The sequence below is a fragment of the Ambystoma mexicanum genome, chromosome 14 (genome assembly GCF_040938575.1).
Source record: "Ambystoma mexicanum isolate Mex_15411 chromosome 14, UKY_AmexF1_1, whole genome shotgun sequence".
Lineage (NCBI taxonomy): Eukaryota > Metazoa > Chordata > Amphibia > Caudata > Ambystomatidae > Ambystoma > Ambystoma mexicanum.
Genome location: NC_090940.1, coordinates 164,768,336 through 164,912,514, shown reverse-complemented (window position 1 = coordinate 164,912,514; position 144,179 = coordinate 164,768,336). Strand labels below are relative to the sequence as shown.

The 144,179-nt window shown below is 44.3% G+C and overlaps 1 protein-coding gene across 1 annotated transcript; it reads right to left on the bottom strand.

The window, feature by feature from the left end:
* Positions 1–34,947: 34,947 nt before the first annotated feature.
* Positions 34,948–133,651, bottom strand: LOC138527182 (cytosolic phospholipase A2 delta-like). Its single transcript, XM_069638289.1, has 20 exons — positions 133,520–133,651; positions 133,269–133,338; positions 127,698–127,834; positions 124,502–124,633; positions 114,133–114,173; positions 111,955–111,997; positions 109,027–109,090; positions 103,365–103,534; positions 99,468–99,572; positions 82,194–82,231; positions 79,668–79,803; positions 77,445–77,581; positions 75,658–75,880; positions 67,650–67,767; positions 66,109–66,246; positions 59,250–59,357; positions 56,040–56,234; positions 49,686–49,852; positions 39,397–39,583; positions 34,948–35,952 (listed from the first exon to the last, which is right to left on the bottom strand). The coding sequence occupies exons 1-20, from the start codon at positions 133,649–133,651 to the stop codon at positions 35,744–35,746; spliced, it is 2,550 nt and encodes an 849-aa protein (XP_069494390.1). The 3' UTR covers positions 34,948–35,743.
* Between the last annotated feature and the right edge of the window lie 10,528 nt (positions 133,652–144,179).

The window sequence follows — 144,179 nt, the reverse complement described above, 5'->3', positions numbered from 1 at the left end:
AATATTGCTAGGGAACACCTACTGAACAAATTGTTTGTTAAAGGTGAATGGCCAGAACAGGCCGAACAAGTATGGCTGCAGGAAATAAAAGAGCAAATCACTGCAATCAACCTTGATTACCGGCAGGACAAGGGTCCATTACATCAAGCACTTAGCAAATTGTTTATGGTCCCTAAAATAAAACAGGAGCAGTGTAAAATTGGCAAAATAGCGGCCTACCTGTACCTCCACACAGGAGTCACACAGGAAAAGCAGGCAGACTATATAGATCTGACAAAGAGGCAAGGATAAGCACTGCAGAAAATCCAGAGCTATCTGGACTCTGCAGAGCAAAGACTCCAGAATAGCAAACGTGCCCAGTCGTCTTCTACGCAACTTCACACAGAATCCGGAAACCAATACAGATCAACTCACAACACAGCGTGCCACAATTCGGAATATGAAATTGTACTTTAAAATCAAACAGCAATACGGTACATTTGGTAAAGTACATTTATTTGACATTAAATGTTTAGAGAATATTCAGCAATTGGCATATTAAATCGGAATTGAATTGTTTTTCTTTGCTCTCGATCCGCAAATCCTCTAAAGTTTATCGTGAGTCACGCGCTGTTCCTTTATGGTACACAGGGGGTTGGTTTTCGTTAAAAGAAGCACTTTGGTTGCACAGTGAATTGCAAGGCTGTTCCATCAACTAGGCACTAGGCCACCGTAAAGGTTGATATGTTGCTTCTAGCCGCTAGTACTGCGTAAGGGCATATGGGCCCTTGGCGATCATCCCATAAGATAGTCAATGTAGTGCAGTTGTTTACAAGAAGCTGCAGCTGGCGATTGAAGAAGCCATCGGCCGGGATCTGGAATAGGTGGCAGTCACAGTACGGTAGGATGTACCTGTTTTGAAAACATAAAAATTGAAATTAGTCTCGCCAGCCGATCTTTATTACTATTATTCATTTCATTTATTAGGGCCGAGGTGAAACTATTTGCTTGTGAGGATAGTGCAATGGAGTATGTTCAGCTCTAAAAGCAATGCGAAAACTGACGAAAGAAATCGAGATGAACACACAATGTAGTGATTTATTAGCGTTGAACCACTGAGAAACAACTGTTTGTCTACATGCGTGTCGAATGGGCAAATGCATGCCCATGTGCCCGGTAGAAAGACGATCCCACAAATGTTTTACTTGCTCTTCATTGTAATATGCCACACAGAACGAACAAGTACAACTTAAACTGCCTTTAACGGTACGCTATTGGTTTTATATTCCGGTATAAAATCGTCTAAAGAGTTACTTACATTATATTTGCCATTTCCATTGTGTCGGCGTCATGCAGTCCATAAAGCCCACTCTGTTTGTGCCAACGATTTTTCATATACTGAACTAACATGAAACTGGGTGTAGTTTCAGAATGTTCAGCCTTATCGTCTCTTACGTTATTGCACCCCTCCTTCAAATGAAGTCCTTTCGGCATGGTCCCTGTCCCTCAAGGTAAAAAATCAATAGAACCTTATACTGCCAGTGCGAGTCGTGGGCCTCTTCAGCCCGCAAGCAAAAAATCAAAGCCGCTGACCGTCACTCTGCATGAGCATACATTCTTACTTTGCAACATCCCGTGTAAAGCCATCTGTGAGAACTTGAATTTTCGACTCCATCTTTCTACTAGGCCTCAATGTGCTAATGCAAACTGGCTTCTCTCCCATCTGCAATGCCTCGCTTGGCGCGTTCTAAGGCCCCCAATTTTGTCCTCGTTGTCCGCGAGCTTTGCAGCCCTAGAGAACCATAACTATGGAGACATTGACTTTTTGGGGGAAGGTCAGGAAAAGTATAAAGTACCCAAGGAGTTGAGTTGAAAGTGAGATTTATTGTTTGTTTGTTTTATTATTTGCAATGCGTAAGCCTCCCTTCAGTTAACAGTGTGCAGCATTTACATGAGATTGCAAAGCTTAGTAACAGCAACAAAAATATATACATACACATATTGACAAGGTCAGCGATATGAGGTGAATAGAGAGAGAAGTCAAAGATGACACCCAGGTTGGTCGCCACCGAGGATGGTGAAGGGAGGGGTTTGGGTTAGCATACTTTGTATGTACACTGTACAATAACATTGTTTTCAAAAAGACAATCAGATTACAATGATTTAAACTGGGATTTGTACTTGTCAACAAGCTCTGCTTTGGTTGGACATGGCACAGTGGCAATGTTTGGTGGCAACGCATCAGTTCTCTGCACAGAACTGGTCAAAATTCCATGCCTGTGCTTCTCTAGTACATTAACAATAAGGCCTTTAACAAAGTCGAACTTAATTTCTTCATATACTGGTTTCACCACCCATTTCTTACTTCTTTTTGCAAAGGCCGTAGTGTAGCAAAGCATCCCTACATTTCCCGTAGTCCTAGATTGTACACGGCACACATTCTCATTATGGGCCAAGACCGCTAGTAGAGTCCTATGTTTCATGCCCTGTATGCCGAAATGCAATCGCTTTGGCCTGTACTTTAGGCACATATTGTGGAACACCTCCAAACCTCCTGTGTGACAGAATTCTGTCAGTCCACTCAAATCTCTTGATAGAGTTTTATCAAAAACAATCTTCTCAATGGCTTTGTGTGTCGGTGAAGATGGAATCAACCACTTCTTCTTCTGTGCCGCCTCTGTGGACAAAGGGCCATGTTCACATTGGTGGAAAGGTTGGTTTTCTGTCCAGCGGTGAACGTTGGTACAGTGATGCATCAGTGACCGCCATTTTTCAAGTAGGATTTCCAGTGACCCTTCACAAGTTTTGGAGCTCCACCAAAGATGGTTGCTGATAGACTGGGACCACTGTGAAATACTTTCCAAACCTTTTTTTTTCCCTGCAGCCAAGATTTTCTTATTGATTGATTCAGCAAGATGCCATACATCAAATTGATGTTTAATATGTGGGAACTGCTCTCTCATTGTCTTGGCTATTGAAATGTGTCTGTCCGTGGCTATGAGGTCAAAGTGCATTCCCCTCGATTGTAGATATTACAATGATTTTATAAATCCTAGTTTCTCCATGGTCACTGAGGATTTACATTGGGACACCTGCACGACCACCGAACTCACAATGTTCTTACTATCCATGTCCTGAAAGTGGTAGGTGCAGTACTTGGCAGAAAATCCAGGGCTGTCGCACTGTCCTTCACCGGCTAGCCTGAATCGTTTGCCTTTGAATGTACTTTCTAGAGACAATTGTTCAATTTTCCAAGCATCACTAATGGCCGGAAATAGATAATCATGTTGGAATTTGTAGTACTGCGTTTTAGAAATGAAATGGAGTCCCACAAACTGAAAGAAAGACTCTAACTTTCTAAAACTGGACACACTAAAAAGTGAGGCAGCCGCACACAGTCGATTGCCTGCGGTCAGTTTCCCCAAGATCGGTTGTGCAGACCATGAGAAGGTATGATGTAATGTACAGGCGGCATGTATTTTGACGTTACTGCCTTGTGTTCGACGAGTCACATGAATCAATGGCTTCCCACATACTTCCCCTTTAACAGAATGCCCACATATCAGCATGCTTATAATATCCATCAAACAATTGTCGAATACTATGTATTTGCCCTCTTTCATTAGACTGTCATCCTGCATCTCAGTTGTTTCGGACTGCATCGTTGAGGACATATAACCAGAATTTAAACTAATATCGCTGATATCAGGTTCTGATGCGTCGGTGAATAGTGCTGCTGGTTCATTCTCTGTCAACACAACATCTGGTACTTGAACATTGATGGGAGAACACAACAATGTCGACAGCTTTTTGGGTGGCATTTTTTTTGGGTTCTACGTTATTTCGGCGAATGATTTTGCATCGTGGGACTTTTCATCGCCACCCTTTCATCGCCAAAAACTCCTTTTTTTTTTATTTATGGTGGTCTTCGCCCCCCCAAACCCTCCCTTACTTAAATAATCATACCCCAAACCGCACCAAACACCCCCCATAAGAAAGTAAAAAAAAAAAATGGTTTTGCCGATGAAAGGGTTGGCGATGAAAAGTCCCACGATGTAAAATCATTAGACGAAATGCGTGTATACCTTTTTTTGCTGGTGTAGATTGTGTGAATTGATCTGCGACTACTTCAGAGCTATCTTCAATACATCCAGTATCATCTTCTTGTGGTGGTGAAGTCGCACTGTAGCAATGGTCCAATAAATCTTTACTGGATTCTCCGGACACATTCAATTCATGTTCTGGCCATTGGACATGAGCAACTCGAGTCTGAACACGCCGCCCCTGAATTAATAGTTCCTCCATAGTGTAAATGGTCTGGCAAGCAACATCTCTCATTTGCTTCACTGTCTGTGTATGTATAGTTCGTACACCCATGGGTAACCAGAGGACAGATTGGAAAGGGATGTTCAGTTTAAACACAAGATAAAGTATAGTAGAATTGACAGAAGAAAAACATAATATAGTCCCCAGCACAAAACGATTTCTAAAAATATGACCTGTTTGTAACTAACCTTATTTTTGTTTCTTTTCTTTGCAACTTTCTTGACTCGAACTTCAACATCTGCACGCTGTTGCTCCGATTAGTTTCTGCATGTCTTCCTTTCCTCTTTCTGGATCCGCATAGACAGCACAGAATGACGCTCCATTGACTCCCTGAAACATAGTACTTTCATTACTATGTATCACAATATTGAAAACATAAAACACACGGGAGGATGACCACACAGGTACATCTCAATAATGAAACACGAATTAAACATTGTGTAGAACAATCAAACGACAAGTATTCGAGCTCTGATGATCTAGTTCGATGGAACTGTCAGTATCCATACCTCTGGCTCCGCATAGACTGCCATGAATGATTTTATTGGAGTGGGCGCCTCAGCAACTCCCTGAAACACAGTACTTGCATTAGTATGGTTTTCAATATTGTAAACATAACACACACTTGGTGTCGACAGGCACAGGTACATATAAAGAGATAACCACAAATGATGCATTGTCTAAAAGAATCAATGGATATCTAAATATGATCCGATTTAATCGACTTATTTTTCCGATTTCTTTACATCTGCATCATCTACAAGGGATGTTGTGATTGTAGAGGAAGCTCCGTCGTCTCCCTGAAACACAGTACTTGCATTAGTATGGTTTTCAATATTGTAAACATAACACACACTTGGTGTCGACAGCAGAGGTACATATAAAGAGATAACCACAAATGATGCATTGTCTAAAAGAATCAATGGATATCTAAATATGATCCGATTTAATCAACTTATTTTTCTGATTTCTTTACATCTGCATCATCTACAAGGGATGTTGTGATTGTAGAGGAAGCTCCGTCGTCTCCCTGAAACACAGTACTTGCGTTAATAAGGAAGAAAGTATAGCAAATGGAATCACGTTATATGATCACGTTCGATGGAGCTGTCAGTATCCATACCTCGTGCTGCTGAAGAATATCTATGGATGTTGTAAATGTAGTGCGCACTTCCAAAAGCTGTTGCGCCAATTCGTATACGCATGGTCCCGCTTCCACTTCCCCTGGAATTACTTGAATGTCAGGCTCTGCATCAAGTGCAGGGGTTGACGCTCCATCTACTGCCTGAAACATAGTACTTGCATTAGTAAGGATTACAATATTGAAAACATAACACACACTTGGCGTCGACCGCACAGGTACATATCAATGGCTAACCACGAATGAAACATTGGGCCTCATTACGAGCCCGGCAGTAACCGAGGCAGTAAAACCGCCTGGTTACCGCCGGACTCGTATTACCATTCCGCTTCCGTGATTCCCGGAATTACCGGGGCATTACAACCCCGGTTTCCCGGGAATCACGGAGGTGGAATGGTGTTGATCCCCATTCCCATTGAGTCCTATAGGACTCAATGGGAATGGGGATCATGGAAACACCGGCAGCATCTCGTAATACTGCCGGTGTTTCCTCGTCCGCCAGCAGGTGGACGATGTTAAACCCGCCAGGTCAAACCTGGCGGGAACATCACCTCCCGCCCGTAGGAGTCGGGATCAGGCGGTCCGGAAAAAACAGTGGCGGCGGGTTTACCGCCACCGTTATTTCTGGACCGCCTGATTTGTAATGAGGCCCAATGTGTAGAACAATCAAACGACAAGTATTCCAGCTCTGATGATTTAGTTCGATGGAGCTGTTAGTATCCATACCTCATGCTGCTGAAGAAAATCTATGGATGTTGTCAATGTGGTGGACGCTTCAGCATCTCCCTGAAAGACAGTACTTGCATTAGTATGGTTAACACTAATTATAACTGAAAACAAACACCAGGGGACGACAACTAAGGTGTATATAAATTGGAAAGCACTAACCAAACATTCGGTAAAATTATTACACGATACATAAAAACTATTACTTGACATGCATAAAACAAGACTGTAGCGGAATAGCTAAGTAAGATTACCTGATACGAACTAGAAATGGTTGATAACTGCGGGCACGTCACGGATGTAGAATGTTCTTGCTTCAGATTCAGTGGATAGTCAAGCAGTTGTAAAGGTAAATTATTGTTTGATAATGAAATGCCAATATTAAAAGTTGCGATGTAAGCCGATAGAATACTTGAGAATAATGCCATTGAAAATTCGCAATATAGCACAGTTCCCTGTGCCCATAAATAGATTTCCTTTGGGGGTTATAAAATCGAAAAATAATGTATTGATAAATGTCATTATTCAAAAAGCTATGCACTCATATCAATATCGAAAGTATTACAAGGGACACAACACCTAAAATATCAATTAATCCATTCGGCTACCTACACACTACTGCAAAGCCTAAAGCTAAATCCGGACACTTGACTCACCAGTGGCGGAATGTGGACGAATAAAGTTGGAATAGCGTTTGCAAGCAATTTTTGTGACGTTCGCCTTTTATTCTTCTTTGTTACCCAAGATGTGGCGTACATGTTAGAGGAAAAGTGCCGGCTGCAGATGCAGTATCGATCACCCCTCTTGTCCTCAAAGACTTGTTGGACTCTACTTTCAAGCTCATCCAGTGGATATCCGCAATGTCTGACCCATTCTCTTATTCGATCAACAGTTTTAGGGAATACATGCATTTCAGTGCCTTCAGATTTAGCATGGGTCTTCGAAGGGCAACCGCTAATCGAACATGCAGGCATTGTTGAAAATTCTGAAAAGTAAATATCAAGATTTTTATAAAACCTTGATGAATAAAAATGTCATAAAAAAGTAAATGAACCATACCATGTTCAATACAGGGTTTGTTTTGGTCGCCGGAACTATACCAGTTCATCAAGTGCGGCTTAGTATTTGCATTACTTTCACAAATTAAAAAATGATGGAACTAAACTCTGAACATGTGACTTGTCCCTTGGATGTACTGTCTTGCACGAGAAGGAAACATGCTTACATTATAGGCACGACCCGCGAAGGATGTAATTCAATGACAATTTACACAGATGAAAATAAATAGATCTATTGATAGCATAACAATTGAAACTCAAGTCAATAGCAATGAGACCAATGAACATAGCACTATTGAGTACTCTACTTGCAAATAGATAGAAATTTAAAAATGACCGAAATATGAATGTGATACATGGCCTTACCTTGACCAACAAACAGTTAGATTCAGCAAACCCAGTAGTTTGTGGCAGGAGAACAGGTAGATGGCCACAGCTAGCACACTGACGAGTTTGCTCGAAGCGCTCACAGAAGTTCACAGATAGCACGGCGACCAGCAGATTAGCATCGATCTCAGTGGTTCTAAGGTAGCACATTCAGGAGTTGACTTGCAAAGCACAAAGATGTTCTCCTGAGACATATCAAGTGGTTTATAAAGTATTAGAGACAGCAGTGTGTTTGTGAATGAATGACGTGTATATGTCGTAGTATTATGTGGTTTGCCGGAGGGCGGCCAGCGTGAGGGGGGATCCTGGCCGGAGACACGGGGTCTGAGGAGGCCATGTGAGCGATGGCCCCTGGGCGTGGGAACCTTTTGAAGTGTACAGGCTGTTTGGCACCTTGGCCGTTTGCGCCCCTGACAGCCCCCCATGGCAGCATGCATCCACTGGCGCAAACCGCCTTTGATAGAGGAGAGGTGGGATGGATGAGCCTGGGGCATGCAGATATGGCACAGGAAGACTGCTGAATGGAGACACACTTATGTGTATTGCAGGGGGGCAGCTAGCGTGAAGGGGGATCCTGGCCAGAGACACAGGGTCTGAGGAGGTCTTGAATCGAGACATACTTGATTTATTTAAAAAATCGAAACAACCGTTGTTAAAATATATGTGGTGTTTTATTTTGTTTCTTATTTTGATGGCACAAAAATACAAAACTTTACACATTGTACAGGTCAGGTTGCAGTACAGCGAGGGAAAATCCCCTGTACTGACCGCTGTCACTGGGGAAAGTTTATGTCAGCAACGGCACAGGCAGGTATTACTCTTCGAACGCGGTGTCCAAACCTCCCGTGAAGCCACCATGTAAAGGAATGATAGGCCACCAGCCTGTACCACCTGTAAAAAAGAATAATACAAACTGTTTTTAAATGACTAAAATAAGTTTATTAAACCTGTGTTGTCAATGACAATTTTTGTAACTAATGGCATTCTGCTCAGACAAATGCTATCTAGACACTGCACACTATTGAACGACTTTCATGCTTTACAATGAAATGTATACGTAATTTTGAATATAGGAGATGACCATGAAATAGTAGCGGCATCACAACCAGAGTATACTTACTCGTTACTCGGATTACGAGGACGAACAGTTGCGCGAAGTTCGTGCATAAGCACCATCATTATTCTCAACACGGACCGTGTAAGGCAGGCTGCCCTGAAGTCTGGCAGCTCGGTGATGCATTGCGGCCGTGGCTCGCCTTCTGAAATGTAGGCCACGCATCCCAAGTTTTAACAGGAGCAGCAGGTCTCGTCCTCGGTTGGCATTAGCTTGCACCGAGGTGGAAACAGCATCCATGCGACTAGGTCCAGTGTCTTCATCCGTTGATTCGTCCTGCCAACTGCCATCCGAAGCCCCATCGTTTTCGCATGTTTCCCCTTCCAGTAGTTCCTCCTCGGTATACTCGGGCTCGTACATGTAGGGCATTATTGTAGCCATTGTGTGGTAAACAAACTAAAATCATTTATAGCGATGGTACAGGTGTTCACACGGCTACAAGCGGCGAAGGTAGCTGACCAGAGCACAGAAACGAGTCACAGAATACTCAAAGTAACACAGAGAGAGGAATGGAATCGAAAATCTGCTGCTGTGTGTTGTCAAAAGGTCTGTTTATACTTATTGAATAAAGAGTGTCCTGCCATTTCCATGGTGACACGTCAGTAGCTGAAGCGCAGCGAATGTTGACACGAGACGTGCTTTGGCGTTGTGAAATGGGCGGTGCGCGTCTGCTGATGACAGGCTCAGGGGCGGGGGATATGATTTAGTGCCAAAAAAGCAGGTCACCCAGGGCGATGGGGCAAGTGATAGGATTATCACAAAATGGATGCGCCCTGCTGCTTGTTTTCGCGTGCGTTTAATGGACAAAAACTCAGGTAAGGTCCATAGGAACATTTTTCTAATATCGAGCGACTTAGGCTTAAAAACACATGGCCGACCCATAGGGCCAATAAACATTTCTGACCGAACCATTCCTTTAAAAATATCAAGTAAGATACCTAAATGCTCAGAGGGCTGCTTGCCTTGGAGAATAATTCCACAACCTAAGACTAAAGCATTAAGAATTTCCTGTGAAGGAGAGAGAGCCTAGACTAAGAGAACCTGAATCACCATGAAGGTACGTTTTCATATTTCACTGCTGCCTTGATGACTAGTGCGTCTTTTATTTCTGGTCAACTGCAGGCACGAGGGGAAAGGCCCAAAAGGAATGAGGAAGATAACAATACAGAGATCAGCGTAAATTGTCTCAAGGAATCACAACTTTACGCAGGGGATTTGGTTCTATTGCGTAATTTTACCCGGAGCTGGTACAAGCCCAGGTTCATGGGACCTCACATCGGCGAAGAAGAAACTGATAGGGCAGTTAAGATCAGAGGGAAGAAGGCCTGGAACTTCCTTGGGGACGTGAAGCCCTTTCGAGCAGCAGCTTTTCTAGAAGTGACAAGGAGGGGGCCAACATCGTGCAAGAAGAAGAACAAGATCAGCAAGAATGATCCCAGCCGAGTAAGGGCCAACCAATGATTACACGCTCTAGAGCAAGAGAGATAGGGAAAGGACTTCTTACACATCCAGAGTGAGGTCACACTATCTGTTTTTTTTCTCCCTTTTTTACACATCGTGTAAGTAGCGACTGTGATTTCTTTCATGTTGCAGGATTCCCCAAATGGTCCAAGGTCCAAATGAGCAAAAAGACCACCGTCCTGGTTATTTTTGCGTGCTTTCCTGATCCACTTGGCCCAAACATACCCACAACTTCACTGAAGAAGTCCCTCAGTAACTGAGGTACTCTGTGACTCTGGAGTGCGTATTCTGTGGGAACGATTATTCGTATTATTATGCCAGCAGAGCTTGAGCTAATACGTATTAACAACATAATAACTAATTTCTAGCGAATTCCAGGCGGTTCATCATTACATCTGAAGCTACACAAGATTCCGAAGTGGAGTAAGTTATGGAAGCCATTATTAAAAGTGTGGTAATGATGATTTGTGTTCTTTTTTCTGTCTCCATCTTTACCCTAATTTTTTGGCAAATGTCATTTGTTGTAAAAAAAAATATGCTCTGACTCCTACTAACACAACTCCATTTCCAGCAGGTATTGCTACCATGTCTGGTCAGGCGATAAGCACTGCCTAAGTTGTAAAGAGAAGTTGGTGCAGTGCTGATGCAGATGTAGGAGGGGTTGATTCTTATCTAACTGATACAGCACTAGTATCTAATAACATGTGGTTCAAACACGTGACTAAAGTAGGTAAACAAACCACTGGATAGAGCTGCTATGTCTGCTCTCTCGTACCCTATGCCATGAGTGCCTCGAGAACGTTTGTGGCAACTGAACTCCTAGCAGCATGAGCACAGTGTCTATCAATGTGTTACACAAGAGAAAGATTCCAAGGGAAAACAGCAACATTACGGTGGATATCGAAGACAACTTTCCCCTATGAAGACAGCTATATAAAAACACTAGACATGATGGACAATGACTGGAAAAAGGACCAGGGTATAGAATACATAACTGAAGGCCCACAAAAGGGAAAGACAAGAACATAACATTAAAGGAATTGCCCTGTCCCAATAGGGGACCAGCAGAAGTAGGGGGAGAACCAGGATGCTGGAATGGACCGCAGATGTTTGTGTATGGTAAAGTGTACACACCTGAAGGATGGAAAGAAGGAGTGGTGGGGAGCAAGGAACAATCGCATCTAACAGTTTGAGGTCGTACAGGGCAAGAAGAGAATGACAAATGCCTAAAAGAATGGGAAGCAAGTGCAAAGCTACTAACATGGGTAGAGAATGAGGCTGGGCCCATGCTCATAGTACCACTCAAAGGAGCAGCATTATGTTTCCAGTACGACGGTGCAGTAAAGGCTGGAGAAAACAAGGAATGCAAGCAGACAATAAAAGCTCCAGGCATGAAGTTTGGAACAGCAGTATTAATGGATCATTATTGGACCTGCGGATCCAAGGCATATAAGAAGTTACCAACAAACTGGGGAGGGGTGTGCTCACTGGTGCACATCAACACACCAGCACTAGTATAGTGCCACAGAAGGACATCAAAATTGACAAATTTCCTAAAATGGACTCTAACAGAAGGAAGAAGAGATTTGTCAAGGGTGAAAAGAGGAACCTATATATCGTCGGCAATGGAGGACGCCCTAGATGAAATACCACCCGAGCATAGGTTGTTCAGCAGGATGGAAATGTTCTTTGCACCTATTGTTCCTGCAGTACAGACCAACATGAACGCAAAATGGCTCCAGTTCACGAGGTGGGAGCTGATGCAGATAATAATCTCGACTGTTAAGGGCTTCAATGCTATAAAAGAAGAGCTCCGCGCAGTAAGGATAATGGCTCTCCAGAATAGATATGTTTTGGACCTCCTGACAGCCATGGAGAGACTAGTGTGCGCCAATATCGGGTCTTCTTGCTCTATGTTTGTTCCAGCAAATGACGAAGAGAATAGGACACTCACTGAAACAGTTACCAGAGTATCACAAATGCATGCCAAAATGGAAGCAGAAACGAACAATGCAGGAAAAGATGAAGGCTGGCTATCATACATCTTCTCATGGATACCAACATGGATGGCCAATGGACTGAAGGTATTATTTGCAGCATTAGTACTAGTGTTGCTGACGTTCTGCGTCATGTAAGTAAGGCATGGCATCAACAGTAAAACAGACACAAGTGACCACAGTTCAAGGGTGCTTATTGAACTTCTAAAAGGGTTTAAAAAATGCCTATCTAATCCTAAATATAAAGATGGGAGCAAGCTACGACCATCAAATAATAATAGCACCGTTCTAGGGGTGTCGTGTCAAAATGAAAGGTCATATACTAATAAACCTATTGGCAATCCTTAACTCTAAATATAAAAAGTGTGGGAAACAATGTTATGTAAAAGAAAGAAGTGTTCAAGAAATTATATGTCAGGATATTTGGGCCGTTGGCCTCCCTTGCCTTCATTTTCAGCACAGGATAAGGCGGCACACTCGAGCTTGGCACAGTCTCTGGCTTCTTCAGCACAAGGGTGCAGTTCAAACATTAGCATCAGGGCCTTCTGTGCCCACGTCTATTCTCTCAGAGGGCCTGATCCAACAAACAAATAAGTTCCTTTCCTCTTAGGATTTCACATGTACTCAATTTCTCAGGTGATTCACTATTCACCTCGGATGCCCCTCAACTGGGCTCAGATCCCTATTAACACAATGCTCGTGGAATTTCCATGTGTACAATTTCTTGGATGATTCACAGTTCACCCTGGATCCCCCTCAGCCAGGCTCAGATGCATTTCAACGCAATGTTCAATCAGTCTTTCTCCGCCGGGTTAGGACCAATTTTTTATTCACTTTCACACAAACTTGCTTTAACCCAAAAGCTGTCAATTGATCTCCCTTATGCTATTGTGAGAAAAATCTAAACACCTTAGATGAATGTATTTGAGACCAGTCCTGCAGAAGGCCGGGTCTAGGGACACCAAATTGGCAATGAAATTGATGAGGCAGAGCCTAGACCCCTTTGTGGTGTTTGTGTGTGCATGTTACATACACAGGTCCTGGCTCTTAAGGAAGAAGTCGTTGAGCCCAAGGTCCAACTAAGTATGTTTAAATGTTAAATGTATATATGTCAGCAAGTAGGGTATTGATTGTGTTTCCAACTATGCCATACGGTACAAAAAATGTAAGGTATTTGTATAAAAACCTGGTAAAATTGTGTACGAGGCTGCAAGCAGGGCTCTCCTCATTGGTTTTAGCCACTTTGCTTTGTATATATTTTTTTTCTAGAATTCAACACTCCCATGAATTGTATACACCTCTTACACGCATCAATTGTGTATTAATGTTGCACTGTTCATATGTATCTGTATCCACTGTGTATTATTTTCTATTTTTAAATGCTTTATGTTTAACTTGAAGGCGCAATTCTGAATAAAAGTTTGTTGACTTGTTGACTGACTGATATCCTTCGTTCGAGCTCAGACCAATTTTATCTACCTCATCATCAACTTTCTTTACTGTATCAACATCAAACACTTTTGTTTGTGCACAGGATTTTGCTAGACCCGTTGCAGGACCACTTTGATTCACAATCCTTTTCTACTCTTTCGCTTTTGCCACCTCGCAGTTGGATACCTTACAGAGACCTTTGAATTAGCATGCACGTGGTGCCGGATCACTCTGTCTAAGGTATCGTATCTTGGTTTCAAAGTTCAATCATGCATCTGTTGTTCAATTTTACTCGCGTTGGTTATCACATGCGTTTCATACACTGTTTGCTTCAGCGCTCACCATACAATATTGACACTTGCAATCTTGGCTTCAACACAGACTGGTCTGGTGTCGGCCATGTCAACTTATTGGCTGTGTTGATTTCAAGGGCAGTGCTTTGTTGTGGGAGCCAAGGACAGTACCACGGCAGCAGACCATTCTCCCCGCCTTAACTATCGACACAGGAGGGTCCCGGGTACCTACGACACACAATGGAGGATTCTTCAGCTGAGTTTCTTGGTCTTACTCTTTCTATTCTTTAGGTTTCTTGAAAGTAACGGTTCCTTGTCGAAAAGTCAAAGTCACGTCCTTCCTCACAATCCCCTTCTGTTTAGCCATCTTTCTCCTTGTGTTAAACTGCCATCTTGGAGGTCGATGATGGCCGCTTAGAACACACGCTTCGTGCTGGGCACATCCTTTTCATCAGATTGGAGCACTTAAACAGCACAGTTTGCCGTTATACTGAGCTGCCAGGGACACGAGACCCTTCTACATCTTCTGGCCAAGTCTTGGTCTTCTACATGCCGGCATCGAGCATATAGAGTGACTTGAATTCCCACCGCTACCGATTCCAGGCAGAGCCCCCATCGCGGCTCCAAGCGTGGCCCCTTTTTTGATCGCCTGAGGCCGTGGGCCTGCTTGAGGGAGGGGCGCTGCTGGCCTGAACACTCGGGCGGGTTTCGTTCTCTCATTGGGCGACGCCACATGGCCCGGTAGTCTGCCGCATCCCCTCAGCGTATACCTCTGTGCCTGGTCCTGGTCTGCCCTCATCCATCGCTGGCGGCCCGACCTGGGGTGCCGCACTGGAGCGATTAACGCTCCCACAGAACAGACTCTTTGGTGTGGAGTCCACACCCCTGGAGCCCGTGGGGTTGTGATCGCCCATCTCCGGACCCTGGTGTGAGGCGGCCGGGCTCCCAGCGCTACCAAACCGCCTCGTTACACAAGGTAGGCCTTCCTATGACAATGATCCACCGCTACACCCCTCAATTCATGTGGGGCCAGTGTTACACATCGCCACAAGTGGTCTTTATGGGCACGGACCCGCTTGTGCGGCGCTTTGATTCCTAACATTCCTAAAATGGAAGCTGGCGATTCTCCCCGACCTGCTGGCAGCGGTCTAGTAGTTGCACGCTCCCTTGACATGCGGACGACCGATCACGTGATCCTTTATCCGGAAACGAAGCGGCCAGTGCTTCGCGTCGCTTCTGCCTTTGACGCTCCGTGAGTTCGCTTCTGAATCCTCTCTCTCCATGCTCTCATTTCCCTCTGTGTTTGCGGTTTCTACTTACCCTGTGTTACTTTCTCTCTTTAGATCCTTCCCTCAGCTTTCGCTGGTTTCGTTCTCAGTCAGCTTCGCGGATCAATCCTATTTGTCTCCCGTTCCGGCCAGTTCCCCATCTGAGTAAGTTCCCTTTCTCTAGGATTCCCTTGAGTATTTTTACCTGGTCCTCATCTCCTGTTATCCTTCCAGACTCTCCCGAAGCTTTCCTACTCAGCCAGGTTCCAGATCCGAACTCTCGTCCCCTTCCCTCAGTCCTTTTCGGGTGAGAGGATTTCCATTGATCTCTCCTTTCCTTTCCCTTCTTTGGGCTCTCCTCTAACCTGCTCCCTATTTCTTCCCTTCTCATTCCTGCAGACAAGGTGTCTTGTGTGATTCCCGGGGGTTCCTGTCGGAGACGTCCAACCTTCCACCATTAGCCTGATCTGCACAAGCTGGGATTTCGTCCAGGGTTTTCTTCCCATTGAGGGTTTCCCTGGGAGTCCTGCCCGCTCTCCTGGGTCACATTACCCTGGGCTGAGTGGCCAGGGCTGTCACTGGGAAATCTTCACAGCTGCTTTGATTCTCCCAGTTGGAGTCATCGATTGCCAAGGTGAGCTGTTTGTGAGTTCTTACCTAAATATACAGTGCATTAACAGTAAGCGACGCCAGAAGGAATATTGGCAATCAGAATTCCAAATGGAACAACAAATGCAGCAGCTAATGGTGGCCATGCAGGCCATGTCATTAGAGGTACAATCCTTGAAACAGGATAATGTTCAACTACGACATCAAGTAGCTAGAGCCTTTTCAGGCACTCCCCCGTCGTCCTTACATTCCGTTATGTACGACGGTGACCCCTACAGACTAAAAGAATTCCTTGACAGTTGTACCATCAATTCACTTTCAAACCTCGCTTTTTCCCTACCGATAAAGATAAGGTAGGCTATGTTATTTCACATTTTTCTGGTCCAGCTTTAGCTTGGGCAACCCCTTTAGCTACCTCCAACAATGTGATTCTCGATTCTTACACCGCCTTCACTAACAGCCTCAAAACCATGTTTGGAAGAAAGGAGATTTCGGTTGCCACCCAAGAAAGGCTTCTCTATTTAAAACAAGGAAACAAAGAATTACTTTGGTATATCACTCAGTTTAAACAACTATCCTCTGAACTAGGCTGGCCAGATGAAGGTCTCCTCACTCTTTTTCGGCGAGGTCTCACAGATGAATTAAAAGACGAGGTCTCTAAAGTCCCTCGTCCCGCTAATCTAGCTGATATGATCACTTTAACCATGCAAATTGATTACCGAATGCATGAAAGGACATATGAAAAGAAAAAGGGGAAAGGAATACGACCACAGTTGGAATATTCCTCAACCATTCAGAAATCTCTGTCTCCTACTGAAGAACCCATGCAAGTTGGGACCGTTCGAGGACCGATTTCAGCTACTGAAAGGGAGAGGAGAAGGTCTTTGAAACTATGTATGTACTGTGGGTCCTCTACTCATGTTTTGAAAGACTGTCACTTAGTTCCTCCTCGTCGCTCTCCTATTCCTAAGTCAGGAAACTTCAAAGCCTTACCGTTAGGGGAAGACTGGTAAGTGCCCAGCAACATTCTTCCCCGTATCAGACCAGTATGTCACTTGATAACTCTCTCAGCAATCAGTCCATGGTGGTAGTTTCTCTTTCCATCCTGCTACCAGAAAATGTCATCCCAGGTATTCTGGCCTTAATAGACTGTGGAGCGGCTGGTAATTTTGTGGATGTGGAGTGGGCAAAATTACACGGTATCTCTCAGGTACCAAAGACTTTGGTTACTCCTATTCAGGGAGTAGATGGTACCCCTCTGAGTTCAGGTCCCATTAAAGAACAAACCATTCCGCTCACTTGTAAGATATCGAGTCATAAAGAAACCCTGGTTTTTGATGTTATCAGAACTGCCCATTACCCAATTATTCTAGGACTCCCTTGGCTGAGACTGCATAACCTATTCATAAACTGGGCTGCTGGAACCCTTTTTCTAGGATCAGAATATTGTGTCCATCATTGTCTTTCTCAAGAATCAGTGGGAATCCGTATACCTTCAGTTGAGACTCTCAAACCAGCTGTATCTTCCATCAGTCAACTTGAGATTCCTGACTGTCATGAGCCTTACCGATCAGTGTTTGAAAACCCTGAATTTCCTAATCTCGTTCCTCATCGAAGAGATGATTGTCACATAGACCTGCTTCCCGATCAGCCCATTCCCTTTGGCTGCATGTACGTTCTTTCTCAAAGAGAAAAGTCGGCATTAAAAGAATACCTTCAAACCCATTTACGAAATGGTCTCATTTCTGAGTCGGTGTCTCCTGCAGGGGCATCATTATTCTTTATCCCCAAAAAGGACTCAGATGAGCTCCGTCCCTGTATTGATTATTGTGGTCTCAACAAAATAACCAGCACTGACAAATATCCCATGCCTCTCATGACTGACATTGTTGAAGCTGTTTGAGGGGCTTCTTGGTATACCAAGTTGGATCTTCGTGGTGCATACCATATTATTCGTATTGCACCCGGAGACGAATGGAAGACCGCATTCCGGACTCCCTTTGGACATTATGAATATCACGTAATGCCATTTGGCTTAGTGAATGCTCCTGCGATATTTCAGAGATTCATGGACCACCTATTTGCCGACATATTGTTCCGGTTCGTAATCATCTATCTCGACGATATCCTTGTTTACTCCAACAACCAAGAAGAACATATTCATCATGTTAACACCATGCTAGAACGCCTGCAATCCAACCATCTCTACTGTAAAGCATCCAAGTGTGAAATCCATCAGAGACAAGTTACCTATCTAGGCTTTGTCCTATCTTCCCAGGGTATTTCCATGGACCCCGAGAAGATATCCGCAGTTGTGGATTGGCCTATTCCAACAGGGATAAAGGACATAGAGAGGTTTTTGGGGTTCGCAAATTTTTATCGTAAATTTATTCCTTCCTTCTCAGAAATCATACTTCCCTTGACTCGACTTCTCAAGAAAGGGGTCTCATTTGTTTGGAATGAATCAGCTCAGAAGGCATTTGATATTTTGAAGGAAATGTTTACTTCCTCAACCATTTTGATCAACCCTGACCAATCCAAACAATTCATTGTCGAGACAGACGCTTCTCAGAATGCGTTAGGAGCTGTGTTGTTACAGTCATCAGAACAAGGTGAAGAAAGACCGGTGGCATACTTATCCAAGACATTTAATTCTGCTGAGATAAATTATTCTGTACTTGAGAAGGAATTGATGGCCATCAAACGCGCCTTTGAGGAATGGAGACATTGCTTTTGGGTTCCCCCTTTCCTGTCTTGGTGCGTACAGATCACCAAAATCTCAAGGTTCTTCAAAATGCTTACACCACAAATAGCAGACAAGCACGTTGGGCTTACTCCTTCTTACCTTTTTGGATAGAATTTATTTACTGGCCTGGCAGACATAATTTAAGAGCAGATGCTTTATCCCATAAGGATTCTCCAACTTCTTCTTTTTGCCCAGAAAAGATGTTTCCCAATGCTCGGTTCATTGCAGTACTTACTGATTTCCTGCAAGAGGTACGAACAGCCACCACTCTTAATAAAACTTTCTGTGAAGACCTGGCATCTACTTATCATCTCTCCAAGGAAACAGAATACTACTTTCATGGGACTCAAGTTTTGATTCCCGTTCCTTCTTTACAACTGGAGGTGTTAAAAATCTGTCATGACTCACGAGCTGCAGGACATAGGGGTGTACTTACCACATTGGAACTCATCCAACGACATTTCTGGTGGCCTTCCATGAGATCTGATGTCCGGGACTATGTTGCCGCCTGTAAGATCTGCGCTCTTGCCAAGTCTCCTCGCTCACCACCGTTAGGGTTATTAGCAAGAATGCCCATACCAGACCGTCCTTGGCAGATCATTTCCACTGATTTCGTATCTGATCTACCGCCATCAGCGAATATGACTACTATCACCAAGTTAGCACACTTTACTCCTTTGCGAAGATTACCAAATGCTCCTTCCATGGCCAAAATGTTTCTCTCTGAGGTGTTTTCTCGCCATGGTCTACCAGACACTATTGTGTCAGACAGAGGTCCCCAGTACACCTCTCTCTTTTGGCAACAGGTTTGTCGCATTCTGGGTATTAAACGTGCCCTCTCTTCTGGATACCATCCCCAGACGAACGGTCAAACTGAGCAATTGAAACAAACCCTCGAGGGATACTTACGGTGCTTTATTTCTGCGGCTCAAGACAATTGGGTGGAACTGCTTCCATTTGCAGAGTTTGCGTACAACAATTCTTTACATTCTGCTCTCCAGTCCACTCCCTTCTTTTGTACCTATGGTTATCACCCTTCCTTTGCTCCGAATGTGTCTCCCTCCGATTCTGGCTGTCCGGGTGTGGATTCTCTGATTGCAGATATCCATGAGGGACAGAGACTGGCTAAGCAGTCGTTACAGAAAGCTCAGGATCGAGCGAAGAAGTACGCTGATCTTCGTCGTCGAGACTTTAAGGAACTGACCATCGGGGATTCGGTCTGGTTGGCTTCCAGATTTCTTCCTTGTCATTTGGTCCCATCTAAGCTATCTCCCAGGTACTTTGGCCCCTTTCTAGTCCTCTCCAAGATTGAGACGGCCGCTGTCCGACTTGCCTTACCTGCTTCCTGGTCTCGGATTCACCCGGTTTTCCACCTGTCTCAGATTAAGCCAGTGGTGCGGGATCGTTTTCATCGCGATGGAGATTCTCTACCGCCTCCGATTCTCACTGACAGTGGTCCTGAATTTGAGGTAGCTGCTATCTGTGACTCACAATTCCATCGTGGTCGATTGCAGTTTCTGATTGACTGGAAGGGTTATCCTCCTGCTGAAAGAACTTGGGAGCCAGCTTCTGGGGTTCACGCACCCCGTCTTGTGTGGCGTTTTTTCCTGCTTCATCCGGGTAAACCAGGGGCGCCCTCCCGGAGGAGGGGGCATACTGTTACACATCGCCTCAAGTGGTCTTTATGGGCACGGACCCGCTTGTGCGGTGCTTTGATTCCTAACATTCCTAAGATGGAAGCTGGCGATTCTCCCCGACCTGCTGGCAGCGGTCTAGTAGTTGCACGCTCCCTTGACGTGCGGACGACCGATCACGTGATCCTTTATCCGGAAAAAAAGCGGCCAGTGCTTCGCATCGCTTCTGCCTTTGACGCTCCGTGAGTTCGCTTCTGAATCCTCTCTCTCCATGCTCTCATTTCCCTCTGTGTTTGCGGTTTCTACTTACCCTGTATTACTTTCTCTCTTCAGATCCTTCCCTCAGCTTTCGCTGGTTTCGTTCTCAGTCAGCTTCGCAGATCAATCCTATTTGTCTCCCGTTCCGGCCAGTTCCCCATCTGAGTAAGTTCCCTTTCTCTAGGATTCCCTTGAGTATTTTTACCTGGTCCTCATCTCCTGTTATCCTTCCAGACTCTCCCGAAGCTTTCCTACTCAGCCAGGTTCCAGATCCGAACTCTCGTCCCCTTCCCTCAGTCCTTTTCGGGTGAAAGGATTTCCATTGATCTCTCCTTTCCTTTCCCTTCTTTGGGCTCTCCTCTAACCTGCTCCCTATTTCTTCCCTTCTCATTCCTGCAGACAAGGTGTCTTGTGTGATTCCCGGGGGTTCCTGTCCGAGACGTCCAACCTTCCACCATTAGCCTGATCTGCACGAGCTGGGATTTCGTCCAGGGTTTTCTTCCCATTGAGGGTTTCCCTGAGAGTCCTGCCCGCTCTCCTGGGTCACATTACCCTGGGCTGAGTGGCATGGGCTGTCACTGGGAAATCTTCACAGCTGCTTTGATTCTCCCAGTTGGAGTCATCGATTGCCAAGGTGAGCTGTTTGTGAGTTCTTACCTAAATATACAGTGCATTAACAGCCAGCTTGATTCACTGAGAGGATTGGTCCATAACTCGATGTGGTGAAGTTGTTCGCTGCACTCTTGGCTGTGCCCTGGGAGGGACCTTCATGTTCACCGTTCATGTGGCTTACTATGCTACATTCATGATCCCTTCCCGCACTCCCTGAATCTACAAACTCTATTCCGAAGCCCTCAGTGGTCCCAGGTGAAGGTGCACACAGTGAATTTATTGGTGTACTGGTGAGGCAGATTACTCGATCCTCTACTCGTGCAGTGCTCAACTATCCAACACACTTCGGCTGGTGTTCCCCTTGAGTGGACCGCTCCCACCAGAGGCCTCCGCTGGTGATATTGTTGTTATACACAAATAGGCATACACGTGGATCTCACCACCACATGCAACGTCTGCCAATGATTCCTGCGTCCAGCATCATTTAACCAACTACCTGGCCGCCCAGCTGGGGACGGTCAGGGGAGCCACGATAGCCCTCATACGTGATAAAGACTAGCACAAAGCCTGTCCAATATGTAAACCTGGGAGGTCGCAACCCATTCTACAGTACTGGTCATACAATACAGACACAGCGGACCACCTCTTGACTCTACTATTGCTTCCTGCACCGGAGACTCTGATTTCCACTCTCCTCATCACACCCAGTGTAGGTGTATTTGGCAGGGTCTCCCGACCCAACCATCACGGATTAGCCCTGGGTGCCCTGTGAACTCTAATGAGCTACTGGTCGGCAAACACACATTTGGGCAGCATGCCCAGCAGAAACAATAAGAAACAGAGCACAATTAATATGTTCACGAAAGCATAGCAAAAGTTGGTAGAGACACGACCGGAACCCGAGATGGCTGCGGCATCGTCCCCCGATAACCATGACTCTTCTAAAATGTTTGAATACATGCGTGAAGGGTTCACTGCCCTCCACCCCAAGTTGGACGATATGAGTGGGACGATCTGCTCGATTAAGGCACATATGGAGAGAACAGATGCCCGAGTGACGGAGGTCGAGAACAGAGTAGGCGCTGCTGAGGATGACATTGCCTCCCTACATGCTGAGGTGAGCACCCTGTGCGGCAAGGTCCAGGAGGTCATCAGGAAGAATGATGACCTCGAATCACGCTCCAGGTGCAAAAATATCCACGTTATAGGCATCCCCGAGAACAACATTGACAGTCCTATGGAGGAATACATAGAAGAAACCCTCCTTACCCTGTTGGACTCCCCCAAACTGTCTCTGCAATTCGCCATTGAGAGAACTCACCGCGCCCTCATGGCCAAACCTAAACCGGGAGCTCCTCCCCACCAAATCATTGCGAGGGTACTGAACTACCGCGACAGAGACACCCTGCTGTGTGCCGTGAGAGCCAAGGGTGAGCTGCTCTTGGGATCCTCCAGAATTCACCTCTATCTGGATTTCTCTACTGCCGTCCAGCAGGAATGCAAAACCTTTCCTATCAGTGAAGAAGAAACTATGCGACCTTGGTGTGAAGTACTCCATGATGTACCCTGCCAAGCTCAGGATTGAGCACGCAAACCGAATACTCTTTTTTACTATCCCTGAGGAAGCGACTAAGTTCATAGAGGAACACTTCCATGGTTGACCTCACCATTGGACACCCCCTGTGTATATTTCTCTACAGGCTCTTCAGGCTCCTGCTCTCTGCTACTGCCTGGTCTGCACACTGTTCACTTTGTGCATTCCGCTTGGTGAGAGGCCACAACACTGATGTGATCTTATTTGTGAAAGGCCTCTCGGCTACCCACTATGTCGGTGCTTTCCACGGTCCTAACTGTGGGGAGGCCTGTGCCTTGTATCCTCCATGGAACTGATTCCTCTTGGCAGTGACTAGACCCCTTTGAATCATACCAAGCTATTGAATTGAAAGTATTGTTTCAGTGCTCATATGCCGCAGTGACCTAGTCACTATCCCAGCACGAGTGAGTTTATGTTCGACTGTTGCTAAATCCCCCCGGCAAAGTTGCCAATGGTTATGAGTTGGTTTGACGCAGGGATGGGGTTCATTCTTCCGTTTGGGGGAGGATTGTGGGTGGGGGTGGTTGAGATAGATACAGCCCCTCTGTTTGGGAGAGGGATCTCGTTGGGGTTGGGTGAGTTGGGGTGTTATATAAAAAAAAATGTTTGGCTTTTGCAATCGAGGGTTGGGGACGTGGGATCACGCTGTTGTGGTCTTATTTGTTAGACAGACCTTTCTTGTACCAATCGAACTGTGCACACAGTGTGTGGCTTTGCTACTACATAATACTCCTTTTTCCTGATATCTACAATCGCTGACATTAATCTAAACTTGCCAAGGACAAGGACGGGTGCAACATTTCTGATTCGCAAGGCTGTGAGCCACCTGTGAAATAATGAGTAAAATCCTCACAATTGTAGACAGAAAGGATCAGTTCTGTGGTTCCCGCACACATGACCCATCAGAGCCGAACAATAGCTATTTACTAATGGTGAGAAGAGGCACTGTTCCCAGTCAAGCAGACAAGAATGATACATGCATTGTCTACCAGAAACTGCAACCTGCAGGCACTCTCTCAGGCTAGGTGATCAGACCAGTGGCAACAATGGGGACACATAGGGCCTCATAACAAGTGTGCCGGTCCGATCACAATGGTGCCAGTAAGCCTAGCGGCACCGTTATTACCAGACCTGCACACTAATAGTCTGCCTGCCCGAGTTGCTGTGCCCCGCAGGTCTGACCCTGCCGGACACAACAGCCACGGTAGGCAGACTTACACGGAAGCACTGGCACCATTATTAATGGTGTCAGTGCTTCCGTGTTCCCCATTCCTATAGAGTCCTGTGGGTCTCTATGGGAATAGGAAATTACTATTTACCGGCGCCTGACTTTCCGGACCGCCAGGGTTGTAATGCCCCGGTGTTTCCGGCAAGTCAGGCGCCGGTAACATTTACAAGTCCAGGGGGCAACCTGCCGGATTTACCATCACGGTTACCGCTGGACTTGTAATGAGGCCCATAGTCTTTCTCATTACCTTGAAACGGTACACCGAGCGCTCTGAAAAGTACAGGGTCCCAGGCCTGGGGAAACCCGCTCCAGCCAATTCAGACGTTCAGATCAAGTGGTCGTGTAGAATGTTGCATGGGCCAATGGTCTTTGTGCAACCCTGCAACAAAGTAATAGATAGTTTTGTGGGGAAGTCTCAGGCGAAGCCACCTGACATGGGAAGAGGAGTCCGGTCAAAGGTTCGACACCAAAAGGATCGAATGCAATGTGGTTGAGGCAATAGGACCGAAAATCAAAGGGTCGAATTTTTTTTTAAATATATTTTTTGGGGGGGATTTCGTATAGTAAAAAAAGTGTTTTTTACACCAAAAACCAGGGTTTGCGGGGGGCCCCGAAAAAAAAAAAATTGACCCTTTGGTTTCAGTCCTTTTGATTCGACCCTATTGCATTTCGGTCCTTTGGATTCGATCCTTTGACCTATAACCATGGAAAGACCAATGAGAATCCAGATATATATGGGTTCTATAGGTAGTGTGCCTGAGCTAACCAATAGGGGGTTCCCGTAGGTTTTTAGGAACGGTCTTAATGTTAGCGCGTCACCATGATACAAAACCGGGTGACACGGGCTCAGACGCTGAGATTGCCAGAGATTTGGTTGTTTCCTGTATGATCCCTGTCTTTTGGAGAATAAAAGGCAGTACAACTAGCCTCAGGGCTGAGTCCTCCTTTATTGCTGGGGAGAAGGTTTCGGATGGGCCCTAGATACTCTGTTCATTGTTGTGGTATTGTTGATGTGAACACCCCCTCCACCCCCGTCCTCTGGAATACTATTACAGATGAATCAATAAATAACTTTGATTTGAAATGTATAATTCTATGTTTTACATACAATAGAAAATATTCATATGAACATTGAAAGTTTAATCCATGAACTTTAAAGTGTGCTATTAAAAGTGACAAGTTGCCGACTGTATGGCCATCATTTTCACCCTAACTCAGGTTTTTTCAAGGCCAGACACACAAACATTACTGTCTGATTGATGTCAACAACGCAACGTCAATAACTGAGCAAAAGTAAACTGATTAATTAGAGTCTTTGCAACTGCAATATGTTATAATTCTTGGTCACTCATCTAAATTTCTCATTAAAGGTTTATTTCAGGCACAGTACAGGGGGTGAGTCGCTGATTTAGTCTGTTCTTAAACACCTCAAATTCACAATGCCGACAAAAACCTCCAAAAAGCATTTAGGCCCTCATTACGACCCAGGCGGTAAGTGAAAAACGATGCCGGTAAATGATTACCGGCATCGTTTTCCGCTAGGTCCGATCATGACCCGTGACCGTTAACTACGATGCCATTAGCGGCATTGTAGTTAACGCTGCCGCTAACTGCACAAAGGACGCGCGCACGCGACCTGCCACACCGCAAATAACGGCATGGCGCAAAGCTACGCGAATGACGACCCAAGCGGACATGCACCTAACGCCATCACCCAGCCCGTTAAGTACCTCACCGCCATGGTGCTAATTACGCCATCGCGAACCAACCGTAAAGGGCCTTGTGCAGTGAATCCAGCTGCCACAGGTGCACAGAATCAGCACAGGTGGAGGCAATACAGAGTCAGGAAGTACAAAAAGAGCACACCCAACCCCTTCCCAGACCCAGTCACACTCCACAATGATTCCAATAGGACTAGCAATCTTGGGGCTGGAGGACCTGATAGCAATGCAAGTGCTACAACTTCAACTACAACAACAACAACAATAGGCTGCACAGAGGAGACGCAGGAGGAGAAGGAGGGCAAGGCATGGCCAGCAAGCCCCACCAGCACAGCCAGTGGCACCACGCAGGCAGCCCACAATCCCACGCATCAGAGCCAGTCCATTCAACCTCACCGCTGAGCAGATCCACACCCTGTACCGTTTGGACCGGGACACCATCACCACCATCGTAGACATGATACACAACGACATTGTCAGCATGATAGAAACACCAACCGCCATCCCACCCCTACTGAAGGTAGTGTCTGTACTCCACTTCCTGGCCACAGGCACCTACCAGCACACAGTGGGACACTTGCATGTCATTTCACAACCATTATTCTCACGTACACTGATCCAAGTGCTTGATGCCCTCCTCAAGCACACAGACGACTACATCTCATTACCACGGTCTGCCCAGGAGATTGCAAACACCAAGGTGGGTTTCCATGCACTAGCCGGCATACCTGGTTGCATTGGTGCCATTGACTGCACCCATGTGGAATTGGTGGTGCCACATGCCATGGAGGTACCGTACCGCAACCGTAAACTATTTCACTCAATCAAAGTGCAAATGGTCTGTGACTCCAACAGGATCATCACACATTGCTGTGCCCGATTCCCCGGAGCAACCCATGATTCAATGGTCCTTCGGAACTCCACAATACCACGCTACATGCAGCGACATGCAGGGCCAAGATCCTGGCTACTCGGTGAGTCACATGTCATGACCATGGAAATGTGAAGTGGGTAGGTGAACGACGTACCAATGCATACTCCACCTGGCTGAAAGGGGGGGGGTGATGCATACTCCACCTGGCTGAAAGGGGGGGAATGATGAATACTCCACCTGGCTGTGAGTAGCAGAGACAACGGAGCCAGATCATACCCTAAAGCAGCACAAACTTCAGCTGACACCACTAAACCTAATGTCCGATGTATGCGGCCCCACCACGTGAATGAAGGTGTGCCCCAACCATGACACAACCATCTGCAAGTGCATTGTACCAATTCACACCACATTGACCTCAACGAAATGCACCTACATGCACGTCACCAGACACCATCCACTGAAAGGCCTGTCCCCATAACTGCGCACGAATGAGGCACATGACGGACAGAAACATCAACACACCATCACACAGACAGCAAGGCCCACAAAATGTCCCTATCAACATCAGTATTGCACACTGGGGTCATGATGAGGCTGACAGCAATGTTGCAATGATGTGAGCGTTGACCTCACAGGACACGTGCCAGGCCACCAAAACAAACGGCATGAACGAACACAGTGGATGGACACTCACAAGGCATTTGACCCCCCTGCATACATTGGTTGATGGCATGCACAACATTCCATAAGAGCCATGAGCATATACTGGTCGCATAGTGTGAATCAATTAGTGCATTTAAAAGAGGTCCGAAGTAACAGTTGGATGCAAGCCATGGTGGCACGTCATGTTTTGAAATAGACGTCATGACTGACACATACATTCTCGCCCACATACAGGTGATGCAGGCTATCCCTTGAAGAGGTGGCTCCGTACACCAGTCCGGAACCCACAGAACCAGCACGAGGAGGACTTCAACCGTGCACATACACGTACCCGTGTGGTGATTGAGCAGGCATTTGGCCTATTGAAGGCACGGTTTCGCTGCCTCAGCAGGTCTGGTGGGGCACTCCTGTACCGCCATGAGAAGGTGGCAAAGATCGTCATGGCATGTGTCATGCTACACAATATGTGCGTCAGACGCAATGTGCCCCTGCCCCCTGATGCAGAACTGCAACCACCTGACCATGAGGATGATGAAGGTGGGGATTCGGCAGCACTTCATGGAGGCGGCGATGCACAGGAGGGGCGTGAAATGCGTAGTACTCTGATCAACCAATCATTCTAGCACACGCAAATGGGGGGTGTCACCTGGAGATGACGATTGTGGCACTGTGTGCGTCTGTTATATGGACACTGGGGACTGTTTACCAATAAATCACACATACGCAATGAGCAATGTCCACACATGTGATTTGTGCAAATATGAAAAGTGTATTGTGAAAGTGATTTTGTTGAACACACCCACTCCCCCACCCCCCTGAACTCCCCAACACACCCACTCCCCCCTCCCCCCTGAACTCTCCAACACACCCACTCCCCCTCCCCCCTGAACTCCCCAACACACCCACTCCCTCTCCCCCCTGAACTCCCCAACACACCCACTCCCCCCTCCACCCTCCCCCCTGGAATCCCTACAAAGGTGTGAGTAAGTCTGTGCAGCAGTGTCTGATGTAGGATTTCTCCACTGTCCGGCCACTATTGGCAGCCCCCTCCCCTGGCCCCCAGGGCACCCCTGCCTGTGCTGCGCAGGTTCCTCCCCGATCGGCGGATGGGGCTGCTTGGTGTCGAGCTGGCACCCGAGGAGGTTCCTGCCTGCTCATTTGGACGCATGTCCCGAATTGTCTGCACTAGTTCAGAGATGACGTGCCGCACAGCGGCGAGTTCTGCGCAGATGTCCTTTGTGGAGGACTCTATAGCAGCCTTCACTGTCTCCGCACATTTCTCCATTGCTGCACTTGACCCCCCACATTCTTCAACATGCTCATTGAGGAGCGAGGATAGTTGCTGCTGCCGGGTGACGATCTCCTCCAGGGTGTGTTGGTTTTTCTGGCCCATGGCTGATGGCAGTGGTATTCCCATTGGGCTGCTCACCTCCTGCAGCGGGGATGGAGAGCCTGGCCAATCCTCATCCTCTAACTGCCCCTGTGTGGTATCCGCATGCGGGCTGCTTAGGGACAGGTAGGGGGAATGAGGGTGGGCAGTGGGGCTTCCGACATCAATCTCCTCAATTATCCCTGCTTCGCTATCGGAGGAGGCTGCAATGGCAGCAGTTTCCCCAATAGTGCTGCTTGCAGCAGAGCCTGTCCCTTCTGTGGGCACGATTTGGGTAATGTCTGCTGCTGCTGCTGCTTCTGTGCTGCCTGCTGGGGTAGCTGTCAGTGCCCTGTCCTGTTTTCCTGGCATGGATTTTGGCTGCTGTGGGGTTTTCCTCGGGACGGCAGAGGTGGAGGGTTGTGGTGTTGGCACAGTTGTCCTGGCCCTCTTGGTAGGTGTGGAGGCAGTGGTGTTCTCATCCTCAAGGTCGGAATTTGAGCCTGTGGTGGAGCAAAGGAGGGAAAGTGTTATTGATGGGTCTGCGGACATTGGGCGGGCATTGTGACGACTGACATCTTATCAGTTAGTACATGTGGCACATTTGAGGGAGGGGAAAACAGGTTGTCTCCCTTTTGTGTGGAAGTAGCATGGAGGTATATGGGTACCTGCAGTTAGGGTGTGCATACTGCATGTGTACAGGGTGGAGATCGGATGTATCTGTGGGCAGTCTCCTGCTGATGTGTTGCATTTACACTATGGGGCAACATTGTACTTCACATGAATGGACTTTGGTGAATTTTGCATGGCTTGATTTGAGCCACCTACCTGCATCGCCTGATGTCGGGGCTCCTCTCTCCATTCCTCCTACTCCTTCTATGCTCTCCATTCCGATTGTGGAGGCACAGATTTCCTCCCATGGCTGCAATTTAATAGGGGACTCCGATCCTCCCCCGGTTGCCGTGGCCAGGTTCCTGTTTGCCGATAGTATGCTCCTGACTCTGAGCCGGAGATCGTCCCACCGCTTACGGCACTGTCTCACATTGCGGGGTGTTGTTCCCACGGCACTAACCCGCTGAGCTACCAGTGCCCATATGGCCTTCTTCTTGGCTATGGCCGGTCTGGTCATTTGGTTGGAGAATACCACTGCGGCGTTCTCCTGGAGGGTCTCCGCAAGCATGGTAAGCTCCTCTCTGGTGAAGCGGGCTTGCCGCTGGCGGTCACAGGCTTTTTTAACCACTTTAGGCATTTTCTTGCAGGAAGAAGGTTGCTGATGGTATTTGCCGGGTCTCAGGCTCGGATGTCCAGTGGTTGCGGAGGATGCCAATGGATTGTGTTTTTAAAGATGGCCGCCGTGCTCTTTCCCGTTCCGCCGCGGTGACGCTACTTCCGGTTCCGCTTATCTAAGGTCACCGCTAATTGCGGTGACCGCTAACTACGGTCACCGCTATGAACGGTGGTCGGGGTGGCGGTGGTGCACCTTGCGCGGCATACGATGCCGGTAGGTGCCGTTTTGGGGGCATTAACGCCATGGCGCAGTTTACATTACCGGCATGGCGTAATGCTCGTGCACGATGGGTCGTAATGTCCCGCTTTTTACGGCTTTGACCCAGCACGTAAATGTTAGTTACGCCATGCCGGTAATGTTGTATACTTACCGCCTGGGTCGTAATGAGGGCCTAGAAGAAGCATTCATTTCGGACTATGGATTTTGCTTTTCGCAAGTTGCAGTAATAGCATGTTTTTTTCTGCCGTCTCTGTTACGATCATCACAAGACATTCCATCTCGGTGTCCTCGGTCACTTGACAAAATCCTTGTGCCTAAAAGCTTGTGTACAGTGTACAAATGTTTGACTATAGCACATAAAGGGCCCTTGATTTCATTGTGCCACAATTAATGCTTTGTTGTAATGTGTCTATAACTCCTATCTCCCTGGCATGGTGTTCAGGATGTTCGTTTGCTTGTAGGAGATAACTAATGCCCAGAGTACGGGATGTTGTGGGAGTGCGCTGCTTTTCTTGTGCTACTCTAAATTCTTTAATACACAGTTATGAACCCTCCAAATGGTATGTATGTTGCCAACCTCTGAAGCCTGAAAAGTAGATCCACACAGGCTTGACATGTGGCCAACTTTGCTCCAGACCTGCAGATGAACTGGCCTCTGTTAAACCTCAGAGTGTAATTTATTTTCTGATTTGCTCATATTACTATAGCGGATAGCATAGCTTTAGCCCGTAAGATAGCTCAGGGGGTTTAGCACTTGCTGCTGCTATGTGTATGTCATCTGCAGGTTGCAGGTTCAAATCCTGGCAAAGCCATGTCAGCCTTTCATCTTTCTGATGTTGATAAATGAGTGCCAACACAGGTTGGGTAATATTGTGTGCATATTTGTTCTATATAAATTGCTTAAGTGCCAGTGCTATACAATAACACATCATTATCATTTGGCTTTGGACATCTGCTTGCATTCACAGTAATTTGGTAATATGGGCCTTTACACACTGATATTAATGATACATATGGTGATACGTTCTTATATGAAATGTATATCACATAGCAGTGATATTGTAACCATATTTTTGTAGTGTTCTTAGAAAAAATGTTATGTGATGCAACTTCCTGTTTTGTCAAGGGGTGAAAGGTCATGTTCCATCGCTTCCTGTGATATCACTTTGGGTGGAGTCACATGACATCACTTCCTGTGATATCATCAGAGGTCAAGGGTTGTGTCATGTCACTTCCGCTACCCCAGGCATTTTGGTGAAATGACATTCCTGAAAGTGGGATTATAAATTCATGTGACCTGTAAGAATTTATATCAAATTAATATTGCTAATGAGCATCTCTTTTCATGGTGTATGGAAGGCAGTGATGTGCATTGTGTACGAGGAATAGAATCTAAGTTATCTTTTTTATCAGGTTCTACTGCCAGTGGTCCCCTTAAATTAAATGTCCTTCTAAATTAATCCCTTCAATTGTGCTGAATCTCAGGAAGCATCATAAAAATGAAGGCATTTTTTACCAAAATTCATCACTCCATCTGAGTGGTTGTCAATTTCCATGCCCTTTACAGTTTGACTTTTCTAAAGTACAATACAAGATTTTCAGGAGTTGCACAAATTAAATTGCCATTGCTTCTCCAACGCATTGCAAGGCAGCACCATTTAAATGTATTGTAAATCAGCATAATTTAAATGCATTTGTAAATGTTGCAACAGGTCATTCAAATTCAATAAAATAATCACTTATTATTATTGAGCTCAGCTATTCATATCTGTGAATAGCAGGGTTCACCTGTTTGAATAGTGATGTAACCCCCATGCTGTGTGGCTTCATTATAGCATGCAGGATTGGAGTGGGCAGGCAGCATGGAAGTGTATTTTCTTGGTTCTTGATAGCTTGGGTTTATCAACAGTGCCTGTGCACTCATCCTTTGTTGCGAGGTCCAAATAATGTACATTGCGTACCATTTTGTATTTTAAAATTAGAATTTTATCACAACAAAAGTTTGTTTCTTGTTCCAGAGTGTGGGGGTGGGATTGGCTGAACTGGGGCTGCCCTTTTACATTAAAGGATCTGAAATAGATGAATGTGTGACTCTTGTTTGGGGTGAGTTGTTAAATGGCATTGCTTGAATGGGTGCCACTTAATTCCTACTACTAATAATATGAATGATAATAAAGAGAATAATGTCTTCAGTCCAGTCTGAGATGCCATTGAAAAGTGAGCTAGATGTCCGCTGGAGAGACCATGTAATGGTTGTTGCATTACACATTTGTGAACTAATGAGTGTGCTCATCACACTGCATTTATTTAAAGAAAGCACGATTCTTCCCAGGCTTGTGGAATTGGAAATAGGCCGCTTTGCTCACAGCTGATTATTGATTCTTGATTTCAATAATGACGCATTGCGCTCACGCAGGGTCTTCTCCAGTTAAAATCACAGCTGGATTTGCAGAGCACAGCGTCACCGCCGGGAGGAATCTTGGTGCTATCGACAGATGTATGCATGCATGGTGTCTAGAAAGTGCACACCAAGATGGGAAGCAACAGAGTGCTGTACAAAGGGGACACACCCAGGAGGATACTTGTAGGGTGCAGGGGTATCACAGGAGCTGGGATGGTTAGACAAGGAAGGGGACAGACAACAAAGGTCTACTTAGACATTTCTCAATGACACATATTTGATCAATCGCAGAAGGATGAAAGGCTGAGTGGACTTGCCCGATTCAACCCTGGGATCATGAGGTGAACCACAAGTCCTCACCATGGACACATTGGTCCACTGAGCCACACACCCAGTAGAAGAGCTACTACAATGTTTTCCATTGCTTTCTGATTCTACATTACCAAATAAATATCTGAATCTTATGTGTGTCAGCATTTAGTGTCAAGTGTCTCTCTGCCATTGCATCTTTCATAGTCCTTGAAGGAGAATGTGGGCTTGGCATGTTTTGAGTAAGGTGACACACAATAAGTGATTTAGGAGTAAGGGCCTCTCACTGATTTTGGCAATGACAAGCGTGATCCTTCCATGTATGGAAATTGTTTACAGGAGCAATCTGGCATCAACAGTAAGGCACCTTTGAGGAATAATTACTAAGCAGATGACCAGAGACATCCAGCTTGCTTCCAATGTATTCGTCAAGGGCATCCCCTTGCACATTCTCCACTTCAGAACTGCCCCAAAAACCATTCCTGCTTGAAACTGGGTTTACTTTTTAATGGCTACAAAATGGTAGACAAGAATCAAAAGAGATACACAAAGTTGGCTCAATAATTTATTACAATCAGAATCATTTCTAAAGATGTGCAAACTGATCACCCGGCACATGCAGATATCAGCAGTGGTGCAAATTGACAAATAAATAACTATATTACATCTAATTCCTTACTCCTCTGCTTAGAGATACTGTCCAGAAAAGCCGAAGGCTGCCCGCACTCCAAGGCAAATTTTCATAGATAATGCAAAAATGTCTTTCATATAAAAAACAAGTCCTCCTAAGGAAGCACCAGCGGATGGGGCGAAACATGCCGGCAGCCTGCTGCTCCATGGTTCCCATCGCTTGTAATGCCTGTGGCGAAATCAATTAATTGAAATAAAGTTGCAGTTGTGTTCCCTGCTTACCTCTGAGAGTTCTTTGTGAAGTAAGGTCTTACAAACCCTTTTGTTTACTGAAGAAACTCCAAACCCTGACCAACATCCCCGAAAGACTAGAGGCCAAGCTATATGTGAACCATTGGCATGACCCTTAGAAATACTGGGCGCTGTTCCCAATGTATTAGCATAATTGACCTGAAAACATTTGACCTAAAACATTTGAACACATTTTTTTGACATTTGTTTTGGTCAATTTTAATTAAAAATATATATGGGGTTGGGTAAGCGTATAGATTAGGTTGAGAGGAAGTGGGGACGCTGTGGGGGCTCTCCCCCCACATTTCAGACCGTAAAAAGGTCAAACAAAATTCAATCAAATGTGATTAGGTCAAATAGACCCAAACCGTGTCCAACATGGCCGCTGTCAACTGTTTTCTATGGTTCCATGCATGGAGGCATATATCTTGAATTTTTCAAGACTCAGACATTTTTGGGTGGAAGCCTTTGAACTTGACTTTGTTTTGATGAAGGTATAATGAAAATTCTAGATGTCTCACCTTGATAAACCTGCCTGATTGTAGCTTTTATGTAATGGTTCAATATCAACCATGTAACCTGTATGATAACTATTTAACCTGTAACTTGCTATCTCTGTGCTGGACTGCATATGACTGTAACGTTATGCAATATGTTCTAATTGTAACCGATCTCTTAAGTTAAAAGCGCCCAGATGCCTCTGGTCTAGGTGTGCTATATAAATGACAAACATAAATAAATAAATAAACCAATTGCTACATTTTGGAAATCTGGGTCCACTTTTCCTTCTGTGCTAATCCCACATGCAAAGAGAGGAGCCTCTCTTCCTTAAATAGTCAACAAAATGGAGGTTCGAGAAATGTCAATAACAATTCTACAGTAGTGCAAACGTTATACATGCAAATAGGATTTGTTCTTCAGCGTGAATTACATAGAAATACAGGAGTGTATTGTTCCTTAGAAGGCCTGTGTTTTTTCACCCATGGGACCTTAACATTGAGTCATTCTCCCTTAAATTGCTTGACAAGAACTGAATGCTCTAAAATGTAGAGTTGCTCTAAATATTGATTGCTTTCCAAAGCAGTCTTGTCAGTCTCCCATTTGCTCGACTTCCAAATGCTTAGACCAGTGACTGGGAGTTCCATCAGTACAAGGTGCGCTCTGAGGCCTGCGGGCATGTGGCGCTTTATAAAAATATAAATAAATAAAAATATAAATACATGAATGTAGTCACCCATCCATTTGCCAATCCCATTTCATCCACCATGCCTTCCTGCCATATCTGATCTGCACATGGCTCATGTGAGTTCCACTCCCTGGCAGATATGACATTGGATTCAGCTGGGTGGCAGGTACAGTGCAACTTCATCTATCAAGAATAAAGGTTACATGGCAGGGCTGTGACGCCATTCACCAGGAGGAAGTCCTCTTTCGGATTTGATACTTAAAAGGAGGGATTTCAAGGAAAGTTGATCCGAGAGAGGTGTTCATAGAAAATAATTTCCCCCAAAACAAATACAATCTGATATGTCAACAATTGGTTGCATCTGTATTAAAGAAAAAAGAAAAACACGTGTTCTTCTATCACTGAACATGTTTCAGTCATGTCCAGAAAAGCCTTGGTTCTTCTCTATCATAGAAGATGGCTCAGTCAAATCCAGAAATGCTCTAGTTCGTCTTTATCAGTGAAGATGTCTCAGTCGTGACCAGAAAAGGCTTGGTTCTTCTCTATCAGAGGAGATGGCTCAATCATATCCAGAATAGCTCTGGTTCTTCTCCATCACCGAAAATGTCTCAGTCATGTCCAGCAAAGGCTTGGTTCTTCTCTATCAGAGGAGATGTCTCAATCATATCCAGAATAGCTTTGGTTCTTCTCTATCAGCGAAGATGTCTCAGTCATGCCCAGAAAATGCTTGGTTCTTCTCTAACAGAGGAGATGGCTCAATCATATCCAGAAAAGCTCTGGTTCTTCTCTATCAACGAAGATGTCTCAGTGGTATCCAGAAAAGGCCTTGGCTCTTACCAACCAGTGGAAATGCCTCAGTTGAGACCAGAAACGCCACAGTTCCCATCTGTCAGTGAAGATGCCTCAGTCCTGTCCAGAAGGATTCAGACATCATGTCCGGACAGATGCCTTCCGGTCCATGACTAAGCGGAAGGCTTCCAGAATGGCGTCTTGGCTGTTCATTACATTGTACTCGTTCAGGTTTACTAGCTTGTTGAAGGCGGGCTCATCGTAGGTCATATTCAGCAAGCGGTAAGGGCTCCCCTTGCCACAGAGGGGCACATTGCCATCTTCCATTTCTTCAGGTGTGCGCTCTAGCCCTTTAACAAGAAATACAAAGAGATTATATTACTTTTCACCAAAAACGCATACAACCTCAATACAGTGGTTACACTATTTGTAATGGCTACTGACTGTCTTGATTCAATGTCTATAAAAAAAAGGATTTCCCTTTTGACCTCTCTTTTTGCCTTTTGCTCATAAGTCTGGAGGATAGGCTTAGGACAGCAGTTTACCAGTTGGGACCTGAAAATCCACTAACCAAACCAGATTTTCCGGATAACCACTGACTCGTATTTACATTACTGTCATTCAGATTTACTGTATTCAAACGTATTTTCTTGGGAAAAGTGCAAAACATGGAGTGGACGTGGCTTTTGATGATTGATCTAAGTGGACTTAAGGAAGTTGCAAATACTGGAGCGCACCTCGCACCCTCAGAGCAACTTGTGTTTAGCACAAATCTTATAGTTTGCAATATTCAATTTCTGACATATAGATGTGGTTAATGTATTCATTTTTTTGTGTTAGAAATATACAAGGTTTACACAAGCACAACACTCGTGGTTTTTGGGACCCTGTTGAAAACACGACAGTAAAAGGGGATACAATAAAGCATTGATACAATTGTCAGGTATTAATAAGAAGCAAATTGACAATTTCACATCCATCTTTAATACATGTGCTGGGCTTTTGGACAAGAGACTTTGAAAGTTGAATTGGCACAGACTTAAGGTCTGTGGGCTGCAGCACCACTGCAAGGTTTCAACCATATTGCAGAAATAATTGGGTTATGGTCAGAAGTCAAATTATACAGAATGATTAAAAAGGAGCTCATAGTTACAATAGACCAAAGGCAGCAATGTCTAGTAACCACTACATAGACATTCCTGTCTGTGCTCTGTTTAATTATGAGCAACTTTTGAAAAAATCTGTATCATTTGCCTTCAGACATCACCCATTTCTTTCGGCAATGTGGTTATAGCCTTAATAAGCTATTGCCAATTCAACCAATTTGAAATCAACATAAAACAGAAAAGAAGACAAAAGGTAAACACAATCAACTTAATAATGTTAAAAATGTATATAGTGGGAGCAACACTGCTGAATTTTGTTACTACCATAGATTATGATCCGACCAATGAAAGGCTTACAAAACCCTGGTGGATAGAAATTTCTCATGGCCGGTGGTGAGTATGCCGCGTGCCGCTCAAGCATGTCTATGCCCCGGTGCAGTGTGGGATATCTTGACAAGACACTCCCATGTGTTATAGAGTAGCTCTCAGCACTGCTGTGTTCCCCTACATTGTAGTCACTGCATCTATGTTTTGTGTGGGCCGTTTAGGCGCGAAATCCCTCAACGGGTCTATGAGTCTTTGTGCACGAGGCCCTACCAGCGAGGTGGAGGGTCCTGCATTAGTGCAGAACTAGGGCACACGTTCGGCACAGTGCACGAACGTACAGAATTTAATACCTACCCACATTGCCACCCGGAGCAGATCTCTTAGGATCCATCTTACGTTTCAAATGGCATCCGATACGTGCCGTTAGTAAACCAGACCTAACAAGGTGACAAGCTCCGGCATCCCAAATAAATTGCTTACTTTCAGACTAGTCAAGGTCTTTGAATCTGGCCAGGGATCCTTATGCACATACTGCTTCCTGACCCTTAACTCAGCTTAATATATTGACTCTCTGTTGCCCAGGGGAGAGAACTATTACTAATACTGCCAAAAGGATGGTGGGTGGAAGGCAGCAGTGTCTAAACAATGATGGCCACCCCCTGCAGAATCTGTTGAGGAGGAGCATAGATTTCTGTTGACAAATTGTTCAACTGTACGCATGGGTGGAATTCCTGGCAAATAGTATGTGATTTCAATGTGGGATGCGTTAAGAGGACATTCACCTTCTGCACGTGGCCAGCATAGGTGACTGCAAGCTCTAGAATGCCCAGGAAGAGCAGGCATTGCCAGTTCCCAAATGCAGAATATTGTCAAACTTTAAAAGGACTGGAAACAGTACCACCATCTGCAAACACAAACTGTCAAGTTGTGCCTCCTTCACAACACAGTTACAGTGTTGCCATCTTCCCATGCCCTGGGAATGTACTGACATGTCCAAATGCCCGCTGATGGGTATTGCCGGTTTCAAATACCAATTAAGGGGTCCTTCGCTGATTCTCTTTCACTCACTGTCACTCTTTGGGGGGAGCCAAGCCTCAGTGTTCTGGGGAGACGTGGCTTGAAGATCTTATTTTCAAGCGGGCATGGCGGCAATCTCAGGTGAGACCCTGCGTCGGGAGGGACAGGCATTGTGCCAAATGGAAGGCAAAGACAGTAAACATGTGCCACCTTAGGAGTCAGAGCATACATGTGTGAATGACCTTTGAAGGTGGCCATGCCCACCTTTTCACTTCCATGTCTACCGTTCTCTCAACTCCATCCTTACCTTTGTCTCCCACCAATCCATATGTTTTAGTTCCTTTTATCTCTACCACTCGGGAGACATTTATCTCTATCACTTGTCTCAGGAGGATAGCTCAGGGGCAACGTGCTCGCCTTGGAAGCAAGACTACACGGTGCACCACAGGTTCGATCCCTGGGTCCGCGCTTAGAAACCTTTGAGTATTAAGCGCGTTACAAATAACCTATCATATCACTCTCATCTCTACCCCTCTCCTTCTCTCACCTCTCTCTCTGTTCATCTCACCTTCACCTCTATCGATGTTCCTCTCTCACCTTTCTCAGATCATCACCTCAATTTCTGCATTCATCCCCTTCATGTCCCTATCTCTCCCAGAGTCCCTCACTTCGGCATCTGATTGTGTAGCCTACATTTCTACCCCTCACTTTACAAGTTTTCCACACTTTTTCATCGTCATTTCTGCCTCTGCCCTCCTCTCACCGCCCCCTCTTCCAGCGCCCCATCACTTCTACCTCTGCACTGTCTTCTCTTCTACGGCACCTCTTCCACTCCTTCTCTCGCCTGCACCCCTCTCTCCGGTCTACTCGGATCTTTCTCGCCAAGAGTTTCCCCCACCTCTGCCTCTTGTTCCCATTTAGTTATTTATATATTTATTTATGTGTTCACGTGCAGGTTGGATGCTTAAATAAAAAAGGGAAAATCAGGGTGCACATCTCCCTTTCCTTTAGCATTTGCACAAGAAGATGAAAAAGGTGTTAATGTTCTTCAATAACAGAGTTCTTCTCTTACAGCCTGGAGCTGCACAGCTTTAAATAAAATATATTTATCTGGTCTTGCAAAGCCACAGACTCTTCAAGAATATTAGTCAATCCGTTTGGCTTAGATTCAATTTGTCTTTGCTGGTAAGCTTGAAAATGGCCCCCAATATGTGTATTATTGATAACTGAGAGAACTGTTCATATCTTGCCATGGTACCTATCATGCTCTGCTAAAGATCCCTGATTCTCTGCCAAGCTCTACATGCCAGCATGCGTTGGGGTACATTGGATCGGGTCACTCACCGGGCGCCTTGTACTGCTTGAAGGTGTCGTTCACCAGCGGGAAATGAAGCACTATGGGAGCGTTGGTATCCTCCGGCTTTGCAAAGACGTAGCATTCCTTGGGACTCTCCTTGTCTTCGTCCTTCAAGGAAACCTTAGGGAATTCAATCCCCTGCTTGTTGCAGTAGTTGCAGGTCTCCTCCACCGACTGGCCATGCCAAAGAGAAGATGGTGTTAACGAAGAGATCAGTATTTCACTAAAGGAACATTACAGTACAGAGTCACAGCCGCCGACAACTTTGCAAAGGGACCAAATATCTGCATTAGTAACATCAGCCTTAGAGTGTGCTTCAGATTTGGGCAAAATTGGTATGTTTCTATATGAATGTTAAAATATTGAACATATTTAGGCTATGAGTTCGAAACACATACATGGCTTATTTTTATAGCGCCTATACACAATGTGTTTCAAAGCGCTTCAAGGCAAGGGAGGGAACAAGGGAAAATACTATGACATTCTTACAGGCCTTGAACAGTAAGGACGTGAAATTAACTATCGTACTCCGCCTGACGACATTTCAGATAGTGCAAGAGCTAAGACATAGAAAAGGAAGGGAGGGGGAGAGTGGGAAGGAAATGGAAACAGACAGGCGACTATCGTACTAGGCCTGACGACATTTCTGGTAGAGACGAGAAAACAAAAGGTGAGGTAGAGGGGTGCAGAAAGGGAGGGGTGGAACAAAACAAGCGACTATCGTACTAGGCCTGATGACATTTCAGATAGTGCTGGAGGGAGGTGGGGGAAAAGTAGGAGGAGGGGGGAGGAGACAGACGAGGTTGCTATCATACTAGGTCCAGGGACAATTCTGATAGAGTAAGTGCATAAAAGAAAGTAAGGGGAGGGGGGGAAGGCAAAGGGAGAATGGGAGAGGAGGAGAGAACAGAGTAAGCAGTAAAAAAGAGTGGATAAGCAAGAGGGGCAAGCAAATACAATTGCATAAATGACATGTTATGACCAGCATAACATGTCATTTTCAATTCCATGTGTATTTCTGAAGTAATACTCCATCAAATTTAATATGCATCAATCCTCAGCCTGAGTCTGGCGGTATTACCACTACTCAGTCCGGCGCCGGATCACGAGTAGCGGTACAGCAGTAAGTTCCCATTCCCAATTGGGTCCATAATGTGGTTGGGGGTGCTATTACCGCCGAAAACAGGTGGTACAGGGGCATTTTTACCTCCAGCAAAAAGCTGGAGCTAAAACTACCACTTACCTCCTGACTCATGATTGGGCCAACCCTTAAACCAATCTATCTATCTATCTATCTATCTATCTATCTATCTATCTATCTATCTATCTATCTATCTATCTATATTGTTTTTTGTATTTTGCCTATTGTGCCTTTCGCCCATAGGCCTCAAATGTATTTAAGGGCTAAGGCCTAACTCATGATAAGGCCAATGTCTACAGACAGTGAAACCTTATCATGCGCTATGCAAATGCTTGCACTCTCTCTGTCACAATAACACTGCAAACAAAATAAAATAATACCTTGCGATTCTTATAAATTACATTTGCACAGGGGAGTTGCTACGTCTGGAAAAGACTCGGGGCTAAGCTGATGTCGGAACTGTTGGGACTGGGGGCTAGCTAGTCTTTTGGCTGTAGCTCCTGAGATTCTATCCGGGGCTACAACCAAAAGATCAGGGGCTATAGCCCCCTTAGCACCCCCCCTAGCAACGCCCCTGCGATTTGCATATTCCTTTATTTTGAGATCTGATCCACTTTTCATCTGCTACTGAACAGTAGATTGTTCTGTGTTTTGCATAATACAATCTGAAGGAATGTGGTGATATCCATTATTTCAGCTTGTGTTCCCAAAGGTTTTAGACAATTGTATGAACTCTGGATCTGTTCCCGTGTTGATTGAATTCATGGAGTAGCTGCCATCGACTCCAAGCCCCTTGAAACAGGTTGCTCTTCCTGATGGAGTTTATTCTGGTTTCTGGAAGGGTCATAGAGATAGAGATCAGACTGGGGTCCATCTCAGTTTGCAACCTTGGTGGATTTCTTTGAGATTCCTCTCACTTTGCCCAGTCCCTTCCTTGGACCCATTTGCTGCTTTCTGCTTGATCGACTTTAGAGTTGCCTGTCCAATGGGGCGCCTGCCTTTTTGAAGACTCTTCAGTAATTTCATTCAGTGTTGAGCAAAAGGGGGCGTGGCCTATGATTGAGTTATTTTATTCCCTTTTTATCCAACCTTTTGTGGTTCCTGTGGTTCCTGGAGATACCATATATGTCCTCCTTCATTTCATTTCTATACCGTACCCCTGGAGCCTCTTCTTCAGAGCTTTATTGCAGGCTTAGCTTTAAATATGGGTACGATGCCAGCGCATCCGTAGCTGCATGTTTTCTCTCTTGATAGTTGTAGATCCCAGGCTCCTTCCATGTCATCGGCCGTGCCTGCCATGGCTCCGGTCGGAGTGGAAATGAGAGGAAGCTCGGATGGAAGGGAACAGGGCACTCATTCTTGGGTGTGTTCCCTTGAGAAAACCTTATTATTTTTCTGGGAGATGTCTGTCTGTCTGCTGCCCTGGCCTTTCTCCCGAAAAGCAGGGCTTTGTTAGGTCTTGTGTTCATTTTCCCTTCACAATTAGGAGGTGTAGTTAAATCCCACTATTTTCTTGTTTACTTATCGGGGAGTCTTGTTCAGCACCGGCGAGGCATGGATGGCCTCCCATGGACTATGCCTGAATGATGACAAAACTGAACTCCTCATTCTAGGCACATCTTCCAACATCAAAAAATTAGGCCCCAATTATGACTCCTTCATAATCGACAACAACATCATTAGTGTGGCCAAGGTAGTCAAAACCCTCGGTTTCTACATAGACTCTTCGCTTACCTTTGGTAAACAAGTAAATGCCCCAGCCACCTCCTATACCTGCAAGCTAATTAGAGCAGCCAAGCCTTTCCTCACACCCAAGAACTGCATCACTCTAGCAAGAGCACTTATCCTGTCTAAACTAGACTACTGTAACGCCCTCTACATAGGCAGTAATAAATACATCACCTCCAAAATTCAGACCCTTCAAAACAATGCCCTGAGAGCTGCCCTAAACTTCCCTAAAAGCGCCCATATATCAGACCTCAGGAGATCCACCAATTGGCTCTCAACAAAAGACAAAATCCTCCTCAAAACTGCATCCTTAACACACAAATGCCTTAACCATGCATCCCCACAATACCTCATAGACAGATTCACCAGACAAACAGCCTCTCGCCCCATAAGAAAAGCCAATTCCAACCTCTTGCTAGTACCGAGATTTAAACTCACTAAATCCGGTGGGAGCAGCTTACCTGTTAAAGCAGCACAATATTGGAACTCCCTTCCCGCTGCCTTAAGGGAAGATCTCCCCTACCTTCAATTCAGAACCAGTCTCATTCATTGGCTAAAAGAACATGATGCCTAACCATACCCCACTGACAGCCCTCTGGGATCTTTTGTATATTTGCTCTGCTTTATTTATGTACCACACTTGCATTCTTGTAATTTCATTGTATACAAACCTTTGACTGTACATGTATACAGCACTGTAACCACAGCTGTATTTTTCCGTGTATAACCTGTAACCTAAACATAAGCTGAACAACCCTCATTATGCCTTCGTGCCCGAATACGCCTGGGTCTGGTGCGCAATTTAAATAATAAAACAAACAAACAAACAAGCACCGGCAAGTCCTGTTGCGGCACTGAATATTGCTTACTTTTGGAACGGCCCACAGTAACCGTAGGTGTCTTGATATCTGTATGGTGGCTGATGAAGCTATAAGGGATAGAGGAGGCCAGTCCCCCCCAAGGAAAAAGAAGCGAACAGAGATGTTGCCAGGGCTGGCAAGGAATAAGTACTTGAAGAGCACGATCTTGAATTCCATATTGAAGGATAAAAGGTTTGTGCTGGCCTGAGGTTCTTGGTTCTGCAGTCTCCAAAGTTCCTGCAGTACCATTTGAGGGCAGTATCCATGGATGTTTCAGTAATTCAAATGAAACAGAAGACAGACTTTACAGAGTTCGGTCATATGCAGTGAATTTCACATGGTCAACACAACCCTGAGCCGGTTATATCAATTTTGGAAGGGAAAATCCAGTGAGGGCATTTGAGCTCATTCTGTGGCTGCCACATCAGCATTGCCTTAGGGTCTCCCAAAGTTTCTCCGCATTCGTTCGGACCCCTGGTTTTCTCAAATGTTAACCTAGTATCCCTGTTGAAATTGTCAGTGTACATTCAGTCCTACACATATTTGTATTGCAGTATCGGGGCGATGGAGGAATTTAAAAACCACATCAATAGTCTTGATGCCACCCAGTCTTGAAAGAAAAATAACTATTCTCAATTGAAAACTCAAATCTTGACAGTCCTTAGTTGCTCCACCTTGACCTGGCCAGTCTGCTACTTTAAGTAACAAAGTAACATGTATTGGCTTCCTATTGATGATGAGATCTCGTTGGCTCCTTGGATGAATGTGAGCAGCTGTGTTTTTTCACTTGTTTCTTTAAAAAACGTTATTTTCTTTTGTATTTTTTGTATAGTGCTGCACATGCTGCATAGGCAACCCCGCGGTGTTGACAAGTCGAGGATGAAAACAGGAAGCTAGAAACATGTTAGTAGGCTCTGGAAAAGAAATAGTTTTGTGGAGTCTTCAAAACGCAAGGTGATAGGAGGTTGAGTGGAGATTGGATGGCAGAATATTCCAAAATGAAGATTGAAGTTCACAGGGTGCGTAATCTCCAAGATGAGAAGAACAGGAGGCTTGTCTGGAGGTCAAGTTTAATGAGGATGATATGAGGTTACGAGAAAGGTGGTACGCAGGTCATTTATCATTGAGGGAGTCTTGACATGCGCCATTTATAGCTTTGTGACCGAGACTTACTTTGAATTGCAAATGTTCTCTTTGGGCAAGCGATGAAGGGACTTGAGCCAGGCTTGATATGAGGCTGTTTAGGCCACCTAAGAATGGATCTTGCAATGTGGGTTTGGACAACTTGGAATGTATGTATCAAAGAAGCAGAAAGCCCGTCAAGGAGGGCATTGCAATAATCCAGGCTAGCCAAGATTATAGCAAGAGCAAGAGAGACTTTTTGGGAAACAGATAGTGCAGGTAAGAATTTTCTGATGGTTTTCAACTTGAGCTGAAATAATGGTGATGAGGGGAACTAGAGAGAAGTTACAGTCAAAGATGACTCCCAAGTTGCAGACTTTGAGGAAGAATGAGGTGAATCACCCAGATTCCTATGCCCAGGGGTGTTTAAAGAGGAAGAAGTTTGGTCTAAGAGATGAAGAATTTCAAATTAAGAGCCATTAAGGCAAAACCAGTTGCTTTTGAATCAGGAGCTGATATTTTGGGAATACTTCAGAGGGAGGTCTAGCTGTAAATTCATGTGGGTATCCTCTGCATGGGAATGTAAGAGTAAGTTAAAGTTAAGGGTTAAGTCGGCATGACATCTGACATGGATATTGAAAAAAAGAGGAAAAGGGGAAGGACCCTGGGTGACTTCACAGGATCGGATGGAGTTAATTGAAATCAAAGAGCCCAATTTGGTGATGTAGGAGTGTTCTTGAAAGGAAGAACTTGAACGATAGCAGGGCTTCATTCTTGACGTTGGCAATCAAAATAAACTATCAAAGACTGTATAAGGATTTAAAATGTCAAAGCCATAGGAGATGTCAAGAAGGATGAAGGCCACCGGTTTGCCAAAGTTTATAATTCAGAAGAGACCATCGAAGAGACACATGGATGTGGTTTCAGTACCTTTGGCTGGGCAAAAGCAAGTCTGACAGCCATCCAGATTTGATAAGATTCAAGGGCTGTTGTAGCTGGATGGTGGTAAATCTTTCTATAGTTTGTGCCAATGCGGGATGTTGACAAAACAGTTATAGTTTACAGGGTTGGTGGCCTCTTCTTCTGCTTTATTTCTTAACAGAGGCATGATAATGGCCTTCTTGAAGGCAGTATGGAAGAACTGCAGAAGATAGGGAAGAGTTGAGGAGGGTCGAAGCGCCCACTAAGAGAGCGGCGGTGTCAGCTTTAATGAAAGAAGCGTGAAAGAAATCAAGCCTGCAGAAGGATGGTTTGAGGGTGTTAATTACTTTGGGGATATCTTCATCTGGGACCTTCAGGAATGCAACGGAAGGAGCTGAGGGAGTGAGAGGGATAAAGGGGAAGATGGTTCGAGGAGGGATTAGCCTGGACCATGGGCCTGATTCTAGAGATCTTTTGTCATTGAAGGATGTGTCAGTATCATTGCAGAGGTCCATAGAAGGATGATCAGTTGAGGGTAGGGAGTGGGTTATATAATGAACGTTTGGAAATGTTCAACCAAACTATTCCAGAGGAGTAGTAAGATTTTGATGACAGTTTAATGATAACATCCCCCATTGTATAAATCCCTGACTGTAGTCCGGCTTGTGAGGGGCCTTCACAAGAGAGACCTGGCCAAAAAGATCACTGAGTTGGATTCCCGTTGTAAAACAGGTGCAGCAAGTTGCCTTGTTGTGTAGCGTGGCCTAGAAGCTCTTGAATTCAGAAGCAGTGATGTTTATTAATGAAAACGTTAAAACATATCAACTTGTGTGTACTTTGGGGAGCTGCGATCAACTACTCCTCATTATTCCTGCATGCAAGATAGACTTAAAAGGATTGATATATATTGATATTTTATTTCTATCGCGCTCATACACAAGTGTTTCAGAGCGCGACAAGGCAAGGGAGCGGAACAAGGGAGAACAAAACAACGATCTTACTAGGCCCAGTGACATTGAGAACTGACATTGAGGATGTCATAGATAGCAGTAAAGTCAGAAGAGCATGGAATTCATTAGCATTTCACATTGGCATTCAGCTTATCTGTCCATCTTCCGGTCCCATGTGTGAATACTCCTTTTCCAATTGGCCTTGGCAACCAAAATGATGGTTCTGTTGGTGGTTCATATATTTTTACTGAACAATGTTTCATTGTGTTTTTTTCCCTGCAAAATGTGTACATCTTTTTTTCCTAAAAAATGCGGGTTGAGACCCTGAGATCCTCCCACCCAAATCTACCTCTTTTCATCCAACATTGTCTCATTCAAAACAATCACCTACAATTTGCAGCAAAAAGCTGTCAAAAAACGTGCAGTAAAAGAATGTCTCCCAAATAGATATCTTTAAAGCTTTTTGGAAAATTGCCAATGTTGTTCCAACTGCTTTCTATTTGGAGTAACAGTCTTTGTTGGCTTTTTGTCTCCTGGGCGATTCCTTATAGGGTTTGTGTGTTATTGTTTCCCCTGTGTTCTGCACTTGTGGCTCCTTTATTGTGACCGTAAAAATAAATGGACGTAATGTTTATAATGGTTTGGAACCTCTTGTGTGCTCACAGTTCTGTTGTGCAGAAAAAAATCACTGATAGATTTAGTTGTTGAGGTCAAAACAAATGTAATCCAGCTGATTATTTGTATTACTCTTCATACACAAATTTTACTTGCAAAAGAAAGCAGGATTTTGTGACCCGTGTTGATTTGTAAACATGTTACAATTTCATCCCTTGATTATAAACATGTTACAATTTCATCCCTCGACATGTGTTTCCCCATAGGTCAAACTATGGTTCATCAGGAGAGATAACCTTTGAAGGTGTGGGAGTGTTCACTCTCATCTACAATTTCGCTTCTTGTTATGGACAGGAAAGTTTTTCTCATTGAGGTTGAGTTATAGAATCTTGTTAAAGGTCCTATATCCAAATGTTAAGCTGATTTGTCTTGATTTCTTATTTTCTTATCCATAGAATGTGAAAGGGAAGGTACGATGGTCTTCTCCACCGTGCCAGGATACAACTGCTGTCTAGCCTTAGAAGGATTTCAGTGTCAACATTGTACATCTCCTGTTTATTTAATTGTTTCATCTGCATGACTAACACGTTCAAAAGCATTAGGACGGATACCATGCACAAGCACGACTTCATCGAACAGAGCATGCTGCCTATCCGTATCTGTTGCCTGTGGGCAGATATATACAATTCTATCCCACTCAACGCTGCAAACCCAGTCCAGTTGTGTGAACTGTTGAGAAGAATCCTGTAGTCAAACATATTGTAAGCCAAGGAGAAGGTGGGAAGGATGAGGACATTGGATCACCTAGAGGCTGCTCTGAAGGCTTACCCTAACATCTGTTTCAGTAGTTTCAATTCCTCAAGCTGGCCTACATTTAGACTTTTATATATAATGGAAATAATTAGAGTTCACAACATGTTGGAGTTACTTAATAATGCTGCCTTTTGGGATCTTCCTGCAAAAAGAAAGTTTTGGAAATGGGCCGATAGTTTATTGGTTCAAGTCAATGGGCCTCATTACAAGTTTGGAGGTAGCCATCCACTTATTAAGGGTATGGCTACCCACAAACTCGGGTCTGGCACCGGGTCCCGCAAAAGGGGAATAACCGGGCCATTCCAACCTTTGCGGGCCTGGTAATTTCCCTTGCGTGGGGACCCGGAGCCGGTACGTCCCCATTCCCATTTAAGTCCCGATAGGGCTCAATGGGAATGGGGAGGATGGTAGCAGCGGTACCGTTCATAATGGTACCGTTGCTACCATCCTGTTCTGCTCACGGGTGACGGTATGCACGCCTGGTCTGACCAATGAGGTCGCAGACATAATGAGGCCCAATGTGTTTCAATATGAGTGTGCCAGTCTTCTCTATGAAGATGGTTGCCAGGCATGCTTTCTTGTGGTTTGAAGCATAGATGACCCGAGTAGACGCAGTGGTATGGAGGAAGGTTGCCAGGCACGCTTATTTGTGGTTTGAAGCATGGATCACCCGAGAAGGCTCAGTGGTATGGAGGAAGGTTGCCAGGCATGCTTTCTTGTGGTTTGAAGCCTAGATGACCCGAGAAGCCTCAGTGGTATGGAGGAAGGTTGGCAGGCAGGCTTTCTTTTGGTTTGAAGCCCAGATGACCAGAGAAGGCTCAGTGGTATGGAGGAAGGTTGCCAGGCAGGCTTTCGTGTGGTTTGAAGTACAGATGACCAGAGAAGGCTCAGTGGTACGGAGGAAGATTGCCAGGCTGACCTTTGTGTGGTTGAAAGCACAGATGACCTGAGAAGGCTCAGTGGGATGGAGGAAGGTTACCAGGCAGGCTTTTGTGTGGTTGAAAGCACAGATGACCTGAGAAGGGTCAGTGGTATGGAGGAAGGTTGCCAGGCATGCTTATTTGTGATTTGAAGCATGGATCACCCAAGAAGCCTCAGTGGTATGGAGGAAGGTTGCCAGGCAGGCTTTCTTGTGGTTTGAAGCACAGATGTCCTGAGAAGGTATGAAGGAGGTGAGTGAAGCTTGAACTAGAATTTGAATGTTTTAATTTTTCTTTTTTTTAAGAAGAATAGCAAATCCTCCCAATCATGTGGTTGTGCACATGGTAGGAGCAGATTGGGGTTTGTTATCTTGTGATGGATAGATGTAAAAAGATCTCTCTTATATGGTGTTTTGACACCACTCAACAGTTGAGTTGTTTTCTTTTTTGACCGTTGGAATTGCTCTATATTAACTCAATGTGTTTTGATGCAACAGCTAATGGGTGCTTACTAAAGCACTTATGGTTGATGTTGAGTTGGGGTAGTCATTACTTCGAGCAGGAGTCACAATCAGAAAGAAACTCCTTATAACTGGGACAAATATTTGATCTGTTCGGGCAGGGACATTATGTTAAATTGTTGGTAAATCCTCACAGATTTCTTGTGCTCTTGCCCACATGTTTTCATATAGCTGGCTATGCGGAAAAAGACTTAACCGACTTGCTGGCACTTGCGTAACTACTGAGGCATATTGCGAGTTCTACCATCATCTTTCTTTTGCAAAAAAGGCTGGGGTGTGTGTTTATATAAGGAGAGACTCCTCCATGCATACCAGTCAATTACACCTTGTTTCGAGGGTCCCACTTGTGATGGTCTAATCAGCCCCTGGCACCCCTGTGGTAAGGCCTTGCCCCAGTACCTCAAATAAGACACACGGACACAGGACTCATCCCATCGGGCTCCCGGCGCGCACTGTTGTGTCGCGGGACCGCCCACTTAATTTAAACATACGCGCGATGGCAGAACATTGCTGTCGCGCCACGTGACACTATCACACCACTAGCTTTTGCATTCATCTATAGCTCCTGAAGCCCATGAAATGACCTTTTTTTGTACCTCTCCATTACACCCCTATGCATTCAGAGTCCACCAATTTGAGTTGATTCGTTTAGCACAGTATGTTGTTATACGAGACTCTCACTCACCTTGAATTTGTCTCCTAAGCCGTAGTCAAAGGAGAGGATAATGTCCACCTTCCTCTCCTCTCTCAAGAGAGGCGGGAAACTGGCATTGATGTAGTAGGCGCTGTCCACCAGGCACAGCTTGTCAGATGATGGCGTTAGCTGGTCGGGAAACAAGTCCAGCTCAGTGTCTGAAAGGCAAACATGTGATGATTATTTTCACTAGAAATTTTTTGTCTGTATGAGGCCAACAGATTTTTATCCTGTGGGTCTTAGTCCTTCATTATCTCAATAGATGCAACATTTGTCTGCCGGAAGTCCATGAAAATGCAGTTAATCTGGGGGGACAAAGTTCCCTGCCTGGCGCTGGGGTTTGTTGGATTTGCATGATGCTGGGTCAGGAGGTGGTAAGTGGGGGATTTCCTGGACCAGCTCAACATACCCCAGCTCAGTGGCAGACGATTGTCACATGAAGTATGTCCATGATGTAGGTCGGCTGGTGCAAGAGGATCAAGGTCACAAGACCTCTTCTCCACCATCACAAAGTTGAGTAGGATCCACAGGTGTTTATTATGGACGCATGGCTAGGATAACTGGAGGAGTCAGGTCAGAATAACAACGGGATCGGCCCCAAAGTTTTCCCCAGCGGGGTGCTAGAATGTGTGTTTCTGTAGGAACAGTGGAATGGAACTCAACCTCTCCCACAGATCGCACAAGTCTAAGGGAAGGATGGACCATCCGTGCAATAGTAAACACTATGCCTCACAGTCATGCCTATGTAGGATACTTTTACAGCTATCTGGATTTCAGAAAGTAATTGTTAAAAATAATCCCAAAATATGGAAAGGAAGGTTATAAAATAAAAATAAAATTTAAGCGCATATCGGTCATAGGTGCTGTTGAGACGGATCTCTGTGAAAATACCGAATCCTTTACGTCACATCCTGAAAATCCCAACTTTTATTTTCATTTGTTTGCCCTTTTTTGCACAATTCCCCCACATCCCCATTCCCAATTAATTCCCCTAGCCCCACTTACCATGTATATTTGTGCGAAAAGTGCAAATATTCGACCAAAGTAAACTCGATGTTCAGGTTCTCAGTATTGGGGTTTGATATTTTTGTCCTAGCCCGTTGAGAGACCTATATGATCTGACAGTGACAGGGCAAAGACTTAAAGCAGGCACAGAAGAAAGAGAAAACTGTGATAAAGGGGATCCCGAGGGAAAAGGCCGGCTCCCCTAATCATGCAAATTCATGAGAACCCGCAAAAGATCATGGAAGAGGTTTCGCAGAGGATATGAACATATCAAATGCAAAAAGGCATGTACAGAAAATAATGCTAGCTAAACTGGACCAGATAAAGGACCATCTGGCAACCATTTGATAGCGTCACCCTCCAGATCAAAGTGATCTTCCTCTTCCAACAAAAACAGGATTTTTATATCGTTTTAAAAAATGTGCTGTGAAGTTTCAAGAAGATCACAAACACTGCATAATATACCATTTTACCCGAGTGACCCTCATTTGACATAATCTGAAGGATACATAAATGTCAATTTTTGATATTCATATGGCACAGATGTAGTGTCCCAGTGAAACACTCATGATTTCCCTGGGAACATTCACTCTATAACAACCAACGTCAGATCAGCATGGGGCAATATGGACGAGAGCAATGGAATTATATAGATCAGCTGGGGCAATATGGACGAGAGCAATGGAATTATATAGATCAGCATGGGGCAATATGGACGAGGGCAATGGAATTATATAGATCAGCATGTGGCAATGTGGACGAGAGCAATGGAATTATATAAATCAGCATGGGGCAATGTGGACGAGAGCAATGGAATTATATAGATCAGCATGGGGCAATATTGACGAGAGCAATGGAATTATATAGATCATCCATAGGCAATATGGACGAGAGCAATGGAATTATATAGATCAGCATGGGGCAATATGGACGAGAGCAATGGAATTATATAGATCAGCATGGAGCAATATGGACGAGAGCAATGGAATTATATAGATCAGCATGGGCCAAGATGGACGAAAGCAATGGAAATATATAGATCAGCATGGGGCAATGTGGATGAGGGCAATGGAATTATATAGATCGGCATGGGGCAATATGGACGAGAGCAATGGAATATAGATCAGCATGAGGCAATATGGACGAGAGCAATGGAATTATATAGATCAGCCATAGGCAATATGGACGAGAGCAATGGAAATATATAGATCAGCATGCGGCAGTATGGACGAGAGCAATGGAATTATATAGATCAGCATGGGGCAATGTAGACGAGAGCAATGGAATTATATAGATCAGCATGGGGCAATATGGACGAGAGCAATGGAATTATATAGATTAGCATGGAGCAATATGGACGAGAGCAATGGAATTATATAGATCAGCATGGGTCAAGATGGGCGAAAGCAATGGAAATATATAGATCAGCATGGGGCAATGTGGATGAGGGCAATGGAATTATATAGATCAGCTGGGGCAATATGGACGAGGGCAATGGAATTATATAGATCAGCATGGGGCAATATGGACGAGAGCAATGGATTTATATAGATCAGCATGGAGCAATATGGACGAGAGCAATGGAATTATATAGATCAGCATGGGCCAAGATGGACGACAGCATTGGAATTATATAGATCAGCATGGGGCAATGTGGATGAGGGCAATGGAATTATATAGATCAGCCATAGGCAATATGGACGAGAGCAATGGAAATATATAGATCAGCATGCAGCAATATGGACGAGAGCAATGGAAATATATAGATCAGCATGGGGCAATATGGACGAGGGCAATGGAATTATATAGATCAGCATGTGGCAATGTGGACGAGAGTAATGGAATTATATAGATCAGCTGGGGCAATATGGACGAGGGCAATGGAATTATATAGATCAGCATGTGGCAATGTGGACGAGAGTAATGGAATTATATAGATCAGCTGGGGCAATATGGACGAGGGCAATGGAATTATATAGATCAGCATGGGGGAATATGGACGAGAGCAATGGATTTATATAGATCAGCATGGAGCAATATGGACGAGAGCAATGAAATTATATAGATCAGCATGGGCCAAGATGGACGAAAGCAATGGAAATATATAGATCAGCATGGGGCAATGTGGATGAGGGCAATGGAATTATATAGATCGGCATGGGGCAATATGGACGAGACCAATGGAATATAGATCAGCATGAGGCAATATGGACGAGAGCAATGGAATTATATAGATCAGCATGGGGCAATGTGGACGAGAGCAATGGAATTATATAGATCAGCATGGGGCAATATGGACGAGAGCAATGGAATTATATAGATCAGCATGGAGCAATATGGATGAGAGCAATGGAATTATATAGATCAGCATGGGCCAAGATGGACGAAAGCAATGGAAATATATAGATCAGCATGGGGCAATGTGGATGAGGGCAATGGAATTATATAGATCGGCATGGGGCAATATGGACGAGAGCAATGGAATATAGATCAGCATGAGGCAATATGGACGAGAGCAATGGAATTATATAGATCAGCCATAGGCAATATGGACGAGAGCAATGGAAATATATAGATCAGCATGCGGCAGTATGGACGAGAGCAATGGAATTATATAGATCAGCATGGGGCAATGTGGACGAGAGCAATGGAATTATATAGATCAGCATGGGGCAATATGGACGAGAGCAATGGAATTATATAGATCAGCATGGAGCAATATGGACGAGAGCAATGGAATTATATAGATCAGCATGGGCCAAGATGGACGAAAGCAATGGAAATATATAGATCAGCATGGGGCAATGTGGATGAGGGCAATGGAATTATATAGATCAGCCATAGGCAATATGGACGAGAGCAATGGAATTATATAGATCAGCATGTGGCAATGTGGACGAGAGCAATGGAATTATATAGATCAGCATGGGGCAATGTGGACGAGAGCAATGGAATTATATAGATCAGCATGGGGCAATATGGACGAGAGCAATGGAATTATATAGATCAGCATGGAGCAATATGGACGAGAGCAATGGAATTATATAGATCAGCATGGGTCAAGATGGACGAAAGCAATGGAAATATATAGATCAGCATGGGGCAATGTGGATGAGGGCAATGGAATTATATAGACCGGCATGGGGCAATATGGACGAGAGCAATGGAATATAGATCAGCATGAGGCAATATGGACGAGAGCAATGGAATTATATGGATCAGCATTGGGCAATGTGGACGAGAGCAATGGAATTATATAGATCAGCATGGGGCAATATGGACGAGAGCAATGGAATTATATAGATCAGCATGGAGCAATATGGACGAGAGCAATGGAATTATATAAATCAGCATGGGCCAAGATGGACGAAAGCAATGGAAATATATGGATCAGCATGGGGCAATGTGGATGAGGGCAATGGAATTATATAGATCGGCATGGGGCAATATGGACGAGAGCAATGGAATATAGATTAGCATGAGGCAATATTGACGAGAGCAATGGAATTATATAGATCAGCCATAGGCAATATGGACGAGAGCAATGGAAATATATAGATCAGTATGCAGCAATATGGACGAGAGCAATGGAAATATATAGATCAGCATGGGGCAATATGGACGAGAGCAATGGAATTATATAGATCAGCATGTGGCAATGTGGACGAGAGCAATGGAATTATATAGATCAGCATGGGGCAATGTGGACGAGAGCAGTGGAATATAGATCAGCATGAGGCAATATGGACGAGAGCAATGGAATTATATAGATCAGCTGGGGCAATGTGGACAAGAGCAATGGAATTATATAGATCAGCATGAGGCAATATGGACGAGAGCAATGGAATTATATAGATCAGCAAGATGCAATATGGACGAGAGCAATGGAATTATATAGATCAGCCATGGGCGTAATTTTAGGGGTGGGGGAACAGGGGTGTTTGCCCCCTCCCAACTTTCATGGCACACCATTTTGTCCCCATTCATTTGGTTGGGGCACCTTGTCTTCAGATGTCATGCCCCCCCCCAACATTTTCAGCAAAGTTACTCCACTGAGATCAGCAAGGGGCAATATGGACGAGAGCAATGGAATTATATAGCTCAGCATGGGGCAATATGGATGAGAGCAATGGAATAATATAAATGTAAAAGATATATGTGCTTATTTGAAATATCATATTTGCTGCAAAATGTATAATTATGTGCCAGTGCCAACTTTTGAAATGACTGCTATCATATACCGGGAGGGGGGAATTCCATGTATTCTATTGTAAGTTGAAGAGAACTACAGTAAATGCTTGATTATCCAGTACTGCTGGGACCCCAAAGGTACTGGGAAATCATAAATGTAGGTTGGCTGAGCCAGATAACAAAGCAGAAATGCCTGATAACCAAGTTTGCTGGCCTGTTTGCTCTGTTATGTGGCTCCAAACCGTTGCTATCTGGCATTTTTGTAACTGGAACCATTACTATTATCAGCAGAACAAGCATTGTCAAAGCCAAAGGTGTTATCTTTTGTGTAGTGATATTTTTATTTATTTTATTTTATTGTTAAAAGCGCTGCCACAGTTCGTGTACAGCTGAGTGTTGTACAGAGTGTGAGTAGCCAGCGTTTGGGGAGAACAAGCATTGTGCAAGCCAAAAGTTTAGACTTTTGTGCAGGCATGGGATTTGCTTTTGCCAGGTATTGCTATAATGGGACTACCTGGACATAATATGAAAATAAAAGGAAATTGGTGAGAGTCTGCGGGCATAAGATGGCAGTGCATTTCAAATGCCTAGTTAATGTCTACAAAAGATATAGAACGGTTGGCTTTGCCAATGCTTGGCAGTCAATACAAAGAACAGACATGAGGCTGCACATACTGCTTAAAAATCAAGTGCCTCAATGCACACATGCTTAAGACATTTTTATTACACCAGGTGCTAAATGATGGCTGCAATTACGCTGCTACCTTTCAGAAAACTGCTTAGAAATAACAGTGGCAGTCCCATAAAAGCCCATAGTTTTATATTACTGCACAATAGAGCTATGCCAAAGATATTTTAGAAGGGTGTGTTTCAGGCAGGGAGGTGCCCGTAGTGGATGAAAAGAGCCACAGGGATTAGAATGGCCATGGGCAGTCAATGGGTGGGTATAAAGCCAAGCAACACCCACATGTGGTGTCTCCCTCCTCATATATCATATCTTCATATGCCATCTCCCTCACATCTGTACACTCATGCCAATAATTGAGGCATCATAAGGTGGCGCTAAAGCATGACCTAGCAGCCAAAACTAACGAAGAACTAACACGTCATTTAACCATCATCACCATGAGTGATTCCCTAAAATGTTACCTTTCCATGCACTAAATGCTTTGGTTTTGTGGTATTTTTCATGAATTTGGAAGCCGTTAAGGAAGTTGTGGTTTTCTCCAGCCAGCGGGCGATTGGTCAGAACGCCCCGCAGGGTGTCGGAGAGCATCCCAGATGAGGCGAGCACGCGTGTGCTAAGACTGGCAGGTCTCTTCTTCAACATCATTTCATCATCATCTGCTGCATGGAAACAAAGTAGGAAACCATGTTTTTTTTGTCCTTAACTCAGAAGAACTTAACTTTCCTTCGTTATTACTAAGGATTGCAAACCTTTGGCATGACATAATGTAGCTGACACATGGGTACCCGCATACCTCGCTGCAGCCGTTTCCCATCATTTGTGCTGCATTATTTTAGGGGGGCAATTTAGTGATTACATAAACATTTTTGTAGGAGTGTATGGGTGGAGGGGTATGTGGTACGGTCACATACAAATTCAGTGAGAATGCACCAAAAAGAGTCCTTCATTGAGATGGACCAAATCCAAAACATAGGTTTTCTATGTGTCACTGTTGTTGGTCTGTAGGCCTGTCTTTAATACATAGGAACAGCTTGGGATAATGGTCATTTAAGGCGTGCGGCTACTTTCTTTGCATTCAACAAAATATGTCAATGAACACAGATTACTGTGATATGAACATGGCAAAAATCAAGCAGCAGCTTTGACCTCAACCAGCATCCAGGGTTCTGCCTCTGCCGGCGCTCCAGATGTTTTGAACTATGGCACTCAGGATCAAGTGACTTCACAGAAAAGGGCATTGCAAGGAGCATCATTATCTTTGATACTTGAGGGCACCATGGGAAGTGACTTTAGAATAAGTTGCCATAAGCAAGCCAAGTGTCAAATAACTTGGTTGTGTAAAATACCTGAATTGCACTGTTATGATACATGGAGCAACTCTATAGTCATTAGGCTTTTATTTATAATAGCATGATATATTAACATATGGTTCATTATAAGTTTACCGGTCCGGAAAAAAAGTGCTGGTAATAATGTTACTAGTGGCACATTTGCGGTGGGGTTACCTGATTTACCTCGATGCAAGAACTGGTGGTAAATCAGACAGCAAGACAGAGTTAGTATTACGGGCTGCCGCGTTTTGAAACAGAAAAAAAAAGTGAACAAAAATGGCCTCCGGGAAAGGGAAAACGTAGTCCGTTTTCCCTTTTCATGGCGCCCATCGGGAGCAGACGCGCTGGGAACAGAAGTGTTTCCAGTGCATTCGCTGCCAAGAAAAGAAGAAAAAAGAAGGTAAGTGGAGTTGGGAGGGCGGGGAGGGGATAGATTTGCAGGGGAGGGGGGAGGAGGAAATAAAAACGTACCTGAGTCCCCGGCGGGGGACGAAGGCAGCCTCCCACCATTGGGAGGCTCGGAGCGGGGATTGCCCCGTTTCGAGCCTCCTCATTGGCTAAGGAGCTGCCACGCCCCTCGCCGGGAACAGAGTACCCGGCACGCGCAGGACACACTGGCGTACAAGGGAATACCATGTGGTATGGCTGGCAAAAGAGCCAATCCAGACGTTGTATTCCCGGTGTGCAGCGCATGCTGGGTACTAATTCAAAATATTCTTTAGAAGATTATGTTGACAGAATTTTGCTAGCGAACCCTGGTAACCTGAGAAGAGAAAGATGGGGCAGAGTCAATTTTCCTATCATGGTTTTTCGTTGTCACGACTGTTCATGGGTTTGGGGTCAGCCCATGCAACTAGGACAGACGTTGGTTGACCAGAGATGGCACCTACGTCAACATCCAGAGGGAGGAGAACCTGAGTGTTGTCAGCATGCACGCAAACTGTGAATGGTGCTATGTAATTCCAACGGCAGGTTTGCTGAGTTTTTTACTTCCGATTTTTGGCCAAATAAACTCATCGAATTTATATTTCTTTTTTAATTTGGGGGGTTCCCACCAGTCCCCCCTCTTCCCATTCATGTACTACCTATTCCATCACACCCCTGGCCTTTCCCCTCCCCCCCATATTCTTTTATGAGTTTTTCCAGCCAAAAAATGGAGGCAGAAAACTCCACGAAAAAAGAGCTGGCGATGAGCAAACGTTGTACCAAACCCAAATGACATGATAAGCTGAGCAAGAGGCATGACTTTATATATATATATACATATCCAGCATGCCAAAGTAAGCATTGTGCACTCCTTCTTGTTGCCAGGGGGTGGAAACCCACTTTTTCTAATGTTTATTTGTATTTATGCACTAGGTGTTTTGTAAGGTGCCACATACAGTCTAAGCATCCAGTACAGCGTGCCGGGGAAAAGCAGAAAAGGGAAAATTAGACTTATGGTGGGGAGATTAAAGGGGAAAGGGGTAAGGAAGACAACGATGTCAGTTGGTCCAGAAGGTAGAAAGAGTTTGGTTACGATAAACGTCTGGGGTTCCAACCAAGAGGCCCAGACGAAATTGGAACCAGCTTCTGGAAGGGGGTGATGCTAGTCAGCAAGGCCTCCCACCCGCTGCATCATTGTTGAGGCTGGTAAATTAATGTGGTTGTAGGCTGCACCCCATCTCTGTGGCGTGGTGAGATCACCCGCAAGTCTTCCTGCACTGGGGTTTGCAGTAACATGTCGCTGATCCATTCCAAGATGTCCTTCCTCGAAGAGGCCGACTGTGGGAAATGGTGTTTTTCGTTCCTTGTTCAGTCATCTAGGATTGAACTTAGTATAATTTCCTCAGTAGGGCCTCCACAGAGTTCTCCTTCTCCCTAATCCACAGATGACTCTTTTAGATCCAGTCCTGGTTTTCCCTCTAACAGTGAGCGGACTTCTGGGAGCTGGACTTCTTTGCCAATTGACCTGGGTATCTTGACTTGAGAATATCGTTTCCCACACTAGAGTTTGCTTTGTAGACCTGCGGATCTTATTCCTAGGCCCATGTGGTGAAGACCATGTAGTCACGCCATCCCACTGTATGTAAGATAATAACCATCTGGGAGAGCCGTGCTATCCGCAAAAAATACATTCCGTTCAAATTCATTCATTTACACAAATTGCATACAGTGGAGATACACACAGAGTGAATGAGGTGCTTTAATCGACTGAGTCAAGAGAGTATGAAAAAAGGTAATATGTAAATGACATTTAGAGCTAGTGTGTACAGGTGTGTAAAGATGCATTGTGTTCGAGTCACCCCAAGACCCGGCTGAGGTTGAAGGGAAGGTGCTGCAGAAAGTGTGAAGTCTTACCGATCTCAGAGAGCGGCTCCCGGGTCCACTCACTCCAGAAGTTTTCAGAGTTCGTAGCTGCGAACCAGGCATCCAAGAGGTTTACGGAGAAGACGTTGCTCCACAACCCTAAAGGAACATAGAACCCTTAGTTATGTTTGATATGTTTCCGCTAAGTCAAACAAAGACTGTTTTGTGTCCATTGTCTGAATACAAACTCTACACCAATACATATTGCTTTGTATCCAATGTGGTTATGTATTAAGCAGTACTTTGAGTAGAAGCTCTACAGCTCTTGAATCAAATGGAAAAATCTGCCAAAATTCCTTTTCTTGAAATTGGTTGAAATCCTGTCTATTTGAATGAATTTTATTTTTGAAGTAATGCGATTGAATTGCTATTTTGCAGGAGGTATGAATTGATTATGTGTATTTAAGCTTATGTCTAATGTATTGCATATTGGTATGCTGAAATGTTGACGGATATAATGTATGCATTGTAAAGTATGTATGAATTTTATGTGAATTGAAAATGGAAACACAAAAAGTTCTATGAACTAAAACGTATAATAAATATTATTATAAAGACTGTTTTAAAATCTAAATGGGTCAAACTAGCTGTCAAAAAGAACTTCTTTGCTACCGCAAAATCTGTTTTGTTCTGTTTCACACAAATCTCATGTCTTGTGACACTAATGCGCAATCGCACCTGGTAATTCCAACACCCCCTTGCTGTCACCTAGATTGCCGCTATCTTGTTCACACCCCCATCAGTATATTCTTCTGTGATCATTGCTACTAACATTAACTTGATGACTTGTTTAATTCTCGTTGCCAATGCTTTGCTCTATGAGCTGTACAGCGCTCTATAAAAATATATAATTATCATAATCAAGCATGAAACACGGTTTCCCTGGAATTCTCAAAGAAGCCACAGGTTAACTGTGGCATAGCCACTGATGGTAGTGGCCATTACCCACTGTACCAACACCCCACAACCAACTTTCATTAGCATCCAGTAGATATGTGCCAGCCCCATGAGGATTGGGCCTGAGGTGGGTTTCTTGTTCACCCGTGCCATAAAGTGTGCCATGGGTGATTCACGGGAAAAGACAAGTCGTCTGTGGCTTGAGGGCTTACTGTACCAAAACAAGGGAGATCATGCTTCAGGTAGGTTTGGAGGGAGTAAAATACAATGGTCAAAATAACCAAAAGTAAGCTTCATTGCGTCAGAGTTCCAAGTGCCCCCGGGTGTTCCCCATTCCACACCCAAGGAAGGGGGTGAGTTTGAAACAACTCAAACGTCTTCACCAACACAAAGACTCTTAACTCCCAAAACAGCATGCATGCAGAACTCAAACCAAAATGGCATTGGCAACATGTCTTTGAGTAAATCCTTGCCCTGAGCCTGTCTTGCCTCCAGGCCAATGTCTGGTGAGGAACTCAGAACTTTGTATTCGAGCTGCAGGTTTTCAGGGATCCCAGATCCTTTTAACTGTAGATTACAGCAGATCCTCCAAGTCAAGATGCGTCAAGCTCTCAGGTTCCACCAGTCCTGGGGGGCAGATTTCCTCAGACTCCGGTCAGTCGTCCAGGGCTTGGGTGGAAACAGTTTGAGGGGGGATGCTGGCACCTGACAAACTTACTGTTCAAGGAGGATAGTCTCTCGGTCACATCCCTCCCCAGTGACACTGGCATAACCACCCTGACCACCCGTGAGGTTGCACCATCTTGTTACTTCTCCTGCCTCCAAGATCTGCACTGGACTGAACCAGTTAGCTGGAACCCCTTATTTCTGCTGGCTATGGGACCACTTGTCCTCTTCCTTACTTCTTAGACTGGATTGGGGTATCTCCACCTTTAGCCAATTACCTCTCTCTGACCCTCTCTGCAGCGTTCTATCATCTCTCTCCATCCACCTACTTACTCTACTTTACACCTCCAAAACTCCCCTCTTCATCTCCAGATGAGAACCGTGCTTTCTCTGATACCTCTTTCTCCTGTTGTTAACACCCCCCCTCCAAAAACTCTCTATCTGGAAAATAAGTCTTCTTGTCCAATATCTCACTATGTCCAATGGGTATCTCTCCGGCTTCATTTACACTCTCTCTCCAAATGGTAACTCTCTTCTTCCAATATCTCTCTCACCGTAAATGGCGATTCTCTCCCTCCACCACTAACTCTCCCTCTAGATGGTAAAGCGTCTCCACTACTGCAGTACTGACAAACCTTCTACCCCAATACAACTCTCTCCAGACACGACTAAATCAGTATACCTCTAAGGTACTCCTTTCCAGCAAGGGATTTCTCCCCTTATAATAAATCTCCAATATGTCTCCCTTCTGATAGTCACTCTCTCCTATATTTCCTTCCAATTGAACTCTCTTCTTCCAAGATCCCCTGCTCCAAACTCCAACAATCTAATCTAGCACCTTCATCCTCCTCAAAACTCCTTTCATTCGCCAGTCTTCTCTAAACTCCTCCCCTCTATGTCCTTCCCGAACACTGCATCCTTTCTGACTGAACATGCAGGCTTATGTTCTTTCCTCCTCTTAAGCGGTGCTTGCAGAATTTAGATATCACCTGTGTGGTGTTGGCGGACCTGCGTTTTGGCCATACATCTCTGGTCATGTGGGCTGCAAGGGGGAGGCCTGAGACTCTGTCAAGCCCTGCAAGCATCTTGGAATTTCTTCCCACTGGTTGATGCTGCTGGGGATGGCTTTTCATTTGGTTTCAGTCTGTATGCCCCCCAAGCCACAGGAGTTAGTTGTCCTACTCTCTATATCCCACACGTCAAGAAAACGCTGTAGGAATCCTTCTGGTGGTCGGGGACAGAAAACGAATTTCTTCTAATTATACATATTAAGTGTTTGTTTTTCCATTAATGTTGAAATGTGGGGAGGGAGTTACATCCTCAGCTACATCTGAGGCTGTAGCTGTGGGGAAGCCATGGGTTGCCTTCCTTTTATGGGGAGAATGGATAGACTCCGCTGGGCATTGGGTCCCTTCAGAAACGAGAGTCGTGCTACTTTCTGCCACTCCGGGCAGCAGATAAGAGGGGGATGCGGGGTCCCCATGACTTCACACTCTGAGGTTTTGGAAGCTATTCTGAACCATCCTATGCTCTTCTTGCACTTGAATTTGCAGGTCTGGGACTGACTCATATATGTTTTAGCACATTGCAAAGTGACTTTGCACTGCCAACAAACACTCGGAACGGTGCAAAGTGCACCGTGCTAAAAATGTCATGAATCACGGGGTCCATGTCAGGCTGTCCCTCTGTAAAAGAGTGGGATTACGGAGGTATAGGTGTTCCCTGTTTGCTCTGCCAGCCTGGCTTGGGGTTGGTGGATAACCTTCAGCATGTTTGCTTTCCTCAGAGACCTGAGTAGGGTGCCCCCGGAGTTATCTTCCTTACTAATCTACAGACGGCTCTCCCAGAGGGTTTCTGCCAAAGAGGGCCCTTCTTGATGTTGCCGTTTTTGTACATTGGGTTCTTCTATTGATACAGATGTGTTGGCTAGAGAAATGGGATAGCTTATCAGAAGTGCTGTTAAAACTGTTAAGGCTATCCTCAAAAGGCTTGTGGCTGACCCCCTCTGCCCAGGTGTTCTTTGGACCTGCTGAGTGTGGAAGTGCTCGTGTGACTGCCCTCTGCCTGGATGGGGTGACTCAGTGGGGGGGTGGTGTAGGGGTCCCCCGCATACCTCCTCCAATTCCAGCACCCACCAGCTGATGGTGGCACCCTGCCCCTTGGGCCACCTCACTATCAGTCCCCAAGGTTAGGCAGGGGCCTTTGTCACACTCCCCTTAATCCATCTCAGAAACCCAGGGGCCAACATTATGAACCTCCACACGATTGCAATGTTATAACCAGGTTCTCTACTGTGTAGCACTGCAATGAGAACATATATAGAGGAGGATTACAGGCTCTATCATGTAAAAAATATGACCAGTGGTAAATCACTGCTCCACTGAGATTACCAATCCACCAGATGGTAAACAAAGCAGCATTGCAATTAAGTGTTACCACCAGTAGTAATTACAGCAAGTGATCAAATATACCACCAGCAAAAACAACTGGGATTTTTGAGTTAATGAGATAGCACTAGAAGTTAAAATGTACCACTGGTAATAAATAACATATTTTTGTCAGCCACGGAACACATCAATTTCAGGGACAAGGAATTGCGCCCATGAAGCACTCACCACTCTTCCACCATCACCTGAAAGTTTGGAAAGCACACCTGGAGTACACTGCAGGAAGTTGCATCTAGTTTTCATGTTAACGCTTTTTAGGATCAGCGGATACCCAATCTAAGTTCTGATGGGAACTACCATAATCTTTAGGCCTTATTTTCTTCTGAAATGGCATTTACCCGCGGTGGTGCATTTAAAGAACCACCTATGGGCCAAAACTGTGTAGCCTCACTGAATGGTGCTTATGGGTAATCTTGGGCCCAGAAATATGTAGACTGAGGTGTGCTAAAGCATTGCACATGGACTCAGACTATGGACCTGATTACAAGTTTTGCAGTGCGAGAAAAGTGCTGGTAATTCCGTGACCGGCACTTTTACTGCACTGCAAAACTAGAAGTTTACCAGTGGGTGTCACTGATTTACCCCCAGCCAAGAGTGGGAGCTAAATCAGACTTCCACCAGATAAAAAACTGCAGATATTACCAGAACTGGTATTACCGGTGGCGGTAATACCGGCAATCCCCTCCATGGAGTCCTATGGGACTGCATGGAATGGGGATTTACTGCCCTTTCAATCACCGGTAATATCCCAGACTTTTCAGGATATCAGGCGGCAGAAACGGTAGCTCAGTCTGCCGGTATTCCGTCAGAATTACCGGTGGGATACCAACAAATGTATAATGAGGCCATATGTCACCTCTCTAGGTGAAACTAAAGGACCATCTATAGGACTTGGTGGTGCTAAACCAGTACCTATGAGCCAAAACTAATGGTGGTGCTAAACCAGTACCTATGAGCCAAAACTAATGATGGTGTAAACCAGTACCTATGAGCCAAAACTAATGGTGATGTAAAACAGTACCTATGAGCCAAAACTAATGGTGGTGCTAAACCAGTACCTATGAGCCAAAACTAATGGTGGTGCTAAACCAGTACCTATGAGCCAAAACTAATGGTGGTGCTAAACCAGTACCTATGAGCCAAAACTAATGATGGTGTAAACCAGTACCTATGAGCCAAAACTAATGGTGATGTAAAACAGTACCTATGAGCCAAAACTAATGGTGGTGCTAAACCAGTACCTATGAGCCAAAACTAATGGTGGTGCTAAACCAGTACCTATGAGCCAAAACTAATGGTGGTGCTAAACCAGTGCCTATGAGCCAAAACTAATGGTGGTGCTAAACCAGTACCTATGAGCCAAAACTAATGGTGGTGCTAAACCAGTGCCTATGAGCCAAAACTAATGGTGGTGCTAAACCAGTACCTATGAGCCAAAACTAATGGTGATGTAAAACAGTACCTATGAGCCAAAACTAATGGTGGTGTAAACCAGTAGCTATGAGCCAAAACTAATGGTGATGTAAAACAGTACCTATGAGCCAAAACTAATGGTGGTGTAAACCAGTAAATATGAGCCAAAACTATTGGTGGTGCTAAACCAGTAGCTATGAGCCAAAACTAATGGTGATGTAAAACCGTACCTATGAGCCAAAACTAATGGTGGTGTAAACCAGTAGCTATGAGCCAAAACTAATGGTGATGTAAAATAGTACCTATGAGCCAAAACTAATGGTGGTGTAAACCAGTTAATATGAGCCAAAACTATTGGTGGTGCTAAACCAGTAGCTATGAGCCAAAACTAATGGTGGTGCTAAACCAGTACCTATGAGCCAAAACTAATGGTGGTGCTAAACCAGTACCTATGAGACAAAACTAATGGTGATGTAAAACAGTACCTATGAGCCAAAACTAATGGTGGTGTAAACCAGTAAATATGAGCCAAAACTATTGGTGGTGCTAAACCAGTAGCTATGAGCCAAAACTAATGGTGATGTAAAACAGTACCTATGAGCCAAAACTAATGGTGGTGTAAACCAGTTAATATGAGCCAAAACTATTGGTGGTGCTAAACCAGTAGCTATGAGCCAAAACTAATGGTGGTGCTAAACCAGTACCTATGAGCCAAAACTAATGGTGGTGCTAAACCAGTACCTATGAGACAAAACTAATGGTGATGTAAAACAGTACCTATGAGCCAAAACTAATGGTGGTGTAAACCAGTAAATATGAGCCAAAACTATTGGTGGTGCTAAACCAGTAGCTATGAGCCAAAACTAATGGTGGTGCTAAACCAGTACCTATGAGACAAAACTAATGGTGGTGTAAACCAGTACCTATGAGCCAAAACTAATGGTGGTGCTAAACCAGTAACTATGAGACAAAACTAATGGTGATGTAAAACAGTACCTATGAGCCAAAACTAATGGTGGTGCTAAACCAGTACCTATGAGCCAAAACTACTGGTAATGTAAAACAGTAAATATGAGCCAAAACTAATGGTGGTGCTAAACCAGTACCTATGAGCCAAAACTAATGGTGGTGCTAAACCAGTAACTACGAGCCAAAAATAATGGTGGTGTTAAAGCATGGTAAAGTATTCTTCACTACGGGACAGTGTGTGAATTTAATATCTGTTCTTATGAGTAATCAACCTACATATTGGATTGGCCTGTTTGAAATTTACCGAAAGTAGGCATTTCTGCAAAGATGGTACAGTAGCTCTTTTCCCTTCCAAACTTAAAAGCTTTTTAGACCATCCACTAGGCCCAGTCAGAGGTTGCAACAGTGAACTCATACCACAAATGCGGCATGCCACAAACCTGACTAGCCACAGTTACCTTGAAGGTAGCAGATTCTGGATTCCTTGAGCGGCTTCATCACTCGGCCCATGAAGAATTCGCTGTCGAAGTGCTGCGAGCGGATGAAGGCGCCGTATTTGATGAGCCCCACTTCGTATGGCGAGAATTCACACCATTCTGCAAACAGACCAAGAACATTGAAAGTTGTGGTTAGAATGCAACCTATGTATCCCTCCCTCCCAATTACTATGCCTGAAAACTGGTTTATGGTAATTGCTTCGAATTCCTTGCATCGACATGCACTTGCATCAAATTTTTTCCATCTAAATAATTAGCATCAAATGCTTTTTTTTTCTTGCTTTTTTGGGGGGGTCCCCCAACCCCCGTCTTTTACCCTTTATAATGCACCTAAACAAAAATTAACCCTTTACCCCCAAAAATATGCATTTGATGGACATTTTTTTAGATGGAAAAATGTCGATGGAATGGCATTAGATGAAAGGACCAGGGACCTTGAAAAGTCCATCCAGTCAGTATTCACTTGCATGCACAGCTTAGGAAACTCCCAGAATGCATGCATATTCTAACGGTAGCTTTGGCCTTTCCGGCACAGGCTATTTATGGGGGACGACCCCTTAAAAAGTCACCTCTATAAGGGTAAACCATATAAGGCCTCCTTTTTCAGTTGAGGTGCCAGCAAGTAACAGGAAAGAAGTGAGATCACAGTTAGTTCGATTCGAGCTAGCTGTTAAAAGAGCCATCATCTTACTCATCATAAACTGTGCTTAATTTCGTAAAGACAGCTTGCATACATGTTATGTTTTATCCCACCTGCCCTTCATGTAGTCAGAGCCAATGCTGTCCTTCACTTTCCATTCAACTGCAGGAACCCTAATTATCCTGTAGAACCAGAAACATGCATTTAAGGTTTGAAAGCCCCCATCATGCTTCTGTCTATCTTTATCCTGACTATAACAGAAAAGTCAAACCTGTGATCACGATTCAAGCTGAAATCATGTGCCGTACATAAGAGCAGGGTAAGCACATGTGTTCCACGTATACGTTTGGCCTCGTCATTGTCTATACCAGAACTAAATGACTGAGGACCTGGAGCACCTTCAGAGTTATGCAGCCCATTAGCCATCAGTCCGGCAAATCAAATTTGGCTTCCGGCGGTTGGAATGTCTTCCCATTGGCACCCACTTACACAGAAGACCATAAGGTCTATTTTCTTCACCCAGGCTGTAGGCTAAGGAGAAGCTGGGCAAGCCCGCTCAAGAACTTAAATGCCACTGGCACCATACAAGGTGACCACCAGCCACTCAATTGCCCCCTGAAGAAGCCTTCATTCAGATAATTTAAAACACATATATTTATTTATTTTATATATTTTGACATTTGTAAAGCGCACCTAACCCAGAGGCAACATGTTTGGGAAATTGGGGTTTGGCCCCTTCATCTTCAGATGGTGGAGGGTACTAGCCTTATGGAAGGCTTTCCATCAGTACCGGACCGGAATTCCCTATGCACACCCAAGTATTCCCTTAATTCAAAAACTCAGTGTCATTTCTGGACCGTACCTTTAAATTCCAGCGTGCTTTTTTCAACATCTTTAACATTCATTGCCAAATAAAGAGGTAGTGGATTTTGGCCCTGGTTCACCGCCTGCTGCTGGTCTGACAGGGTACCTTCATAACGCTGCTCGGGAAAGAAGACACAAAATCACAGTGAGACGGGAGAAAAAAAATTACACGGTACAAGGGATTCATTTAACCACGTAACAGCCACAAAATGTCTGCGCAACTTGATGCAACGTACATATTATTTGTCAGTGCCCGCCTTAAACTTCTTGCAGTGCGCTACTCTCACTTGAAATTATGGGTCTGCAAGATTTATGAACTGGCAACCCCTTACTTGATAATGATCCTATATAATTGTCTAAGGATGTCTGTGCAGTGAGAATTGCGCATCCACACAACCACATAGGCACAGACATCCACACATTGAGACCCTGCTCCTTATCTTCCAAACGTTTTAGAGGCTCCCAAACCCAGGAAGGCTCACCTCACAAGGGAGAGGAAATGATCACCTGAATAAAGCAGGAAACAGCCATTTTATCCTCACATCCAATTCCCAAGGATGCCTCAATGAGTATGTATGATTAATCATTACAAACACTTTAATTAAACAAGCATCGAGACCAGTGTACTTTTCGTACTTAATGATTCTAGCATACAACTCTTTATCACAGTCATATTTGTTAATTACAAAGATCTGTGGACATTCTTATATTCCCCAAATGCTCTTTGATTTTATATGATACGGCCAGGAACCCTTGTTGGTGTCATTTGGCCACTTCTCCTTTCTCATAAGGGAAGTTTGAAAGAGTACAACAGGAGTCTCCCAGGCTGTCCATCTTGCAATGTTAATCTTTAATCAGAACATTTGATGTTGTCATTCTAGGTTTTGATAGTGTGATTTGCTCAGTGAGTTAAGTGCAACGTTCTTATTAAGATTAAAATCAATCAATCAATAATACATTTATTCCAGGCAAATCCCATAAAAGCATAACACAAAGCACATCAAGTTGTTAATAAAAATTATACGTTGCAAAGTGTGAAAGCACAATATTACTACAAGCAGCATTATTCATCAGAAAAATAATTAAAATTGGTCTGTTAATACAGTGGCCTTCAATCAGTTCGGCCATTTTGTCTTATCCATCAGTTCGGCCATTTTGTCTTATCCAGATTCGCCAGGATTTGTTTAAATAACTAAAAACTGCAAATGTCACATCTTTATGGTCACTCATTTTGCATAAAACATATTCATCCACTGAGGAACTTGTATGATATTCAAAAAAGAGTGGCTAGAGCCATCTCTTCCTCAGTTTGTCGTATGTAGGTCAAATCAATAAGAAATGCGTGTCAGAATAAACTTCTGTGGTGCAAAATGGACAGACATTTGAGTGAGGTTAATTGAGCAACTGGTAAGACATTCAGCCTGACTTTTATACAGAAAGCCTCTTATTGCTTGGGAACCTTTCATTAAGGTAGGATTCAGGGGCATATTAATCTTTGACATGGGCGTAATTTTAGGGGGGGACGGGGGTGTTTGTCCCCCCCAACTTTCATGGCACACGATTTTGTCCCCATTCATTTGAATGGGGCATTTTTTTTCAGATGACATGTCCCCCCCCAACATTTTCAGCAATGTTACTCCACTGATCTTCGATGTTAAACAGCCTGGAAAGGTTGCTGGGTTAATGGAATCAAGGATCAGGATCTCTAAGCATAAAATGTAGAACTCAGACTTAACTGTCCTCACTGTCTCCTCATTCACTACAGCACTATTAGTAAATAAACAAGGCATCGGGAGGATAGCTCATAGGCAACTCTCGGCTTGGAAGCAAGACAACGCAGAGCAACACAGGTTCGATTGGGTCTGCACTTAGAAACCTCTGGGTATTAAATGCGTCATAAATAACCAATTACAATTATAATCCCTATTTTGTGTAAAAGGCGGTGGAGATGGCTATACCATCTGCACTACTTGTCTTTAGCAGATTTGACAGTCTTCAAACATTTCATAGTAGATCCTTGGTTTATCTAATTTTTTTAGATGCAACCAAAAAAGAAAGGTTTGCCAAATGCAGCAAATCTTGGTGCTATAACGCCCGTTTCCATCAACATTGGGCTCGTACGTGTGCTGGTGGGGAGGTGCATCTGTTCTCTACTCTCATGAGGGTAGAGGTGTCACAATATCCCCATCATTTGCTTCCGCATAGGGCAACTGACCGGTCCTGTGCCACATACACGTCAAGCACAGTTAAAGGCAGTCCATAGCCCATTTGAGAGGTGATTGTGCGTATGGCTCTTGAGTGTCTTTTTCAGAATTTGCTTGCCCTTAGCCAGGTGCAAGGTCCACATTACATTGCCTTGGAACCCAACCCCTAGGTAATCATGAAAGCGCACGCCTCAATACAGATATTTGTTCTGATTTTACAGGAATTACACACCATTGGCACCCGGTGTTGGAGAAGCAACCAAATGGATGCTTGAATTGTGAATTGAGGGGGGATAGCTCAGCTCAGAGGCAACACGTTTGTGTTGGAAGCAAGTGAGTGCAGCGCAACGCAGATTTGAATCACTCCCAGTGGAGAAACTTTTCTGAAAATGTTGGGGGGGACATGACATCCTTGTGGCCACGCTCTTCTTCAGTACGGATGTAATTGCACAGGGCCAATAAATCCCAGCAAGGGCTTACCGTGATGTTGCATCCTCCTCGTGGCCACGATCTTCTTCAGTGCGGATGGAATTTCACAGGACCAATGTAGCCCAGTAAGGGCTTACCGTGAAGTTGCATCCTCCTCGTGGCCACGATCTTCTTCAGTGCGGATGGAATTGCACAGGACTAATGAAGCCCAGAAAGAGCTTACCGTGAAGTTGCATCCTCCTCGCGGCCACGATCTTCTTCAGTGCGGATGGAATTGCACAGGATCAATGTAGCCCAGCAAGGGCTTACCGTGAATTTGCATCCTCCTCGCGGCCACGATCTTCTTCAGTGCGGATGGAATTGCATAGGACTAATGAAGCCCAGTAAGGGCTTACTGTGAAGTTGCATCCTCCTCGTGCGTGGCCATGATCTTCTCGAGTGTGGATGGAATTGCACAGGACCAATGTAGCCCAGTGAGTGCGGATGGAATTGCACAGGACCAATGTAGCCCAGTAAGGGCTTACCGTGAAGTAACATCCTCCTCATGGGCACAATCTTCTCCAGTGCGGATGGAATTGCACAGGACTAATGAAGCCCAGTAAGGGCTTACCGTGAAGTTGCATCCGCCTCGTGGCCATGATCTTCTTCAGTGCGGATGGAATTGCACAGTACTAATGGAGCCCAGCAAGGGCTTACCGTGAAGTTGCATCCTCCCCATGGCCACGATCTTCTTCAGTGCGGATGGAATTGGACAGGACCAATGGAGCCCAGAAAGGGCTTACCGTGAAGTTGCATCCTCCTCATGGCCACGATCTTCTTCAGTGCGGATGGAATTGGTCAGGACCAATGTAGCCCAGCAAGGGCTTACCGTGAAGTTGCATCCTCCTCGCGGCAACAATCTTCTTCAGTGCGGATGGAATTGCATAGGACTAATGAAGCCCGGTAAGGGCTTACCATGAAGTTCCATCCTCCTCGTGCCATGATCTTCTTGAGTGCGGATGGAATTGGACAGGACCAATGTAGCCCAGTAAGGGCTTACTGTGAAGTTACATCCTCCTCGTGGCCACAATCTTCTCCAGTGCGGATGGAATTGCACAGGACTAATGAAGCCCAGTAAGGGCTTACCGTGAAGTTGCATCCTCCTCATGGCCATGATCTTCTTCAGTCCGGATGGAATTGCACAGGAGCAATGTAGCCCAGTAAGGGCTTACCGTGAAGTTGCCTTCTCCTCGTGGCCATGATCTTCTTCAGTGCGGATGGAGTTCCACAGGCCAGATCGCAGAGGAGAAGACGCTTAAATGGGGCCCTTGGAGGGGGATGGCTTTGCCTGCCGGCTCCCGACATGTGAACTTGAAAAACACAGCCCCGGCCAATCGGCAACAGGCCGACTTCAGTCAGGATAAGACAGTACGATTCAAAATTCTGCAACGGCAGCCATGATGGAGCTGCAGACAACGCTCCACGTGATGTTGCATCCTCCTCGTGGCCACGCTCTTCTTCAGTACGGATGTAATTGCACAGGGCCAATGAATCGCAGCAAGGGCTTACCGTGATGTTGCATCCTCCTCGTGGCCAGGATCTTCTTCAGTGCGGATGGAATTGCACAGGACCAATGTTACCAGGAAGGGCTTACCGTGAAGTTGCATCCTCCTCGTGGCCACGATCTTCTTCAGTGCGGATGGAATTGCACAGGACTAATGAAGCCCAGCAAGGGCTTACCATGAAGTTGCATCCTCCTCGTGGCCACGATCTTCTTCAGTGCGGATGGAATTGCACAGGACCAATGTTACCCAGTAAGGGCTTACCGTGAAGTTGCATCCTCCTCGTGGCCACGATCTTCTTCAGTGCGGATGGAATTGCACAGGACTAATGAAGCCCAGCAAGGGCTTACCATGAAGTTGCATCCTCCTCGTGGCCACGATCTTCTTCAGTGCGGATGGAATTGGACAGGACCAATGTAGCCCAGCAAGGGTTTACCATGAAGTTGCATCCTCCTCGTGGCCACGATCTTCTTCAGTGCGGATGGAATTGTATAGGACTAATGAAGCCCAGTAAGGGCTTACCGTGAAGTTGCATCCTCCTCGTGGCCACGATCTTCTTCAGTGCGGATGGAATTGGACAGGACCAATGTAGCCCAGAAAGGGCTTACCATGAAGTTGCATCCTCCTCGTGGCCACGATCTTCTTCAGTGCGAATGGATTTGCACAGGATCAATGTAGCCCAGCAAGGGCTTACCGTGAATTTGCATCCTCCTCGTGGCCACGATCTTCTTCAGTGCAGATAGAATTGGACAGGACCAATGTAGCCCAGAAAGGGCTTACCATGAAGTTGCATCCTCCTCGTGGCCACGATCTTCTTCAGTGCGAATGGATTTGCACAGGATCAATGTAGCCCAGCAAGGGCTTACCGTGAATTTGCATCCTCCTCGTGGCCATGATCTTCTTCAGTGCAGATGGAGTTACACAAGCCAGATCGCAGAGGAGAAGACGCTTAAATGGGGCCCTTGCAGGGGGATGGCTTTGCCTGCCGGCTCCCAACATGTGAACTTGAAAAACACAGCCCCGGCCAATCCGCAACAGGCCGACTTCAGTCAGGATAAGGCAGTACGATTCAAAATTCTGCAAAGGCAGCCATGATGGAGCTGCAGACAACGCTCCACGTGATGTTGCATCCTCCTCGTGGCCACGCTCTTCTTCAGTACGGATGTAATTGCACAGGGCCAATGAATCGCAGCAAGGGCTTACCGTGATGTTGCATCCTCCTTGTGGCCATGATCTTCTTCAGTGCAGATGGAGTTACACAGCAACAGCATGCCTAAAAGGTTTAGGCATGTTGTTTACACCTGCTTTACCCCAATAGGGGGTTTTGACATTTTTGGCAGGCAGAGCTGTGGCAGCAAGAAACGTTTCCGGCTCAGCCTTCTCAAAATAATGCATTAACATCGAGCTCGGATTTTTGCATAGGATTCCTGTGGAATCTGCCCGCTTTTAGCGCCTGCATTTACACTCCTTTGCATTACGAAGTGCAACAAATGAACGTAAAGCAGTTTCTGCCTGCATTTGCAGGCATGTATTGCACTTCGTAGTGCCTGGATATTGCAAGAGAAAGAAGCATGTTTTTGAAGAAGTGTATCATTAGATTCCTTCAGGGATCATTAGAATTCTGACTCTCAGTTTCACTTCTGAGTAAGCGGAGAAGTCCATTAACAACAAGGTTGCACAGTAAAAAAAAAATAATAAGCCTACCATTATTGGTGATGATTGCAGGGAATATCATACATAACACAGGATACTAGCGCTAAGGAATTTACATGTGGGAACAGCAAGCTTGAAGGCATATAAGATTGCAGGCTCAGCCAGCCTACCCACGCCCCTACATGCTACAGCTTTAGCCCTGGCCTGCCTACTATTCTGAACCCCTATGGCTGGTAGGGCAGTACCTCAATCTCACACAAGTGAAACTGGCCCCACTAAGGCTTGTGTTCCCACAGCATGTCAATGTGAGATTTGAGCATGGGCGTAATTTTAGGGAGGGGGGGACAGGGGTGTTTGTCCTCCCCAACTTTTGTCCCACTCATTTGGCAGGGGCTCCTTTCATTTAGATGTCATGCCGCCCCACGCAACATTTTCAGCAAAGTTACTCCACTGGATTTGAGACCTAGCTACCCAAAGCACCAACATACTCTTCTGCGTCTGAATGCAGGGGCCGGAGTATCTCCACTATTGCAAGAGCATATGGCTGTGCACTGTCCTCATTGTGTGGCGTATTTGTATTTATTTGTATTGCGCACCTGGCCCTGGGGCATCTGGCCACATTTCTTAAGAAGTGCATAGGTTAAAGAGAATATGCATACAATGTTCGACAGGTGCAGGGGGGTACAGTGGCATGTTGGTTTATTGCCTGCCTGAAATTGACACATTTTTAAAAAAAAAAATATTTTGCATTTTTAAAGCACTCACACAGCCCACGGGCATCGAGGCGCTGTTACAGGATTTTTTTTTTTAGTTGCGTAATTGTTTTTGTCTTCGTTGCGTATTTATAACGTGCTTAAATACCCAGAGATTTCTAAGCGCGGACCCGGGGATGGAACCTGTCTTGCTTCGTGTCGTCTTGCTTCCAAGGCGAGCACGTTGCACCTGAGCTATCCTCCCGGGACACTACAGTGACCAGAGTTCCCAGCACCAATGGGAGTGGTCCTTACCATGGACGCCTGCACTGGGGAGAGCATTAGTCTTGAATATGTTTTGAGGAGAAGAACACTGGGGCTTTATGGTGACTGTAGCTGGGAACTGGAGTGCGCTCCTCACACTCCCATAGCAAAGCATGACTGTGGAGCTTCAGAGTCGTGAGGGGCATCACCACGGCTATCCCCTCTCCCCCGCTATTGGGACTGAACTATTAAATAGTTGGGGAGTGTTGGTTGCTGTCTTCCAGAAATGGAGACTACAGAGACCAGAATTCCCAGTGCCAATGAGAGTGCAACTTGCCATCTGCACCTGAATTGCCTCGCTGATGAAATCATAAGCCTTGAAAAGATTTAGTGGAGACAAGCACATGACTGCGAGGTGAATAAAGCTTGTAACTGGGGTGCACCCCTCACCCGTCAAGAAATAATACGTGCCTGAAACAGCGGGCTCCCCAAGGGCAGCACCGGGGTCATCCATAACCCACTGTGGAATGCTAAAATGCTGGCTACCCCCTCCAACCTCAGCAGAGGGAGAGCATTGGTACTTGGGAGCTGCAGTGGTGCCCCTCACTCGTCAAGAAATAGTGCTACCCAGATTGAGGCCGGTGATCCAGAGGCAGATGTATTACCCGAATTGTTCGTTTGCAATTGTTCGAATGCACAATTGCACGAATTTAAAGGGTCACAATTGACCTTTTCACAATTGACCATATATATATATATATATATATATATATATATATATATATTTCGCTTTGGTAATATATATATATATATATATATATAGAAGGGTTTGGGGCGGGTTTGGGTTGGGTGGGGGTTGCGGGGGGTTTCCCCCCGCATATATGTTACAATTGACCTTCACAATTTGGTCAATTGTAATTCGAGCAATTTGGAAACAAACTATTCGTATACATCCGAGGCAGAGAAGGAGACTGCCATTTCTTTCAATTCACTTTGCATCCCATTATGACGTAGAGATCAGAATGAGCCAATGGCGGGAGCAGGATCTGCGGAAGAGATGTCTCAGTGATGTACCCTGTCCACCTCCACCCCCTCCCCGCCACCCAACTCGCTAAAGCTCATCTGTAAGTCCGTATACACATGCATACCCCTTATCAATTGATCAGACCAATCCGATACAAAAACCTACCCTACAGGGAGTACTAGTGCTTCTGGATGCTCACCCTATCATAAAACATTGATTCGATGACGAGTCCCCAAAGGTCGGTGAAGGAACCAGGGTGGCCTTCTTTCGACCTCTCTTCCATCTCGTTGTAATAATATTTCAGGCGATCCCAAGAGAATGCAGAGGTCTTGCTTTCCACCATGTGTTTCCGAGCATCTTCAATTGGCCGGGCCAGATCCGTCTTTGACCAATCAGCGTCTTCATATAACTTGGACATGCACCTGTGGGGAAACACATTGATCCATATTTATAAATGCTTTTCCTGCAACGGGACTATTCAAAACATCTATAACTGTTGATCACTTCATATTTAAAAAATAACTATTCACCGCCTAAGGGTCACCTGCAGATTTTTGGACTTAATCTCTAATGCCACTGAGGTGATCATGTTATTGAATTCTAGAGAAAAAAACTATTTTGCATTGTGTATTTTGGATGGACCCACAGATGGGGTGTGCCCTCAGGGCACCACTCACCCCAGCGGCCTGCTGGTCTCTCTTCTGTATCAGCAAAGACACAGTACGAAGTCAGGGGGAACACACAGGATCGGCATCCCACTTCGCCCACCACCACCCCCAAGTCTTTTCAAATAGGTTGCTATTTACCACGAACTCCACTGGCAAAGGAGCAGGAAGTAGGGGCCTCATCTCCCAGCGGCATCTCTGAACCTCAGCGAGTAGGGGATGAGTACCCTCCTAAACCCCCAGCCACCCCCGCTCTCTGTTGGGCAGCATGAAATAGCTGCCAGGCTCCTAGAGGGCAATGTCGACATCAGCAGCACCACTAAAACATATTCCATACTTCAGCACAAATGTTTTTCAGACATGACCTCTGTAGTGCCTTCTAGCACACAGAGAGAGGTGATTAAAGCACTCTGGCGGGGCAGGGCTTGCCGTGCAGCTGCAATTGCTTTACCCGTTTCGGGGTTATCATTGTTTCCTCTATAAATTCACACCATAAATTCGAGGAAGAGAAAGGGAGCGTGCGTACTCTGTCAAGGGATGCGGTTAATAGGAAGATGAGCAGGCTAGACCTGGCCTACAGGGCAACGCCTGAGGGGCTACCCTATGGCTAGTGCGGGCCAATTTACTGCGACAAACGTGGGCCAGTCTAATGAGTAGGGGTAGTCCACATCTACGGGAAACTTTGCGAAAATCAGCAGACATCCTTTACATTCTTATATGGAATCGGAAATCGCATAGTGACGAGGGGAAAATTGCTGGATCTGTTCAAACATTTCAAAATCTGCAGGTGATTTCCAAAATCTGCAGGTGATTTTCAAAATCTGCAAGTGATTTCCAAAATCTGCAGGTGATTTCCAAAATCTGCAGAGAATTTTGAAAGTCTGTACTCATAAGAAATCTGCATTTTCGGCAGAAAAGTCTGCTGGGCAGATTTGTACTCTTTCTAACAATGAGTTGCGGTACTGTGCAACTGGTATAGGTTTGACCCAGGTGACTGACCCATTGTGCAGTAAAATGCACTGTGGCCACAAGGTTTACCAAAAATGTGCCCCCAAGTAGCCCTGACTGGGAAATAAATAACTAAATCAGATTTGCAAATCTGAGCCACTTTTTTATGAGTTGATGGATTCATTTCTTGTCCCGGTCTCACCCGGAAGATTGGACATATATGCAACTGGTCATATTTGAAATTTGTTTACATTAAAAAAATATTTATGCTGTAGGGTTTCTAGATCAGGAAAGTGTATGTGTTTTGTCACTATACATTTCCACAAATGTATTTTGCTCAAAATTAAACGTATTAGTTCCATTGAGTTCTTACCAAGTGGAGCCGGAAGCACCAGTGATATAGGAAACCGTGTCCAAGAGGTTCATTTTTCGAAGTCCTGACAGTGTTCCGTAGAGTGACGTCATTGCTCTCGCCCCTCCTCCAGTTGCTGAGACAGCAATAACTGGAACCTTTGAAATATTAAACATATTAGAAATTAGATTTCCCGTTGTGGTCGCTTTCATCGTTAAAACGTCGCCATCAGACTGCCTTCGCCGAACGGCAGCCTGTCGGGGAGCAGCACATACGCTTACTGCACACACGGAATGAGGGGAGCCGGAAGTGGCGGCCAACGGTGTGAGGTAAAGAAGAGGATCCGAGTGAAGTAAGTGTGTGTGTTTGTGCGTGCGCATGCACTGTGATGTGCGACCCTCCCAAGTGTATTGCCCCTTTAAGGGAATGTGACCCTCCCCTGTGTATTTCCCTTTTAACATGGGCCATGACCGTGTCATGGCCCAAGCTAATAAAAGGAGCCTCTGCAGACACGTGCACCAGACGGCTGCAGACTCCCAAAGAGTAGAGACTGAGTCCGTGTCTCATTTATGTAGGCCTGCATACCTACACTTGGAGGCACAGGCCTGCATGCCCTGATGCCGTGGGACCCTCATGACAGTGCGGTGGCAGAGGTCCGCATGATCAGGAATATGGCTCAGCCTGCCACCACTGGTGTCCCATAACACTCTGAGGCCCGTTGGATGTCCATAGCAGGCCCCAACCACCAGAGGCACTGGGCCTCAATGGTGCCGATGTCCATCGCACCACTGGGCCTGCTGGAAGCCCAGAGCAGACCCCCACCACATGCGCGCACACACATGGGATGTGGGAAACAGGGACGGGCTGGGAGACTAAGGAGGCTGTCCCCCGCAGAACATAAGGCAGGGGTGGAGGGAGAGGATGGGGGAGAGAATAAGGGTTTGCATTGGTATCCCCCACATTAATGGAGGGTAGGGAATGGGGCAGGCAGAGAGGATGCTTCCTTGCACCCCCAAAACCGGGCTCGAGAGACCCGTCTGCGGGGAAGCATATTAGACCCAGATTTCCCCCAAAGTCTTTTCTTTTTGATGGGAAGAAAAACTGGTTGCTGGAAATTTATCAATGAGACTTTAACTGCGTGTCACTACCATCCAATTAAAGGTGAAACTATATTTGGCTGGTAGGTACAGGCATCTATTCATAGTTTCCTTCTAAATGCCCACTTTCATTGCATACATTTCCAAGACAGGCCTCCTTCACCATACGGCGGCCTGTCGGGGGACACTGCATATGCTTACTGCACATGCGGTGATGGATGAGGAAGCGGGGGCCGAGAGGTAAGGAGGGGTATTGGGGAGGGGGAAATGTGTGTGTGTATGTGGGGGGGGGGGGAGTTTGGAAGAAAATAAATTGGAAAAAAAAAATGTTTTATTTTTCAATTTTTTTCTTTTCGTTTCAAAAAGCCTTTCATCCTTCTCAGGTTGATAAACGAGTACCAACACAGGTTGGGTGATATTGTAAGCATATTTGTTCTATAAAAAAGAGCTTAAGCGTAGGTGCTATACAATAACATATTATCATTTGGCCTTGGATGTCTGCTTGGATTCACAGTAATTTAATGTACTTAGGAACAATGCTATTTGATGCCACTTCCTGCTTTGTCAAGGGGTGAAAGGTCATGTTTCATCGCTTCCTGGGATGTCACTTTGGGGTTGGGTCAAATGACATCACTTCCGGTGATGTCATCAGAAGTCAAGGGTCATGAGGCGAGGGGTGGGCCACTTTTTTGAGGCGAGGGGTGGGCCACTTTTTTTTGGGTGACCAGGCCTATTTCTTGTCCCAGTCCGACCCTGTGTGGGGTGTGTGTGTGTCTATGTCTGTATGTGTGTGAAGTGTGTGTCTGTGTGTGTCTGTGTGTGTGTGTGAATGCTTTTAAAGTTGGGAACGAGAGGGCGGGGTGGGTCAGGAGTCTAGTGGTGATGGGGGTGTCCCACACTGAACACACCCCACGCCGAGGTGGGAGGAAGGCTGGGAAGGGGCACTTTGAAACCATGAAAGAAATAGATACATGTTGGCAGTTAACAGCGGCATTAATGCATCACATTTTTGTTATCAAATCAGCAACAGAGGTTTGAATCCCAGATCCGTGCTTAGAAACCAAACTCAGGTACGGTATTAGGCACTTTATAAAAAAAAAAAATAATATAAATAAATTGCCTCCAGCTGAGAATGAGGCGCACAAACCTCATGTTCCTGCAGGTCCCGGCTCAGTCCCAAAGCAGCTTTCAGAGCTCTGGCGACAAACACCTTCCGTTTCTGCAGGTAATCCTTCTCCTCCTGACACAGGTCAAATCCCAGGCGCATGTCAAGATGTTCTGGGCTGTGGGTAAAACATTCATGCATGTGGGTTGGAAAAGCATAAAGGAATAAATTATTCAAACAATGTCCCTTCCCCCTCGACCACGCTCCCCCCATTGCCCCTAAAAAAAGAATCTTCAAACTTTACAGCAAAATATGCCACTATATCACTTGCCAGAGACTGCATGTAGTACCTTATACCCGTGCCATGGCGGCCATCTTTTTTGTTTACTTTTTTCTTAGCTTTTCAATGCGTGCCATGGAAAGGGCGAAGGGACTATGTTCCTTCTCCCCGTTCTGCGGCAGCCATTTGTTTTCTTTTTTCAGTTAGATTCCGCAAACGACACTATTAGTACCCCGGTCTTATGGGAGTGGGTACCGATAGTAATAATACCTTCACTGGGGGCATCTTTGCCGCTTCAGGAAATGCCCCGGGGTCTGCGTTAAAGCCCTTGATTCGCTCAAGCCTGTAACTATGGGCCCCAGGGCACTACCTGAAGTGGTACCCCCTTAACTTAATTATCATCTTCCCAAAATGTCTGCCTACAGCATCATCACCAGCATCACCAAACTCCCCTCTATATTCATTCTTTTTCCGAAGGTTGACCCGCAGAACATTTTGCCTGTCCAGAATTCATATCCTTTGCCAGTATTGATAATCTCCAAATAGATTTTCCAAATTCAGAAACTAGGAACAATTATAACCCAGACCAGAATTTGCTAATAGCAAAATGTATTAACTCTTTATCACAAATTGACTAATAAAACAGTTATGCTTTATCAACAGAAGTAATAAGAACTTGTTGTATCAACTCATTCTAGGATCAACAATTTTGTAACAATATTGCAAAGGTTGGATCTTTTGCACTCCATCTGTTACCATGGTTTCCATATTTATTTTGTCAAGTTGGTGACAAATCAATTCAGGACTAAAGAACATGATCCCAAGCTGTGCTAAATCATTTACGAAATGTGAAGATGTTGTGCACATCAGACACTATAATGTTGTGGTCATTCTTAACACATTACATTGGGCTCATTTGTTAAGTCCCTGTAAATTGCATGTATGCCTTTGTTTTTACAATTCGTAGTGGACACTGAATAAATGCAAACAGCCAATTACACAAGGCAAGCAGCATCTACAGTGGATTCCTATGGAATCTGCCTGCTTCTATTTGGTGTAAAAAGCAAGCAGATTCCATTGGAATCCAAAGCATTTGCGCCAGCAAGAAAATGTCCTGCTGGCATAAAGGCTTGTACAACGAAGGTGATTGGGTGGCAAAAAGATTAATTCTGTTCCATGACCCCTCTCCACAATCCAAATGAATGAAAATGTGAAGTAGAGTTAAAGCGTGCACACCATTTTTACGCATACAGTTTACTATGTTGGACTGCCCTTTTTGGGGAGGGACCAAGCCTGATTTGTATATGGTCTTTCCCTTTTTGTAATAGCTTAGCAGGCAAAGAACAATGGTCTGGAGGGCTGCCCAGGGCAATGCCAGAGGTCAAGATTAATTCTAAACCTTCCAGCCATCACTCCTTTTGTTTTGCTATAGTCACCCCAAGTGGGATAGGTTTGCCCAGACATGGGTCCCGTGCCTGCTGCACCTAGAGACCCAGTCTCCTTTTTGTTTTGCTACAGTCACCCCAAGTGGGATAGGTTTGCCCAGACATGGGTTCCGTGCATGCTGCGCCTAGAGACCCAAGCTATTACTCACTGATGAGGCCCAAGAAGGCCGAAACATGTTCGGGGATGCTTGTGGTCTCGTGCTGAAGGCATGTGGCTAAGCAGTTTGGGCTGGGCTGCCCCTTTTGGGGTGGGACCAAGCCTGATTTGCATATGGTCTTTCCCCTTTTGTAATGGCTTGGCAAATGAAGAACAATGGTCTGGAAGGTTGCCCAGGGCAATTCCAGAGTTTAAGATTAGTTCTAAACCTTGCAGTCATCACCACTTTTGTTTTGCTATGGTTTTATCCCAGCATGAGATGTCACTTCTGACTTAAAGAACAATGGCGTCGCGTTGAATCCCTCAGATTTTTTCACCCACTAAAAGCAGGTGGATCCGCAGGTAGTCATTTTAAAAGACATCTGCTATGGGTACATTGAAGGTTGCATTTTACAGTTTTGGCGAAATAAAGTGCAAAAAAACCCATCAGAATGGTGTTTTTAAAATTACTTTTTACTTTGGCTCTCGCTTTGGAAATGTTGCAAGTTCCATGGAGTGAACCCAACAGCACATAAGTGCTAACATTGGCCTTCCCGCCCATGAAATGAATCATTTTATGTGCCTTGGTGTTGTGTTAGGTATTTCCATTCAGCCTAGTGTGCCCCATAATCCACCCTTTAAGCAGTTCAAACTCAACCAGCACATTTTAACTGAGATCAAAACTGCTTCCGGAATGTATACTTTACCAGTCATTCACTTTAACCTCGAACTCCAACTTCTTATCCTGCAAACAAAGCATTGTACAGATTAACTCAACCTTCAGTTTACCACGAGCATTTCTCTATATGGATGATCTCCCTCATCCCATATAGATCTCAACATGTGTATGCTTGTTGACATTGCTAGAGTTTAAATGAATGTAGTACTTCAAAATATACAGACACTTATTTCTCATTCTGCTTTTAGAGTGTCTACAGAATCAACAGTGTCCAGCTTCCAGAAGGTGACCTCAGTACACTTGCCTGACCTTGCTTCCTCCATCCAAGAACAGTGTCATTATGTATATCTGTATACTAGTCCTCTTCAGTTTGAAGCACTTTCACCCTTATGATAATGTTACCTTTGTAAATCACCTGTTTTCCTATATATGTATGTTATTTGTTTGTTTTGATTCTTTGCAGGTAGTTTCCCCACTTTTTTAGACCCTTATAAACTGGCTCATCACTTGGTCTCATCGTTATGCTATTTTAGAGGCCTCCTCAAGGAGCTGCCTCCACCATCTGTAGATGTGTTATTGCAAGTCATTTCTGATCGAAACTGACATTCCTGTTCTTCAAATAAATACAAAAAATTACAAATAACTATGACAATAATATCACATTTACCATGAGCATATTCCCTGCATTGATGAGCACGGGACAGCTAATCACCTTTTTCAGAATGTGGTCAGTGACAACTGGTGCAGGCCATCTTCTGTTTCTCCCACACAACAGACAAATGATTGTGGGACCAAAAGAAGGATGGATGGAAGGAGGTGATGGGGCAAACACATGCAAATAGCATTACTTCCCATGTATTTATTTATTTTTGCAGCGCACATAACACGTAGGTATCTAGACGCTAATTTCATTGGGGAAGGACAGGTTATTTATAAAACGCTCATTTTTTTTTTCAAGCACAGGCCCGGGATTCGAACCTGTGTTTGCTCAGCATGGTCTTGCTTCCAAAACCTGTGCGTTGTCACAGTGCTATCCTCCCGTCCGCTGTAGTCAATGGTCTGCAATCTGCAGATCCCATCCTTGCTCTCTCAACATTCACTATGCTGGGTAGGGTTGATGGGAGTAGTAGTCCAAAACATCTGCGGCTTGGGTGATCTGTTAGCAATTTGTATTCGTATTCATTTGATTATAATAATTGCTCTTTTCTAACAAGCTTGATACCGGAGACCAGTTTCTAAGTGCAATCCTGTGTTGCTATGTGTTATCTTGCTCCCAAGACAAAAGCATTGCTCCTGAGCTATCCACCCGGCCTTGATGGAGGACTTAGTGCTTTGGTCATCAAAAGCAACTTACATTTGGGTCATTGCAAAATTCAAAGAACCCTCATGAGTGGGAGCTGTAGTAGCCAGGTGGTGCTACAGCAGTGGTCTTCAAAAAGTGGGCCTGTAGTATGTTCAGGGGGCACGCTGCACGGTAGAAAGTAGTGCAGTGACAACTTTTAATAGAAAACATAAGCAGAGGTGGCATTTGGCGGTGCCCAGCAACAATTTACTCTGGGGGGCTTGGCATTAAAAGGTTTGGATACCACTATGCGTGAGCATTATGAAGACTTGCATTTACGGTTGGAGCCTTACAAAACAACAATAGATGTATAAATGTGGAGGGATGTGGTGGGTTACTACAAATGCTGAAGCAAAGCAACACTTGTCAGTGTAAACTGGTCCATCAGGAGCTTTCTGGGTACTTTAGAATTGTCAACCCTACTTGGCAGGCCCAATGATATATTTGTAATCTGTTTGGCGAGGCCTGCTGCGATGCACAGCAGTCATGGATCACACACATCTTAATTGGGTTTTTAATCCTCCTAATAGGAAGACCTACTACCATCCCTCACCAGAGCTGCACATCTCCCACTTTATGACCTGAAACTGCTACTTTCTGCTTATAGAACCAAATCAAAAGGCAGCAAGGATACCCCTAACTCACATGCCTAACTCTGCACAAGCTACTACTTACCTTAATCAGGTTCTCTCATTGCGCCTTTCAGCAACCCAGTCGTCCTGCCGCATGCCCAGGGGCAGGTCTTCGCAGTAACTTCCAGGCACCTGCACAATTACTTCTGCTACTTCCAGGCTGCCTGATTGGAAGGATGCTTGCTTCCGCCAATTCACTAAAGGCCCTAGAGATGACCTGCTTTTTCCGATATCCCTGGGCCCTTCTCGCGTCTCATTGGCTTTCCCATGGTAACAACTCACCATCCCACTTATGCAGCTGCCTCAAGGACTCCAAGGAGCCACCAAGGATTGAGATCCTCACCCTGGATGTAGGCGGGGTGCTTGCTTATATTTGCAGCTGTTGCATCAGAGATGACTCCCGTTCCATGTGGGGGGTAACGCCAGGTCCTCTGTCCCTTTCCTTCTTAGATGATGCCTACCACTACTCTTTCTGCTCATAGCCGGGAACCCTGCTTTCAAGCAGAGCTCATGCAAACACTGCCAGCTTTGGACTGTTCCCTTAACCCCACTATTCACACAATGAAATTCAAGGGACCAGAGTTCACTGCAATTGAAATTTAACTAGAGCTTTTTGCTTCAAAATTTGTTTATACCAAATTGGTAAACTGGTTTTAGAATCCATATGAACCTCTTCATTTTTCCTGCCAATTGTAGCATACATGCAGTAAACTCATGTGCTAATATTCGACAGGGAGGCAAACTTATATGCACTTGAAGTTATCCCCATTACAAAAAGAACAGCCAAAAAATAACATGAACCGGTAGGGCAATGGGTTTAAAAATATAGTGCTTACTGTGGTATAAAGTACAGCAGTGTGTGTATTACACATATAATGGCAAAAATAATTTAAAAAAATAGCCTGGCCTTAAATGACTATACGTAGGTTGAGTGTGTTTTTGGAATATGGATACATCCGCAATCATAAAGGACGTAGGATGTCTGTGGAAAATGGTTGAAAGCACATTTTCACCTCTAGATGGCAGTACATAACGTAGATGGAATTAGAAACAGCCACGGCACAGGATCTGATCACTTAGTTTATGCTATTCTAGAGATCGCTAGTCAGTTTACAATTGTCTTAGGTTACTTAATCACTTGAACATGCATTAGTCAACTATTTCTGCCTTAAGACCTAGGCTTAGTAATCAGGAAAACAAATGGAAAATGTGTCCCAAAGCCTTTGTAATCAATGGCATTAATACAGGGTCTGGGTGTTATAGTACTATGTACGTAGCACCATGAACTATAGGAAGAACTCCAACATACTGTAGAGTTAACTGTGAATGAAATGCCATACAAAATGTTTCTCCCTAGAATGTTTTGGCTTTATATATGTATACTACTTGATCACTAGTTCAATGTTGTTTTTATATAAGTTCACTAATTATACAGCACACACAGTAAATTAAATTGGCTCTTGCCACTTTATGATAGTTTTGTTGTCACCCAGCTCCATGCTACTCATGGTTTGACTTTGGGGAAATAACTGACTGGGTGAACCGGCCTGAATTCAAGGCTGCAGCACGGGCTGGGTAACTTAGTGCGCCAAAGTGTGACATTGGAAGATTTGGATTAGAAATTAGCTTTGCAGATGAATTGGAAATCACACATTTTCTGTGCAAATGTTTGCCCTCGCAAAAAAATCTCTAACAAAAACGAATTAAAAAAACGAATTGGAAAATTGAAATTGGACACATTTTTTAAATTAAAAGAAGATGATGCAATCTGAAAAAATATTTTTTTTAGAAAACCACAATGTTTCAATAAAATTGCCTTTTTTTCAAAAATCTGCCAGGAAATACTATCTCATTTGCTTTGTGGCAAAATAGTGGGGTGTTTTAGATTGTTAAAACAATTTGCTAGTCAGCATTTGCTATAATGTTGGTTGACCTGTAAAGTGACCTGATTGCATAACATCCATTCCTCCCCCTCGCTGAACATATTTTAGTAGACACTTGGAGGCCAATTTAGAAAGGCTTTTTTGGCCCTTTGATGAAGTCCCTTTTCTTAGGCTACGGGGTGGTACTGGGGAAACCGTGGAGGCCGCGGAGCCCCACCTGCTCCTGAAAGTAGGCACCGGATGAGTTATATTGACGATCTACTAAGTTGCCAGACCATCCCCAGCCTTCTTTGCTTGGCACCGCCACCAGCCCGGGGAAACCCCTGGCCTCTTGGAAAGGAAGTCCCTTTTACATGCTGTGGGGGGTTCACTGATCTACCCAACAAAGAAGTCCCAGGTGATGATCAGGCCCAACTTGCTGCGGAAAATGCCACTGACTCCATGCAGGAAGGAGTCTTGCTATAGAGAGGCACATGCAATAAAAAGAGGATGTTTGATGCTGTCAGCCTGATCGGCGGCTGATCCGCTACAATGGGTGTCTGCGTATCTCGAGACACTGTTATGGAAGAGTGGTTTAAAAAAAGATATTTTGCAATGGCTGTTGGTTGTGCACGTCCAAGAACCTGGACTGCATATGTTCACAAGAGACTGCCTGAGGCACGAAAAACCCTTGCGTGCCCACCAAAATGAATGATAAACTCTGGAAGCTGCAGAGCACCGAATGATGATGAAGAGTATGCATCCAAAATGGTGGTGGGCGTAGAGTTAAGCACTGCTCAGGAGCTGCACATGGCCCCACCATCAAACAGCTCCACCATACAACACTACAGCATCTGCTCCGGCATGGCTGTTCATGCCTCCTGTGCAAAGGCTGTGGTTTCCTCAGGCGTCTGTCTGCATTTTGTACCTCCAGAAACCAGGCAGACTTCATAGGAATCGATTGTACACATGGCAGGCGGCGTTCACCCTCATTTGCAAGAAAGAGTGGAAAAGGGAGGCGTACACGCGTGCATGCCACCTTTTTAACCTCCCCTTTTTCACTCCGCTGTGCCAATGAGGAATTTTTGGTGGCAGGGACACAAGTATGTTAAAGTGTAAATGTAGCGGGTCCCCGCTGCTGAAGCGCCAAAATGTTTTAAAACCTTCCCAGGTCCATGTCTTCAATGCCGCTTTTCCTATTCCCTTTGAAGGAGCACCTGGGATCTAGAGAGGCATCCCCTACCTCTGGGGCCACCCTTCATCTCTCCATATGCACACATTCTAAGTGATATCATGTGAGCCTGTGATGCGTTCTGTAAATAGTTGCACTACCACTTCAATGTTTGTTCATAGTCCACTGCGCTATTTTCTCTGTACAATGTTCCTGCTCGAAGCACTATGTTCCCTAAGGCAAACAAATAAATGCATGTAAATACAAAACTCCAAGCATAAAATATTAGATTGAGCCAAGCAGGACTCCAAAGCCACTCCCACAGTAAATATCGCGTTCAACACTTTGATACATGGCATGGTACCTATGGATGTGATAACGGTTGAGTGTGTTCATTAAATCAGAGGATAAGCAGAAATTGTAATAGCACAAACTGATTTTGTTTAGGTTTTTGTGTTTTCATTGTGCGGTCAGCACTCTATTGGCAACCAAATTAAAAATGTGAAAAACTACTGAACAAAAGTAAAAAATGAAAGCTTTTTTTTAAACTCTTCTAAAAACACCCATGCTCAGTTTGTGGGTGGAGCCACTTTTACAAAAAAGTTATAAAATATCAAATGAAAATTTGAACAAAATTTTAGGAACTCAAGTTCACAAAGCATACTTGTTTTCTGAAATTGTTGCGAAACATAAAATGTGTAGTTCAGCAAATGGTCATTTCAATGTTAGCCCATCCCTCATGGTACCATCCTATGTAGAAGTGTTTTTGCAATGATTTACTAACATAGTCCAGGACACCATTAGCTGAACAATTGTTCCTGATTTTGTATGTGATGTGCACCATTAAAGCGCTTATTGAAAGTGGTGATGCAGCAGGCCTCGAAATAAGTTGCAAAGATTATCAGCAAATAAATAAATTAATATGATCAGGAAACAGAAAGTGCGTCAAAATTTCACATGGGAAGATGTTACGGGGCCCAAATAGGGTTCCATATAACTTCACTGCACTTAAAATTGATTGGAATATTTATTTAAAGAAAATAACCTTTTTCCCCTGGAAAAGGCCACTGTAAACACTGTGGCACAAATAGCATCACAAGCATTGTCTGTGATAGGACCATGCAATATCCTTTGTGGCTTGGCTGTGGTCAGTGAAAGCCAATCAAACACAGGGAACTAATTGTGGGATTGGGTTTGCGATTTCATAAAAGGCTTATGCGGAAGTGGGTCCTATTAATCTTTCTCACTGCTGTCTTGCTAGATGTCCAACAACACTTTCTTTCCAGACCAACCTCTTTCTGGCAGGTCAGAGAAGCAACATTGATGACTCCCAAAGGTCTGATGCACAGCCTTCCTAGCTGCATGTGATCAAGACAAGAGTCTTCCTGGTGCTCAGAAGCCAGGGATATAGTGCTGCGGATACAGAGAGGACTGCTTCTCAGACAGTGTAAAAACACAGCACTCATAAGGGCATGCGTAAGTGTAGTGGTGTTCTGAATTTTTAACAGGTTCAATTCTTGTAAGGGAGTTGCATATACACTAGCCTGAGTGAAGCATCATAATAAGGTATAAGATAGAAAAACACAGGACAGTTCAAAAATATTTAAAATATTTGAATTGTTTTTCAGAAAGAATGAGAAGGTGGTCAAAGATGACGTAGAAGAGCCCGCCCATGGAGCCGACCAGAAGGAAAGAGAACCACAATGCTGTAACAATGGTGCTGAAGAAGCAGGTGTTCACTGGGGCCCCCAGGGGTTCTGCTGTCACCACCTGACCATAAACAACACTCATGTCTATCCCTGGGATTTAAGAATGGGGGAGGGCAATGATCAGAAAATATGAATGCATTAAAAGGAACAATGTTCTGGTGTTAGATTTGACTGGCAAAAAGCATTATTACCTCTTTCTACATTCCTACATCCATCTTGGATACTAGGGGATATCATAGGAGTGACAGAGCAGTACAAAGAAGGAGACTAGAGTAAAAATAATGGTCCATTATTTATTTCTCCATGGCAGAACTAATGAAATGGCAACAATCTGCAGGTGTTTGGAAAGCATTTAGAGAGAGCGGGGAAAGAGAGGGATGGGGGAAGGATGAAGAGGGATTAAGCGGGGGGGCAGGGAAAACAGAATGTCAGAAGCAATATGAGCCAGTTCAGCAGTTATAAGCAATTAATATTGAGCAAGTGGATAGGAAGATTAGTGCCTTTGCACTTTTCAGAAGGAGAGAGGACAGGATAAATCTATAATTTTGGTGCCAAGCAAGAAAAGGCAAATTGGATGTTTTCTGGTTCCTTGGTCCCAAGCAGATCAAGAGGGTGTTATGGGGTCCTCCTGTTACACAAAGTTTGTCATGGAGGTACAAGAGTTGTTTGAAGTCAAGAAGATTGCAGGTAAAGGAAAGCAACCCGTGAATGCAATCTATCTATAATGGACCGTGTTAACTACATCACACAACAGAGTTGCAGGAGTTCAGAGTCCTTCAATAATGGAATTGCCTTTATCAATGTGGAAGTGAACCAGAGCTTGTTCTACTGTTTTGAAAACTTTGGAAGTGATAAGTGGTTAGATACTTGGAGGTGTAGTTGGCAGAGGGCTGTCTGCGAAAAGGTTGTAATTGGACATAACAAGAATATTTTTTCAGCAATCATACAGCCAAGTGAAATGGCCAAAGAGAAGGAGTTACAAACAGGCAGGACATTTAACAATTATGTTTGTACTGTTGTACCTGATGTATTTTTGTGGTAAGATGGAATTTAGTTTAGCGGGGTTGAGCTTTTAAACAGAGTTTGACGCCAGGGCCTCAAACACTTCTAAATAAGTTTTGGATGTAGACATGTAGATGAGAGGCAACATGTTAAAGTAACAGCACATGTGTCATCATCATATTGGTGTAAGGATGTAGGGCATCCTACAACTTGTACATGAAATAGTTAATGTAAAAGTTGAATAGTAGGGGATGGAAAATCTAGCCTTGAGGAGCGCCACATTTTGTAGTGAAGTCATGATATCTGGATGTTATCAAATACGGCGAACATCCCTCTAGGAACTAGGAATATAGTTCACATTATTTTATAGAATTTACAGAGCACTCCATATGGCGCTAAAATGGCCTTGGGAAGTTATGAACAGAAAATCTGTTAAATAAATTAACAGCATAATGCAATGGGGTATTGTACAAATACAGTAGCTATTGCACTTAGCGCAAAGCAGTGACATGGAGAGAAAAGCAAACATTCAGCAGGTTGGAACTCTCTTACAAATAAAGTTTACAAGAACTGCTTGTTTTTAAAAGTTATCCCCATAGAACAACCTCTGTAAATTGCTTTTCAGTAAGTAGAAGTAGCACGTTTTTTTAAAGAACATTTTTGTTTGAGTGATATGATAAATGCCATTGTGGAATCTGGATAAATATTACAATTAAAGTACCACTATTGCTGTTTCATCTAGTAGTAATGTTTGTCCTAACATCTGAATGCATGAGTCTAGACCCCTGCCTTCAACCAATGTGTCTCACTTTGTCAACTAAGCCATTTTACAAGGCAATGTAAGGATTTTTGCGCTGCTTGTTCATTAGGCATGTCAAATAAATACAGCACAGGTTTCCTTATTTCAATTTGTGCTACAATTTGCTCAATCTCAAACCAGAGCAGAGCAGGCCAAACTCTCATCAGCAGTCCAGAATTGATGATTGTATTGTTGAAAGTAATTTTAGTTTGACAGTTTGCAGGGATGTTATGGCAAGTATGAAAGCAAATGGCTGTATTTGGAAACTGGCTCTGCATGTATTTAAGTCACATGGAAGTAACCTTCCCTTTCATTTGATTGGAAATATTTGCAGGCACATCATCATTGATGGAATTCTTCACCATGATGAAAATGTGAGTTATGATCATAAAAAGTATGTATGCTGAAAGGGAGTGTATCACTGTTAATCCTGGTGTGATTTATTTTATCTGATCAACCTACTGTAAGCATCACTTCTAGCCATGTGAAATTTTGAGCTATCCAATATGTGCAGCTTTTGCAACACATTTGTTATTTGTAGAGCTTTCTTGCTCAAAAAATATAAAAGTGTACCTTTTTCTTTGAGAAAGGGCAGTCACAGCAGAAGCCGCAGCAATTTGAAGGCACCTGGTTGTTAAATTTTCAATAATCAAATTACAGGTGTATATTTTTGATGTTGCAGCTTTTCAATCTTTATGAAAAACATCCAGGTTGCGCCTGGTAAATACCAAATAATACACTACATTTACAATATTTAAAGTGAAGCTTCAGGGCCCAATCATAGAGCCTTATTTAGATCAGGTTCAGACATGTATTTTACACCATTAAGCAATGAGTAAAGACTAAGCCATCGTCCTCCGCAAAAAAGGTTTTGTGGGAAAGTGATCATTTAGTGAAGCTGAAGTGCTTCAAACATGGTCATGGTAGTTATTAGTACTAACATCAAACCAAACGTATGAAGCACGCGATTTGTAGCCATTGTTAGGCATGTTGATATTTGTAAGAATGCTGATTTCTAAATATAGCATACTTTCTATTGATGAACACCAAAAAGACGTCATTTTTGCTTTCTCTTTACCCAAAGGGGGAAGGGAATTGTAGAAATATATTATTATGCTGTAAAGACACTTAAAGGAGGTTTGTACAGTATGAATCTGGGTCACTTTAATTGACGATATAAATGCAGTGTCATTTTTCTATGTTATGCTTAAGATACGCTAAACAAATACTTCAATTTTGCCAGTTAACCATGAAATGTGTAAACAGTAATAACCACTGCGCCATTAAAATTCGTTTACAATTACTGGCAAAGAAAGGCCACAGGCTTTAGTATCTCTCAAGTGCATTGCCTTTATTTAAGTAACACCATTCCCGCCAGATGTACTGCAGAAAGGGCTGCTCTGATTGTAGGGGTCTCATTGTTGATTCTTATCTTATAAGCATCATTATTATTTTAGTCTTTTCGTTGTTGAGTTCCCTTCTTATACTAGCATTTGATTAAACACAGCCATACTCTCCACTATTATACAATGGAAAACTGATATGGCTATCTGTGGGGCAGTACTTAATTTCTTCCTGTCAATGATGTACCACTCACAGCCACATATACAGGGTAGTAAGGACACCCAATCTCCTCAATATTACTATAAACAGGCATAACAGGTAACTTATTCTATGTATAAGTGGACTGCGACATGGAATGTGGAATCAACATTTAACCGATTGAAGTTTAAATATTCTAATTAGCAACACAAGTGTACAGCTTGAGTATCTAATGTGAAATTATTTTGTAAAATGGCTGTCATTTATATTATGCCTACACCATATAGAGATCCGCAAACACCGGTAATAGAAGCATGACATCACAAAAGCAATGGGCCCAATCCTCACTGCTTCATTCATTCTCTTATCCCCCTATTTTGCTAACAAATGGGCATCCTTTTCTACTGTCACTGAGTTTTGTGGTGTAACATTTCATGTGTTAATGTTGCATACAATGCCACTGAGACAGGAATTCGACTGCTAATAAAATGGAACCTCTATTTGTTCTACTGGATTTTTCTGCCACCTGAAAAAAACCTATTTTTAAATGTGGAGTCTGTTGAGGAACTGTTTATTACTTACATAGATATCTGTTGTCGAAAATACCAAACTATCTTTTTATGTGTCAGGATGGATGAATACATATTCATGTATTAGAATACAATGCAGGATTAGTGCAGTTAGGTCCATTTAAATAGTTCAAAGACTAACTTGATACTGATTGGAACAAATACTTTTATTTTAAGAGCACAGCCCCTGTATAAGCCGACAACAGTCTCTTTGGGCAACATAGCAACATACCTTTACAAACAAGAGTACTTGCAGGAACCCAAAACAAGTCACAACTGCATTTCTCTAATAAAATAATATTAACCATTGGGACTTGCCTGGAGTGCTCCACTCTATTTCTAAATGTCTGGAAACATAAATACTGATGAATAAATACAAAATATTTCTCCAGCACATACCACGGGTTTAATGCAATAAGGTATATTGAAATGCTTCAAAGACATACTATTTGGAGGGGAAAATGCTTTAATTAAAACGAAGCACCTCTATAAATCAATGACAACCTCAGATGGCAACATACCACCACAAAGAAAACGTCACATTCTAGAATGCATAATTGAAATCACAAATTTCAAAGCAAGCCACAACTGCATCAGTGTAATAAAACAGGGTCAACAACTGTAATGTAGCTGGAAAGCTATATTCCACACACCCAGCCATTTCCATCTTGTGAACCATGTGGTTACCAGGGTTGAGGGTGTGTTCTATATGTTGCCCACTTCCTGGGGGAAGGGAGGGATCCCTAGAACCTTTCTAAACACCTCAAGTCGTGCATTCACTGCAAAACCAGCCCAGCCTTTCACTTGCTTTAGGGTGTTCCAACATTGGTGAGATTTTCGCCTCACACTCAAAAGAAGTGAAAAACATTGTGAAACAGGGATACTGGAGCAAAGCATCCATGCTTCATGAGCCACTCCCAGTTGGCCACAGTGAGACGGGAACACATCTCCCCTGTCCTTGAAGAGCTACTGTAGCTGCCAGTGGAATAGAGGATTATTTTTCCAGACATGTCCATAACCATCAAGGTCATTTGGATCTCTAAGCCTAGCTCTGACCACCTTCACTGCTCCATGTGCTACTACCAGGAACCTAAAATTGGCCTCAAATGTGAGAAGTGAGCACAGTCTTAACTCGGATCCCATTGCACATAGATGTCAACAATATGATATGATATTATATGATTGGTTATTTATAAAACGCTTAATACCCAGAGGTTTCTAAGCACGGACCCGGGGATTGAACCAGTTTTTCTCTATATCGTCTTGCTTCCCAGGCCAGCATATTGCCGCTGAGCTATCCCCCGAGAAAATAATGTAATTTCTTTGCTTTTTGTTGATTCCTGCTGTGATATCATGTATGTGCTCATGGGCTGAACAACTGGGGGAAGCGGGGTACTTAAGACTGTCATCCCTTCTCACAGCCACAGAATCCCATGGATTTTGGTTCGATCAATTGGCTTAACTTAATTCTCTCTTTGCTCAAGTTTTTTCACTGAATTACGAGGGTTTGGTTGTGCTATATCGTATCCTTGGCCCACTTGCTATGGCCTTTGGCTGTGGCCATCGCCCACTCTGCTGCAATTAGGATAAAAGGCTAGGCCCCACTGTCGAGGTTGCAACAATTAGGCTAACAGACCATGTCCAAACGCCATGTTCTATGGACGTGGCCCATACCACCTTCAGTTGTAGATGACCATGTTCCACTGGCTGTGGCCAGTGGAAATTGACTCCCTTTTTCTTCCGCCTTCTTCTATCCCCACAATATTATCCCCAGAAAATGTCTTGTGGAAACTCTGACAGAATGACTACTACTCTGCAAGGATACAAGGATGAGTACAGGCTAACCCGCCTACTCAGCCCTCACACTATTACAAGCCAACAGAGATCCCAATCATAAAGGTGAAACAGGGCCAGTCAAGAGATATACTTCCTTTGCCTTTTGTGGTAACATGAGCCTAAGACAGACTATACTCTTAAGAGGGATGTACATTTGATAACAGTAGAAACCCAACACCAATAGTACAAGACTCCAAGAAATAGCAACACCGTCAAATTGTAAGGATATGTCCTTGAAGAAGGTGAAAAAGTGTGGCTTGGCAATCACTAGGGTCCCATAAATGGACAAGGGCGCATGGGCTTCTCAAAGGTACCTTATTCTTGGTTGGTGGTTCAACAGCAACAAACTGGTCGGTCAGTGCTGTGTCTCTGGGTTGAGAAGGGTTCAAATACAGCGAGTTGCAGTGATCCAGGCTGCAATTCTGCATTGAGTCAGTTTCAAGTTGAATCTTTGGTCAACAGAACAGCGTGGTTTGAAGAGTCCACCAGGTTAAGTTTGACATTCGAGCCGGTTCAAGGCGATGGCTACCGCTGGGTCGAATCTTCGGGTGAAGCGATGCATCAGTGGATCAAGTCAAAGTCTGAGTTGATTCAAATTGAAAAAAAAGGCTTATCGTGGTGATATTTGAAGATGCAGTGGTTCAAAGATTTCTTCAGCAGTGAGATTCTTGTTTGAGCCAGAGCAGGTGGCATGCTCTGTTGGTGTGATGCAACTACAAAGTGGTTCAATACAAAAACACAGTGGTTTGAGGTTTGAAGAAAGTGCCAAAGGCTCGAGTAAGTTCGAAGTAGCAGAACACAGGAATCCAGTTGCTTTGGCTTATCTGGTGCTATGAGTTCTAATGCCGGGGCTCAGGGACAAGATAGGTCATTTTCCTCTTCACTCTCGGCATGGGGGGGATAGCTGGCACCTTTACGAGTCCTTCACATCCAGTGAGGACCCTGGGCACCGGTGCAGTTGGCAGAGAGTGCAGGTCTTGGTCCAACAGCAGTCACCACCAATGTTCCCTGGGGATGGCTAGGGGACAGAACTGAACTCTGCCTTGGAACACCTGTCTTCACCTCTGGCAGAGGGCTTTGGAAAGGACTGCTCACCCAACAGTTTCCAAACGAATACTTCCATTCTTCTTGAAAGTCCAAAATGTATCAAGGAAGGAGTGGGCGACATCTTCCTTATAAAGGTAAATGGCCTGCAGAAGACATGTGTCTTACATTGTGTTGTCCTGATGAAGACTCCCCTAAATCACGCAGGAGTTGAAGCAATTGTTGACAAACTCATACCTTTTGTATAATAAAGTCCATATTCATTCTGTAACCATGTTAAGGCCAATAACGTAGGTCTACAATACAACGGCATCTAATAGATTCCCATCCTTATCTTTTTTCATTGCTTTTCCACATACACCAATAATGGTCTTCTGCCATTCAATTTATATGTGTTAGCCCTTCTGTCAATCACTGGTTACGGTGTTTAGTTCACACAAATGTGAACTATGTTACATGGGGTATGGAATATTTTGTATTACCAACAAATAAAGTGGACCTTTTTCATTCACAACTTTTGGGGTTGAATACATACAAATTACATTCTGGCCATATTAATGTCCACGTATGAGCCAGTAGTCAAATGCCCCAAATATCTTGCAACATTTTTCCACATAATTCACTCTGAATTACAGTAATCCTGTTATCACTAATTACATTTAGGTCTCCTTTCCCACAACTTCTACCATGATCAGGGCCCGCTTCCTTTCAAATTGCCTTTCCCATTATGGTCCAAGAGACCATGCAAATGGCAACAGTTGAGCTATTGAAAGAAGCAGCAACATATCATGGCCTCATATTGCATGTACTGATCTCTGCATTTGCAGCGTGAGCAACAGTTGCATGCAAGAGCGAAGGGTCAGAATGTCTGCCTACTTTGCTTAGGAATGGACTAGAGCCCAGCACTTAAGGGGTAAATATTTGAACTTGTGTGTCATCAAAGTGGTGAACCAGAATCCCCCGTGAATAAGGGTTTAACCAATGAGTGAGCTCCTGTAGAAACCACAATCTGGATGCGGAGCTGGCAGTCTAGAAAAGATTTGACCATTACCCATAGAAAGTGAAGAAAGTAAAAAATGTGCAAAGTGCCTTGACCCCGCAAGGCAACTTGCGAGGCAGATGCTTTGTTATATTCCATATGGATCGGGGTCATCGTTTGCCGCATTCATTTTGCGGTTTACCCCATCGCTGGCTACCACTTCTGTTCCTTGCCCCTGTGTGCATGCTACCTTGTTTCTTTTTTGCCATGTCTGTCTGACTGTTGGAGCTCTTCCTGATGTTCTTATGCAGCAGTAAGGCTGATCCCAAAGGGAATGCTGTGTTAAGATGACCTGGCACCATTTAAGAGGCAGGCATTGCGGGAATCTCTACCAGTGATGTTCTCAGAACCTGGCTAGGCATCCAAATAAACCCTATAATAACAATCATTTGTTTTTTTAAGTAACATTTGCTAACACAACTTTTGTTGTTTCATAATTGGTAAAGATATTATCAGGAAAGGCCATAGCACAATATGAGTTTCCATTTCTCAAAGCGGGAAAAGCAAATTTGGCTACGGGTGCAAATAAGTGTTTAAAATGTTCAACAACTTAATGCCTTCTATAGTGTGGATGAGTTAACCTTGTCGTTAGCATCTACGTTTCTCCTGTGCGGGGCCAAGAGCTTTGAATGCCCTACCCTATGATCTCCGGAAAATTGAGTCCTTACAGGAATTCTGGAAAAAATTAACAACCTACCTGTTTAACTAAATGCACAGACAATGCTGGCTTTCTGGTCCTTTACTGTTATTCCACCTGTGCCCAGATGCAATCTTTTTACCCGGTTCCTTTGTGGATATGCATACATACTGAAGTCCAGATTACCATGTATGTAAGAAAGGGTAGAGCATATGTAAGGCACCAATGCACCACGCTCCTGCCAACATATGTCCAGTATTGTCGTGGATGTGTTATCCTCTTTGCGGTTTAATGTTATATCAGACTGTTCTGATTTCAGTTCTAAGAGGATTGATTTGGATTTTTTCCTTCATTGCACTTTTATGAGATTATTCCCATAATAACATTTCTGATGATGTTGAGTACTGTGGTTCCTCATTTACCTGTACACACGTTTATAAAAAATAGTTCCGGCAACTGCGGTGCTGATGATCACATGTTTACGCCATAGCCAAAAAATGTGCAAACACCCTGAGCTCCAGTTTGCAACCTGTGTAGTAATATGGCGCAGAGCAAATAGATTTTGCCCCATTCCATGTTACAAAATGATTTTTGTAATGGAGTGAAATGGTTTGGCTAATTTTTTCAAATAGTGTGATAGGGAAAAGATCATGCAGTGCGTGCTAGCTAGAACCCTCTAATATAACATTTGAACCAAAGCAAAAAAAGGTGAGCTCACAAACTAATGTTTGATTTGTTTTTGTTCATGCATTAGGAAAATGTTGCTGTACTTTCCTAATCTCAAAGTTGGGTCATCGTTTGAAGCTAAATCTGGTTCTTTAAACATTACGCACCAAACATATTACATAAATCAGACTGTTTCTTTTTAGCAGTATTGCAAACATTTGCTCCACTCATATTGCACAAGCAACGATAGTGGTGGTGCTGTGGGCATTTGCTCATTGTTTGCACTGGTGAAAATGTTACATGATCTGGCCCCATATATCTTGAGTTGCTATTATGACGAGTCAAGGTTTCCAGCGCTATTGGTATTGCTTGAACAATTGGCAAAGGGGATGATATGAGGACGATGTTAGTCAAGAAGCTTTTCTTTTGCACAAGCAACAATAGTGATGATGCGGAGGGCATTTGCTCATTTTCTGCACTGGTGAAAACGTTACATGATCTGGCCCCATATATCTTGAGTTGCTATTATGACGAGTCCAGGTTTCCAGCGCTATTGGTATTGCTTGATCAATTGGCAAAGGGGATGATATGAGGACGATGTTAGTCAAGAAGCTTTTCTTTTGCACAAGCAACAATAGTGGTGGTGCTGAGGGCAATTGCTCATTGTTTGCACTGGTGAAAATGTTGCATGATCTGGCCCCATTTATCTTGAGTTGCTATTATGACGAGTCCAGGTTTCCAGCGCTATTGGTATTGCTTGATCAATTGGCAAAGGGGATGATATGAGGACGATATTAGTCAATAAGCTTTTCTTTTGGCACAAACAAAAGAAAAAGCATATGTTGCTGTATGACCAGTGCAGGCAGAGGGGATACATGGTAGGCCACTAGATCCATATTCTTAAGGTAAGGCAAGCAAATATGCAGGGACTTTGTGGTCGACTACAAAACCAAAATGTAACTAGAGAAAAGGAAATTACGTATCTTCTATGAAGCTACATAGCATTCAATACAGCAACGAAGCCTGGTTGTAATTTTGGCACATAATGGGAGTGAGGCACAGAAGAGAGGGAGGGAGTTGCCCTGGATCACACTGTGATAAAAAGGAGGAACTGTGATTGTATCCCATGCATCTTGATTCTAGGGCAGACTGCACCACAACCTAACGACACCTTCAAAATCAGAACATGTGAAGAAGCAAATGGGCCTATCCTGAATCATCGGCAGATTATGATTTATATGCCTTTCCCACTGCTTCAAATGTGGCAAGTCATTTTTAGCAAGTCCCTTAATATTGTGTGATACTGATGGCAATCAATTATATTAAGTACTTAAAGATAAACTGAAGTGGGACCAATTTATATGGTCATCAAATAGATTTAGGTGTTGCAAATACAATAATCTGAGTGTCTATGTGAATCTGTTTTTGTGTTCAAAATGGCGGAACACTTACCATTTCTGTATGAAGGGCGACGTTCACTTTCTCGCCTAGCGGAAGTAGATTCAATGGTAAAGTCAGCATGTTGTCATGGCCGCCATTGTCAACGTCATCCCGACCCTGAGGAAAAGCAAGAGTCATGTCAATAGGGGATGCGCCTTAAACTATAGACTACTGCTGCAACAACAGTTCTACAAAAAAAAAGGTACTCAAGATTTTGTAATTATATTTTTTATCGGAATTTACTTTTACAGAAAATTACACCCACATTCATGTTCAGTAAATGTCTCTGCAAATCACCTCAAGGCTTTCCGTCTGAGGGATTATTCGTAATTCCTGAATGCCAATGACTAATCTGTTGTGTTCTACTTAATCCTTGCTTCTCCTGAAGCCTATATCCCATCTCCATGTTTCCAAGGGAATATTTAGAGACTAAATAGACGGGAGCTCCCATGGGTTTCTTTTCAACCCTTCAGGAGAATTAACCTGTTTTTACCTGTTTAAACAAGCTCTGCGCTTCCTCTGGAAGGCTGCCATTGTATGACCATAGGACATTGTGCGCGACATGACTCCACCTCACAAATTATTGCATAATATTGGAGCACATCTGACACAATGAGACAAGCTCCCAAACTCTGGCAATGCTTCCCACATCACATCAAATGCTATGTAGAAGGCAGGCTAATGTGACATTACGGTGGCTCCCAAACTCTGGCAATGCTGCCTACCTCACATCAAATGCTATGCAGAATATAGGTTAATGTGATATTACTGTGGTTCCCAAACTCTGGTATTGCATCCCACCTACATCAAATGCTATGTAGGATGCAGGCTAATGTGACATTACTGCAGCTCCCAAACTGTTCCATTGCTCCCTACCTCACTTCAAATGCTATGTAGAAGGCAGACTAATGTGACATTACTGCGGCTCCCAAACTCTGGCAATGCTCTCCACCTACATCACATGCTATGCAGGATGCAGGCTAATGTGACATTACTGCGGCTCCCAAACTCTGGCATTGCTCCCCACCTACATCAAATGCTATGTAGAAGGCAGACTAATGTGACATTACTGCAGCTCCCAAACTCTGGCAATGCTTCCCACCTAATTCACATGCTATGCAGAATGCAGGCTAATGTGACATTACTGCGAAACTCTGACATAGCACCCAAACTCACATGAAATTCTATGTAAAAGACAGGCTAATGTGACATTACTGTGGCTCCCAAAGTCTGGCATCGCTCCCCACCTCACACCAAATTATATTTGGGCAGCAGACTAATGTGACATTTATGGAATCAATGGCCCATTGTGCTGGAAGTAATGTCTGCAGCATAAGCAAGGACACGGATTTCAAAAACCTATATTTGCAGTTCATTATAGGTTTTAAAAAAAATTAAACCAAGGTGAGTTCCCCAGCCAAGAACTATCCATTGTGTAAAAGATAGTGAAGGGCTTCCTTTTCCCTTGAACCCATCCCTTGGCATCAGGTCCACCGGGCTACACCGGGCTACACCTCCTCACCACACACACATGGGTGCATGATTGATGGACAGTTTTTTTTAAACCATAACACTGTGGGAATTAATAAAGATGCTTCACACATATGGACGGTACCTCCTGAACTCTGAAGCAGGTGGCAGAGGTGACCCAGTAAAGCGCTACAGGCTGACACCGGGCCACACGACATCATAAAAGAAAATGTCATTCTCAAAGGAAGTAGTACTTATTAGTATATAGTCATAGTCGGTACCCAGTCAATATATCTAAAACATTGCAGAGTGGCACATTTCAGAGTGCACCATAATGGCGAAAAACACTGCACACATGAATTAAATAAATAAAGGGTATTGGGGTAAAGGGGTTCAAATGGCCCGGTATGGGGTTGAGGTGGTGTTTTATAAGGGTAACACATTTTTTTTTTAAACGCAGTGTTTGTCTGTATTTTGTCTGCAATGCAATGTACCACTCTGTAATTGTGATGGGTCAAATCACATATAACCATAATAGTTATGCTAGGTTATCAAATTTATAGAGCGCACATTTGCCAGTGGCATCTTGGCCCTAATGACCCAAATGGAGTAGGCAGTGCCCCCAGACAGCTCAAATAAGAGAGTTTTTAGGGCACGCCCAAACATGAGGTGATTCCCTATGATTCTGACATCCCATAGCAATGGGTTCCACAGCTAGGTGGCTACTACCGAGAAGGCACGGCCACCAGTTCTAACCAATTTGCGGCGCAATGATATATATTGTGGATCTGCAATGCATTGTCGGGCAAAGCTTAACTACAGGCGGCAGCAGAGGCTTACTGTGGTGCTCAAATGAAAAGCAAAATCCTTGTTTGCAGAATGAAGGGATCTGAGAGGTTCCTAAATTCACTGCCTCTCCTGCATTGTAAGAAGACAGGTGCCTGCGCTACCCATTCTGGAAAGACTGCCATTCTTACTACAAAGCCCAGTGTTTAGTTTGTCTGAAATCCTTGCTGCCATGGGTGCCATCACAATTCAACAGTTATAACAAGTCAAATCTATCCATATAGGCCCACGATGGCCAAGCCAGTCTTTAGGGTTATCTTTCAATAGCAGTTTCTATGGCTTATTTTTCATTCACTTTTAACTAATATATATGGTGCAGCATCGACCTTGAAACTGTTCTTTAAGATAGTGCTATTTCCCGTTATGGAGTGACAGAAGAGGTAATGTCACTTCCTGTAGCATCACTTACAGGTCAAAGTGTATGTGATGTCACTTCCAGACCACTTGTGATTTTGATGAGCTCACTGATGATGTCTGTAACAGGAACCACTCGCCCGTGATTCTGTGCAGCGATTACCTATCTGCTGAGTGCCTGAACTTTATTGTCAAACAAACAGCATGGCGGAATTACACCCACAACTCTTGCAAGACCTTGATGTCTACACATTATCAACCTTTAAAATATCTGACAGGCCTTGACGAGCAACTGTGTCAAGCATGTCACCTGTGCTTTAATGTTTTCCCTCGAAAATAAACAAAAATTGATTAGGCTCAATTTCCAAATGCTATCTTCTTGCAGAAGGGAAACTCAATGTTATCACAAGTCAAAGAATAGCAGGTTTGGGAATACAATGTCCTTTTAATGGAAATCCTTGCAGAAACATAACTATCTGTTGGAAGGTGTCAGCCATCATCAATTTGTAGGGCGATATCCACTTCCCATACAGGCTTCAGAAGGCAGCAGGCTGCACAGGTAGGTGGCAGGCGTCTTCTAACGTATGAGCCCAGGCCAGCTGACGTAGACCAGGCACTCAAGATGGCAGCTACATGCACATGAGAGCACTTACTAAGGCACCCAGTTCGTGCACAGCAGAGACAACAGTGCCCTGAAATTGCTACCCATAGTACAGCCCTAGTCCCAACCCAAGCTTGGTACTAGATAGACCAGGTAGAGGTCCGCAACCTGTAGCTTTCCAGATGTGTTCAACTACTACTACCATGATCCCTCACCATTAACTATGGTGCCTTGGGCTGATGGGAGTTGTGCCTCAAAACATCTGGAGACCCAAATGTTGCAGGCCCATGACTGATAAAGCAAGATGTATCTTTAAATGTGAGCTGGAAAAAGAATCTCTGCTCAATGAATAAAGTTGCCTTCCTTAAATAATGCCTTTGTTGTCCAAGCCATTTTCGCCAATTGTTAGAAATCTTAGTTTGCAAAAACCCTGCCACCTCTATTTAGAAACAGCAATATATTGGGTTCGCCCAACCATTGCGTCAACGCTATAGAAAGGAACGAGTCAATACATGCATACAGGGCCTTTCAGGATTTCTCATATGAATTGACAAAGTGAACGATTCATACAATTTTAAATGGTAAAAGAAAACATTTTCATGTGTATGGTATGTACGATAACGTAAACGGCAACTCACAATGGTAACAGCTGGAAATTTTGATTCATCGAGCGTGGCAGTCAGTTCCGGGTCCCAATTCTTCACCGTATGAAAGAGAAAATTGTCCACGGGCGTAGAATCCGAGCTCAACGTGGATGTCTTTTTCTTAGTACAGGACGCGGTCACGGTCAGGACAAGCTCCTCGTTATCTAGAGACGTGAGTGGGACCACAAAGAGGACATTCTCAACGGACGGGAATATCAAAATCATACGGCATGCGAAAGAGACCCCGCAACATCACTGTCCGCTCCACTAAGCAATGTCAAGATCTGCACCCATGAATCCACAGTCCGCGCTTGATTTCACTATTCCTGATCATACGGCTCCTCCCACAGATGGGCATAAGACTAGGGCCCCCACCATTCATCACTATGACTCAGTGAAGTAACTCTGATTAAATGGAGTGGTTCAGCGGGCACCAAGTTATAGGGAATTGCTAGCTTCTTTGTAATGCTTGCTGGTTGAGGCCGATGTTACATTGATGAACGAGTTAATCCTATTCACATAGTTTAAATGTCTATTGCTGACCACACATGTACAAAACAGACGGCTAGACTAGGAATGAGTAAGGTGAAGCACTGTATTCAAATACAATTTTTAGACCAAAAATGTGTGATTTACAATACAAGATTTTTTGATTTTGTTAGGTTGTATGAATAATCATCACAATGCAATACGTCTTCAATGTTCTCCGGCACGCGTACATGGTATGGATCCCACAGGTATGTGAATCATAACAAATGGAGGCAGTTGTGTATGAGACTTGTGCTGTGGGGGGTACTCTCCAAGAGAAGCACGCCCAGCTCAACCGTTGGCAAATTTTGTGCTCCGACACATGGCTTAGGAAAGTGAGCCAGACAACAACAGACACCACTTTGGTTGGCCATTAGTTGCATGGTTGGAAATTACCAACAAAGGTTCTTTAATGTTGGGAGAAAAGTTATTGAGTGTACGTATCCCCCCTAGATCTAGAAACACACATTGCGTAAAATACAGAAGGACATCTTCAGCATCAAATCGATTCATAGGGGTAGACACAGGGGTACGACGTCCTTTCATTGCGGGATGTTTTTTCGTGGGGTTTTTTGAAATAATTGTTTTCGAAAAAAACCATCACATTTTTTAGGGGGGGTTACTAAATTATATATATGGGGTGTGGGTGTTTGGGAATAAATACAATTTATAGAAAATGGGGAGTTGAGGGGAAGACCCCCCCAAAAATAATTTTAAAAAAATGTGATGGGTTTTTTCGTAAAATAAATCACGCTAAAAAACCCAGCAAAAAAAAATCCTGTGACGAAATGACATGTAATGAAATGACATGGAACCGACACAGGAAGGGGAGGGGAGAGGTGGGAAGAGGGAAAGCATATTTGGAGAGGAAGGGCAAAAATCTCCCTCATGGTAGGGTGTCAAGCGAAGCAGTCTAAAAGTTCTCTCCAATATTCAGAGGCACACCTCGCAAATGGGCTTTCCCACATGCCACATCCACCCACTGGCCGTGCCATGTCCTTCTACAACCTCAAGATCATCTTCTAAATTGCTAAGAACATCCTCATTAAAAAAACTCTTTTTCCCCAACTTGGGGGCCAGGCCTGAGCATCTAAACCCAACAGGATCGGCTCTCTTGTGACTTTGAGATAAGAGACCACAAACAGGCTACCTCGATTGAGAATTCCGGTCCAGTACTGGGATAATGGGTAAGGGATTAGGGACATGTGTTTGAAATGGTGAAATGTGCCTTCTGTGATTGCAGCGTTGATCTGCTGAATATAATAAAGAGCTTTGGCAAACAGGACTTCCCCCGATCATGAAGGCACCCCATGCAATCGGTCTGTACAAATGAAAGGCGTGTCTGCTGAGGGCACAGCCCATGCACGAGAACATTGGCTTTACTGACACAAAGGAAAGAGGGTCCTAGATTTACTCTGGATCCTGCACAATGGCATGCACTTCATGTCAGACTAGCATGCAGACCACACAAGGTGAGGGGTTACTGGAGTACTATTGGTAACAAAGGCCTCGTCCCTTAATGTCCTTAGTCTTCTCTTGCTCTTTCTCTGTATATATAGCTACATACCCTCTCTATCAGTCCCTCTCAATTCTCATTTGACTTTCTCTCCCTATTCTCTCTCCCTCTCTCTCTCGGTCTCTCTCTGTCTCTCTCATCTCCTTGTCTTGCTCTGTCTCTGTCTGCCTCTCTCCCTCCCTCTCAGTGTGTCTCTCGTGCTGTCTCGCTCTCGTCTGTCTCCTCTCTAACACCTCCTCTTTCTGTCTCTTTCTCTCTCTCTCATTCTCTCTCTCTCTCTCTATTTCTCAATGCTGCTCTCTAACTCTCGGCATCTCCCCCTCTCTCTCTCTCTGCGTCTCTCTCTCTGTCTCTTTCTCTCTCTGTCTCTTTCTCTCTCTGCTTCTCTCTCTCTATCTCTCTGCATCTCCTTCTCTCTCTCTGCATCTCTCTCTGTGACTCTGCATCCCTCTGCCTCTCTCCCTCCCTCTCAGTGTGTCTCTCTTTCTGTCTCGCTCTTGTCTCTCCCCTCTTTAACACCTCCTCTCTCTGTCTCTTTCTCTCTCTCTCTGCTGCTCTCTCTCTAACTTTCTGCATCTCCCTTTCTCTCTCTCTGCTTCTCGCTCTGTCTTTTTCTCTCTCTCTCTCTTTCTCTCTCTCTCTGCTGCTCTCTCTCTATCTCTCTGCATCTCCCTTCCTCTCTCTCTGCTTCTCTCTCTCTCTGCTTCTCTCTCTGTCTCTTTCTCTCTCTGTCTCTTTCTCTCTCTCTCTAACTCTCTGCATCTCCCTCTCTCTCTCTCTGCTTCTCTCTATCTCTGTCTCTTTCTCTCTCTTCCTCTCTCCCCCTCTCCCACTGTGCTTGTCTCGGTCCCTGTCTCTCTCTCTGCCACCCCCTCTCTCTCTTTTCAGCATAATGGTAAATGTTGTCTACCTCCTGGAAGTATATGGAACCACAGAACTCTTGGTGGATCCGGGGAAGAGCCAACAGATCGGATAACATGAAGGTCTAGATCCAAGGATTTCCCACATAAAGCCCTTGAGTTTGAATAGGAACTGCACAGTGCCCAAACTGTGCAAAGTCAAAAGTGTTGGCAAAATGTGCTTTTCTCAAACACCATGTATTACAGGAGCACCATAAACACAAGGTTGGCGTGTTAATTGGCAAAGGCTTTTATTATAAAGTAAAACGGGGGAGTTGGAGGAAAATCTACCTAGCCCTATTTCTGAGAGGGGTTTCCCTGCCTTAACAAAACAAATAATGAAGCGGCCTGCGTCAGAATGTCCAAAGTAAAGTTTGCGGTCCTGTGTCCAAAACCTACTCTGTGCCTCAAAAGCTAAACAAAGTATAATGTACAAGGGAAAAATGTCTCTGGACTGCCGACTTTTAGCCCGATCTTGTCAGCCAAAAACAAAAGTTCCAAAAGGTGTAGAAAATTAGGCAAAAGTTCCACAGGACTCAAGAGTTGTCTCCCTTTCCCCAGAGTCTTTCCAACATATGAAAACTGGTCAAAGTTCCACAAAGACCCAAGGGTTGGCTCCCTTTCTCCACGGTCTTTCCCCTGTATTTGTGTCTCTATTAAACTGCCTTGTGTGGAGGGGACTACAGTCCCTACCTTAGCACCCCTTCCTTGGTTTACTCTCCTATCAAGGAAGGTACTCGTTCTTCTCTTTCACCCACAGCCTTGGTTTACTCTCCTGCCAAGGTCTTAGGGTATCCCTGAATGTGTAAGCTTTGTATTAAGGCTTTGGGGTATTTGTCCCCCTTGAGGTTCACAGCCCTCCTTTGCTTGATTACGTTTCCAGCTCTCTACGTCTCTCGACCACAACCTTGATTCACTCTCCTAGCAAGGTCTCTGATACTTTTTTGCATCCACAATGCTTCTGTTCCCTTTTGTGATGCCAAGGGATTTGTTCCCCAGTATGGGTCCCAGGCCCCATTCAGTTGTATGTTTTCACAATTAACTTCCTTTGCCCCCCATGCCCTCGGTTTACTCTCCTGCCAAGGTCTGTGGATGCTGGGGCTTAAATAGGTAAAGTTTGTATTTTCTGCAATTCGCTATTTAGATTTAAAAATGGGTCACAGACCCCCGTCACGTGGTTCTTGTGTCTCTTGCCCCTCGCCTTTTGCTCCTTCTGGGTCTCCCCAACCTTGGGATCAGCACCCTGTTACCTGTAGGATCTGGGTCAGCCATCTCTGGTTGCTCATGCGTCTCCCGGGGCTTTCGGCAGCTTCCTGGGCTTTCTGATGTCCTCACCAGACCTCTCTGTACATCTTCCACTGCTCAGCATCCGTCATTCTGCACTCTTGCAACTCAGCTCGCAGCAGGTGGCTTGCCTCTGCTTCGGTCTACTTCCAGGTTGGTGAGCCTTCTCCGAGTGCGGTTCTCTGTGGGACGTGCTATTCTTCTCTCTCTGGCCGGCCTCTGCAAACTTGCAGCCTCTCGTGGTCTGAGCCGGACCAAGAACGAAGACACCATTCTCCCGCTGCCACTCTGCCATTTGAATAATCAGAGCCAATCGGGTTCTGGCAAAAGGAAGAACGCGTGCTCTCACTTGCGTTGGTGACCATCATTCCTTGTGCCCTCTTCTTCATCCCAGTAGTTGTTAACTGGAATGTATTGCAGTAGCAAATGGGACTCTGGGGTAATGTAGTGAAGGATGGGTTTAGAGGGAAGGTGGAAGGGGAAAAAGGGTAATGTGCTTTCCCACGCTGGTCACTACACTCAATTGGGTTCTCCCTCCCATTGAGATCCTCCCACTGACCTCCACCACGAGGCGGAATATTGGGAAGCGGTCTCACCTCCCCAGCCTCATGGAAAGGGGCTCCCCCATCTAAGGTTGTGACATTCTCATGGGATTCTTTACAGGTTACACAGCTCTCTGTCCCAGATACACGTATAGTCAAGATGGCCAGATGTTATTCACCCTTGGCCAGTTCTCCATTATATCTTCTACTGGGAGTTCTTACTGAAGAGCAATGTAAGTTTCTCACCCAAAACACAACAATTACAAGCATCATGAGGCAGGATTCTATTACAAGACAGTAATTCGATTTTATGGAACGAGCGGACTGAGCATGTGCGGGCAGAGCATGACTGTGTAGATGCAGCCTATTCTTCTACCATTTGTTGCTTCACTCCGACATGGGTGACCAACGCGATAACACAAATGGAATATGAAAGGAGCACAGCAACAAAATGGCGGACATGGGCAAGAAATGCTTGAACAATTAACCCATGACCAACCAGCTCAGCTGGGCGTACTGGTACCCTAAAATGCTATATAAATCATCATAAATATTCTACACCAGTACTTGAAATTATCCACAAAATTAGAATGTGCAAATAGCACATTTTTGGTAGCCTATTTTCGCACACAGGTTGTTTGCCAGATAGCAGAACTAATGTAAAATAGCACAGATGTGTCCCACCTCTCTATTGACCTAATGGCCTTTGCTGCTAAGTCTGGTCTGTGGGCAATCAATTTGCCCAGAGCTCACGATGAAACAACAAGTGTCCTACACACAACACTTCAGGGTCCCTCTTATCTTTTCACTTGCACCACCACCTTTGCTTGACTTTCTATGTTTGACTGCCAGAGCAGGAAGGAGTATGGTCCCAGGCGTGGACTTACCCTTGAACACTTTGGCACTCTTCTGCTTGTCGATGTTAACTTCTAAACAGGAGAGCTCGCGAGACTGCAGGAGACAACAAACAGAAGGGCAGATATTAAATGATAAGTAGGAAACCAAATCAGTGTAAATAACAAGGTTGCTTTTCAGACTGCCGGAGCCTATGCCTGAAGCCCTCTCAGTGCTAATTGTTCTTGCACACTGACCAAAGCACATATGGTTCTGCCTACTCATTTACGAAAAATGTTGGGGTTGATTAAAAAAGAAGCTACAGGGAGTAAACCTGATTTTCTCCTGGACAGAGACTCTTGATTCAAAAAGAATTTCCAAGCAGCAACTCTGAGTTACGCCTGTAGAGAGCACATTCGATAAAGAATTCATAGACAAGGAGCAACTCCGAGTTACGCCTGGAGAGAGCACATTCGATCAAGAATTCATAGACAAGGAGCAACTCCGAGTTACGCCTGGAGAGAGCATATTCAATAAAGAATTCATAGACAAGGAGCAACTCTGAGTTATGCCTGGAGAAAGAATATTCGATAAAGAATTCATATACAAGGAGGAACTCTTGAGTTACGTCTGGAGAGAGCATATTCGATAAAGAATTCATAGACAAGGCACAACTCAGAGTTACGCCTGGAGAGCGCATATTCGATAAAGAACTCATATGCAAGGAGTAACTCCGAGTTACGCCTGGAGAGAGCACATTCAATAAAGAATTCATAGACAAGGAGCAACTCTGGGTTATGCCTGGAGAGAGCATATTCGATAAAGAATTCATAGACAAGGAGCAACTCTGAATTATACCTGGAGAGAGCATATTCGATAAAGAATTCATATATATGGAGCAACTCTTGAGTTACGCCTGGAGCGAGCATATTCAATAAAGAATTCATATACGAGGAGCAACTCTTGAGTTACACCTGGAGCGAGCATATTCGATAAAGAATTAATATATAAGGAGCAACTCTTGAGTTACACCTGGAGCGAGGATATTCGATAAAGAATTCATATACAAGGAGCAACTCCGAGTTATGCCTGGAGCGAGCATATTCAATAAAAAAATTCATATACAAGGAGCAACTCTTGAGTTAAGCCTGTAAAGAGCATATTCAATAAAGAATTCATGAGAGAGCATATTCGATAAAGAATTCATATACAAGGAGCAACTCTGAGTTATGCCTGGAGAGAGCATATTCGATAAAGAATTCATATATAGGGAGCAACTCTGAGTTATGCCTGGAGAGAGCATATTCAATAAAGAATTCATAGACAAGGCACAACTCTGAGTTACGCCTGGAGAGAGCATATTCGATAAAGAATTCATAGACAAGGAGCAACTCTGAGTTCTGCCTGGAGAGCGCATATTCGATAAAGAACTCATATGCAAGGAGTAACTCCGAGTTACGCCTGGAGGGAGCACATTCAATAAAGAATTCATAGACAAGGAGCAACTCTGGGTTATGCCTGGAGAGAGCATATTCGATAAAGAATTCATATACAAGGAGCAACTCTGAGTTACGCCTGGAGCGAGCACATTCGATAAAGAATTCATATATAAGGAGCAACTCTGAGTTACACCTGGAGAGAGCATATTCGATAAAGAATTCATAGACAAGGAGCAACTCTGAATTATACCTGGAGAGAGCATATTTGATAAAGAATTCATATATATGGAGCAACTCTTGAGTTACGCCTGGAGCGAGCTTATTCGATAAAGAATTCATATACGAGGAGCAACTCTTGAGTTACACCTGGAGCAAGCATATTCGATAATGAATTCATATATAAGGAGCAACTCTTGAGTTACACCTGGAGCGAGGATATTCGATAAAGAATTCATGAGAGAGCACATTCGATAAAGAATTCATATACAAGGAGCAACTCTTGAGTTACGCCTGGAGAGAGCATATTCGATAAAGAATTCATATATAAGGAGCAACTCTGAGTTACGCCTGGAGAGAGCATATTCGATAAAGAATTCATGAGAGAGCATATTCGATAAAGAATTCAGATACAAGGAGAAACTCTTGAGTTACGCCCGGTTGCGGGCTCATGTGTGGCAGCATGTTTGATGGCCTTTGTGAAATTACTTGGTTGACTTAATCCCTATGCATAGGGCCCCAGTGCAAAGTAGAAAATACACAAATGCAGGTGGGTTACGCTAATCTAGGTTTAGAAGATAGATAAAGTGTGGGCTGAGAGCATTGCAAGAGCCATTAGCTTGATCTGGCATTGCCTGTGCTGAGAGGCCACGTCTGCCCAATTGTCTCTGGATGACACCTGTCACAGGATGTAAAACGCATGCACTATATCCAAAGGCGGCCCTCCATAGATCCTGTAGCTCACCTTATACACAAACAAGGACGAAATCATGTCTTGCCCTGCAAACGCTTCAGAACTCTACTATAACAGTTTCGTTATTACTATACACAAAGTGTATGGACTACTCCACTGTGAACAATACAGATTTGTTTCTTTTACAATTTTCCATTTGTTCGAAAATCATAACGTTGTGTACAGTCACCTTTGCTTTTTTTTATCTGAAATGTACGGTTTTCCCCATAAAACTCAATCCATGTAAAGGGATAGGGTTGTCCATAATAAAAATAATCTTAATGACTTGTAAATTTTGAGCCCGCAATGTTAGTTTTTGTGCATTGTTCTGCGCGTGTCCTCATACAACACTTTGTTCCAGGGAATGGGGAATAGGGGAACTGGATTTGCCGCAAATCACACAATTTAGTTAAGAAGAAAAGCCAGGATTAGAACCAAGCTCTTCTGTTTTCACAATTACATTTGCAGCTTGGCTACATCGTACCCTCCAAAAGGATTGCAAAATATTTGTCACTAACTCCCCTCCCCCGCCCATTTCCCCCATCACCACCACCCCAACACACAGAGAATGATAGAAGACATTCTGAATTTACCACAAGAACTCCATTAGTAATGATGTTCTCCGGCGACTCGGATCTGAAAAAAACACACAAAGAAGGTACAATTTAAGAACAATGTTGGGATATTGTTCAAAAGTTCCTATTCAGGGCTTGGCAAACATGTTTTCAGAACTTCAAACTTCCTCCTGTCAATGTCTAGTAGATGAAGGTTAAACATGGACTATGAGGATATTGGTTAAAATGGTCTCTACTGTTTTGACAGATCACAAACTCATCTGAGCAGAAATCTAGGGAGTAATTTAACACTTTGCAATCTACAAAGAATATGTGCAACTCATTTTGAAAGCTGTTTCCTGCCATGTAACAGATCCCCATGTTTTACTCTTGGCAAAAACTCACAGTGAGGGTGGTTTCATAATCTGTAATATTGCCTCTATGCTGTTTCATCAACTCCAGTTTGAACGTGGTAAATTTGGTCAACCTAAATTTGGGTGTTGTATTGTGTTCTTTTTCTGTTTTCTTTTAATGGGGTGTTCACCCATATGTGGTCAACCTCCGACCTACTTACCCTCACCAACCCCTCCATATGCCCCCTTTTAATATATGTATATTTTACTGGCAAACCAAATTTATGTCATTCAAATTCATCACTTTCAAATTTGTGTCAACGAAACCACCATATACCAGAATACAACAAAGCACATGTTCGAATGGAGATGTATAGGAAGGTTTCCCCATATTACATGAGTTGTCCTCCTTGACATGGAAGAAGGACTAGGAGCAACTTAGCTCTGAGGGCAAGGGCCCTTGTCGATAGCTAAGTAAACAGACTTAGACATGTAGAAGCTTAAGCCGGCTAAAGCTCACGGAGCCCTGATGCATATGAACACCCATGCAAAGCCTTTATTAGTTCATAGACATTTACTGTTCTTTCAATGTAGTATGGTGCTAACGAATAATCCTGAGCACCCTCGAGATTATGATCCATTGCTCTAGTATTAGCCCTCATTTAAAAACAACTCATATTTTGTGCTTCATATGGTAACTCTAGGAGCTTAAGTCATTCATTGATAACCCGGTTTCCATACTGTCCCTGACTGTACACATATCCACATGCCTGGACCTCCTTTCAAGCTAGGTTAGGTAATACTAGGCGGCCTCATAGGGCAGCAAAAGCACAGAGGGGCATCAGAGGATCATCCATCAAATGCCACCCGCCACAACGTTGGGGAGTTGGTGTCAAACTTCCCTGCACCAATCTTGCTTCTCCTCACACAGCAGTTATTTCTTTAAACGATTGTGAATTTCAGTAGCATGTCCCAGAACACTGTCCCCGGATCATCTAGTACTTGCCACATTACTCCAGATACAGTGTCGACTAATGCCTGCACCGTCCACAATTCTCTGGCACTTCGCTCAAAATGAAAGGGGCACTCCAACATGGCGGATTTGCAGAGTGTGGCCCTGATTTATGAAATCTTTACTGGGTGCAAAGAGACTTTGCAGTGCCAACAAACACCCAGATTCACAGGTGAGTGCAAAATATATTTTTTCAGTGCAAAGTGAATTTGCACTGGGGCAAAGTCACTTTGCACTGCAAAAATACACTTTGCACCGCTCTGTGAATCAGGGTGTTTGTTGAAAGTCCAAAGTTACTTTGCACCGTGCAAATAAATCCATGAATCAGGCCCCTAATATTAATAAGATCAGGGGTCTTTATCATCATGTTTAATAACTTATAATAGTTTGATTCTATGTTGATGCTATGATATATATTTTCTGGAGTCACTTATTGAAACATTACAAGAAAGGTCATAATTAAACTGAAGGCAATCAAATTCACGCTGGATCCACAGGGCAAACAACACCATTATCTTCACAACTAAATGTGCCACATGTTTTAAAGAAGAAACCCCAGATGTGTTCAATGACAATGAAATAGTCATCTTGATGCTTCCCTCGTCATATCGAGCGGTTTGCTGACCAGAGGATAGCACAGGAGCAACATGCTGGTCTTGGAAACAAGCCCACGCAGAGCAACGGAGGTTCAAATCCCAGATATGCGCTTAGAAGCCGAACTCTGGTATTAAGGGTGTGAGAAAAAAATAACTAAATAAATAAAGTACTAATGTGCTTGCCCATTGGACTGTGTATGCATGTGTGCTCCAATGTTTCCAACCTGTTCAACTGGTGTGAGTTATTGGTACTTACATCTTTGTTCTTCTGAACTCAAGTTCCAGTTCCTCGTTTCCCTGTCAAGATGCAATAAGAACACGTTAATTATGGTGGTTTCCAGACTGGGCTTAAACAGAATGAACAAATAATGGCCTTGCTGCTTTATGGGTAATACGATTAACCATAGGTATATTTTATTTTTATTTTCAACTGCAGAAAAACAGCAAAAAGGATCATGTTTATTTATCAAGTATATCTTTATTATAGTTTTGAGAAAGATTAAATAACCACTAACATTACTGTTGCGCCCAGACATTTACAGTCCTCACGCGTCATTATACGTAATCCCAGTTGCAATCCAGTATTCTTTTAATGTTGGTATATGCTAGGCGTCTCCAACTTTCGGCTCTCCAGATTAGGACTACATGGGAGTTTTAGTTTAAAACATCTGGAGAGATAACGTTTGCAGACCCCTGACACAGATGTATGTCCATCAATTTAAGATCATGGACAAGGTTAATGGAAATTGAAAAGAGGGGGCCTTAATTATATGTAAGAGGCATGTTAAGCTAGGTCATGTTACTATCCAGATTAAGTACTGCAGAAAAGGCTCTGTCAAGGCCAGTTCTGGGAAATTGCTCTAATTGTGGTTACATTTTCTAAAAGCCAGTGGTTCTTTCCAATTGGCTACGTTCACACCATAGAAAACGTGGCATGACCTCTGCGACCAAGGTCTACCTACTATATCGTCAAAGTCTAAATAAAAATTCAAATGGCTTTGATTTTACTCATAAATTGAACGAATTGGTTAGCCTGAAAAAAAGAACTAAGAAGAGAGATCAGAAAAGCTAAAAAGTTGGGGTCTATAGCAAATATAACAATAAGGAAATTAACGAAAGCGCATCTCACTCTTATTTACATGCAAAGAAATGTATAAAAATACCTCTAGGTAGATAATAATTTGTAAGATCCTTCACACGGTTGCCATCATTACACGGCTTAAAGAAGTGCTTCCCGGTACCCGACAGCATAACTTTAAATGATAAGGTTGGGAATGGGAGGTTTTGCCGCAGCAGATTTCATTGAGTTTTTGTTAAATGTATTTTGAAGAAAATATATGTCAGGTGGGGTAAGGCTAATATTTAATGGAGCGGGACTAAGGGGATGGGCTGTGGGGGTCTCCCGCGCGTATACTTGCGGCAAAGTCAACCGTTCAAAAATAATTTGATGAAATCTACTGCGGTGAAAAAAACATGGAAAAATCACATAGAACCATAATTGTAATTGTTTATTTTTACAGCGCTTATACACGAGTGAAGTGCTTCAAAGCGCTTCAAGGCGGAAAGGTAGCGTACTAGGCCTCACAGCATTTCACCAGGTGCAAGTGCATGAAGTGTAACAGGCACAACCAGATTAGGAAGGGGAGACAAAGGGGGACAAGACAGAACTTACTAGGCCTAGTAAATTCATGACATGCAAAGGTACAGGCGGGGGTGCAAATGAGGGGAGTGGGGGGAAAAGAGTGCCCAGTCTAGCAGGGCCCTGAGTTAAGTGCAGAGATGTTACCTCTCGCTTGGAACATAGATGAAGTACAGTAGGGGTTGCCCTTCTCATGGAACGAAAGTGCAGTCGGGCTCCTCATAGTGCAGAGGCCTGGAGGCAATAGCCAGGGCTAGAGGGGGAGTCTTGGGCCTGTGAGGCTCTGGAGGTGAGCCAGGCGACCAATCAGCAAAAACTGACCAGAGTTAGGGGAGAGATGGAGGAGTGCGGATGGAGAGAAAGAGATGGGAGGTTAGCAAGGGAGAGGGAGAGAGAAAGAGGAAGAGAAAAGGAAGGTCTTGAGGAGTTTCCTGAACTTAAGGAGTTCCGGCTCAAGGCAGAGAGGGGCAGGGAGGCTCTTCCAGAGGGAGGCACCTGCAGAGGGTAAAGATCTACCCCCAAATCTCTGCTTGGAAAAACGGCTCACACGCACAGAGTTGTAGGAGGCTGAGGGGAGGGCTCTAGAAGGAGAGTATTTAGGAAAAGAGTGTTGTAGATAGTGTGAGTCCCGGCCCCAGAAATCCTTGTGGACTATTCAGTGGGTCTTGAACTGGATTCTAGCAGCCATGGGGAGCCAATGGAGGGATTTCAGCGCCAGAGAGAGGCCGTCCCTGGGCTTGAGGCCGAGGATAAGTCTTGCAGTTCTGTTCTGGATGAGAACACTTATCGGAAAACACTGTTCCTGAATCCTATTGCTTGCCACCAATTGACCAAATGGGGTTGGATCTAATAAAATGTGTCTTCTGGGTTTGCCAAATGGGCTACATTTGTTTTAGGGATAGGAGCTGGCAGATCTACCCAGTTAAGGCTTCCAGCAGCGTTGCAAAAAGTAGTGGCACGGTTAACAGTAAAAAATAAAAGTAGTGGAACAGCGCTCCTGACAGTTTGCGCTCACTTCTACCACTGGCACCGTGAAACATAGGATAGGTGGCATGAGTAGAATGTTGCTGCACTCAAAGGAATGCTGAAGGCTGCCAAATCTTTGGATGGCGAGAACAATCAGCATACAAACAGTATACAATATGACCCACTGACAAACCACGTGATAGATTGGTCCTCATGTGAGCCAAAGACGCTGCAATAACCCATATAAAGAGAGAAAATAGGGGGAAAACATACATGCTTTTAAACATGTTCAAGAAGCTCATCTTAAATACCCAGGTCTACTCATGTTACACTGTATGTACATAGAATTAGGCCCAATTATGAGCAGAGAATAAATTAAAATAATCACTGTTAATGTTCTTTAGGTGAACAATGTCCGCTGGCCAATCCCGATGTGCCTTCAAATAGATCCATGCAGTGCTTTAATTGGAGTTGGGGGCTAAATGATGGGTGTGGCCTGAAGTGTTCCCAACACGTACAATAAAAAAGTGGCTTTTTTATCGTCCAGTCAGGGGCGTTGCTAGGTCTGGAAAAGATCTGGGGCTACGCTAATGTTGGGACTGTCGGGACTCGGGGCTAGCCAGCCTTCTGGTTGTCGCCCCTGAGCTTCTATACATGGCTACAACCAAAAGACCCGGGGCTATAGCCCCCTTAGCCCCCCCCCCCCCTAGCAACGTCTTTGCGTCCATTGCTGGGGATTCAAACCTGAGCCCTGTTTCATTCTATAGCCTGCTTGGCACAGGCTTTAAGCACAGTGGTCGGAGTGGGCGGGAGAGCGGTCGGGAGCGGTGCTCCTCTACTTCTTTTAATTAAGTTTTACCGTTCTTATACTTTTATTTTGAAAAGAAACCGTTCCGGAACGGTTTCATTTTAAAATAAAAGTCTAGGAAGAAGTTGGAACTTGCACTTTCAGTGAACTGCATAGGACGTTTCCTTAAAGAGCAGGCACGTGTGTTTTGGGGTTTTTATTGTGCATGGGAGGGGGCACGGCGATGGTGTCTGTGGGGAGCGTTGCAGGCCATTAGGGACCATAGTTCCACTACTTCTTTTCGTACACTTCGACCACTGTTTAAGCAGTCTATTGAATGGAATCAAAGTAAACCAGCAACTCCCAAACAGTGCAGCATGATGTGACAGTGGTTGTCATCAGCAGGGATTGAGTTCGAATCCCCAGCGTGGGACCGGAGCCCTACTGCTGACAAGCCAGTATTGCATTGCACTGTGATATTTCATAGATACTTAGTTTCTTCTGTTTCATTCTATTGACTGACTGACAGAAAGCGCGTGACGGCGCGTGCTTCATTTGTCAAGCAGTCTAACATGAAACAAAAGAAATCCAGCACCTACGAAATGGCACTGTGCTATTTTGTAGGTGCTGGAATACTTTTTTGTTTCATTCAATAGACTGTTTGACACATTAAACCCGTCATGTCAAGCAGTCTATTGAATAAAACAAAAGAGATTCCAGCAGATCTGAAATAGCACAGTGCCTGTAACACTGGCTTGATACCTGCAGGGCTCGGGTTTGAGTTCCCAGGCTGTGACAATACATTTTTTTGTATGGGTTTTTCATTGCTAGTGTGGAGGGTGCCCCAGCAGGGCCCTGGCTCAACCAAAGTTTTGGGAGACTGCCGGGGTTTGACACCCACCTAGCCCCTGCCCACATAAAGCCCTGGCATCATGGTTTTACGCCAGCCTGTATTCTCATGTTGTCAGAAAACAAATGGAATCCTATGGAATCGGCCTGGCTTTACCACCTAAGAAAAGCAAACTGGTTTCATAGGAATCCATTGTAAATGCAAAAAATTGGGGGAATACGTTCCTACTTTGAGCAAATGAACAAATGAAAGTCTTACAGTCGATAGTCTCCAAATGGGGAAGCAATTTGCTCAGTAGTGTTGCTCCCCTGCACTGCTGTAAGTGCTGTCCACTGCTGGCAGCACTGCATAACTCTAGCAGGATGTACAGCTCTGCAGTGTTTTATTCTCAGGTGAGACAGTCTACCTCTCTGCGTTTGTCTCGGGAGGATAGCTCAGGGGCAACGCGCTCGCCTTTGTAGCAAGATGACATGGAGAAACACAGGTTCGGTCCGCGCTTAGAAACCTCTGGGTATTAAGCGTGTTATAAATAACCAATTACAATTCCCTGGGCCCTGTCTCATTTATGACCCGAAGTAGGTATGTTATGTTATGTTGATTCATATCGCGAACAGCTACCACAGTATGCAAAAAGGAACTTATTCCACTAAAAGCCAATGGTCAGTCTCTACTGGTTCAAACATATTGTCAATAAAGTTCTTCTGTTGTGAGCCGTACTTGCATTGCTTTCTACTGGTATAGACTTTCAAAACTCACTCTAATATAAAAAGCATAACTTTCAATGAAATGGTGCAGAGAGGGTCCCAGGAATGCCTCCCCTCATCTCCATGAACATGACGGCCCAACGAGTCAAGAACGCGCAAAGCCACTCATTATTCGAGCAACCCCCAGGAGCACCAGTGACTAACACCTATGCATAGAGGCATTCCCTCAGACAGCCATTCCAACCGTATCCAGTGAACGCCTTTATGGATACAGGTGCCTCAACAGTAATTATGGATCCAAATACCATAATGGACAACATTGACTAAATGCTGAGAAATCACTGTGCTGACGTTATTAGTGGCACCACGACATACCGCGTTAGTCATGAAATACACTCGCAACCATGCACACTCTACACAAACATTACACTCCTGTACACAAAGAACTGCTTACACAGTTCTGTAGATAGAGGACAGATACATAGATGCATGCTGTCAAAAGCTTCTATTATTTTTCTTATTCAGCCAAATCCAGAAACGCTGAATGTAAGGCAACAAGAGATCCTGAGCACGCTTGCAGATGCTTACGGAAATTAACCCTATAGAATTACAGGAGTATATAAGGAGCCTGGTAGGACCAAGTACGACTAACCTATTGAAAATGTAGCACAACATAAGAGTGTCGAAATCATATTATAAGTCTAATGAAAATCACAGAAGGCCTCAAGCTGCAGGACACCAGACGAGGCAAGCAGACCCAGGCTGCACTTAACGAGAAGGCCAGAGCTCACAGCCAATGTCAGAGATAAACAAGCACATTCCAAACTTAAAACTACAAGGGGCCAGCTGCAGGAAATCAGAATAAGTCCTCATAATTGCAGACCCGGAGAGCTCGATTTTATAGTTCACAACCACATGATGCGGCCGAGCTAGACAATGGGTATTCACCCATAGTGAGAAGAGGAATATTTCTCAGCAACCCAGACGAGGAGTGAAACATGAACAAGTTAAAAATGTTGCAACGTGGAGAGCACTACCATAGGCAAAAGTGGTGTTACTACGAGATACATTGGGAATACAGTAATTTCACATCACCTTGAAGAAGTTCACAGAGGGCTGAGAACCAAACTGGGTCCCAGGCCTGGGGAGACCAGTTCCAGCCAATCAGGGATAAGACATCCAGGGGTGGACAGTAAGGGGCAAGAGCCAATGGTAAGTCTGCGACCCTGCAACAATGTAATAGATCGTTTCCTGGGGACGGGGCAGGTCAGCCACCTGACATGAACGGACCAGTAGAGTGAGATGTATACTCAAAAACGTGAGTGATAGGTTTTTGGGGGAGGGTCCAGGAGTTGACGCAACTGTCCATCAAAACGGGGAGACACGTCTTGTGCATTTAGAGATTCTGGAGATCTGTTATTGTCCTGTATGATCCCTGTTGGTTTTTGCAATAAATGACAGCTCTAACTTGCCCTTGGCTGAGTCCTCAGCTTGTTCTGGGGAAGGTTTGTTGGGCGATTGGGAGCTGAATGGGTGACCTCAAAGCAATCCCTAGACCTCTGGCATCCTGTGTCCCCTCCAACAAGTGGGTAGCAGAGGATCGGTTTGGCAAAGCCCATACGGCACGAAGCCGCCTCTCCCGCCGCAGTGCCTGGAGGGCTGCGGGAACCGGGAAGACGGTGGAAAGCACACCCCGTGCAAAGGTCATCATGAGCCAGCTTGAAAATATCCTGCCTGTGAACCGTAAGGAGTCCAGCAGACCAGAAGAGTGGTGTACCAGCTTTGGGAGACCAGGTAGCCGAACAGCATCCGCAGATCACACAGCATAAGTATTGCCTCAGCCACACGGCAACTAAGGGGAGTGGGAAAGTAACGGGGGTGCGAGGCCGGTACTGAGAAAGTACTGTCGAGTATTGACTAGAAGTGTTGAGTATTGTCGAGCATAGTGGGAAAAGGAGCAGAGGTACATGTCATTTCTGTGGTTAGGGCACATTCGGAATTGAGGTAAAATGTTCTGGTGAATAACCTAGTCTATTGACTTAAGGGCACGGATGACAAAAGTTGTGTGAATATTGGATTTCCTGTGGGTTGGGTGTTTTAGCTCGGGTCATAGATGATGGTATCACTGTGTAAGGTTTAGCAAAGGGAGCCGGCCTAGATTGCGGAAGGTGTTCGTCTGGTTAAGTCTCGAAGAGACATTGAATTTTTGAAGGTGATGCTACAGATGCAGATTGAACACAAAGAATATTGGTATCCCCTTTTAGGAGGCGCGAAGACAGCTTTGGGTTCATGATGGGTTTTTGTAACTGTTTGTGTAAGTGAGACCTTAGCATTGTGCGTGCTGTAAGTGATCCTTAGCACTACCTTGTTCAGTGTGTTGGTGACATCACCCATTAGGTCTGTGCATAGGACTTGGAAAGCACAAGGTGTTGTGGAAGCGGTGTTGAGAAACGTAAGATTGACAGAGGAGGTTGTCCAGTGGCGTTGCCAGGAAGGCGCATTCGTGAGATTGGTGGGGGTGACTGAGGAGGCTGAGAGTTGCAGAATGGCGGAACGTCGAGCACGCCTGACAGGTTGTTTTGGGGCCAGAGAGGCTCAAGAATAATTGTTAAAAACTGTAATTTCATTGTGCTTGTGAACAGCAGAGTATTGAAAACCCCGACTTGAGGTCACGTAAGTATAACTGCAATGTATCAAGGGCAGTGCAGGGGGGACACGCCCCTACAGCACTTGGATAGCGTGGGATGGTCGAAACGTACAGAGGGTACATTGACAAAGCCATTTGCCACAATGCAGAGGTTTCTCCAAATATGTGCAGCAAGCACTACTGACACACTTACAGGACACTTTTAAGGGGAGGAAATGAGCTTGTAGCAATCCCCAGACCTCTGGCATACCGTGTCCCCTCCAACAGTGGTAATAGCATGAAGGGGATGGCTGTGTTTGCACTTTTGTGCACGTGGGTTCCTGCCATGCAATTTTCAACATTTGCAAAATGTACAAAAATCAATGTGAAAAAAGAGTTAATGCCACTTGCCGTTTACGGATTGGCAGTCAGCATTTACAATGGCTTTCTATACCATATGCCTGCTCACTTCTTATAGCAGGTGCTGAAAACAGATTCCACGGATATCTACTGGTTTTACGCCAGCATGAAAATGTCTCGAAGTTTACAACAATAATTCTTAAGTTAAAATGAATAACTAGTTAACACCTCAAAAAGCTAGAATCTTTAACAGTGTATCTAAGCACCCCCTTTGTACAATAAACATATGCATGCCGGTTCCAGGGGCATCTCTTCTAGAGCAATGAACCCTTTAGTTTACCTAAGGGCTTTTCACAGCACTAATCATAAAAGCGAAAAGTTCACTCAGCGAAGGCGTTAATTGGCAAGTATTAGAGCCTGATTCATGGGTTTTTTTGCGCGGTGCAAAGGGACTTTGCACTGCCAAAAAACACCCAGATTCACAGAGCGGTGCAAAGTGTATTTTTCCAATGCAAAGTGACTTTGCGCTGCAATAATACACTTTGCACCGCTCGGTGAACCAGGGTGTTTGTTGGCAGTGCAAAGCCACTTTCCACCAATGCAAAGTCGCTTTGCACCGCGCTAAATGTTCCATGAATCAGGCCCTTACAGAGTCTTCCATTTTGCATGCTTTTAGCAGAGTTGACGGGCATTTGTTATTTAGGTGTCAACCAAGCCATTCAGCCTTTGGACTGTTGATACCTCTAGGTACCCGAAGGCCATGTATGCCCCTCTTTCTTTCAAGCTCTGAGCAGCATTCCTTGGGCAGACATCTTTCCTTCCGGAAGTTGGCAATAGGCTGACCTTTCCCCAATCTATCTCCCAGTTATCAAAAGTGGAGCTGGCAGGCCCTGCCAGTGGCATACCCTCTGCCAGGATGCACCCATGATGGTTCAGGAGGTGCCATTGGCTGCAATCTCCCTCATAGGTTCTAGAGCAGCATCTGCAAGGGGCATGGCTGCATCTCACCACCTCTCAGGTGCCCCGCTCTGGGCAGCTAAGATGCAGGAACATTCCTGACTTCCCTACAAGGTCCGGCTGATTCTTTTTATTGCAAAGTTGCATGGAAAAAAGAAGCATATTCCGTTTTTTTTTTCTGACTAACACAGGTTTCTCTTTATATTAAATAATGATATTGCAGCATCCATTTGTGTTCCCCCCTACTTCACAGTGTACACTGACTCATTAATTTGGAGCACTCTAAACCGGTCCCCAGTGATTGCATTGACAGTCAAAGCATCGACAAACCATACCATTGACACCAAAACACCTAAAAAAAAAAACATCAAATGGATTTTTAAAAAAAAATGTTAATGGGGGGTTCCCCCCAACTCCACTTTTTAATGGTTTAATACACGTTTTTACTAAGCTAAACCCTTTACCATTGAAAAAAATGCATTTGATGGTTTTTTCAATGCTTTTTTTTCAATGGTATGGTTTGGCGATGCTTTGTTTTAGATGCAATGACCGGATACCCTCAAAACCCCCAACCTATATTAAAATGCTGGTATTACCCACTTTTGGCGAAGTACATGTTTGCCAATTTTATGATGCATTTTTGCCACAAATTTGTACCGCAAAAATATAGGCGGGGGTTTGATTTAGATATATAGAAGGGGGGTTAGGGGGAGGGGTAAGGGCCTGCGGGGTGTTTCCCCCACACTTTTTGCAGTAAAAAAGTGGTAAAATAGGCAAAAGAATTTCGGCAAAATGTAATGCAGCAACAAATTTTCAGGAATTCATGAAAGGTCCAAAATGCTAACTTTCAATGAATACTGTTTTCAGAATGTCCCATTTATGGTCATGACTGAAATGTGACTAAGGGCCCCCCCCCGTATACTTCATCATGGAGCATTGCACCTCTCAGGGCTTTCTTTCAATGACTGAGTTGTGACGCAGCCCAATTTACACGGTTTGGTGTTTTTAAGTATGCTGAGAGTCAAAGGAAACTCCGACTGAAACAGTTGAGGTAATTAGGCCAATTTGAGGGGGAGGCGACACAGGGAAGCGATACGACACATAACCTCAAACAAGCATTAAGAAGGACGGTATTTTACGCGGCAAGGTTTTAAATCCGTTTGTGACGATGTTTGATAGAAATGTCAATTTCATACAGCATAACTTTCCCAATCTTGGGCTTGCCTAATGGCAATCATTGGTGAGAGCTGCTTAATGCCAAGTGTGCTTACTTTGGTAAATGCAATCCCAGTAACATAACATAACATATATGAAAAGTAGAGTTACAGTGATGTTGCGTCACCGGTTCACCTGTGGAGCATCACACTGAAACCTGCATGTTTGACAGGAAGCAGACAAGTTCTGATTCCGGAATAATCGTATGCCATTGTTGAAAGCGGTTCTATATCCCTTCATCTGCAGATTATTTTTCGAGGAGTTTTTTGCTGAATATTTTTTGGGGAAAAAACCAATTGAGAAATGTGTTGGGGGATTCCCCCCAAAACTCGTTCCCCTATAGTTTACAGTCGATTCCCAACCACCCTACCCCTTATATACCTTAACGCACCCACCTCTATATTTTTCTATGAGTTGTTTTCCCAAAAAACTATTTGGCAAAAAACACATCGAAAAATAATCTGGCGATGAGTGAACAACGTTGTACCGTTGGAAGCTATGTCTACAATAACAGTTCTTACCTCTTGGTTCAAAGCAAAGCTCTTGACGATGGTCTCCTCAAATGGGAGTTTACCCACATCAAAGTAGATCGTGTAGAGGTGGTCGTCTTTGGTGATAACATCCTCATCGATGAGTGACAGGTGCAGGATGTTCTAATGAAAAGGAAAAAGTGGATGACAATTAGAGGGGTTCTATTCACCAGTGTACAGGCTTATTTTTATTTATTTATTTAGTGGAAACTACAAGGAAACCAATGTAATTTCGGCACATAAATGCGTACACATCTATTAGACATTGATTTACAGAGCAGCGGACCAGTGTCCATAACACTGGCTGAGATGTATCCAAGAAGAACCCTCGTACCCTATCTTCCGAAAAAAAACAATGAAAACTGTATTGCTCAACAAATATGTCTAAGGCTTGTCCCACCATCGCATGCCTGTATTGCCTTCACTGCAACATGTACTAGCGCCATGATACTTCCGGGTCTGGGCACTATCAACAAATGAAATAAATAAATAAGGATGAGGATATAAAATCAGATGATGCATGAGAAGAGCCGACATGTCACACCATGGTAAACCACAAAGTCCTCTTTGGATGGGATGGCGTGGCAGGATTACAGAGTATGGCCAACGAACATCAATGGAACTGCATACGTCCGAAATTAATGTAGTTATGGGAAACATGGCAAGGAAGTACTAGTTAGAGATCTCATATTCACTTATTTATATAGTTCTGCGGTGCTTTAGGACCATACCGCTTTGCAGAGACAGAGAAATATATTACATTAGAAGGCGGCCATGTTGCCCTCTTGATTGGGAGCTTCAAGACAAACATTTGCAGTCAGACGTCCAGGGCGAACCGATTTAGAAGTAGCTGATTATGGTGGGGGCGCCGAGGGAGCCCTGAAAATGGAACGAGAGCATGGAGCAGGGCATGACACAGAGAGAGAGCGTCGGGTGAATAATGTTGGAGGGAGGAATCTGAAAATTCTATGATAAGATTTGGAACACTAATGGCGTTGGTGTCCAGTTTCTGCAGGTGAGTACTGGTACTATTATTTAGCTGTTTATTGAGCGCAGACCTGGCTTAGGGAAGCAACAGAGTGCTTTACAATCATAGAGTGAAGAACACAGTGAGGGAAGCAGATTGCAAGGGATTCATACAAGGGAGTCGGGAGCTAAAAACGGGGAGGGTAAAGTGGTGGCCAATTTGGCAGTGAGAGATCTACAAGCAAACGGGTTTGGAGCGGGGGACGAGAGAGCATCAGGTTGGGAAGGGCTTGGAGGGTGTGTGTTCCTAGGTCCTAGAGAGGAGACATACCTTGAAAAAGACAATGTGGTAGAGTGGAGAAAGTACATGGGCAGGTAGAGAGTGTAATGCGTTTTTTAAAAAAATGTCAGTTGCCTAGTATGCACTTTCCTCGTGCACGTTTCCTCTATGCCGTTTAAAAAAAAAAAAAATTATGTCTGTGTCTGGGTACAGCGGGTGGGGAGTGTGGGTTGGTGGGAGGGGGTGGGAATTAGATGGAAGGTTTTGGGGGATCACCCAATTTTTAATGTAGTGAAAAAGAAATCGAGCAATCGTGCACGAGGAAAGTGCACACGGGGAAACTGATATCGAAAAACAAATGTAGAACCGTAGAGAGATGAAAAGATGTCACCGTAAACCAGAAAGATGATATGAAGAGGTGGGTGAAGGGCTTATCTTATTTGTAAATTATTGAAGGTATATCTTTCAAATAATACCAACCAGATAGGAATAACGTGTTTGGTGAGACGGGAAAGTGATCTGAAATAAATATAGAGAAAATGTGTAATACGCATGAAAGATATTAAAAAAAAAAGATATTCGTAGGGGGGTATGATTGATGCCAAAGTGGAACAAAAGAGGTGTTCCATGTAAAAAAGCAGTGATCAATGAATTGCCAGAATTACATTCAGAGTGAAGAGAAGTGGCAATTGGAAAATTAACAGTGTGAGTTTAATTTCCAAAGCTGTGGACCTGGAATCAAAGAGGGAGACATCAAAAAATCCAATGGATACTGTGCGTAGGGAGAAAAGTAGGTGAAAGAAGTAATCCTGAGCCCGCAAAGGCAGACGGGGAGTAAGACCCGTCCAATGTGACCCTGTCAATGCATGAACTACAATCTAATAGTGTCAGACTTGGCAGAGCAATTGGACCACATGCACTTCACTAAGAAGGGCTCCAAATCGCCTTTGTTAATGGAGCATTCAAGTGACATTCTTCCTCTACAACGGATCTAACTTTTCCAAGCAATCTACGGTGTCTTCAAATGGTCATTAGAGCTACGCTAGGGCCTACGAAGCAAAGGATGCTTTGTGCATCAATCAATCATCAATTGATTGGTTACACGCAAGGGCCAATAACATAACGAAGGGTGCTATATAAGACCACTTTACATTAAATGAAATCCCAAATGATTTGCTACATACCCCATGTGATACTTAGCTGCTCAGAGCATATATGTTCATGCCCCCAAGTGACGGGATAAGCCCCACCGTCTCGTTTAAAGTATCAGGTTGATACAGCACAGCACTAGTTGCGTAATGCATGCTTTGTAGACAAGTCTCTGGTGTGGTAATGAAGACATGATTAGTGTATCACAATCACCACCGCTTGTAATGATCACTTTATAACTCCTGCTTTAACACGGGGTGTTTGGATAGAAAGCAGATCAATTCAGCTTGGATACTCCAAAGGGCAGGACCCTTCTCCATAAAAACCAGCAATGCAATAGAGACTGGGCTCGAAGAAAAATGTTGTCGGCTTTTCAGAATGACCGAACAGATATCCATTATATGAAATGAATGGCGAACTATCTGACTCTATTTCACTGCTAGCTGAGTCCAGAAGCTCAGACATCAGTATAACTGGTGCAGCCTGTGAATCCGGATGATCGGTAGGTTGAAAAGTTGGCAGGTAAGTGGCGAGTGCAGCCTTCACAGTGCAGTATTTTAAGGATCAAATCTTATCTTGTACTTTATTGCACTTTGCACAGTGCAGTGGCACGGTCAGCATGCCACAGATCTTGGTGCTCAGTGCTCATCAATTAAATCCGGCAACCTAAACTTTTGGATCAAGATGATATTGATGTTGTCGTTTCACCAGGTCAGTCTAATAGAAAGAGAAACAAGCCTGGAGTCTGCAGTTCCCCTGTTTCACCCAAATTGGAGGTATTTGTTGTCCTACCTTGATTCTATTGTAGATCTTGAACTCGAAGGTCTCACCCCAAAAAGGCACATCAGTGTTTGAGACGGTCTTGGTCACAAATATTCGATCTGTTGCTGATGGAATCCACAGGCGTACATAGCAGTCTGCGTGTGTCACTAAACCAAAAGAAGATAGGTACTTAAATATGCCTGCCACACGCAACACACTGTTATCGGTCACATAGCACTACATTGTTCAATTATTGCTTACATACTGCTAGTCTAAACAGCAGGCTGAATGATGAAGTGGGCTTAGTCTCGGGAGGATAGCTCAGGGGCAACGTGCTCGCCTTGGAAGCAAGACGACACAGACCACCACAAGTTCAATTCCCCGGTTCCGTGCTTAGAAACCTCTAGGTATTAAGCGTGCTATAAATGACCTATCATATCATTTACTTTGAAGATTCATATACAATACAAACTAAGAAATTATAATTAAAAAAACAGACATTAAGTGATGCTGTGAGACCACCATATAGTTGGACATCATGCCCTCCAAGTTCTTTATCCTCATCTTTCTTTTGGCCCTGCCATTATTTGATCTTCAAGCTATCCACTTAACCCATGAGCATGGGATCCTGAACATATCCGAAAACAGCCAGCAATGGAGGCAACTTCTTGGGGGTTGGCCATCATCCAATCAACGTGTGCAGTCATGACACACTTTGGTCTTCAAATGCAAAGTTCTCATTATGTTACCTCTCTTACCTTTCTCTTGTGTTGACATCCTGACATGTACTCGCTGTGTGAGCACTTGTGATTGGCTTTAGTCATTAATGCCCCCACGAAAGGGTGGTGTGAAGAGTCCAGAGCCTGCCACAGACCTTGGTACTTCAAGAGTCCGCTTTAGTCTCAGGTCCTGTGGGAGCCCATGATAGGTTCAGATCCCGTAGAAGCCCACCTCAGGCCAAGGTCTCTTGACTATCTCAAGCATGACCTTGGGCTGAGGCCTTAAATGAGCCAAGAGGAGTCCCTCCCACCCCACACCCCTGCCAGAAAGGTGTATAATAGGCCTATACGCTCTCAGGGTTACACAATGTCTCTCCTGGATCTGATTCAAAAGAAAGGGCACCTGGCTAGGCCCTGATAAACCCAGGTAGGCATATACTTTTAAGTAATCCAAAATAATCAGGGTGAGAGATCACACACAAATTCTCTGATGTACTCCTACACAGAGACAACATGTACATTTTAATTTCTTCAAGGTCAACAAATTCTTCGACCTTGAGTTATTTATTAAACACTTAGGACTCACTTGGCATCCTTCCTGCTCTGAAGCAACACGCAATGATCCGGGCTCTGCAGACATCTGATGACGTGTAGAAGCTATCAATTTGAACACATTTCTGCCCGGCATAAAACCACCGGTTAGGACGCCGCCTACCTGCCAGCACCATGATTAAGCACATGGCACTAGGGGACAAAGCCCCTTAAGGCAGTCAGATTCTTCGTGATCATCAAGTCTCTGGTGATTATAGATTACATGGGTCCTCCTGCGACTCGAGAGAGGTCCCCACATGAGAATTTACTGTAGCAGAGAATTGCTCACGAGACCTCTTCGACACGGTTCCACCATTTATTCCACGTCCTGATGAAGGCCAACCGCATACAAACTCCAATAAGTAGCCTTACTTGGTCGAAACACAATAGTGTCGAAGATTTCTCCATAAAACTCAGTGCCCACCTGTCACACTGTTTTCCGTTCACCAGAATATGCATTGTTCTGTGTCTCACATGTCATGTGTAAAACCAATTATGTCGATCAAAAGATAAACATGTTTTTTGCTTATCAAAATCTATTTTATTTGACTGGATTGTACTCACCTGTACTATATATAACATTGTAAATAACCAAGTGTCCTTGGGTGTTTTTTGTCTCATTTGCAAAAAATGTTGTGTTTAATAAATAACTCAGGGTCAAAGACTTTGTTGACCTTGAAGAAATTCAAATTTGCATATTGTCTCTGTGTAGGAGTACATCAGAGAATTTGTGTGTGATCTCTCTCCTGGATCTGGGCATTTAGTCTCCAGGAAGAGCCTATTTCTCTTTCTTCTTCTCTTCTTCTCATCTGTGAACTTTCCCTCGGACCAGAGTCAGAGCCTGATTCCAGAAGGTGTTGGGGAAAAGGGTTCTTTCTTGGCAACACAAAGACTGTCTGACTTTTCACAATCTCAGTCTGGTTCCCTCTCTCGAATCTCATCAGTACTGTATCACTTTTTCCTCTTCATCCTTCAAATTGTCCTCCTCCGGTTTCCAACCTCTCCCTTACACCTCAGCTTCACTCATCCTCCTCTTTGATCTTTCCCTCCTCCAGCTCTAGCTCCTACTTCACAGCTCTGCTTCTCTCCTCCTTCTCATCAACATTTCCCTCATCCAGATCCATGCTTGCACACAAACCACTGTCTTCCTCTTCTACTCCTTCCACAGTCTGTCTGCACAACGGCGCGTCTCTGAAAGCTAGAACATTGAGGCACTGATACCGCTATTGGGAACACCTGGAGCCAGCCTGTTCAGAACAATGTCGTTATTGTCCACTGCAGCCCTGCAGTCTGAACAGATTAAATGGGGTGCTGACATCTTTGAGTCAGGCAGCCCTGTAATGGTTGCTAACTGACTCTGCTTGGCCTCCATATGCACACCCGCGTGCATCCTGGATTCCCTGTCACGTCTTCCTTGGACCCCCCCCCCACTCTTCACTTTTTTGAAACATTATTTTGAATCTGGTGATTTCGTTGTCCCACCCCGGACCGCATGCTCTTGTGTCATTTCTCAACAGTGATTGTCATTAGGCCTCTGTTCCTGACTCAAATCCCCTGCTGCTCCTACTCGTTTTTCATGGTCTGCTTTTCCCTGACAAATGTCCATGGGTTGGTGCGGGATGGGCAAGCTAGCAGGTTAGGGGTGGGAAAGAGGCTGTGGGAGCTCCTCTGTTTAGAGCCACATGGGTCAGCATCATAAAGTGGGTGGCGATCCCTGGTCCCAGAGTCTTTCGCATCCCTTTCACCAGCTTCTGACATGTGACTTCATCACAATTGCCTTTACTGAACACAGGCTGCATCCCTCTGCACCACAGCTGCACCTCTAACAAACCAGAAACCAGCCCTGTCCTATATCTCTGGCAGTTGTTCCCTTCAGTACCCCATCATCAGTTCCTCCCGGTGTCAGGTAATAAAATTGCGGCAAAAAGGTTGGCAGTAAAAAATAATGCCATGGTTTGAGCCAGTAAAGGTGTACCCCATTATACCATTTAAGGGGAGAGGGGTTGCGGGGGTGTCCCCTGCATCCTTTACATGATTGTGGCACAAAAAATCACGGCATTTTTGCCACAATATTTTGTATTCACGGCCATTTTTGCCGCGATTTTAAGACATGGAACCTTCTTCCCATCATCACCGCTAGCGCCACAGAAGTCCTTCTTGCATAGAGAGCTTATTTAGGTGCACCAGACCCACTGCCACCAGACAACTGGCGCATAGAAACTGCAGCCTTTGACCTCCCACTTTGGGAGGACCCAATTGTTGACTGCAAGGGGTCATACATCGATGAAGAGATGCAAACACCCGGATCCCATCGCTCCGCATGCTTTTGGAAAGGCCTGCATGCTGTCTCAAAGCAAAGGTTTTTCCATAGCATTGAGATCTATATTTGCCTTCGGGCACTGCAAAGAATCAGGATCAGTCTCTGGCTCAGCCAATCAGAAACCTGTCTGTCCCTCCAACTAGTTCCTCTAAGAGACTGAGGGCCTCATTACACGGTAGGCAGTAAGGGTTTACCGGTACCAGTATTTTACCGGTACCGGTAAATCCTTACCGCCTTACTACGAGGTCCCTTTGCGGGTTGGGGAATTTAACGCCTGCTTTTTGCAGCCGTTAAAAACCAACCCGCAAAGGGACCCAGGGAGCTAATTACGGTACCGCAATTTGCGGTGCCGTAATTAGCGCCTTCCCCATTCCCATTATGCCCTATGGGGCAAAAATGGGAATGGGGAAGGGCAATGGTGGAAGGGGGAATTACCGCCCCGCCAACCTTGGAATGGGGCGGTAATTCCCCTTTCCACCAAGGCGGTGCCGGTAATTTACCAGCATGAACCATGGCGCTAATAGCGCCATTGTTCTCCGCCTACCGTGTAATGAGGCCCTGAGTCCTGTTGGAGCCAATACAAGTCCTATGATCGACCCAGGGTGCAACCAGTCAAACTTGGCACCCTAAGAACTGGTTTGATCTTTGACTCGACAGTTGACGTTAAGTAGGGTCAAAGACTAAGATCACTCCTACAGACTTTCCAAAACCAAATAACTAACATATAACGAGCAGCAACATCTTCCTCGCCTTTTCTGAGCAGGAAAAGCTATTTGCCTTTGGGCAATCATTCCTTTATTAAAGGCAATGCTAGTTTTCCTGATATCGTTGTCGATCCTTTGCCGCGATCGCCCAACCACAGATAGCAGCAGATAGGCCAAGGAAAGCTTAGGGAGTGTGTGTTTGCCTAGATTCGGGGGGCAGTACTTCCAAACCCTAAACCTCGATATTCCTCTGAAAAGCATACAACAAATATGTGTGCCTCTGCTTTCACAAACAATTTTCTTTCCGCAGAGCCACACAAAGCCACACAGATGCCAAATAAGGAAAGAATCTGCCACACGCCCAGTTCTCAACGTCACGGGGGTTATGGAGGAGGTCTCGGGAGGATAGCTCAGGGGCAACGCGCTCGCCATGGAAGCAAGACGACGCAGAGCAACACAGGTTCGAACCCCGGGTCCGCGCTTAGAAACCTCTGGGTATTAAGCACGTTATGAATAACCAATTACAATGGAGTGAGGGATCTCTCTGGGCTTTCGCGTTTGCAATTCCACTTCTACCCCTCGTTTGATGTCACACACATAGGGCCTCGTGACTAGTGAGGGGATAAAGGTAAAACAGGCGGTACGTAAATATCATGCCACTATGCCGAAATAATACCCGGTGGTGCTAACCTCACAAAAGGTAGCAGCGTGCAAATTTTGCGCGTGCAGCATTGTGTTACATTATTTGTACGCCCCAATGAAGCCCTTTGGGAATTCAGAATGGGAGCAATGCTATAGGAAGTGCATGCAGTGCCAGTCATTGGGTTTCGAGGTAATGCCGCCAAACTCCTAATGAGGCCCTAAGATCTTCCTACATCTGTTTTGGTAGAATACAGAGTAGGGTGAGCAGATAACAGCGCAGGCAGCATTCACAGGAAGAGTGGGAACTATTGGCTCCACAGGTGTTTAGGTTTTTTATAACTTACAGCAAACCTACCAATGTTCATATCATGCATATATGTACTTATTTCTTAAATGAATCAACTTACTGATTTATTTTGGAACTGGTAGACCCCAGATCCCAATATAATTATCAGCACTTTTTTGATGTTCAGGCAATATGAGAATAAACGGGGGAATGGCTTCAAGAGACAGGGAAAGCTTTGCAGCAGGAACTTGCAAGATGTTTATGGATGAAGACGATATTTGCCATTCTCATGCAGCAAACCTTGGCGGGTCCAATCCTTGCTTCTGGAGATCTACTCACCCATATCGCCCGATCCAATGTTTTTGGCTTGCAGCACTTTTATGGTCAGCAGACTGGATAGAATAGTCTCCTGGAAGACAAGCACATTGGAATAGAAGAGCTTGTTAAGGAGCCCTGACTACTGACTTTACATGTTTGTTTGCAAAATGTGAACATCATGTTACGGTTATTTTAGACATAGAGAGAGGACTAACACCTCAGTGCAATTCAGAAAATGTTCATGGGTGCTCATCGAAGAGATATTGTGGTACAGCACATTCACTGTGTATGTCAAATACATTCTTGATCAAACCATTGGGCGCGCCGTGTCTCGTGTGGGAGCTTGCGCAGCCAACATTGCGTAGTCCTTTTTCTTTTTCTCTCTCTTGCTGCTCTAAGCCCATATCAACTTCGCCCCTTTTCGTCTCCCTCTCCTTCCCCCCCTCACTTCCTTTGAGTTCATGTAATGAAGTGTTTTGTAAATCTTAGCCAAATAAAATCAAAAAAATTGGAACTGTGCAGTAGAGTTGGTCCTTTAGTCATCTTCTGCACTGCATGGGGTAAACAAACTAGACATGGCAAAAATGGTTTCATGTAGAAAAACAACAATTATTTTTAAACAAAATGTAGTGCTTACAAGGTTTTGCCCCATCCCTTTTCGCTTTGCCAAGTCAAATGCCAACTTTACTTGTCTACATGTGCTTTTTAATTGGTAATTTGAAGCAGATCAAATAGCCAATTTGGAGCACCCCTGCTTCTCCTGGCCTTATATATCTTCCTTCAATCGCATTTAGTGCCATGAAATACCCCTCTCTGTACCTGGAAGTCATCACTTCTGACTCTCTAAACCTGGCCCATTCTGCCCATGCTACGAAGCCCACTGTGCATCCAAAGGCCACCTTTAATCCACCTCGTTCCAACTAACCCTAACAGCACTTTTAAATGGCAGGCATATCCCCCACAGGACACCCACCCTCCGAAGATAATCAATTCTAGTAGGAATAAGTGTTTTGAACTCATTTGACTTACTGTTTAAAGACTTGTTCATGTTATTATTTTACTTTGTAAGTTTGTTTTAGTTACTCTTTTTTTTGTTTACTCATAGGACCAAAGGTCAGATTACAGAAGCTTTGCAAAGCTGCAAGGCCAAAGATTGCACGGTATTAGTGGTAGGGCAAAGTTTGCCCTATTTTTAAAAACACTTGGAAGTATTAGAAAACCATTCCACCATGACAAGTGCATTTTGGCATGTTATAAGCTTTAGCGCAAAAATTGCCCTAGTGCCAAAAAGATAAATGTTCACTGCATTTTTGCACAAGGGCAAAGGTTGGCCTAGTGCTAATACATAATGGTATTAGCACTAGGGCAAACTTTGCACCGGTGCAAATATGCATCGAAAATGTATCTTTTTCCCACTTGGGCAATGTTTGCCTTGGTGCTTATACCATGCCAAAGTGCACTTGTCGTGGTGCAATGTTTTCTATTATTTTCAAGTGTTTTTAGAAATAGGGCAAACTTGGACCTAGTGCGAATACCGTGCAAACGTTGCACTTGCACCCGTGCAAAGTTTCTGTAACCTGGCCCCAGATGTTCCAAAATGAGCGCAAATGAAAGAAAAATAAAGCAGTGGTTGCAATGTTTTAATTCGCGCTCTTTAAAGAAATGTGCACGTCGCCTTATTCTCAAAAGTGTCCTGCACATTTCACGGGGCGGGGGGAGGCTGGACAGTAGTGCAAAGATGCGCTGGCCAGCCCCCTTGCATTGCTTAGTGCCTAGAGGGGTAACACATATTCTGCTTTCACCAATAAACACAAGATAAAGAGAAATCGGCCATAAGGAATTGTGTTTGTGTGACGTCCAGTGTTTGCCAATGCTGAGAACAGGGTAGCGCTGCGTAAGACTCAACCCATCTAAGACAGAATTTCTCTCTGAGCATCACCATCTCCTTGGAATTTGGCACTCAGGCCGCCCCACAAAGCATGATTAGTTCGGAACTATAAATAATGTCTGTAAAGGTTTGTAAAAACCAAATCCAAAAAATAAATAAATAACTAACTCATTCGTTTGGCTTCATGCTCAAACAAAACCTTTCCTTTAACATCAATTTAAAAAAAAATTCAATTCTGCCCAAAACATATTCGTCAGACTTGATTCGGTGAACACTTGACTATGTGACGTCTGAATTGACCCTGCTTCCACCGAAAGTGACCTCACATGCCGGGGCATGTCTAACCAGTGTTGCCCGATGGTTCAATCAGAGAACATCATCTTCCTCACCTGCACCCGATGTGGATACCGCTAGATCCTCCCCAACCGGGCATGTCCCTTCTACAAGGCAATTATCAACAACCCTTCTTTCTGGCAGCAAACTCTGTGTATCTGGTAGAAAGGAACAGGATTCATTGGCTATGACCCGTCACCATCCTCAAAAGAAAGGCTTTCGGCGCTCTCAGGTTTCCCCGTGCCATGCTTGAGCAGGTATCCAGACCTGGTTTTTACCTTTTGAATGCTGGGACTGGTGGTTTTTCATTCCCATTTTAAATGTAGGAAATAATCTAAAAGTCACAGAATTCCAAGAAAAAACGGAACTGATGTCTTCCTAACCCATGGCATGGGGAAGATTGAGACCAAGAAAAACAATAGGTGGAAGGTTGTGAATTAATCGGAACCACTGGCAATTACAGCCCCGTACTGCTGCCCTCCTGACCCCATCACAGCCAGGAAAATTTCTCCAATCACAAACCACGAATATGCCTTCGTTTACCGAATCTGCCACTTGGTGAATACCATCCAGAGGTTTCCCTTATACCTTAAAATGTTATTTGCGTTTAATCTTTTGGGGGTCAAAGTGAAAGTTACTTAATGCCAGCATGTGTATCGGACAGAGAAGCTTCCAGACCGACCATTTCTGATCCGTGGAACCTATGGTTACTAAGCAAATATTTAAAGGATTTTGATGCGCCCCAGTAACAATGGGATGGAGGGAGTTTAGAGCAAGAAACAGAGCCCAGTGCTGAAATCCATGTTCTACAACTTTCCTTTCTAAGGAGCCAAATCTATTTACAGTCATTCTGCCTCATGTGGGTTTCCATACTACAAAAGACAGGACCTCTCCTTATTAAAACATATTTTAAAGTATTATGTGAAGATAAGTTATAAAAAATAAATTTTAAAAAAAAGAAGCATTCAATCCCAGAACTGCCCGGACAAGGAACCAGAGTCATCAGAAAAATGTGCACAACTAAATATGGGCATCTTTCAAGATAACTCACTGTTAAAAACCTTTCTCCAAAATTCATAAGGCAATACGCTGTAGAACGCTGCCTGCAGAAAACATTCAAGCTCTCATCATTGCTAAAGTTAAGGATGTCAATTAATTAAATAGAGATTGTCACACTGCGCTGAGTTGCACCCGGGTTTATTCAGTGTTGTGGGTGATATGCCCATACACAATGTAGAAAGAGACACAGCTAACACGTGTTTCGACCCTCCAGGTCTTTATTTAGGCAGTAATTTGGTGCAAACCATTCAAAAGTTCAAGGAAAAGGTTCAGTGTGCACCAAACCTAACACCATGTTACAGTTTCCTGGTAAATTTAAACAGGTCTATTTGGATATTAGTACAGTCATTGGAGGCTTAAGGTGCGAAGGATAACTGACAATGAAGTGATAGTTATCGCCGAAAGGCTACTCGCCGGAGCTGGAAACAGCACCAGATCACATCCGCATTGTCGGTACTATTGGCGTCTATATCATAAGGGCTGCAGGATATCAGTCGTTTTGTTTCCCGGCACCGGTTGGGGACATTTTTCATTAATGTCAACGGCCACTCGACCTATACAGGGCATGCTGTTTTGTTTGATGCCCACTAACCCTTGTCCTTGAACTTTCGAATAGTTTGAGTCAAATTACTGCCTAGATAAAGACCCAGAGGGTCGAAACACGTGTCGGCTGTGCCTCTTTCTACATTGTGTATGGCCATATAACCGGCAACACGGAATAAACCGGTTGCAAGTCTGCGCAGTGTGACAGTGTCTATCCAATTTGGTCATTTTCTGAGTCCAGTGGGGCATCGGGACTCATCCGTTCGCTGTTACCCACTGCAGACCTGTCTGTCACTGTTGTATTGTTACATTTGAATATATTGATGGTTGTTTAAAAGTGCAGCGGGTTCAGCTTCGAAGTGCCCCACTTTGTGTTCACCTCATGAATGAACTATTAATGAATACATGCTAGAATGGTAATCGTTCCAAGAGTGGATTGATGTCACTCAGTGCACTGGAAGAGGGAAACCAAATGGAAGAGTCCCCTTCCTCAGGCAAAGGTAATGATGCTGCAGGAAAAGTCTGACCCGCTAGAGGAGGGCTCTGCAGCCTATGGCTCTCCAGATGTTTTGGACTACATCTGCCATGGTATATCGCCATTGTCTATGCTGTCCAGGATTGATGGAAGTTGTAGTCCAAAACATCTGGAGAGCCAAAGGATCTGGAGATGTGCTCATTCACATGCCCTTTTCCACCCCTTTGCGCATTTGCACATATCCATGGGCATTTCTGCGCATTTAAAAGTGCATCCCAAATTCACAAACAGGATGTATTGAATTAAGGGTTGTCCCCCTGCACCTGTGGGGTCAGGCGCAGGGGAGGGCACAAATCACTACAGGGTCGTTTCTGACCCTGTCCTGGTTATGACAGCCACTGTTTAAACCATGGCTGCCACGCTTGCAATTTCCATCCCCCAAACAGGGGTGGGAATTTTTTTTGTTTTGTTTGTACAGCCTTTCACTGAGACGCCCCCCTCCACTAATGTGCATAGGCAGGACAGAGCATCTTCGCACTCCTGTCCAGTCCCTCCTGAAATGTGTGTAACAGTGAACCTTCTATACAGATCCAGACAGCTTCAGGGTTTGGATGTAGGATGACCAGATTTTAGAAAAAAAAAACGGACGGGCTGTTGAAATAGAAGTAGGACTAAAGTAAATGCACATATAACAGTAATCCTACTTCTATGCTGCTGGCCCGTTGCGGCAGGCGGGGAGGGGGTGTGCTAACCTGCACACTCCTCTCATTGGAGGAGAGTGTCGGGGAGGGGAAGGGGGAGGAAATGGGGGCGTGAAAAGCATTTCACGCCCCCATTCGTGCAGGAAGAGGTGCGCTGGGACCCGATTCCGAAATCGGGCCCCGGCAAATAAAGGCACCATGACCAAAACCCTGGACGGGGTTTATAAAATAAAAAAACAATCGGGACCCCGGGACGTCCGGTGATTTCCCCGGACTGTCCCGGGAAAACCCAGACGTCTGGTCACCGTATTTGGATGTGATGAGAGAATGGCCGCGCCAGCACTCATTCAATTGGGATGTGTGGGCTGATGGCAGCCCACATGATCAGTTCCCTGTGCAGGGCTGGACTCGCCTATGGGGCACTCTGGAGATTTCCTGCTAGGCCTCTGCACCCTTGGCCTCTTTCGTGTGGCAACCTATTTAATTTACATATGTTCTCATAGGAAAGGGGTTGGGCTTGCTGAAAATGCATATTATGGGGACACTTTGAAAATTATTTCAAGGGCCTATTTTGCAGTTCCACCCCTGTTCCGATGCACAGAAATTCCATCGTTGTAAATATATATTAATGTATATATAAGATTGTGGGGCATTAATTTTTGTAAACGTGTGTACAATTTACAAACACGGATAATTAAAAAAAAATATGCATTAACCACAGTCGAATGCGATCTTTTGGCCCCAACGTGCCAATAAACGAAGAGTGGCGTAAAAAGTAAATGGGGCTCGTGTGGCTTCAAGATGTCGCCTATTGCTATGATACCGAGACTGCCTTTATCCGAACCTTGCCCCTACGTGCTCGCCCCCCGGAGATTTGGGGACCATATGCAAAATACTTGATCACAACTGCGGACTGCTGTGCCAATGACTGCATCGGTTTTCATTTTGTGTGGCTGTACTCTGTGCTTTCTGCCTGAAATCCTTATGCTGGTGGTTGGCACCGAGAGGGAACTGGGCCTTGAGTATGTTTCTTGTTGTTGATAAAATGAAAAATTAAATTAAAAAAAATAAATAAATAAGTCAATGTTATAGTGGGTGTCAGAATTGACTACATAGCACATCATCTACAGTAGCTTCGCTATACAGTCTATGGAAGAAAAGGCCCTGTTCAAATGACCCCTGAGACACTTAACCAGCGGTCAAGTCCTACAAATTAAATTGGGGGGACTCATCAACAAACACCATGGGATGCGACATCGCCAGAAATTTGCATATCAAGGTGAAATATGCACATTTCATTAAATTGGCTCTGCATAACCACCCAAATTGCACAGGACGAATGGCATTTAACGCGCACACACACACACACAATCAAGAGCGGATATTTGCTTCTAATGGTGTTTTTGAAAACGTTAAAAGGTGCGTATGTTTTAAACCCCAAGAACCAATTCAAATGTTTTCCCTGGAACTTGCAGTACCGAAATGGGACAGTTCTCCTTTAGTTGGCTATTTTTCGTCAGGTTATAAAGTGCAGTGATGAAGTCTCTACGTGCAAGCCTGATGACTGTTGTTCGATCCCGGAGGTTGGTTTTAATTCATAAATTCAAAGAGGACATTCAATGTTTCTCATTTTAGCTGGGGGGGGGGGACTGAGTCCACCCTCTGAAAAAAGTGGGTGGACTTCATCCACTCGCGTGTACCCTCGACTTGAGCCCTGCACTTAACATGGCCAATATGGAAAGCATACAGATGCCTAAAGGTGCACACTCTAAAGCCCCCCATGAAAACCACCCAATGTGCAGAATCAACCATTAGGGAAGGCAGCTTTTTCCGTAACCCGTGCACCAGGGGGCTCGCTCAGTGTCGCACTGCATTAGCAGTTGAGCAAAGATGTCTGCAGTGCAAATGCATATTCTTTCAATGCATGTTTGTGCAATGGACTAGGGCAATGTTTGGCCTATTTATAATACAGTCCCGGGAGGATAGCTCAGCGGCAACGCTCAGCCGAAGCAAGACGACACGAAGCAACACAGGTTCGATCCATGGGTCCGCGCATAGAAACCTCTGGGTATTTAAGTATTTAAGCGCGTTATAACTACGCAACTAAGACAACAACAAAAAACAATTATGCAACTAAAAAACAAACAATTCCTGTAACAGCGCCTCGATGCCCGAGGGCTGTGTGAGCGCTTTAAAAAAACAAATAAAATAAAACTGCTCTGTTTGCACCAGGGCAAACATGGCCCGAGGGAGGCGAGGATGCCTTGAAATCATGTGTTTGCTCTGGGGCAACTTGTGAACGGAGTACTATAGGTTCCTAGCGGTATTGCGGGTAGGGAACTGTGAAGGAAGTGTACAGTGCAAAACATTTGGTGTGCTCTGTCCCTAAGTCTCATGATTCAATATCACATGCGTATTATGTAATCGCCTGTAGTAGGGGCGAGCCTGATTAGTTTGGGGGGGGAGGCCAAGGGGGTGCTCAAAATAACCCAACATTGTCTAGTGTGTACATCGAGTAATTAGTGTGCTCATTGGCAAATGCTATTTGTATCTCTCCACTGGCTGAAAATACAATTAACATTAACAATTGAACGCAGGTATATGTACCATACATGTATTATTGCATCATATGGCAATAGTTTATTTCATAACAAAACGTTTGTAATAACACAATACTTTTGCAGTAATTACATTCAGTGTGGCAATGGGAAATGGTGTGGGCGGAGACTGGAGAGAGTGAGGTGGGGACACATCTATCACTCTAGCGTCACTACACTCTGCCCCCTCTTACCTCTGTAACCTAGTAAAGTCTTTAAGAGCAGAATTAGAAAGAACCCTTCGGTCCAAACCAGAAAAGGACACACACCTTTACCATTTCGGGCCAAGTATCGCAGATTTGGGATAATAGACTTCCCCCTTGAAAGGCACTTCAAATAGAATGAAACACACCACTGTCTCTTTCAGTGAGCTCATTGAAGGAGTAGAGCTCAGTCCAGACGTGAGGCAGGTACAAAGTACAATTGAAACCTGACTACACTGCAGTATTTACTACCATGCCTATGTACCTTATTCTGTGTTCTTTTGCTTACTTATGTATCAGCGCAGTGATACTCACGGGTTTGGCCACTGTCAACAAATAAAATAAATAAATAAATAAACAAATAAATAAATAAAACCAAACTGCTTGTTGTCGACAGCACCCTTTTTGGTGCACTAGATGCTAAATGTTTGTGAAGGTTATGCCATTTACCTATTTTTTGTATCACTTTTCCTTTTAAATGTACTCATTGTGTAACAAAAATAAGGGAAATTAACTGCACAGCAATTTAAGGTGCAAATTCTGTTATGTGTCTGAATAAAGCCATATCTTAATGGTCGAGAAAGCAAAAGGCTGTGGAGAATTAGAAGAAGCCTGAGTGTATGTATTATGAGAAGCCTGAGTATAATAATTAGGCGAAGCGTGAGTACATCATGAGCAAGGGCCGAGACTGCCAATAAGCAATCGCCACTGCAGCTTCTACTTTTAAGAGCCCACCATATTCATCCCTATTGTAGACGATACCTTTATTTTTTTCTAAAGCAAAGATGATTATGGAATAAAAAGCATGCATTGCTGAGGTTTATAAATGAACAGCATGTATTGCAATTAATCCTATCAGCCTAATAGTTGTGTTTTTGGGTTTGGGTGAAGAGGCCTGGCTTTATTCCTTTAGGTGGCTGATGTATGTGCTAAGTGTAAACCCCAGTTCATTTGAGGTTTCAGCATAAGAAAAGGGTTCATGCCAAGTTCAGGGGCAGGCTGTATGAATTCATAGTCCTTTCTTTATATCCGCCACCCTCCCCCCGGTTGTGGTTTTGGGTGTGTAAATTACTGGACTCTGTTAACGTAGGCTCCAACAGCAGGGGGAGTGGGGCCACGTATGAGGTGATTTCACCTCAAGTGCTGAGGGAGCTCCCCTGCTGGTGAGCAAAAATGGTAGCACCATTTGGGCATATCAGCCCAAAGGAGGATCATAGCGAGAGAGCGAGGAGAGAAGAGAAACCAGGCGGAAGCCCAGACTTCTCCGGAGGGCAAAAAGGCCCTCTGTCGAGTCGGGGACTCCCTCCCCAGTCACCATAGGCCGACCGCCTTTCGGTGGGTTGGCTGCTCTCCCTCTTCCCCACACGGGACTGAGAGAGGAAGCCAGAGTAGGGGCAGGGATTACTCGGCTGACACGGCAGCCGGGCTCGTTCAGGTAGGAGAGAACCGAAGTGCAGCGAGGATACCGGCCCCCGTCAGTACAGCGTGGTTTTACCCGCGGGCCAGGTGTTTTGTTTGGTTGACCAAAAGTACTTGGGTACTCTCAGTGGTGTTACCCGCATGGTGGCGCAGAGGTAGAATTTTGTTTTTCTCCTCTTTCCGTGTTTCCAGAATCTCGCCTCGACCTACTCAGTCGGGCGGCATATTCCATTTGTTTTTTTAGCTGCCGCCGTTCTCTCTCAGGGGATGCCCATGAGCAGAGGTGTTGAATATTTACCAAGGGTGGAAGCATTCTGTCACAAGAGAGATTAGTGATGGACTAAGTTGGTTGTTTGGCACATGGGGAAGCGTTCTCTTAGGGGATGCCCGTGAGCAGTGGTGTTGAATATTTACCAAGGGTGGAAACGTTCTGTCACAAGAGAGATTGTGGGATGTTTTTACCCACGCATCCAAGCCCTACCACAGAACTGTGCATTACTGGCATTGAAAACATCATGATGGCCAGAACTCACCAGAAAATGCACAGGGAAAACATGAAAAATAGGTTGCCATCCATTTTTGCCTCTGTCAATGATAATACAAGAGACCATTGCCATGCCCTATCTTTGGCTACACACAGAGCAAAAACCAGTGCAAAGAGAGATGGTTCTGTTCAAAATCTGTTTTTGTTAATGTCAAAAATTGCTAAAATCATGGGCACGAAACCACCAAACAAAAATCCATCTCCGGTTGAGTGTTCTACTTTACTCTACTGCAGATCCACATCAATGTCATGTTAAGCAAGGATCATATACTATCAGGTAAAATCCCCTTTTTGAAATGGATTAATTCAAGACAGCTCCCAAAAATGGGTGCAGTACCGGCGCTCGACACTAACCGGCGCTAGCGGTCTAAACTCTGACTGGGGACCTGTATTTCAGAAGCTAAACAGCATCCTGAGCTAGCTGGCACTTCAAAGGCTTGCTGATTAATGAGAATTCTCAACACCTACTGTTTCCAGGCCTTATACTGCAAGGCAGTCTGATTCAATTAACAGTTCAAGAGGCCTCTGTTCATGGGAAATCTTCACACCTGCTCTTACCACCAACAATACAGGATATCGCCTTGACATGTAAATTAGGAGGGGAGGAGAGCTTCCTGCGGGCTGGAAGAAAGGAACAATAGCCTCTTTCAATTGAACAGGATATGCTAATTTGAGGTGTAATTATCAACAGTTGCTCTGGCAGGAAAGCATGTGACATCTGACTCAGCCAGCTAGAGGCGGGCCAGACTGGGTTGTGGATTTCCTATTGCACCAAATGTATGTTTTATCAAATTGCTTATAAAATATTGTATTAAGCTGACAGAAATGTCCAATTTGGAGATTCCTAATATGAAAAATGTACCTACAATTTGAGACTAAACTCCACTCTGTGTGACGGTCTAAGACTGAACCCCGCTATTTATTAATATTGCAGACACTGTGCTTACACTAGAGATTTGAAAACGTATTGTAATGTGCTCAGGGAGGGGGTGTACCTCTGTGTACATTTTGAGGAAAAACCAATGTTGCAAAAGCTACTAAAAAGCGCAAAATGTTGTCATTTCTGAACCCAAGCTCACAGGAACATGGGGCTTGATCAGAGGCCTGTCTTGATTCATCCATCATGTGTACATGTATTTTCAACAACTTGTGTATCTGGGAAATATGTGT

Bases quoted from the DNA above. Each gene is read 5' to 3' on its own strand.
- LOC138527182 (XM_069638289.1), bottom strand. From the start codon at position 133,651: ATGGGCTTAGAGCAGCAAGAGAGAGAAAAAGAAAAAGGACTACGCAAT. The intron at 124,634-127,697 runs GTAGGACAACAA...CCTTTTCATTAG, and splicing joins AGATCTACAATAGAATCAAG to AACATCCTGCACCTGTCACT. The intron at 109,091-111,954 runs GTAAATTCAGAA...TGTCTCCTGCAG, and splicing joins TTACTAATGGAGTTCTTGTG to TCTCGCGAGCTCTCCTGTTT.